General features: G+C 39.6%; 4 protein-coding genes, 2 long non-coding RNA genes and 1 pseudogene across 7 annotated transcripts in view; 4 read left to right on the top strand and 3 right to left on the bottom strand.

Moving 5' to 3' along the window:
• wdr36 (WD repeat domain 36) overlaps nucleotides 1-17,319 on the bottom strand; it is a 29,124-nt gene extending 11,805 nt beyond the window's left edge. Inside the window, exons 1-14 of the mRNA XM_067437875.1 lie at nucleotides 17,015-17,319; nucleotides 15,688-15,715; nucleotides 15,466-15,566; nucleotides 13,895-14,012; nucleotides 13,662-13,794; nucleotides 13,296-13,350; nucleotides 9,303-9,435; nucleotides 9,051-9,226; nucleotides 8,823-8,943; nucleotides 8,658-8,723; nucleotides 5,430-5,513; nucleotides 4,588-4,742; nucleotides 4,385-4,499; nucleotides 4,135-4,300 (exon numbers count right to left, since the gene is read on the bottom strand). Of these exons, the coding sequence (XP_067293976.1) occupies nucleotides 4,135-4,300; nucleotides 4,385-4,499; nucleotides 4,588-4,742; nucleotides 5,430-5,513; nucleotides 8,658-8,723; nucleotides 8,823-8,943; nucleotides 9,051-9,226; nucleotides 9,303-9,435; nucleotides 13,296-13,350; nucleotides 13,662-13,794; nucleotides 13,895-14,012; nucleotides 15,466-15,566; nucleotides 15,688-15,715; nucleotides 17,015-17,176 (1,613 nt within the window). The 5' untranslated portion in view covers nucleotides 17,177-17,319. The remainder of the gene's footprint in view (nucleotides 1-4,134; nucleotides 4,301-4,384; nucleotides 4,500-4,587; nucleotides 4,743-5,429; nucleotides 5,514-8,657; nucleotides 8,724-8,822; nucleotides 8,944-9,050; nucleotides 9,227-9,302; nucleotides 9,436-13,295; nucleotides 13,351-13,661; nucleotides 13,795-13,894; nucleotides 14,013-15,465; nucleotides 15,567-15,687; nucleotides 15,716-17,014) is intronic.
• A 323-nt stretch (nucleotides 17,320-17,642) lies between these two features.
• On the bottom strand, nucleotides 17,643-18,535 carry LOC137071782 (uncharacterized). The gene is made up of 3 exons (XR_010904493.1): nucleotides 18,434-18,535; nucleotides 17,940-18,038; nucleotides 17,643-17,784 (listed from the first exon to the last, which is right to left on the bottom strand). It is a non-coding gene; the product is annotated as an uncharacterized lncRNA (long non-coding RNA).
• A 6,611-nt stretch (nucleotides 18,536-25,146) lies between these two features.
• slc25a46 (solute carrier family 25 member 46) lies at nucleotides 25,147-40,418 on the bottom strand. 2 transcript variants are annotated; one of them, XM_067437872.1, is made up of 8 exons: nucleotides 39,957-40,418; nucleotides 34,593-34,635; nucleotides 34,419-34,476; nucleotides 33,887-33,964; nucleotides 33,303-33,403; nucleotides 31,497-31,553; nucleotides 31,135-31,192; nucleotides 25,147-26,421 (listed from the first exon to the last, which is right to left on the bottom strand). In XM_067437872.1, exons 1-8 carry the CDS (start codon nucleotides 40,207-40,209, stop codon nucleotides 25,834-25,836), a joined length of 1,236 nt encoding a protein of 411 aa, XP_067293973.1. In that variant the 5' UTR covers nucleotides 40,210-40,418; the 3' UTR covers nucleotides 25,147-25,833. The 2 variants fall into 2 exon arrangements, with proteins under 2 accessions (XP_067293973.1, XP_067293975.1); XM_067437874.1 differs by having other exon boundaries at nucleotides 39,924-40,035.
• Nucleotides 40,419-42,404: 1,986 nt separating this feature from the next.
• On the top strand, nucleotides 42,405-64,168 carry tmem150ab (transmembrane protein 150Ab). The gene is made up of 9 exons (XM_067437871.1): nucleotides 42,405-42,462; nucleotides 43,764-43,854; nucleotides 47,190-47,438; nucleotides 48,938-48,985; nucleotides 52,259-52,345; nucleotides 52,480-52,547; nucleotides 57,875-58,002; nucleotides 58,107-58,284; nucleotides 60,551-64,168. Exons 3-9 carry the CDS (start codon nucleotides 47,374-47,376, stop codon nucleotides 60,859-60,861), a joined length of 885 nt encoding a protein of 294 aa, XP_067293972.1. The 5' UTR covers nucleotides 42,405-42,462; nucleotides 43,764-43,854; nucleotides 47,190-47,373; the 3' UTR covers nucleotides 60,862-64,168.
• A 6,389-nt stretch (nucleotides 64,169-70,557) lies between these two features.
• Nucleotides 70,558-71,978, top strand: LOC137070592 (uncharacterized; annotated as a pseudogene).
• Nucleotides 71,979-87,455: 15,477 nt separating this feature from the next.
• LOC137071781 (uncharacterized) lies at nucleotides 87,456-92,650 on the top strand. The gene is made up of 3 exons (XR_010904492.1): nucleotides 87,456-87,979; nucleotides 88,794-88,913; nucleotides 91,601-92,650. It is a non-coding gene; the product is annotated as an uncharacterized lncRNA (long non-coding RNA).
• A 1,705-nt stretch (nucleotides 92,651-94,355) lies between these two features.
• fkbp6 (FKBP prolyl isomerase 6) lies at nucleotides 94,356-122,212 on the top strand. The gene is made up of 8 exons (XM_067439979.1): nucleotides 94,356-94,510; nucleotides 95,085-95,202; nucleotides 98,993-99,082; nucleotides 99,188-99,390; nucleotides 116,486-116,605; nucleotides 117,121-117,318; nucleotides 121,419-121,528; nucleotides 121,617-122,212. Exons 1-8 carry the CDS (start codon nucleotides 94,436-94,438, stop codon nucleotides 121,693-121,695), a joined length of 993 nt encoding a protein of 330 aa, XP_067296080.1. The 5' UTR covers nucleotides 94,356-94,435; the 3' UTR covers nucleotides 121,696-122,212.
• Nucleotides 122,213-144,179: the final 21,967 nt, after the last annotated feature.

The raw sequence follows: 144,179 nt of genomic DNA, 5'->3' as shown, positions 1-144,179 counted from the left end.
ACACCTGTTCAATTTCTCATTAATGCAATTATCTAATCAACCAATCACATGGCAGTTGCTTCAATGCATTTAGGGGTGTGGTCCTGGTCAAGACAATGTCCTGAACTCCAAACTGAATGTCAGAATGGGACAGAAAGGGGATTTAAGTCATTTTGAGCGTGGCATGGATGTTGATGCCAGACGGGCCGGTCTGAGTATTTCACAATCTGCTCAGTTACTGGGATTTACACGCACAACCGTTTTTAGGGTTTACAAAGAATGGTGTGAAAAGGGAAAAGGATCCAGTATGCGGCAGTCCTGTAGGCGAAAATGTCTTGTTGATGTTAGAGGTCAGAGGAGAATGGGCCGACTGATTCGAGCTGATAGAAGAGCAACTTTGACTGAAATAACCACTCGTTACAACCAAGGTATGCAGCAAAGCATTTGTGAAGCCACAACACGCACAACCTTGAGGCAGATGGGCTACAACAGCAGAAGACCCCACCAGGTACCACTCATCTCCACTACAAATAGGAAAAAGAGGCTACAATTTGCACGAGCTCACCAAAATTGGACTGTTGAAGACCCGAAATGTTGCCTGGTCTGATGAGTCTCGATTTCTGTTGAGACATTTAGATGGTAAAGTCAGAATTTGCCATAAACAGAATGAGAACATGGATCCATCATGCCTTGTTACCACTGTGCAGGCTGGTGGTGGTGGTGTAATGGTGTGGGGGATGTTTTCTTGGCACACTTTAGGCCCCTTAGTGCCAATTGGGCATTGTTTAAATGCCACAGCCTACCTGAGCAATCAATTTTAAAAATATGCCAGCCCTTGCCTATAAAGTGCAATAACTGAAAAAGTATATTTGATTTGTGTTATTTTATTACATTTAAGTTACTGTTGGTCGTTACTGCGGCAACTACTTGTGTCCAGGTATGAATGTGCTTCTCGTGTATAGAGAGTAACTGCACACATGATGGTCGGCAAAATCGCAAGAAAAGCACTGGAAAATTGCTGAGTACTGAAAATTGCTGCAATTCATCTAATATCCTTTTTATGTTTTAGAATAAATACATCAAAATATCAATAAAAACTACATTGTATATAATACTTCTCAGATACATTTTTTAGAATAAAGTTGCATCAAAATTGTATTGTATTTAACATAACTGTATGAATTCCATTTGAAATATAGAGATGAGTATTGTTTTAATGCACCCAAGTGCATTTATTTACTAAAAAACAAGCTTAATATACAGTTGTGTGCTCTTAATTTCTTTTTTCAATTACCCACTTGTAAACTTATGTTGAATTTAAAATTATGCGACAGATACAGCATTTGTTACATGGTCAAAAAATGGCATTAGGTCATTGCATGATCTGTATTTGGATGACACATTTGCCTCCTTTGAACAGTTAGTCCAGAAATTCTCTATTCCTAACACACTTCTATAGGTATCTACAGCTTAGAAGCTTTGTGTCATCGAATTCCCTTCCCATTTCCCCTGCTTTCCTCGTCAATCTCTCATTGATTCTATTCAGGTGTGGTGTAAAACAATCCATAAGCAAAGTCTATAGCCTACTTCATTTACACAATCTGACTGCTTTAGAATCTTTAAAACACAAATGGGTAAAAGAAATGGAGGATCAAATATCAGATGGAGTTTGGCAGGAAATAATCCTGAGAATAGTTTCATCTTCTATTAGTCTCAGGCATACAATTGTTCAGTTTAAAATTGTACATCGTCTACATTGGTCTAAAGATAGTTTGGCTAAGATCAAAAATGATGTGAATCCTACATGTGACAGACGTAAACAAGCTCCTGCCACTTTATATCATATGTTTTGGTCAATGAAATAAATTCATTGCTCCATCCATGTTGACAGCAATATTTGGAGTTGCTAGACAAGATAGTAGCCTAAGCAGATCCCAGTCTGATGTGATTGCTTTCAGTTCATTTTTGGCCAGAAGGTTAATATTGAACAAATGGAAAGACTCTTCACCTCCTACATTTATTTGTTTACTTTTGGTCTGACTCACATGGGGTTGGGAGAGGGTGTTCCTTTTGTTTTTGTTCTATTCCCTTTGATCCTTAAAATTTGATATTTAATTGATATTTGTATTCCTTAAATGAAAATTTAAAAAACTTGATGATTTTTTTTTTTTTAAATTATGAAATGAAATCGAATCGAAACATTTGAATCAATACCTAGACCTAGTTGCATTCTGCATGTTGTCAGTTTTTCTTGAGTCTCTCCATCATTGTCCAACTCCAGATTGAACATAAAAGGATTAACAGTTTCAGCATGTTTGCATGAGGTAATCCTATTTTGCTGGAGCTGAGCAACACACCAGCTCTTGAAGCTCCGCCCTCTTCTTGAAAGGGGGCAGGGAGCAGCAGCTCATTTGCATTTATAAGGACACACAAAAACAACGCCCTCAACAATTTTAACATTCTATAAAAAATATATGTGAGGTATTTTGAACTAAATCTTCACATACACACTCTGGGGACATCAGAGACTTGTTTTACATGTTAAAAATACACATTTTTACATCGTAAAAATGGGCCTTACAGGTAGCCTGGATGCCAGCCGAACTTAGCCCCGCCCACAACATTTTTAGGTCAGGAAGTTCGGTCTGGACTCGATCCGTAGAGGAGTTATTATTCCCGAACAGAAACTGTTCGGACCAATCACATTGTCAGGGAGATGATTGACAGATTATCACCAGAAACGTAATCAGCCACGTCATCAAAGAACGCTTGGGTTGAATTAGTTTACAACAATGATGGCTGTTGTCATAGGCGTAATTTGCAGGTGGAATATGTCTCCACCACTTGCTGCACGGATGAAGCTAACTAATACAAACAAAACATCTCTGGTTAACTAGAAGAACATCATTTAGTTTGTTTGTTAAATAAGAGGCGATCTGGCGCTCATTGCCGCTGTAATCAGTGGTGCAGATTTCTCTTGTGGCTCGCGCATGCAGTCTTCACACAGACTGTAACGCTGTTGCGGAGACTTTATATTTATTCCGGTGAAATCACGAAATTCACGCATTTTCGTGAGACTGTCCCACCCACGTTTTAAAACAAAATTACGCCACTGGCAGTTGTTGAAGAACTGAGATGTGTAGATTCCGCCATCGCGTCTGTTATAGAAGATATCGTCAGCGCATTAATTTTAAAAGAGGAACAGAGGACCCGATCAAGGCATTTGTCGATGGGAAAGATGTCTTTAGCATCTGTAGATCTGTAGTCTGTAGTTCTGATTGTTGTAGGTGATATTATGGGTATGGGTTCTGATATTATTGGTTGTAGGTCTATCCAATTGAGGTCTTTCCTGTGTCGATTGAAATACGCCCCCATAATCAAAGCCCAATGGAGTAGTATCAGACTTATATTCTGACTAGAATTGAGTATGACCACATCAGACTACCTTATAGGACCCTTTTAAAAACAATTGTTAGTGATTTTGTGATTTTGACACGATTATGAAATTTGAATGACGATTTTTTTGTGCTTTGTTCATTAAATAATTGTCACAAATGAGTGTGAACTTTGTGTCTTTTGGTATACATCTGCCTCTTGTGTCTTCTGAAAGAGCACAATAATCACAACTGGCTGAAATAATCACAGTTAAATCAAATAACCATGATCAGATGGAAAAATGTAATAAATCACAACAGGTACACTGTCGGGAAAGCCTCAAGTCATCATGTTCATCCACGCTGAAGAGCTGAGCGGAAGCCCATCTCACGTAATTACCAAAATAATGCTCCACTTACAGATTCATGCTTCAACCGCTAGAGGGTCAAATCTTCTGTACCATAAAAACATGTTTTCAAAATGTTATTTATTCATTCTGCCCTTTAAATGAAAAATGGGGTTGCAGTAAGCAATTTCTAAGAACGCTGATGAAAGTGGATTGGACTGAGCACCAAAACACATGTAGCCAATCAGCAGTAAGGGTTGTATACACTCATGATGGCGGAGGTACCCGTGTTGCATAGTATTGCATATTTTGGGGCGGAGCTATCAAGACAGGACTGTGATCCCTTTAGGTAGGGCGGTGTTTGTTGTGGTGATTTCAAATGTCAATAGTGTTTCTCAGAAATCACTTACTGCACCTTTAAATGTCTCTAATACCTGTCCCTGTGAAGCTGAGATGATGCTGGGGCGGCTGGCAGGCTGTGGTTATGAACTTGCTCCTTAGATTTAAACTTCCAGATTTTCAGAAGGTGATCTGCTCCCACACTAACAGTCAATTGGTTTAACGCATCCACAGCAACCCCACGCACAGGCCCTTCATGTGCTGCACACACACACAAAGTGCTATTTAGATCAGACTAGAATTGACACATGTTTTACCCCATATGTTCAGGTTTGGTTAACTTACCCTTGTCCTCTCCATATTTCCCTCGATGAAAACCAGACTGCATGTTGTACACATCAATGTGTCCTGAAGACAGTGCGATCACTGCAAAGTTCCCGCACGAGGTGATATCCACAGCCTGGACAACATATGACCAAATCTGATTGAAAGTCATCCGCTATTTAGCTTAATGATCATGTAAACACAAATCACATCTACACACTTACAGTTGCGTGGACATTGATTATGGGATTCCTGTTAAAGCGTTCAGGCTCCAACCTGTGAGCACCCATTGAACCTTTCTGGTAGTTCCATGTCGTAGTCATAAGCAAACCACGGTGGCATGCAATAATGCCATCCCAGTCACTCTGACGAGCCGTTTCTATAGAAAATAACATCAGTAGGCTTAAATGCATATCAGCAGGATTACACACAGTTATGACTTTCAATGTTTTAGTCGTATTGAGTTATATCTAAGGGAATTCTAACACTGTTTTGTATATAAAGAGATGACCTCAGAGTTTAAAACTAAATTAAAGAAATTCAAATTCTGTCAACATTTACTCACCGTCATGTCGTTTCAAACCTAAAAGACTTTCGTTCGTTTTTGAAAAACGAAGACATTTTAAGGATTTTCATATTTTCCAAACGTGCCTGAATGACTTGTGGGAAATGATGAGGTTTGTCCTCGATGAGGTAGGTCATGCATGATTGAGCTTCCATTTACCATATTTGATGTGCTCTATGCATGCGTTTTGATCAAATTTTATATGCGAATTAAAGCCTAAATTAAAACTTTTCAAAATATAAAGTGAGACTTGGACCAAATCACTTGATTCATATAGATTACTTTTATAACATCTTAATGTACTTTTAGAAGCTTGAACATTTTGGTTTTGTGGACCTTCAAATGAATGGACAAAAATAAATGACAGAATATTAAAAATATCTTTAAGTGTGTTCCAAAGATGAACAAATGACATGAGAGTAAGTAACTGATGACAGAATTTTCATCTAATCATTTTAAAAAGATACATTATTAATTTAATAAGGAAATCATTTATCACACCTGAGGCAAAAGTTGTGATGGCTGGAAGTTTTTCCATGTCGTACCTCACACCTTTTTTTTTAGCTTTTGTTTTGTTGAGGGTTCCTGTTGGTAAAAACAAAAACAAACACTGAAGATACTACTTGGGGCAAAACAATATAACATCAATTGCTTTTACAATGTGATGCCCATAATTAAGTGCTTAAAAGGTGAAGTGTGCAATTTTAAAAACACCAAATTTTTAAAATTCCAAATTAAATGGGCTAAGACAAAAAAAAAGACAATTGTAGGCTGACTTGGTGAACAGTGTGAAGACTGTTTTAAAACTAGTGATCTTCTAATCCACTATTCAGATCGGGTTTTGGGTCCGATACTGCCATTTTTGCTGGATCAGGTATTGGTCGGAGTAGACCGGTCCAAATCCAATATTTTGCTTATAATATTCTGTGTTATTGTAGCCCTAGCCTGGATGCCAGCCGAACTCAGCCCTGCCCACAACATTTGAGCTTGGACAGTTCGGTCTGGTCTTGATCCATAAAGGTGTAATTATGCCCGAACAGAAACTGTTCAGACCAATCAAATCATGAGGGTGGGCTTTAGACGATGATGGACAGATAATAAACAGTGACGTAATCATCCACGCCATCGAAGGCGCTTGGTTAAATTTGTTCTCATACAATCCTAAATGGTGTTCATTCACCTAAACTATTTCTCTCTGAAATGATGATCATGTAGGTAAGTAACTGTGTATGCTTAAATACTTTTTTTTTTACAACACCGGCAAAGATTGTTTATTCCAGCGTGCGTGCAGACAAGGTTGCCAACTTTTTACCACAAAACCCGCCAACTAACATTACTAGGCCAAAACAATAGCTTCTCGTGGGTGTTCTTCGGGCGCTTGGGGGGGTAGAATATGAGTTATTTTGGTACCGTTGCCTGCTAAAATTCGCATTCATGGGTCTTGATGTTATTAAGAGGTTCAAGTCTGTCTTTTGCCACACTCGCTCTATTCCCTTTTCCCATCACATATCAGATCGGAAAGGCATTTATTTTCAATTAAAATTGAGAAAATATTAGAAAAGAAAAACTCCATCTCGCCTAGGGCAACCAAAGAGCTAGAGCTGGCCCTGACGATCTGTAAGCAACATATCTACGGTTGTATTTTGTAATACAACATAATATTACCCTTTGTCATTAGACATGCTATTTAGTTTTGTATGGTACTTGGTGTTTCCTATTGTTACTGTGCTAGCATCTTGCGTTATCTAGACCAGTGGTTCTCAAACCTGTCCTGGGGGCCCCTAACCAGTGCACATTTTGCATGTCTCCCTCATCTAACACACCTGATTCAAATCATCAGCTCATTACTAGAGACTGCAAGACTTGCCCTGCGTCCCAATTCGCATACTATACATCCTAAATAGTATTCGAAAATAGAATTAGTATGTCCCAAATCGTAGTATGTTGAAAAGAGTATTCCAAAGATTCCCGGATGGTTTACTATTTCCGGTCCGAATTCACAGTACGGATCGATGGGCACTCTAACGGCTGATATTGCCCACAACCCATTGCGAGTTGGACGAGGATTCGATTAGAACTACAAACGCGGATAAAAAGCGTTAAAAAACTACAAACATGACGGATGTGCGAGTTCGACGGTTAAGTAGAGAAGTTTAGATAAAGGGGTTTGAGTGACCCTATCAATATTTAACCTGACAAAAATATATTTATTCAGTGTTGTCACATTATATTTCACATGTAGCAGCATTGAGAACTTTTGTAATGACACGTTTGGCCATTAACTTTTAAATGCATCATTATATTTAAACTGCAAACACATGAGGAGAGTCTCTGCATTAAAGACCCACAAATGGCAGATCAACGAGCGGCTACATTTCTCTCCGATACGGTAGGAGATTAAACTGAATGTGAAGGATTTGAACTGTGACGAATCTGACGATGATTGACAGGGCAGATAAACGGTGACGGGATGCACGTAACTAAGCGACAGAGTCCGTTAAAGATGGCGAAGTAGTATGTCCCGAAGCTTGCATACTTTTCTGCTACACACTCAAAAGTATATACTTTTTCTTCACAAAAAGAGTACATACTTTTAGGACGTAGTATAAGTAGGCGAATTGGGACGCAGCATTGAATTGGGTTTGTTTGATGAGGGAACATGCAAAATGTGCAATGGTGAGGGGTCCCTAGGACAGGTTTGAGAACCACTGGTCTAGACAATGCGGTCTCTCTAAGAAACTTTCAATTTAATCAGAAATTGTTTAAACAGCTAGTCAATAAGTGGATATTGCCAACTACTGAACTCTTATTATTTCACTATGGCAAGATTAATTCAATTTTTCATTCTAGGGCACCTTTAAAAGAAAAGGCTCAATAAACTATTGCACAGCTACAGTATATTACATTACACATCAACATCTCTCCTTTTGTGTTTTGAACTTCAATGCGGATGGAGCTCTGCACGTTGTAACTCCATGTTGCTTCAAGCGCATCATCCTGAGCATGGGATGCACATACGCGCTTTGTGCCGCTCTGTATTGGAGCCTTTCATATTATAATACTTTAGCACCATGAAAGATTGTTAATGGCAATCATATGTTGCTACCCTTTTAAAAAGCTGCGCTACAAATTTAAAATAAATATCTTTTAATTTTATAGTATATATTTATTATCTATAAATATATTTATTTGCTTTTTCATAGTCACGAGTCATTGATGAAGGAGTTAGCCTGACTCCTGTTTATTTTGAATGTCTACTAGTAAAGCTATTAATGCACTGGTGCACAATCATTTAATAAATAACTCACTACATTTGTGTCTGTTTGTAATTTTATTTTACAAAGTTAAGAAAGTAATGTTTAAGTCAAGCCTGCCTGATGCCTTTCACAAAAGAATGATCCCAGTGTCTTCCACACAGTGAGGCATACTGTTCATCAGGTAATTAACCTTTTTTATTTAAGTATCGCGTTTCGGCCGATACTGAATTCCAGATATCGGAATCGATATCGGAGGCAAAAACGCTGATCGGAGCATCCCTATTTAAAGCAGTGCTTTGTTTAACAGACAGATATAGAAGGATTCGACAAAGCATCAAAACATCAAAAAACACTTCAGAAAATGTAAATATCAAACTCTTTTTGGTGCACTTCTGTTTGGTGATGCTAGTTATACAGGCATTACACACTTTACCTTTACATTCCTAACAAGAAAATGCCAAGTAGTTATTACCGTGTCCCAAACTCTTGTTTAACCTTTCATGAACAGTTGAAAATGACTGCAAAGTACCATCTTGACCTATTATGAGAAATAAAAATATTATGATCATTATGCTTAAATACAATTATCTGCACTTATATGGCTTGTATATTCACGATGTACTAGTTATGACAGTACCTGCGCTAAGAATGTGCAAGCCGTTCTTGTCATAGTGCCGGATCTTTGTTGGTGGGGCGCTGTGACCAATCCGATGTCTTAGAAGACGGCCGTCGCCTCCGGAAGCATCAAAAATCCACACCTATGTCACACACACCATTGTTTACTATCATAATACACATTCAAATTCTACTGTCACATCTAAATAATTTACAATATGACAACCAAGCCCGAGTTAACAACACAAACCCGTATGGCATTGTCTGCTCCGTTGGTGATCAGGAGGGGTTCATTTTGAAGAAATGAGAGGCCAGCGATGGCGGTTGTATGAGCATCTCGCATTTGACTATTTAGTTTCTTCTCCTCTAAATCCCATAGCCCTATGTGTCCAATAGGACTGCCAGATGCCATGATTGGATGCCCATCTGAAAGGACAAAGTAAGTGAAATATAAAGGGAAAAGTAAAGTATACATTTTATGAGGCCTAGGTAATAACATTACCTGTCCTGAAGGATAAAGCTGTAACCGGACCCCAGTCTTGTTGGAACTTCATCAGTGTTTCATCAAATCGGATATTGTGAATGATGATCTGGCCAGATGCTAAACCCACACCCACAACATCCAAAGCTGGACTCTAAAGAGATTAATTTTGACAGAACGCATAGTTTACTTAGGGCTCAAGACACACACAAAAAATTAAGGAGCTATTGGCTCCTATAAGAAAAAAATTGGTGTTTAATTATGTTTTAGTGCCACATAAAAATAAACATATATTTTACATTTTAAACACTTCATTTTAGCCACCCTGTCATGTGTTTATATCTGTCTTCATTTTACAGCATCAGCATTTATACATCTATCTTGTGGATGTCCTGGGAACTAAAGTTCACTTAAAGTGGGAACTGAACATCTTTTTTAACTTGAGAATTATAAAGTGGCAAAGAAGACCATAATTATGTCAGTATCACTCAGCTATTGACTGTAGTCTGGCCTCCTCCTCAGTGCATCATATAAATGTTGTCTTATGTCTTGTACACATCCAGTCCATTATTCTTCATTAGTAATATGCGAGAGATAAATTTGAAAGGCAGCTCTTCACATGCAATCATATAGTATAGTCTGTATCAGAGTCGGTAGTATAATTCTGCAGACTTTTGACAGGTCATTTGTGACAACCTTAGACTGTAAAAAAATATGGACGTAGTGTCCGTGACGTCACCCATAGGATTCCGAAGAGCAGTTCTGAAGTGTAAAGTAGAGACGAGCTGGCCATCACTTCACGGCCGGATGGCAGAAAACGTGCGAAGAGGCAGGACGTGGGCGGAGCTGAGGTGACGCACTGACTAACAAACAGCGGATAAATGGCTATCCATCTGTCACTCAAAGTGACCACGCCCTTAATTATGCATAATTTTAAGGCTTTATATAATGTAAATAAGTTATTAAAAAAATTCAGCCCCCTCACAGTTGTCATGAAGAGCAAAATTAATGTATAAACCAAAACAACAATTTGTAGCAGGCTGTAAATATGTTTTATTTCTGCTGTCAAGTTTGGAATTTTAACATGGGTCTCAATGAGATTCTGCTCCCTTCTGGAGCCTGTCCCTAGTGGCCAGTTGATGAAAATTGATTATAATTGCTTAAAATTGATTAAAATCAAGATTAAAATTGCAGTTTAAGTTACTTCTGTATTGGCTTCAACAGAAACTGGGGGAGGTTGACGCTTGGTCACAACTACAGATTATACTTTCCCATTTTTGTATCCCCACCTACAGACAGTCGGATCGACAGAGGGTTATTAACAGAAAAATGTATGTAAGGGTTTATCACTGAAAATTGTATCGTACTTTACTCTTTAAACAGCATTATGGTAAAAGTGGAACAATATGGCAACAGCTTTCTTACATGTTTGCGACAGTGTTTTACTTCGGGGGTTGGGCGGAATTGACAGAATTGCATATTTTTCCAGTTTTCTACTTCATATGTACACTTCAGGCAGCTTCATATACCACAATGCAACGCGATTGTGACGTCACCGCATATCGCGTTTAATTTACCCCACCACAAACAACTATGATATTTTTCAATATTTTTAAAACGACCCAAATGCACCTATATACATATAGAATGTTGCATTAAACTATTTCGTAAAGGAATATTTCGTAAAAAATAGATAATAAATACACTCCATAATGGATTCCAAGTGATCAAGGGCTTAGATGCGTCATTCCAGTTCAGTCCATTGCAAAGGTTCCGCTAGTAGTGGGCGCTCATGCAACGTAAGCAATGATGCACATCCGAGTGAACCAGACGGAGGGAAGTTCGCGAGTGAAGGGCATAATAAAAACTAACTGGAACACAGCACTGGTCTTATATAATTTAACACAGAATTTTCGGTGATTCAGTGAAATTGCCACAGATTTTGAGCCATGTTCATTTCACGGAATCACCGAAAATTCCGGGATGGGTCCACAGATCATGATGTCTATGTAAGTCAATGACAGGCATTTTATGAATATTTATAGGCCACTTTTATATTTTAGAGCAACTAACTCCACTCCTACCCACTCTCAAAAATATAAAACACATAAAAGGCAAATAAAAGTACAGTCACAGGTATTTATTGCAAAAACTGACTGAGTTAATAAAAGTATTAACTCGTGTTGCATTCCAAGTCTCCTGAAGTCATACGATACATTTATGTGAAGAACAGAGTTGATCTTAAAGTTTTAATCACTGAAATGACGATCCAATCCGCCGCTCCGTGAACACACACACTGTGTGTTAGGGGTGTAAGAAAATATCGATACACGTGAATATCGCGATATTATGTTTGGCGATACTGTATCGATTCTCAAAAACGCTGTATCGATATTTATATATTTACATCCAAGATTCGTGGCTTTGTGTTCGGTTTGAACCACAGACTGTATAACACCCAACCACTAGATGGCAATGTTATCTCAGAACGTAACTGACGCGGAGCCAGAGAAGCGCAAGGTAAAAGTGCATCACTAGTGTTTACATTAGCAAACCCAGCTCTCAAGACGATAGAATTATGCCGCTCTTGCAGTATACAGAGCTGAAGTGTGGAGTCATGTTGGCTTCAACTAAAAAGAAGCCACTAAGGAAATCGACAAGAATCATGCTGAGAAGCATTTCGATAGAATGTCCTGCACGCTTTCCTCTCAGTAACAAAATAAACACACTCCAAAACTGACAGCGGTGGCAGGAGAACGAAAGATAATTCCGATGTGGATATGGATGCACCAGCTCTGCAGTTCAGTAACATTACTTGAAATAGCACTTTATACAATAGACTGCTATATAGAAAGCAGCTTTAGGGTCCGATCACACAGAACACGTATTTCAGGTTCGAATGTGCTTTAATGTTTCTAGGCAACCCCCGAATCACCTGTACTGTCAGTCAAATCAATGTAACGGTCAACACAACGGAAGGCCTGCCTCTTCATTCATTCGTTTGGACAACAGAACATAAGCGTGATGATGTTGCACACTTTTCTGCTCAGAGTTGACTTTTTTTCAACTTCACGCGCTCGGAGCGCTCCTTCAAAAACGCGAGGCGCCCAGGGCGCATAAGCAGCGCGCATAACGCTCTCTGCCAACCGAAATCCATTCAAAAAAGGCTTCTCGCTGCAAAAACGCGTTCTGTGTGATCGGCTCTACTGTGTTAAATATAAAACAAACAGTCATTCAGTCATGAAATGGACTGCACTTCCTGTTGTGAAATAGCCACTGCTATACTGTGAACCTTTAAAACATATACACATAAAGAATCCTGCAGTCACTTTACATTTCCCTCAACTTAGATTGCACATTGCATATGATTAGTGATATAAATGATACTGTATTAATTAAATAAAATACTTTGTCTTGTGTTTTAGGCTTATGGTTGTGTTCTTTATTCTTTTAAATTATAAAAAACAAAAACACACAAAAAAGAAATATCGCAATATATTGCCTCTCTTACAATATCGCAATATATTGCAATATATTGTATCGTAACCCCTGTATCGTGATACGTATCGTATCGCCAGAGTCTTGGCAATACACAGCCCTACTGTGTGTTATATATGACTCAGTCATATTCATTCAAATGACACAGTCGGTCATGAGACACATGAGCACAGAGCACCAATGGCATTTTAAAATCAGAGCTGACGTAATGATGCAATTGGTCACAAGCATACGGCAGCCAGTACTGTCAAAGGTGAGTAAAAAAGTTTGAAAACATTTCTGTAAATGGGACACAATATCTTTAGAGGATTGTATTATCTTTGATAGTGTTGTGAAAAGGTTATATATTCAGTGCATTTATTTGTTTGTATACCTGTCAGTTACTCGACTCAACCACGTTCATGGAATCAGTTTGTGCTATTTTTAGGAGCCGTTTATGAATCAGTCAATTATGAATGTGTAGTTTCAAATGTACATGGAGTAAAGAATAAAAAGAAAGAAAGTAACGAGACCAACCTGTTGAAGAACAGTTACAGCAGATGCCCATCCAGGAAATGTGCACAGGAGTTTGCTGGATTAAGAGAGGAAGATTTGTTTTATTATTTAAAACAATCATCATTGAGAATAATGAGAATTGCAAGCAAAATAGAAAAAAAGACTTGCATGGCATGTTTTGGTGAGCTTCAACTCGTAATCAATACTAGTACCAAAAATGTTTACTGTGAAGTCATTATAAATATTGCAAATTTATTTAAAAAAAATTATAATCTTCATACAATTAATAATTTAATGGCTCAAAGAACACTATAAAACACTAACTTTAAATGTCACAGAAGCCACTAATATCGTCAACTACATTATGCATTTATTAGAAGTGCATACTTTGATCTGATGTTCCATAACTGAAGAATTCCTTGACTGCTTCCAAACAGGATTTTGTTCAGGTACGTGCTCGGGTGCATCATGGCAGAGACCTCAAATGATGCTTTGTCATATGAAATCTGCAGGTATGTTTCTGCAGTAAGATTGACAAAACATATTACAATACACTGTTAAGATATCCTTGATTCTGCTGAGAGAAAGAAATGTAAACATAGCAAAAATAACAAACCAACCCTCAGACTCGACATCCCAAATGATGACAATATTGTCCTTGTCAACAGAAATGAGATGATCTCCAAAAGGCAACAGTAAGTGCACATCAGCTTGATGGCCTGTGTATGTGTGAACAACCTGGATGCAAGAGTAAAAGTTTTATGCATCTTAAAAAGGTGAAGTAGTTTCTGAGACACTAATGGAACCTAGCGGTATAACAAGAAAATGTTCCTTTCATGAGTTGTGCCTCTCCAACTCAAACATCACAAACAGCTCTTAGTTTTGAGTGCTTGTGAAGGCATGTCTCATCAGGTAAAAGCAAGCTACTTTCAATAAAAGGTCCAAAATATTATATATTAGGAAAATATTAAAAATATGAAAATATTAAATATTAGGAAAACTTTTAGCTGTGTTGCTGTGTCATAAGTAAGCAAATGTGTAGGTTAAAGGGTTAGTTCACCCAAAAAATGAAATTGATGTCATTAATGACTCAATCTAATGTCGTTCCACAACCATAAGACTTCTGTTCATCTTCAGAACACAGTTTAAGATATTTTATATTTTAGTCCCAGAGCGTATGCAGTCAATGCCCACTTTACTGTCCATGTCCAGAAAGAGAAGAAAAACATCATCAAAGTAGTCCATATGTGACATCATTAGAATCTCTTGAAGCATCGAAAATACATGTTGGTCCAAAAATATCAAAAACAATGATTTTATTCACTATTGTCTTCTCTTCCGTGTTCCTCCAAAAAGATTCAAAGATTAGAGATTCTAATCAAAGCTGCCGTTTTAGCTGAGTGGGGGCTCTGGGCATTAACTGTAACAGCTCCGTGTTGCAAGCACCAATCCGGTTCGGGGTTTTTTTCTTCTATAGACTGTACTCACAAAGATATAACGATCAAGATAGACTTCAAAATTCCCTGGAGTTGTCCTTTAAGCTGCACATTTGAGCTTCCACAAGAACCAATGAAGTTCATTCTCGGGTTATGCAGCAAGTTTGAGCTTCTGCAAGAACCAATGAGATTCATTCTTGTGTTTCACAGCAAGTTTGAGCTTCTGCAAGAACCAATGAGATTCATTCTTGTGTTTCACAGCAAGTTTGAGCTTCTGGAAGAACCAATGAGGTTCAGAAGTACGTTTGAACTTTTAAGGAGGTTTGTTCTCGTGCATCAAGCTGATTTGGCTGAGCTTCTGTTTATTCACTGATCAATGAATAAAAAGAATAAATTAATGAATAAAAAACTAAATACAATATGGTCATCATATAAAGCGATTGGCTCTTTAAAAAAAATTTGGACTTAACTCCTTTGATTCATATGAATTCGTTTTTACAATCTCTGTGACATTTGTGAAGTGTCAAAGTTGTGTAGTTATCAACAGAGATAAAGAAATCTCTCAGATTTAATTAAAAAGATCTTAATTTGTGTTCTGATCTTAATATCTTAATTTGTGTTCTTAAGATTGAATGAAAGTCTTGAATGGCATACTAATAGTAGTCGATGAACAATAAACCGTGGGTTAAGAGCACATTACATTGCTAAGTATTGAGTATTTTAAGTATTTTGTTGCAATTACTTTTATACGTTACCTCTTTGCTTTTTGCAAAAGCTGAGATAAGTTTTCCATATGCAGCATAGACAAGCATACGATCTGCCGCCAGGAATGAAATGTCTTCAGGGAGGGCATTACCTGTATAGGTGGTTATCACAACCGTTTCAATCAAATACATATGGGAAACTATAATATGTTGATTATGTAGGTCCAGAAAAAGTGCAGTAATCAGGGAATAAATGTACTGAATCCTACTTACTGACGGCAACGATTCCAAGTTTCTTTACCTGCCACAAAAAAGACGGGTTCGTTTTATATTGCACAGAAAGTATTACCATAAATGAATTAATAAAAAGCAATATTATATTATTTATTTATCAGAAGTTATTATTATTACACAACTTTAATTATTACTCTCATTTTAACACCACATTTGTTTACTGTATCTAAAAAAGTGTGGCTATGCAAATAATACTGAGTAATATTAATATTAGTGCAAAGGGAAAAATTAATTGTGATTAATATAAAAGTTTGTGTTTACATAATATGTGTGTACTGTGTATAATTATTATTTATATATAAATGCACGCACACATGCATGTAAGAAATATTAGCATGTTTATACTGTATGTGTGTCTGTGAGTGGGCGTGTGTGTATGTATACATAATTATACACAGCACACATATATTATCTAAACACAATTAATACTGAAAAACATATTTAGACAACATAAATACATGTAACATGGTGAAAAATTGTGTGTTTCTAAAATATTCACAAAATGAATCTGTCACTTTGAGACAACACAAAAAGTCACATGCATATCTAAACCGGTTTAGTGCCTAAACTACTGGTACTGTGCTACCAAAAAAAGTGTCCAAAAAGTATGGTAGTACCTCAGTAGTTACATGGTATTCTTTTTAGACGTACCTTGGAGTACCAAGTGGTTGTACAGTGATGCCAATACTATGGTATATTTATTGAAAAGCTCCTATATAGTTTGCCATGTTGTATTATGGTTACAATTCATTTTAAGGTGGCATTGTTACAGTGTAATTATATAATTATTGAGTAATATTGATTAACAAATGTTACTATAGGGTAGGATTGGTTGCATGTAATTATACATAATTTACTGTTATTAATATAATATGTACATGTAACAAGGACACTGTAAAATAAAGTGTTACCGGTATTGCATTGTTTTTTTGACATGGTACTACCATCGTATTTACATTGGTGGTGCGGACATATCGTGTTACATTAATCTCAATACCATAGTACTACAATCACTGTACCATTCGCTCTTTGATATTAACCAGACCACAGTCATTATTTTTATCATGGTATTTAAATTGTTAAATTGTATTCTACTATGGCACCTTCAAGAGTACCATGACACGGGTCATACATGGATTATAGATTAAGTTATGTTACCAAGGATTTTAAATGCTTCACTGAAGTACTTCAAATAACGGTTTTACCACGGAAGAAGTTCGAAACAGACCAGATAATAAAAAAGTAGCATGCAATATTTTGTAAGAGGTTATTTTGACTGAATGCCATTTATTGAATTCGCACTTACATTATATGTGTGGAAACACTGTCCAACTGCAGTGACCACATAGAACTCTCCGTGTTTCTTATGGAAGCGAAGCACGTGCCCCAGATGATTAGAGTAAAGCCCCAGCGCCCTGAATCCAGAGAAAATCACGCTTCCTTTCTTTCCCGCAGACATATCGATCATGTATTTTCACCAGTAGAAACCTCAAACGTAAGTGACTGTGCACGGAATACGAATATATGTTTAACACAGTTTCCCCCACATTTCTGTATCGGTACCCGATGTTGTCAAATAGCGTTACACTAAATACAGTTCGTCTGGAAACTCTCTAGTCTACTTTGGGTTCCTACTCTCACCATTAATCATCAAAATTTTTACCCAACATTTTTTTCATTTGTTAAAAAAAAGAGAACACACGGCTTTACTAAATGATTATAAAGGCATTTTTTTATTGTCATGAACTTTGTTGTCTACACATATACATGGCATATAGCTATATTAATAGAGAGTCTGTTAATATACACATTAAATATATATATGACAAAATAAAAGTCTGACAGTGCATTTACCATAAGACAAAACACATTTTTAACTGTTAAGCAAATATTTGAAAATAAAAAAATTACAAATACATCATCCATCTATCAATCCATTTTCTAGGGCTGTGGGGATTCTAGAAGAGGTCAACCTCAATTGATTGAGCGATACATAAAACCACACCAGCATTTTAGGAAGGACTCATCCGAGCAATTCTTTGGTGACTGTCTGACTGTGTTTTTCGCACATTTCTCCTGAAAATAAATAAATAAATAATAATAAATTGCATGTATGTAAAGACTTGACAGTTCTACAGTGTAAGAACAATAGAAAAGAACAGAATAATTAAAAATAAATAAAATGCTGATTGTTAAAATTAGCTAATGTAATGTAACATATGTGTTCTTACACTGCTGTCTTTTATCATCTGTTGTATATCCTGAAAAACTTTACAGTTTCCAGCTAAAGTCCAGTTTAAGATGCACGAAATGTTTCTTCTCACACTTATCTGGGGGAAAAAACAAGGCAAAATATTAACAATTTATTCTCTTTTTTTTCTTCAACAATTATTTATTAGTACACTCTAAAAAATTCTGGGTAAAAAACAACCCAATGTTGTGTCAAATATGGACTAACCCAGCAATTGGGTTGTTTTAACCCAGCGACTGGGTTTTCTTAAGCAAATATTTAACCCAACCGCGGGGTTAAAACAACCCAACCACTGGTTTAGTCCATATTTGACCCAACATTGGGTTAAAACAAACCAGCATTTTTTTAGAGTGTAGTTTAATATGCACATACAATTTTTTTTCTTGCTTTTGAAAAATAAAATTAAGTAGGCAATATTAAAATGTCTGTATTTTCAATATTAAATGTATTTATTTAGGAAGGGAAAAAAGTTACCTGGTTGTGACAAGAGATATTATAAGCCTGACAAAGAAGAAAATTGCAGATATATTTTATGTCAATAAACGATTAACATTAAACATTAACATGACCAGCATAAAGACTTACCTTCGCATGAAGTTTTATTATATTATAGGAATCCTTTTTAATAATCCTGAGGCATTCTGTATTTCCCAGTCTTGCAATTGACCTGACAAAGTGTAATGTGAGAACTACAAGCAATAACTCTGTAAAAAAAAAGTTAAGAGATAAGAAAAAAAAAATCATGACATATGGACAGTAGACGAATGCAAGTGAAATAACTCTTACTACAAAGCGTTCTGTCCTTCATCTTTAAGCACTATTGTGAATCACAAAAGACGCCTCTTTTATAGACAAACAGAGTACAAGACTTACCTCAAGCATGACTTTGTGACAGATAAATACTTCTACGTATAAGGACTTATACGCGATGACTCAAATCTCATAGTTTGTCTTCACCCCACACATTTTTCATCGGAACTCCACAGATCTAACCAAATCACCCAGACACTAGGCAAGCCAAACAGGTGTATGGAATTTTTATTTATTTATTTAATTATTATTATTTATTGTCTGTTTTTCCCCCAATACAGTTCAGTTTACAATTTGAATCATTTATGCAACAACAAATATTGCAACACTGTACTCTACTGGCAATTTGTTATGGTTTTGGTTTGATAAAGATCACTAGCTGTCCCACAGAATAAGATAAGAATTGACACAATCTCAGAAAGTTTGTTTTAAGAAAATCCAAGTCACATTTTTGCAACCCTTCTTAATAGTAGATAATTCTAGCCCACACAGGTAAAATCTCACTAAGAAAGAATTTTGTAGTTTGTCTTAAATGTATGTGTTCTCTAGCAGTGGGCTTGTGTGTTTGTTTAAAAAGTATATTTTATTGGGGAAAGTTGTCACAGGTTTATTTGCATGTTATCTTTTAACTTTGCAGCTTTTTAATTTTTTACTGTTCAAATTTTGCAGAAGAGTCTTTATTGGCAGGTTCCCCATTGTGAAAATTCTCCCTATATACTTTGGCAACATGCCCCACTACATCTGACTGTGTTCAGTCAACTGGATCTGGACAACAATGTTAGAAAATATTCAAAAACATTGCCTAACGATTAGGATATCTGCCAATACAGAAATTACCTTTCAAAAATAAGCTAACACCCTGAAAGAAAAATGTTCACTGGAATTAAGTTTGACAACTAGTGGGCCAGTCAACTTCTCAAACTTAACTCCAGTGAGTATAGTTTCAGAGTAGAGATGGGGCCGATCCGATCCAGTATCGGTATCGGGGACCGATACCAGCGTAATTCACGTATCGGATTTTCCCGATCCAACCAGTGGAGAAACACGTCACTTCAGTTCAACAGCGAAAATGGACATTTATCTGATCAATTGTGAGCTGTTTGTTTATTTTAACTGTAGAAAACATAATTTAAATAAATATTAAAGGTGAATACCTTGTTAGGTTAAAATGTAAGTTAATTTAGCAGGTTCAATAAGCGGACCATGCATTGTTTCGTGATATTAATTATGGCATGTGAGTTAAGCATGAATCATGTGAAACATCGGGGAATAATATTGCCATACATTTCTAAAGACAAAGAAATGCAAACAATTTGCTTTGATTTAAAAAATGTAACGATAAACCAATGTGTAAACTTCAAACTGCCTGTCTCAGCCTGAGTGGCGCCAAGCGGTCCTCGCCTGCAATTGACGTTTAAAAATTCCTATTTCAAATCATTTATTCAACAAGAGGTCATATATTTAATAATGTGTGATAACATAATATTCATTTTATAAAAACTGTAATACTGTGAGAAGCATAAATTAAATCAAAATGTACATTTTCGCTGCTCTAGTTATCTCCCCATGCACACGAGCTGCAGTCCAATTTCAAGCGCAGTGGGCACACCTAGCAAATTTACTGAAATCTCACTGGAACAAACGGCATGCCACTGCAGTGAGGTCTCTAGCTTGATCGGGTGTGAAAGAGGGAGAAATGATGAAGACAGATATATAGTTTATGTATGACCAGTAAGGATTTAGTCAGCGATTGGCCGTAAAAGTTCATTTGTACGGAACATCGTTGTACGGAACATGGTTAGTCTATGTAAAACATTGGTATACGTTTCTAACTTCAATAGTATTTGAAGAGAATGACTTAGTCATAAAACTGACTGTAAAGTGTTTATAGGTGTCAGGTATGATGCACACCTTTTGGATTTTTGATATTTAATAAAATAAACATATATAAACATAATAAACAAATATGCTTTATTTCACTAGGATATTGTATGGGATGGGCTCATACACAAACTATGCTAGATTTAAATGTGTCATAGCAGATAGAACACTGATGAGAATATTGCTTGAGAATATACAGTCCCTGACAAAAGTCTTGTCGCTTGTGTACAAATTGACCTAAAGTGCCGCTGAAATATATTTCTAATCAAGATTTTTTTTTTTTTTACAAGAAATGGCTCATTTTAATCCCACCAGCTTTTGTGATAATGTTTCAGTGAAAAACTAAACTTTCAAAAAGTATTCTAATATTCACAGCTTGGTCAAGCCCATTGAGTCAATTTTTGCAAAGACATAAGTGTTGTCACCTAGTCATATGAGCTTCATCTGTGACTAATAATGGATCAATTAGGTCTCAAGTGTGTATAAAAAGAACCCCAGTACACTAGACCTTCACATCAACTGCAACTAGACCTCTGCAAACATGCCTAAGATTCACCCTGAGACTAAAGTTTTGATTATCAAGAGGCTGAAGACCAGATCCACTGCTGATGTGGCAGACACCTTCAATGTGTCTCAGCGTCAAGTACAGAGGATAAAAAAAAGATTTGAAGAGACTGGAGACGTTTTTGACAAGCCCAGGTCAGGCAGACCCCGCAAGACAACTGCTGGAGAGGACCGTTTGTTGGCTCGAAAATCCAAGGCCAGCCCATTTTCCACTGCAGCAGAGCTCCACGAGACCTGGTCACCTGATGTCCCTGTGTCAACCAGAACAGTTTGTCGGATTCCGTCTCGAAATGGCCTCCATGGTCGAATCAGTGCCCAGAAGCCAGCACTAAACAAAAGACAACTGAAAAACCGTGTGGCATTTGCCAAGGCCCACAGCCTGCTGAAAGGATGGACGCAGGAAAAGTGGCAGAAGGTGGATTTTTCAGATGAATCTTCTGTTGAATTACACCACAGTCGCCGCAAATATTGCAGGAGACCTACTGGAGCCAGAATGGATCCGAGATTCACCCAGAAAACAGTGAAGTTTGGTGGCGGAAAAATCATGGTCTGGGGTTACATACAGTATGGGGGTGTGCGAGAGATCTGCAGAGTGGAAGGCAACATCAATAGTCTAAAATATCAAGAAATCTTAGCTACCTCTTATATTACCAACCATAAAAGAGGCCAAATTCTGCAGCAGGACGGTGATCCATCGCATACTTCCATCTCCACATCAAAGTTCCTCAAGGCGAAGAAGATCAAGATGCTTCAGGATTGGCCAGCCCAGTCACCAGACATGAACATCATTGAGCATATGTGGGGTAGGATGAAAGAGGACGCATGGAAGACGAAACCAAAGAATATTGATGAAATCTGGGAGGCATGCAAGACTGCTTTCTTAGCTATTCCTGATGACTTCATCAATAAATTTTATGAATCCTTGCCAAACCGCATGGATGCAGTCCTTCAAGCTCATGGAAGTCATACAAGATATTAAATTTGGATCTCACAGCACCACAACTTAATTTGCTGACATATTTTTGTATTTGCAGTAAATTTGTTCAATTTCTGTATAGGCGACAAAACTTTTGTCTTGCCAAAATTTGACCTTTCTGTCTTGATTAAATAATAAATATTTTTTCTGTGAAAATTATTTATTTCAGTGCATTAAACATTATTTGGGAGGGTTTTAGCTTTTCATATGAGCTATTTCTAACACCAATGAATTATTTTTTAATGGTTAATATCAGGTATTTCTAGAAAATAGATAAGCGACAAGACTTTTGTCAGGGACTGTACAGAGATAATATTAGAGATTATACAGTATATTAGAGATATAAAAGAGATTTATGCATTGCCATTGACAACGGCGATTTATAAGGAAGGAAATCCCACAGAATCTAGCTTAAAAAGCGCTTAGAGCTGCTTGATTTATTTGTTGTTTGTTGATTTTCAAATATAAAACTTGTTGAAATGTTTTAAGTTTGTGCATCTGTTCTTTTTGAACACTTTCATCTTATTTGAACAAAACCGTGATAATATTTGATAACCGTGATAATTTGGGTCACTATAATCGTGATGTGAAATTTCCATACCATTTCATCCCTAATACATAAATATCATACTTGCCGATTGAGAGGAGTTTATTTTAGAATCATATAAAATCAACAATAATGATAATAATAATATTAAAGCAAACATAGCTCTGGTATCGGAATAGTATCGGTATCGGCCGATATCCAAATTCAGGTATCGGGATCAGATCAGAAGTAAAAAAATGTGGATCGGTGCATCCCTATTTCAGAGTGTTAGTTTATTTTTTGTCAAACTTAAGTTTTCAAACTTAACTCCAGTGAATAGTTTTCAGAGTGTTAGTTAATTCTTTGAAAGGTGATTTCTGTATTTATACATACCCTAATCGTTTGGCAATCATATGTCTGCAAGATGTCTGTTAAAGAATATTTCATCTGCAAAGTGGAAAGCATCTGCTGTTTACAATGATCTGAAAGACATCTTTAAGATGTTAGTGTTACATATTGTTTAAACATATATTTGACATTTGACAGGAAATGTCAACAAGTCCTAGACGTACTGCAGAGGAGCAAACGCTCTAAAAAATACATCTTCCAGATGAAAACACACACATCAAATGGATGTCTCCGAGATGTACGTGCTCTAAAGCTTTGAATTCAACTTTTTTTTTAACCATTTAAACATGCAAATATAATTTAAAGTGGCTCTCCTTAGTGAAAGTGCAAACATCAATGATATCAACAGAACAGATTTAGTTTTAGTATGATTGTTCAAAGCACGTTATATGGTTTATTCTTATATGTATATAGTACATTAATAGTGGGAGAGGCAAGGAGAGCACAGGGAGATATTTCTGCCTTTATTGAATGTGCCAGTAATGCCTGAGAAAAAAAAAAGGAAGTTTATAGAGTTTCAGTGACATTATTATTACATTAAACAACAACTATGTTGGATATAATGTATAATGATGCAATGGGGAAATTTGTGTGGGTCCTAATAATAATACACAAATAATAATATTAGTTTAATAATAAAAAACAACAACAACAACTCTTCTTTATGTTGGCTTAGCCTATATATAGTATCGTGAGTTCAGTATCGTGTTTTAAATCGAATCATGACACAAGTGTATCGTTACACCCCTATAGTTTATGTTAGTGTTTAATGTTTAATTATTATTTTGGACAGTTTCTGCAATTTTGTGTCACCATTATGCAGAAGAGTGGTGCCTGATGTGTTTAGGCTGTGGCCAGTCAAAAACACATTTATTAGATGTAAATCCCTCAATTAAATTGAGTTCAATGAGTTATTTTTGCATTTTGCTTCTAAAATGTGCATGTTAATATTTAATAGTTTTCCACTTACACTTGTAGAGCAAATATGTAATTTAAGGTAAATTAACCTAACGTAATACTCTTTTATAAATTTAACACGACATTATGTAGCTGACAAATTCAAATGAATTTTGTCAACTTTACTTGAATTTATTTTGTTCATATAACTAAATTGTTATTTTTCAAAACTAATCAATATAGTTGTGTGGAACCACTTGGCACTGCATTGAAGTAATTTTTTGAGAGGATAAAATAAAATTTAAGAACAGCATTTATTTAAAGGGTTTGTTCACCCAAAAATAAAAATTCTGTCAATAATTACTTACCCTAATGTCATTTGACACCCGTAAGACTCATCTTCGGAACACAAATGAAGATATTTTTGTTAAAATCCGATGGCTCAGAAAGGCCTTCATTGACACCAATGTCATTTCCTCTCGCAAGACCCATAAAGGCACTAAAGACGTCGTTACAAAGCCCATCTCACTACAGTGGCTCTACAATCATTTTATGAAGCGACGAAAATTTTTGTGCACAGACAAACAAAATAACGACATATTGACGGGTCGATTTCAAAATTGGGATTTGAATGGTGATAAATCAGTGAATCGATTCATAATTCATAACCGTTCAAAGCTTGGTTTTGAAATCTGCCCATCACTAAATTAGTCGTTATTTTGGTTTTTTTCGCACAAAAATTCTCGTCGCTTCATAAAATTATTGTAGAGCCACTGTAGTGAGATGGGCTTTGTAACGACATCTTTAGTGCCTTTATGGGTCTTGCGAGAGGAAATGACATTGGTGTCAATGAAGGCCTTTCTGAGCCATCGGATTTCAACAAAATATCTTCACTTGAGTTCCGGAGATGAACGGAGGTCTTACGTGTGTCGAACGACATTAGGGTAAGTAATTACTGACATAATTTTCATTTTTGGGTGAACTAACAATTTAAAATATAATTATTTGAATAATTTAATCCTTCCTTAATTAGTGTACCATTCCTAAACGTTTGAACAGTAGTGTATAGGCTATATTTTTATTGTAACATGAAAGGTGGTTTAATAAAAAAAACAGATTCACATGAAACAGATTAGAGACATTTATTTTAAAGCATGGTGACCACTAATTTAGAACTTTTCATTTACTCACCCAGGAACCAGAGGTTCATTATTTTTACATATGCATTCTTGTGTACATAATGGCTTTTATTCAATAAACAGAATTTGTAATCTCTTATATCGTGTTAAATCTGGCAAATAGAAATATTTTCACTGTTTAAAACACTGGCACAAGTTTCACTAAGGTGCAAATAATAATTTAATGACAAAGAACTTGGCACAGGGCTTTAACCAATGTTGCCAAAAAAACAACCACATTAAGAAACCTAGTGACAAGTGATGACATTGAGGAAACGGTATGTATATATAATCACAGAGGTCAATGTTTTATAAATATCATACATGTTTTGGCGCTGGTGGCGAAGGATCGTGACGGGTTAGGGGTCACCATGAGAAATCACCATTTTTGAAATCCAGTGCTGATATAAGAGAATATTGACTATTTTGCATAAGTGTGTCATGCAATCAATGAGACAACCAGTGCTTGATAAAACAACGTACGGAAGTAGAATGACAAATCACAGGAAGAGGTAAAAATAAAAAACAACCTTGGATATCCGCAATTATCCATTCATACTAGGACACATTTTTTGGAATGTCCAACTCAACCAAAAAAGGACCCCTCAGTAGTAAGTAATCAATCCTCTCAGAATCAAGCGTTTCGAAGCAGCGTCGAGTAGATCATCTTGGTGAACTGTAGCACTGCGGCATGAAGTGAGTACTGCACCACAATGGAGCCGAAGCCCTTGTAGAAGCCCATGGTGCCCTCCTCACGCCGAATGGCATTAATACAGTCCTTCATTCCTTCATATTGGGTGTTTATGGGCAACACTTCAAACCCCAGATCGGTGTTGTCGATGATAGTGCGAGTTCCCTGGATATGCAGCCTGTGCAACACCGTTTCCAAAGGAAACAACAGCACATCTGCACACAGGCTGGCAGCAAAGCTGGCCATGAGCTCAGGGAAGTATGCATCCAACATAGACTGGACCGTGTCTGTTCCCGAGTCAGGGGACGAGTGCTTCGGTGAGCCGTTATTCCGACGCCGAAGCAGGTAAAGAACCAGACGCTGCACGCCGGAGCTGATAATATAGTGGAGGATGCCGTGGAGGACTGTGGGGAACACCAGGTTCCAGAGGGGAAGGAGACGCTTGCTGTGAGGCACTCCCATGCCCATTACACGTCCCAGACCCTCTTTCACACAGTCCAGGATGCCTGGGTTGTCTCGGATTATTTCACTCTGGTGAGGGAACACCAAGATGAAACACTAAATGAATTTGGGCTATATAACAATGTATTTAGAAACTTTTGACAAAATCTCAATATATTTGTGTATTTGCTAAAGTAAGAAAATCTAAGAATTCACTTAAAGGGATAGTTGAAGAAAATGAAAAATGAAAATTCTGTCATAATTTAGTCACACTCAAGTTGTCCCAAAACTGTTTGAGATTCTTTGTTCTGCTGAACACAAAGGAAGATATTTTGAAGAATGTTTCTTACCAAGCAGATCTCAGCAGCCATTGATTACCATAGTATTTTTTTTGCCTACTATGGCAACCAATGGCTGATGAGATCTGCTTGGTAAGAAACATTCTTCAAAATATCTTCTTTCGTGTTCAGCAGAACAAAGAAATTCATACAGGTTTGGAAGGGTGAGTAAATGATTACAGAATTGTCACTTTTGGGGGAGCAAAAATTGAGTTTTAAACAAATTCATGCAATAAGACAACTTTAACTAATTCATGGAAATAAATTAATCAGTTAATCAGTATCGGTATTCATAAGCGACTACCAAAATTAACTTGATTTTGATTTGACAATCTCCAAATAGTTTGTAATGTTTACCACAGCACAATTCCTACAGCAAATTCCAAAAAACTTAAGTCAAAATAAAAGCAAAACAAATGTTGTTATTGAATAGCAACTCAGATTTTCCAATAATTATCAGATCTAAAACTGACGCACTGGAGAGGAAGTTACCCAAAATTGCTTTGCTCATTTACCACAAGATCAAATCAAACTGTGTTTCCTAAAGCACTTAGCATGATCTTAGTGCCTGGATAAGATGATTTTCAAACGTGAAAGCACTTTATTCATTGTTGAAAAATATATTTGTGATATTGTATTATTTAAATGAGTAATACAACCTAACTTTTTACATTATTTTCAAAATCAAAGTCCTGGTTTTGTATAAAATTATCTAAACATCTTTCAAACTAGACACATAGTCATGCTCAAAAGTTTACATACACCTTGCAGAATCTAATAAATGTTTGTTATTTAACAAAATAAGAGGGATCATACAAAATGTATGATATTTTTTATTTAGTATTGTCCTTAATACGATATTTTACAGAAAATATGTTGTTATAGTTGGCTTTATAACTGGCCAACGTTCTGCATATTTGAACCCTTTCCAGCAGTGATAGTATGATATTGTGATCTATCTTTTCACACTGAGAACAATTGAGGGACGCAAACACGACTATTAAAAAGGCTCAAACATTCACTGATGCCCCAGAAAAAACACAATGCCTTAAAGGGTTACTTCAGCGATTAGCATCAAAGGTCCCATGGCATGAAATTTACCTTTGAGGTTTTCCAACATTAATATGAGCCTGAATATTGTCCACAAGTGGCTAGAAATTTTGATCGGTGTAAACCGAGTTCTGCTTGTCTTTCTCTGCCTTCGAGAAAATGAGAGCTCAGTGTGAAAACATTTTTAATTTGAAGATCAAAGTAAATTGTACTTATATTGTCTTCCAGGGAAACACGTCAGTATCTTCTGTTGCTTCTGAAGGGCAGTACTAAATAAAAAAAACACTTATATATAAAGGTGCACTATGCAAATTTTCATCCATTGGAGAGCGCCTATTCTAAACGGCTCGCGAGTACCGGGACTTTTATTATGACGGGGCGGGACACAGTCGCCGGGCGCCTGACTTCCGCTTTTTCCGGTCAGGCAAAAACAGCTAGTTTTATCATATCAGATACGTTTAAGGGGCCAAGGGCTTCGGCCAGCCGTCCGCTCTCTTCCCTGAACTGAAATGAAGTAGTGGGCTGTACTTTCCACACGATTGACATCAGGTTCAAGTACGCCCACAAGCCGTGCGAGTTATTCGTGTATTGCAGGTTGGCTGGTTATGTTGCCCGCATACCGCCTCCCATGGCCGAGACTGGTATTACGATACCTGTCGGGCTGGGGCTAGTAATGCTACTGCTAATTAAGGTTGATATCTCTGCAGCACTATAACTTGACATTTTTTTAATGACATCATCGCCCTTATTTCTTCTCATTCTTTTGATGCGTGTAGGTCATTTTTTGGATATTTTTACCTAAATTTTTACACATGGCACCTTTAAAGGTGCACTATGCAACTTTCCGTCCACTGGGGGGGCGCCTATTCAAAACAAAGGTGTAGTTTGATGACGCCAAGTGTGAGCGCAGTATCTTGGGAAATGTGGTCATCACCTCACAGCCGGTGGAAAATAGGACTCGGGCAGAAATAATGTTCATGGATGCAGTTATTAACGTTACTGTAGTGTAAAACAGAGCAGGACCGAGTGTTGTGGAGCTGATCACAGCCGCTGGAGTGATTGTTATACAAGCACACAGCTCGCGAGTACCGGGACTTTTATTATGACGGGACGGGACGGGACACAGTCGCCGGGCGCGCCCAATTCCGCTTTTTCCGTTCATGACTATAAGGTAAAGCCAGCAGTTCTGTTTATCATATTAGATACATTTAAGTGTGTTTAAAATTATGTTATGACGTTACTCTGCGCATTCGCTCGGCGCTGATGTGAGAAAAGCGCTTCTGCAGAATAAAACCGAGGGTAACGCAGATATGATGCGATTGACAGGCGACTCGCTCAAACGCTATGCTGAAACGTCCTGGTCCTTAGTTAAAATAGCAATTTTCTCACAATATCCCAAATGTTTCCAACTATTTGTAAATTGTAAGTACTCAACTGAACAAAATATATAACACCGGCCTAGTGCTTTTTGGACATTTTACTGCAAAAATACTACATAGTGCACCTTTAAACGAAAGAAAAATGTGGACATCATCCTGTTCAAAATGTTCTTCATTTTCTTAATTCTTCATTAAGTTCTTAATGCATCGTGTTTCCTTCTGGAGCATCAGTGAATGTTTGAACCTTTTTTAATAGTCGTGTTTGAGTCCCTCAATTGTCTGCCGTGTGAAAAGATAGATCTCACAATCACTGCTGCATCAAATATGCAAAAAACGCTAGAAACCGGAAGAATTTCATGGACCTGAGGAACATAGGGCAGTTGAACTGCTCAGGAACAAGCGTGCCACACGAGTCCTGAAAAGTGAAGCCAAAGCTTTTTGATCACCCCCAAGTGTCTGGATGCAGTATAGCTCATAAACCTTGCCATCTGTGTAATGTAGTTGGACAAACAACCTTTACAATCAAATTACACTAAAAACTATTTGTTTCCAAAGACGGTTTCTGTCATTTTAGGGAGTTATCATCACACTGATGTTAGTGTTTTTGTACATTTCCACAGCTGTTATCTCACAAAAAGTTCAGGGGCATGTGATTTATTATGTGGGAGCCGTCTATGGTTCGGGAACCTCGATATGGTGGATCCACTTGATATGGTGCTCTCACTACTGCGCAGACTCAAGATGTCAGTGGCATATTTGGACACTGGTGGCTTCCCTTACTACAATGGGAGAGAGTGATGGTGTGTCTTCCATCTTTATAACAGTCTATGATCAGGGCTAGGGGTTACACAGGCTTTAATGCTCTGCCATGACGCTTTAAGCTTGATGTTGACTAGTCTCTGGCGTATGGAGGGTGCAACAGAATAAGCCATTTCCTGTCACGCATGCTCCGTTTTCAACAATTAAAATGACACGCATACTCAGAGAGCTCTCCACAAGATATGCTTGATTATGCAATATGGATGCTCAAATTGATTGGAAGAATGCAGGTTTTAAACAGCTTATTATACACGCAAGTTAATCGGCGTTCTAAACGAATGCATACTACATACATTGTAACGCACACACACATAGCTCGCACATCACGCCACACACAGAATCACTCGGTAGCGCAGAACACCGTTTCAATACAGTGTCTGTGATTTATCAATAAAATAGATTGAAACTAAAAAGTTCTAGCATATATTTCTTGCTAACTAAAACCCACAGCTTCTTTATTAGTAGAGACGCTGCCAGGTAGAATTAATTCACACACAATTGACTAATGCATTCATATACATAGCCTAATCTTTACTGGGCTACTTTCTCTGTATCTGATTCAGAACGAGCAGAAATATGTGAGAAATATAGCAACCCAAAGACAAAAGGACTGATAAACAAAAGCTGTTATGTAGGAAAAATAACCTTTTGGGCAACTGTGCACAAAAAAAAAAACCCTGCGTTCAGTCTCAGCTCGAGGTTCAGGCTTATTTGTTCATTGTCATCATACAACTAGTCGACTCGACTTCCATCAGATAAATGTCTACTTTAAACTATCTGAAATCGTCCAACCCCTAATAAGGAAGGAATAAAGAAGGGACTCAATAACAACCACCACAAAACAAAAATGACACTTAAGAATTAAAAGTGTGTAAACTTTTGAACGGGGTCATTTTATAAATGTAGTTTTTGTCTTGTGTAACATATAAACATCCTTTGTGTAAAATATCTTATCAGGACAGTACTAAATAAAAAATAACATGCATTTTGTGTGATAATTTTGTTAAAATAATGAACATTTTACAGATTCTGCAAGGAGTGTGTAAACCTTTGAGTATGACTGTACATAAGAAACAAACCGGCACAAGATAGATTATATCTTGACTTGTTCTATTGGCAATTACTTTCACTTGTTTCAAGCATAAAAATTCACTGCATTTATCTATTTTTTATATTACTTTACAATATAAGACAGAGACTGTATTAAAATCTCTTACCTGTACAGTCTCTATGAGACTTGCTGAGTAAAACGGCATTGCAACCACATATGTCAAACTGGAAAAAAAACCCACAATGATTTTACAAGATCAAAAGGACTGCACAAAAAGAGATAAGGAGAATATAGATAGTTTAAATGTCAAGCCTATGGAATTCCCTTTCCGTATTCTTTGTGGGATTTTGCTTTATATAAAAAAACTACCTGCATATTAAGCTTAGTCAGAAGCTTATTCAAATAGATCCCAGATATGGAAGCGCGAGGTAAAATTATGACTCAAAAGAAACAAGAGATAAACTTGCAGCTTAGAGCATTTTCCAAACAATACCAAAAATGCAAGTGACATCACTTAGCTTCACTTACCCTTTGAGTACTAAATGTCCCACAACTTGTTTAGGGTTCCACTTGTGTGATAACTCCCTGTGAATGTACATGACAATATTAAACAGAACCATGGTTTACCTAAATAAGGACAATGGAAACAACATGAGAACGAATCGAACAAATTAAAATCCTGAAAATTATCATTTATCAAAATATCCAGATCTAAATATAGAGGTCATTATTCCACTTTGTGTTATAGGGCTAGGGCTGGGCGATAAACCGATAACAATAATTAATCACAATATAATTTTCCTCAATAAAACGGTATCAAGAAATCGAGAAATCTTCAAAAGGGTTTATGCCACAAAAGTGGAATGAACAACATTGCATTAATCCGCGAAGAACACAAATGACTCGAGCGATATACATTTTTCAATATAAAAATTAGGTTCTTACAATTTTTACAGATCTTATTGTTTTTGTTAATGAACATAAATTCATATCTGCGTCCTAACTCAAGCTACTGTCAAAAGTGCAATTCTAAAGCCCTATTCGGACTGGATTAGTTTAACATGGGGACATGGGGGTAAAGTCATTTTACCTCAGGACGTCTGTAATATTAATGGCCAATTCGCACGGGATAAGACATCTCAGTAAAACTAGCAGAAGTGGGAGGAGTAACACGCTTTACGCACCTCCTTGACGTCATGTGCGTATGACGTTACCGTTATAACGTGAGCAAACACAACCTGAGCGCCAGTCTGAACTCCGTCTCCAATATATATGTGTTTTAATAAACAGTTAGGTCCAGTCTAACGATTATGATTGGATTATGTTGGTAATAGACACTTTCCTAGAGCTAAAATGTGTTGTGCCTCTAATAAGTGCTTTTGATCTTCTTTTTGCTTTAAATGATATGCGGAAAATACTGGACATTTTCCACAGATTTGTCCCACCACCTACAACGCAACCGAATGCTTCAAACGCCTCCATGGTCGCAAAAAGTGCTCTTTTTTAACTTTTAAACAGGAAATGACGGAATTCTACCATACATTTTTACAGCAGGTCTATTCGAACGGGATTAGTATTACCTGAGGTAATTTTTCCGGACCTTTTTACAGAAGGTAAAAGTCTCGGTAATCTTTACTGACATTCTCCGTAATGATTACCGAGATGGCACATTCGGACTAGACTAAAACCACCGAGAACCTCTGGTAATAATTACTTTACCCCCACGTCCCCATGTTAAACTAATCCAGTCCGAATAGGGCTTAAGAGACAAAATATGTAGACTAATATTATTAAAGGTGCTAAAAATGCACGTCAAAGTCAGGCAACACAGACCTGTTTCATGACTTGAAACAATATCACTTGTTAGAACATGCAGGAACATTTTTCTACTAATAGATAGAAAATTTGTGATAGCGAATAGATAGCTTTGGTGGCTTGACCCGTAGAGACTTTTTTCCAAGATGGCTCCTGTCTGTATACGTAATATACTTTACTGTTTATAAAGTTTTTATTAAACTGTTTGTACACTTACAAAGTTCTCAATGCTTTCGGCTATTGGTATTAACTAGCGATTTAATTTTACTTATCCTATGCCCCGTACACTAGCGTTATAAGCGAATCTGTTTTTAGAGATTTTCATTAAAACGCATCCCAGAGAATGATCTACTTGGTAACCTTGTGTTAATTACCCCTAGGCCATATTGCCCAGCCCTATATACATATTATAAATATTACATATAAATAAACTAAAATACGAAATAAACAGTGATTCATCTTTAGATGGTGTTTTCATGGACACTTATCAGTGATGGCTTGCATTGTCTATTTTTATACCTTGGTAATGGAGTGCATTCACTGATGATCCCCTCTGTTCCCAGCGTGACCCCCTGTACCACGAATGTGCTGCCCATTCCTTTCCATAAAGCCTTTGGACCCTGTGAGAGTGTGTGTGTGTGTGTGTGTGTGTGTGTGTGTGTGTGTGTGTGTGTGAGAGTGAGAGAGTGAGAGAGTGAGAGAGTGAGAGAGTGAGAGAGTGAGAGAGAGAGAGAGAGAGAGAGAGAGAGAGAGAGAGAGAGAGAGAGAGAGAGAGAGAGAGAGAGAGAGAGAGAGAGAAAAGAAAAGATATTATGGTATTATACATTATATTTTTTAACAGGATTCTTTCAGGCATTTCCTTTCACAAAGTTATGAGGTGCTTGTGGAATGAAATTGCATTTACATTTTACATTTACTTTTACACTGTCTTGTTAAAGGATAAACGATGTGCCTGTATAAAGAATAGGTCCAAGCACTAAGCCTTGAGGTACACCTAGACTGGTTGTGTCTAGACCCAAATTGACCTGCTGTCAATCCATTCTTTAAAAGATGGTATTTCTGTGCAACAACACAGCAACAAAGTTGTGATATATATATATTACCTGAGTTTTGGTGACATTGTACATCACACTGATGGCAGTCAGTGGGGACAAGTGGTAACACCTGGCATGGTAATTCACCTGAAACAAAAATTTCACACTTTTAAATGATCAATTATTTTTCAGGATAAAGGCCTTTTGAAACGAATCGACTAGATATTTTATACTTTAACTTGTTAAACAAGGATATTTTTCTTCCAAAAACCCATTAATTCACTTCAAAATGCCTTTATTAACCCCCCGGAGCCATGTGGATTACTTTTATAATGAACGGATGCAATTTTTCGGGCTTCAAAATTTAGGATGCCATTCACTGCCATTATAATGCTTAGATTAGCAAGACATTCTTTAATATAAATCAAGATTGTATTCTTCTGAAAGAAGTATACCTAGGATGGCTTGAGGGTCAGTAAATCATTGAGTAATTAAAATTTTTGGGTGAACTTTCCCTTTAAGCATCTAAAAAGCTTTTATGATAGACATGGAGATTGTAGGATTTGTGTGCTCAGCGTAGTTCTCGCTGGGTTCAACCTACCTGACACTGACGCCGAAACACAATGCAGGGGTGGGCCAGGACATTTTCTGTGAAGAGACTAATTCAAACCATATAAAAATTATTATGAGTTTACTTACATTATTTCACATATCTGAATATCACTGTACTTTCAATAGAACGTAATTTTAAGTAGTGAATGTTGGGTTTCGTTACCTTGCAAGACCTATCCCGAAACCAGCAAATCTGTTCATGTGCTCTGAAAAGACAGTTTTAAGTTGACATTTTAAGAAGAAAAAAAATCAAGTTGAATTGAATTGACCAATATACCTTTGTACATTTTATTTTAAAGGTCTCTAAATGAGCCATGCATTTGCTTACACCTACTCCAAGTAAATAAGATGGAGTGTTTGTAAAAGTGACGAATTTTGAAGTGCCAGCTGCATCAGAAAAGTTCATGACCTGCTTAACAGCACTTTGTATATAATGTTGACTCAGAATTTGTCATATGCCAAACAATGTTTGTCTATTAAAATAAATGTAGAATAGCTCTAGATAATTTGTCTCATAACTGTACAGTACAGTCTTGCAGGAAGGTTGGGAATCCAATTCATTTGAAAAACCTTGTTCATGCATACAATTCACTGTATCACTTCAATGAGACTTCATTTAAGTTATGATAAAATTACAGTTCAAAACATTTGTTTGTTTGTTGTGTAATTACATACATATGGGTTGAAATACTGATGTTATTATGGTCTTGATTAGATTATATAAATCAGGTTGTGTGAAATGGCATTCCAGTGATACCATGCTACATGAAAACGTTGTTTAACCTATTCTAGAAAATCCTCATTATATGTCAGTCACCTACATTTTAATTGAATGATTAAATTATTCAAAATAGTTATTCTTTGGCATTTAGAACATCATTAGCAAGACATGGGCAGAGTGACAAAACTCATATTTACTATAATCATGATGACAGGGGTGGTTTGTGTCTTAATAAAACGATGACAGAAATGATCAGAGTGAGATGATGGTGCTTCTGTTTATTTGTATAATTATCCACCTTTTTCCTACGCCCCATGATGCTTTGTGCGAATTATGGAAGTAACTTCCGTTAAACTGTTAATGTATCAGCAAGGTTTGCTCTATTAACAAAATAATACAAGAATGGTCCAATGATATGGCAATATTCTATTCACTCTTCAACCATCAAACATTAAAAGGACATTTAAAAATGTAAAATCATTACAACACAACATCAATACATCAATACAACAGACCATGGATAACCCCAAAAGCCAGATTATTTTCACAACCGTAGAATATATTTTATATATATATATATATATATATATATATATATATATATATATATATATATATATATATATATATATATATATATATATATATATATATATATATATATATATATATATATATATATATATATAATCCCTGTGTGCTTGAAAACTTTAACCTTATATATTTATGGTGTATAAAATTAAGCACCTAGGCATGCAGACTGCTTCTACAAATGTGCAAAAGAATGGATCCAAAGTATCACCATGATAGGTTGCCACCTGTGCAATAAATCCATTCCTGAAATCTCTTCCTAAATATTCCAGTCAGCTGTTGGTGGTAATATAACAAAGTGGAAGCAATTGGGAACAAAAGCAACTCAGCCACAAAGTAGCAGGCCACGTAAAATCAGAGTGGGTCAGCAAATGCTGATGCGCACTGTGCGCAGAAGTCAGCAACTTTCTGCAAATTCAAAAGCTAAATAGCGCTAAACTTTGTGTGGCCTTCAGATTAACTCAAGAACAGAGCGTAGAGAGCTTCATGGAATGGGTTTCAATGGCTGAGCAGCTGCATCCAAACCTTACATCACCAAGTGTAATGCAGTGTCAGAAGCAGTGGTTTAAGAAATACGGCTACTGGACTCAATGGAGATACTTCCCTGTCTGGCAAGCCGATGGAAGCCGAAGCCAAAAGCTAGGAAAACCGTACTTGCCTGACTGCATTGTGCCAAGTGTAAAGTTTGGTGGAGGGGAATTATAGGGCTGTTTTTCAGGGGTTGGACTTGGCCCCTTAGTTCCATTGAAAGAAACTCTTAACGCTTCAGCATACCAAGACATTTTGGACAATTTCATGCTTACAAATGTGTGGGAACAGAGGGAACAGTTCGGGGATGGCCCCTTTTAGCCCTTTTCCACTAAGGCAGCGCTGGTGCTGGTTCAAAGCCAGAGCCTAGTTTAAAGTAGTTTTTTTTTTTTCCACTCCTAAAGGCTCTGAACCAGGAAAGTAGTTCTTAAGTAGCACCAAAACATTGCTGGTCTAGAAGTAAGAACCGGTTGTGTCAGCGGCTGGGGGCGGAGGTACCATGACCAACAAGGCGAACTCAAACTTGTGACCACCATTTTTTAAATGATAGCTAATCAATCATTTTGATGGAAAAGGAGTATTCCTGTTCCAACATGACTGTGCTCCGGTGCACAAAGCAAGGTCCATAAAGACATGGATGAGCGAGTTTGGTGTGGAGGAACTTGACTGGCCTGCACAGAGTCCTGACCTAAACCTGAAAGAATTTGGGATGAATTAGAGTGGAGATTATGAGCCAGGTCTTCTCATCCAAAATCAGTGCCTGACTTCACAAATACACTTTCAGAAGAATGGCCAAAGATTCCCATAAACACACTCCTAAACCTGGATGGGCCAACTCCATATCAAACCCTACAGATTAAAACTGGGATGTCATTGAAGTTCATGTACATGTAGAGGCAGGCGTCCCAAAACATTTTGCAATATAGTGTGTGCGGTGTATAATTATGATGTATACATGTTATATATATATATATATATATATATATATATATATATATATATATATATATATATATATATATATATATATATATATATATATATATATATATATATATATATTAGAGGTGGGCATAGTTTTTTTTTTTAAATCTAGATTAATTTTGAAATTAATCTAGATTAAAATGGCTCATCTGAATTCTGCCGAAGGCTTTCAGAATGTGTGTGCTACCCTCTCATATACGTTACGCTAGGGGTGTAACGGTACAGATTGCTCATGGTTCGGTTTGTATCACGTTTTTAGGTTCACGGTTTTGGTACGGTTCTGTATTTACTGTGTTCAGGGAACAGTCCAATAAAAATAAAGAAAATAAGAACAAGTAAATTAAATACAAGCAGCATCCAAATAAATACTATTGAGCAAAGATACTAATAAAATAAACAATGCTTTTCAGGTTTTTCAGGTTGGTCTAACATTAGTTTTTAGGTAAAGAAATTGAACAAAGTAATCAAATGTAAAATAAATGCATATTTAATTCATTAATTCACTCATTATTCAAGCAAGACTTGAAATATAACTCAATATTTGCGCGCTGTGAGACGTTTGCGCGCTTTGGGACAAGAGCACAGAGAAAAATCTTCTCACAGTGCGTTCAAGTTTTCATTCGCGTCTTCTGGCTCTACATGCGGGTAATGACGGTGAAAATCTCAGGTCATATTCGGACATATGGCAGCACTCGCATGCATTGAACGGTTTACAAAGAGAGACTGTTTTGCCCACGTTTTTCTTTTATTATCGCTGTTGTAATGTATCACTGAGAAGCCAGCACGTGTATCCATCGACAGAAACATACATAAAGCAATATTTTCAAGTTACAACCCATATTAAATAATAAATATGCATCATCAGGTGTGAGATGAACCGCTGTGCAAGTGCCCATTTTGCAAGGCACCCCTGCTATCGTCAGATGGCACCCCGGTTGGAAAATGCTGGTATAGACCCAGCTCCCAACCCAACTTTGAGAACAGATTAACGGCAATATTTTTTTGTCGCACGATAAGAGTCTCACGTTAACGCAGCATGTTAACACCGATACCGGCCCACCACTATATATATATATATATATATATATGTATATATACACACACACACTCACCTAAAGGATTATTAGGAACACCTGTTCAATGTCTCATTAATGCAATTATCTAATCAATCAATCAATCAATCAATCAATCAATCAATCAATCAATCAATCACATGGCAGTTGCTTCAATGCATTTAGGGGTGTGGTCCTGGTCAAGACAATCTCCTGAACTATAAACTAAATGTCAGAATGGGAAAGAAAGGTGATTTAAGCAATTTTGAGCGTGGCATGGTTTTTGGTGCCAGACGGGCCGGTCTGAGTATTTCACAATCTGCTCGGTTACTGGGATTTTCACGCACAACCATTTCTAGGGTTTACAAAGAATGGGGTGAAAAGGGAAAAACATCCAACTGTATGTGGCAGTCCTGTGAGCGAAAATGCCTTGTTGATGCTAGAGGTCAGAGGAGAATGGGCCGACTGACTCAAGCTGATAGAAGAGCAACTTTGACTGATATAACCACTCATTACAACCATGATATGCAGCAAAGCATTTGTGAAGCCACAACACGTACAACATTGAGGCGGATGGGCTACAACAGCAGAAGACCCCACCGGGTACCACTCATCTCCACTACAAATAGGAAAAAGAGGCTACAATTTGCACAAGCTCACCAAAATTGGACAGTTGAAGACGGCATTCAGATGGTAGAGTCAGAATTTTGCGTAAACAGAATGAGAACATGGATCCATCATGCCTTGTTACCACTGTGCAGGCTGCTGGTGGTGGTGGTGTAATGGTGTGGGGGATGTTTTCTTGGCACACTTTAGGCCACTTAGAGCCAATTGGGCATCGTTTAAATGCCACAGCCTACCTGAGCATTGTTTCTGACCATGTTCATCCCTTTATGACCACCATGTACCTATCCTCTGATGGCTACTTCCAGCAGGATAATGCACCATGTCACAAAGCTCAAATTATTTCAAATTGGTTTATTGAACATGAAAATGAGTTCTATATACTATAATGGCCCCTACAGTCACCAGATCTCAACTCAATAAAGCATCTTTGGGATGTGGTGGAACAGGAGCTTCGTGCCCTGGATGTGCATCCCACAAAACTCCATCAACTGCAAGATGCTATCCTATTAATATGGGCCAACATTTCTAAAGAATGCTTTCAGCACCTTGCTGAATCAATGCCACATCGAATTAAAGCCGTTCTAAAGGCGAAAGGGGGTCAAACACAGTATTAGTATGGTGTTCCTAATAATCCTTTAGGTGATATATATATATTTTTTTTCTTTTCTTAAATATATACATGAATGTGTGTGTGTGTTTATATATACATATGTTAACAAGAACCTTTATTTTTAAGCGATTAATCATTAGAAATAACTCTTTCTATAGATAGTCTTGTTACCATGTTACATTAAAATACAAGTGTTAGGTTATTACTATGATTTCTGAAAATATTTTTTACAGTTCAACAAATTCATCCAATTTTACAGTTCATTCAGTCAAAGTGACAGATACGGTTTATTTGTAGCACAACCCTATGATTTATGATTCCCCACCCATATTGTAAAACGCAGTAGGCTCATAAAGGTGGATTCCTTTAATAATATCTCACTTGCATGCTGTCATAAACTGTACTCAGTGTTACCGGACGGTGGAGCCGCTGACTGCGCATCGTCTGCTGCTCCTGGTTGGGCAGGTGCCGCCTCAAATTGGGGTGTGCGATCACCAAAATGCAGGTTTCTGCTGCCAGGTATATCTGGAGGTGTGGTGACCCAGTGCTGGAGGTCAGAGCTGGATGAATTATTGAATGACCTGCCCGAATACCCCCCGCTGAATGACGGATCCTCTCTGCCCCTGTAACCCAAACCATCAAAGCTGTCAGGCCGACGAGAAGTCATGCTGGGAATCGCTGGGAAACTACACTGAAATTAAAAGATATCTCAGTCTGCCTTCCTACGATGTATAACCTATGTGATGTGATACGATTTCATTGAAAATTATAGCAAACGAAATCGAAAATGCGAGACTTAATTTCTGGTTGACCGAGGATCTGAGCAATGCCAGTACTATAGCAAAACAACCCGCTCGAGTGACTTTTGTCAGCTGACCGTTTACTTCCGGTTTGAATGTCGCCTTATGGGTTACGTAGTTTATTGCATTTACAAGCGAATATAAATGTCTAAATCTATTGTGTAAATACCAATACCACGCCACGAAATCCAGAAACAGATGCAATAATTGAATTCACAAGAGAAAAATTAGTTTGGGCCTATATTCACAGTGACTAAATTAATATACGAGGCCCTCTTCTGTCATAGGCTACTGATGTAAAAGATGTGAGAAAAACAGTTACAACGGCTAGGATAAATATGGGGAATAATAGATAAATAAATGCAAATTGTAGCCCAAAACTGAGTCAATTTATCTTGACACTATCCTGAAAATGCATTTTTTGTAGCTTCTATTGCCAACGAATAAGTGTTCAAACAGCATGTTGGCACAATGAAGTAGCCATACTTTCTCCTGCAAAGAAGACTTGATATCATGGACTGATTCTTTTTCAGAACCATACTGTACCAATTCTTTTTCAAAACAAGAATATAGATTCTTGAACAAATTACTCACAACAAGCATAAAGGCCTGATAAAACTTTTTGTTTACTTTAGTTCACTTTAAAATGAAAATGAGCACATGATTTACTCCCTCAAGCCATCCTATGCGTATATGACATTCATCTTTCTGAACACAGTCAGAGTTATAGCCTATTATTAAATATCCTGACGCTGCAAGCTTTATAATGGCAGTGTCGGTGTCCAATTTAAGCTCAAAAAACACATCCATGATCCATCTATCATAAACGTTCCAGGGATTAAGGCTTTCTGAAGTGAATCAATTCAGTTTTGTAAGCAAAAATATTCATATTTAACATGTTATAAAGTAAATAGCTTCCACCAAACAGCCTTCCGTGTTACGCTTACGTAAAAAGTGTAACTGGTATGCCTATAACTATAGAATGTAGTGTAGCGTAAGACAAGTTTTGAACTGCGAGAGGTTTTACACTTTCTGCGTAAGTTGAATATGGAAGGTGGTATAGTGGAAGCTAAATATTTTACTTTATAAAGTTTAATTATGGATATTTTACATTACTAAGCTTCACCACTTAGCTTCAGATGGCCTTCATTACCCTGGAGTCGTGTGGAGTAGTTTATGATGGATGGATGTGCTTTTTTGAACTTTAAACTCAATGGACCCTGACACTGCCATTATAAAGCTTGGACACGTCAGGATATTTTGCCTATTAATATAACTCTGATTGTGTTCATCAGAAAGAAGAATGTCATATACACCTAGCATGTCTTGAGGGTGACTAAATCATTGGGTCATGTTAATTTTAATGTGAACTTCTTTTTGTGAATCAAAAATAATGATGAATCTGTCGGAGCTGTTAGCCTACTGAATTAGTTTGAATCACTCACTTGAATTGCAAATTAGTTTTATCTATCTATCTATCTATCTATCTATCTATCTATCTATCTATCTATCTATCTATCTATCTATCTATCTATCTATCTATCTATCTATCTATCTATCTATCTATCTATCTATCTATCTATCTATCTATCTATCTATCTATCTATCTATCTATCTATCTATCTATCTATCTATCTATCTACCTGTCTATCTATCTGTCTGTCTGTCTGTCTGTCTGTCTGTCTGTCTGTCTGTCTGCGTGCGTGCGTGTGTGTGTGTGTGTTTATTCCAAGTCTAATTCTAAATGTTATTTCAATATGTTGTTCGAAACCTAAATGAGTTTCTTTCTTCTGTTGATAACCATACAGTTGATGGTTCCCAATTAACCTCCATATTGTAGGTAGCCTAATATAGCTATGGAAGTCAATGCTACCATCAACTGATCACCAACATTATTCAAACATTTTTCCTTTTTTTCAGCAGTAGAAAGAAAGGCATGCAGGCTTAAAAGAAATTGTTGACAAAATTGACAAAATGTAAATTTTTGGGTGAACTGTCCCTTTAACCCTTTTTATAGCAATACCATATTTTGCCAGGCTCAAAGGGAGATGAGGGCGCCCTCTGTTGATGAAGACTCATATTGCAGAAGAAGCATCCGGTCAGGAGCCGCGGGGCCTGCGGTAGGATTATGGTTTTACACATCAAAACATAATATTTTAATAATGACACAATAATATACGGTATCTTAAATGCTATAGAAACACATATGATGCCTGTGTAGGTACATACAAACGTAGAGAAGGAGATATTTGCCGTTTTATAAAGTTGTTTACTTGCAATAGCATCTGCTGAATAGCTTACAAGCTACACGATGTTGAGTTTTATCTTTAAAAATGACTGATTTTGTCATGATTTACTGTCATTACGTTAATTTATTCTGTGTGCTGTAGTTGTAGTAGTAAATATTTATCGGGTCAGTTTTGTCGTACTGTATTTGCTGATGACATTGAGGCTGATCTGGGCTGAAGGGGACATTATTAGTACGGCTGTGCCAGGTTGTTGATCTGACTTGTGCTTCAGAGGATCTGTCACCTCTCAGATTAACCTTTTACAAATCTACCTGACGTTTTAGACGTACCATAATTTAACACAAGAAAGACTGCTTCAGCTTCACAATATTGAAATCAGTATATGAAGTCAGTGATAACTTAGATAAGAGCTGAACCCACAATGATAATATATAGTTTTATTATTTGTTAATATCACTGCAACGTTTTTGCCTTTATACTCCATATATACTTTATATTCCACAAATTCCATTAAATCCAGAGAAATAAGCTATTTTAACTAGGACACGGACCGTGTCTGTGTGTCGCCTATCAATGCCATCATACAAGCGTTAACTTATCCCTCGATTTTATTTTCTAGAAACCATGGAAACACTAAAGATGATTTAAATCTGCAGTAGGTAACTTTTGTAAAAATGTATTTTTTTACATGTTTGTTAAATCTGTCATTATGGCATGACAGTAGAATATGAGACAGATAATCTGTGAAAAAATCATGCTCCCCTGCCTCTTCCCAGTGGTCCTATTGCCATTTGCAGAAATACACCGCTCCCGGTAAGAAACAACCAATCAGAGCCAGGAGGAGTGTCTTAGCAGTGTCAATCAAGCTCTGATCACACCCCTCTCTCATGCACAGCGCTTACGCCCCCTATTGACAGAAATGAGAGAGTGAGGGGGAGATGTGAGGGAGGATTTTTCTGGCGGGACTTTTTACTGCGCAGAGTCGAAGTACTCTCAGAAGTGCTATTCCACCATACATTATAGTTATTCTTTTTAATCCGCTTAGAAAAGCTCCACATTTTATTTTGTGTTACCATAATTGATCGTTCAACTATTCTGTATAACTGTATTTAAATAGGGAAAACGTGGAGGTGTTTGGTCGCTTCTAACTTGATCTCTGTTTGGTACCATAGTGAATGAACTGGGCTTAGTGGGCTAAGCTAAATGCTACCAGATCGTCACCGCCCGTCAGAGAGATTAAGTGCACGCACTCAGACGTGAGAGGTATGTATCAACTCGTTTTAGTTAAGGGAATAACATAGTTTAATATGAAAAAGCGGTGAAGTATTCCTTTAAAGGGTCATGAAACCCCCCTGCTGCAGCGGTGTTTTTTCACACCTTCGATTTGAAAAAGCTTGTTAAAAGGGGAGTGGTCGACTGTGAAAAGGTGGGATGGTATTGTGTGGAAAGAGGGAATGGTTTGCATAAATAGGGGAGTGTCTGTCAGTAGGTGCATTAAGATTAGCGATACCAACAGCAGCAGTTACAGCGGTTCTGAGACATGTTCTTGGTTCCCGTTGGCATTGTTTACCACAGAGAGATTTAATGAGCGATGAGTACAGCGAATGAGAGAGTGGCGTGCAGCAGAGATCGCAAATCATTCAGCTCTTCAAAGTTCAAACCAGCATAATTCAGTGAGAAATGAAAATAAATGTTATTCTGGATGACGAAATATTTTGCAAACGTGATAAAACTATATTTGTCCAAATATGCACGCTGTTTGGCAAGATGAACAACGCGCCGACGTGATAAGAGAACGTGAACCACCCAACATGCGATGTGATAGAGATGTGTAATTCTAGATCGGGGTAAAAGCGAAGGGGTTTGAGGCTTCATAGTCTCGACCGCGCATCTGAAGCAGAGCGACGCGCGCTGGGTTGCCGTGACGATCCGAGCTGTCTATCACTCGGCAGCTAAATCTATATTTGTCCAAAAATGCACACTGTTTCACTAAGAGCCCGAACACATGCGGTTTAGTGCATGGCTGTGACCACAAATAAAACGGAGAGGACGTGGCTTTTGTTCATTAGCCTACAGATTATTAGGTTATTTTGCACTCCTGACATAGATAGTCAACGCTTGGAGGTTCGGCGTGCGATTCCTCAGGTGAATTTTACTTTACCGAGACTTTGTAGCAAAGGCTTCCACAGATGGCGCCGGTTACAGCTCGCTCGGCGCCCTTTACGTTACTTCGTATCAGCACAACGCCTAGCTTGTGAATTTTACTTTACCGAGCCTTTGTAGCAAAGGTTTCCACAGACGGCGCCGGTTACAGCTCGCTCGGCGCCCTTTACGTTACTTCGTATCAGCACAACGCCTAGCTTTCCTCCGTGACTTTTCCGCATGCTGCTTCCAAAACTTCCCCACCATATCTCTACAATAATGATGTAAGACGAGCCTGACAGAAGTGACTGTCTCATGCATATTAACTAAATTATCTTGTATGCATACTACAGCGCAGTGATTGGACTGAATGAGCTTTATGTCATGAATATATATCGAGAATCGCTCGGAGCGGTCGACGTCAGCATGTGCCCAGCAGCCCATACTTGGGCCGAAAAGGCCGTGCCGACGTCAGCATTTGTGACGTTGCTCCGACTAAGCTTTTCAAACCGGAAGACAGAAATCGCTCTGAAAAATGCAAAAGTAACTATTTTCACATATGAATACCATTAATGAGTAACCTTAGTGTTTTCAATGATGTGCAGCCTATACATATCTGTTTACATCTCAAAAAAAGTGTTTTGGGGTTTCATGACCCTTTAAGGATACATGAATACTTACCAACACGGTCATCATTTTTGAGAGAAATAGTAAAGGTGAATGCATACGAACAAGTTCTTCGTTATGGAGTAGAACAAATTCAACCCAAGTGCTCTTTGGTGACGTGGATGATTACATTACTGTTTATCATCTGTCCATCATCGTATAAAGCCCACCCTGACAATTTGATTGGTCCGAACAGCTCCTGTTCGAGCATAGTTACTCCACAGTGGATCAAGTCCAGACCGAACTTCCCGACCTTTAAATGTTGTGCACAGGGCTACATTCGGCTGGCATCCAGGCTACTACTAGCTACAACTTAAGCCCCGTTTCCACCAAAATTACCCGGAACAATTTGTACCAGGAACTTTTCTACAGGAACTTTTCTCCCCCCCAGACCTGCAACTGTCTGCGTTTCCACCGCTAAATAAAGTTCCGTGAAGATTAGGCAAATTAGTCCGGTGATGTAGGACTGCGCGTGACTGCTCCTCCAAGTCAGTGACGCACAGTAATCATTTTTGCGTGTACCGATTGAAAGATTTAGTGGACTGTTTACATGAGACGTTATCTAAACCGATCTGGTGTTTACATGTGATGACTTTCAATCGCAATCATTTTGTGACATGCAGTTTGTCTGCCGCATCAAAAATGTCAACGCTGTTTTCTCCAGCAGCTGAAATGTGTTTACTGTAGCCATAGCAACTCTTAACGGCCACCAGGACTAATACAGTAGTATATAATAAGCTATTTATTTGTTGTAAAGTGTAATAATCTTCTCAGAAAAAAAAAAATCTTCTGTCAGGCGCAGTTAAAGTAAAAACTGCCTGGGGCAATATAGGCTGTGTCATTATTCCAACATTATCTTCATAGCTTACGAAATAAAAAGTTTACCCCTCAGAAAAATTTGCTTTCCTCTCTTGTCAACATGAGCGCGGCGCGCGCTGTCACGTCATGTAAGGACGCACACTTAAAAGTAATCGGTCAGGTTGTTTACATGGTGAAAAATAGACTGTAAAAAAATTAATAACGAGTATGGAAGAGATTCAAGCTGTGCTGCTTTTGCTGGTTATGTATAGGTTTACTAAAGAGGTAATTAACAATGACAGAAAAGAGCTCTAATATGCAGATTCAGCAGCATGCAGCAGATTCAGAAAGCTTGTAAAGCTAGATTTAAAATAACAATGTATATTATTATCAGCTATTACGGACATTGCACGTGAGATGGCTGAGACGAACGCGCGACATCAGACAGAGAGCAAGACTGATATTTACTGAACGTAGACCGAACCTCACAAAAGACTTGCGGGTTGAAATAAAAGGCTGCGTGAGCTCAACCAATCAGTATGTTCAGCGCCCAAGTCCCGCCCTCGAAAGTTTCTGAACTTTGAAAAAGTACTACCTCGCGAGCAGGGCCGTTTGGCGGGGGAAATATTTACCCGGAACATTTAGACCCTGGTTCCTGCGGTCTAAACACACCGAGTACCACCCAAAGTTCCTGGTTCCTGTGGTGGAAACGCGGCTTTAGTTTTGAATAGGTGGACTCTAGCGTTGAAAAACTACATATCACAATAAGTTCTGTTTCATCGCTAGAGTCTGCCTTTAATATTTTGGTTTTTAACAAAATGAATATTGAGCTGGGGAAGTTTCTGTTATTTGGATGATTTGACATGGAATGACCCTAGGAAGTCTCAATTAAATTGAACCTACATTGATAACTGTATTTCAGTAATATTGCATCTTTGTGTCGTATAATCTTTGCAAACATCTTTTATCAGTGTCTCGTATTTTTAAACTAGATATTGTTGGTTGTTGGCAATCGGTGAGCCTCCAGATGTAGTTGAAGGAGCATCAAGTCACCCCCACTGGTCCACACACCCTCACACTGCATGGCTTCGCTTGCTGGTGTCTCACACCGTGTCTCCATAAGCCCCGTCCTGCACACCCTCATGCTAGGGTCTCAGGCCTCTCACAGACTGACCAATGACTGCCTGGATTGTTCTGCCTGTCAGCCTGTCTGCCTTCTCCATCACGGGGATATGGATTGTGTAAGTGTTTGAGTGTAGGAGAAATTCATATATATATATATATATATATATATATATATATATATATATATATATATATATATATATATATATATATATATATATATATATATATATATATATATATATATATATACTGTATATAAAGTAGGCTTTTTAATGTTTTTTTAAGTAGTCTCTTAATCTCTTAGTTGACCAAAAATACAGTAAAAACAGTAATATTGTGAAATATTATTATGAACTGGTTTCTGTTGTAATATATTTTTAAATGTAATTTATTCCTGTGATTGCAAAGCTGAATTTTCAGCATCATTACTCCAGTCTTCAGTGTCACACGATCTTTCAGAAATCATGATATGTTGATTTGGCGCTAAAGAAATATTTCTTGTTATTATTAATGTTAAACACAGCTGTGCTGCTTCATATTTTGGTTTAAACTGATTCTTTGATAAATAGAAAGTTCAAAAGAACTTATTATAAATATAACTTTTTTTGTAATTTGTATTAATATCATAAATGTCTTCACTGTCCTTTTTTAACAATTTAATCTGCCTTTGCCAAATAAAAGTATTATTTTTCTTTTCTTTTTTAAATCGTACTTACCCCAAATTTTTGATAATACAAAATCTAAGAATGATTTCTGAAAGATCGTGTGACACTGAAGACTGGAGTAATGATGGTAAAAATTCAGCTTTGCCATCACAGGAATAAATTATATTTTAAAATAAATTACAACAGAAACTATTTCATTTCAATTGAAATAATATTTAACAGTATTACTCTTTTTTTTTTTTATAAATGCAGCATTGGTGAGATTGAGACGACTTTCAAAAACATAAAAAAAACCTTAATGTATCCAAACTTTTGACAGATAATGTATTTAATATATAATAGGGCTGTGTGATATTGGAAGAAAAATGCAATATGCAATACCTTGTTAAATAATGCGATATTCGATGTGCGATACCATATTGCTATTAGTGTGTAAAATCTATTTAAATTATATTTTTAAAACTGGGAAAAGAAAGCTTTGCTACAACTTCTGAAAGTGACCAGCAGTGTTTTATTAAAAATTTGTCAGAAATCTGTTAATATAATTTTAACATCCAATGTTTCGGTGTGCGTCAGACAGAGCAAGATTCTAAGGAGTTGTTTTTCACAAGTTATTGCGTTTAATATCCTTTTTCTAAGGTCAAGCAAGTCACATAAGTAACAGTCGTGTGCCCAGTCTATTCTCTGCTGTATGCGTGTATGCAAAAACATATACTTTTCACAATGTTGAAGTATCCTACTAAAATCATTTAGATATTGCGTGCCGTTGTGATATGCATATTGCGATATGTACATCTGCGATATTTCGATATATTGCACAGCCCTAATACATAATTACATTAAATCTACCTCTCTACTGATTTTGTTATTTTTTTAACTAATATACTATACATTCAGACAAGTCATGTACTTATTACAAATAATCATAAAGTATTTTGTTTTTCTAGTTACGCCATGGCAGTAATGAACCACCATGTCTGTCCAGTTGAGAACTGGTAAGTTAACCCTATAAAGCCTTCTTTATCTGTACGTGAATGATCAACATGTTTGAAACTTTGCTGAAACGCCTGTTGTGCACAAACTTCTACATCCCTTCTGTCATCTGATTGATGGTTTTTACTTTTTTAGCAAGTAATTGTAAAAATGTCCCCCTTTAGCTTGTGGTACACATCTCTTTTTTCTAGGGAGTCTTTACTGATTATGACATGAAATGTAAACATAAGAATATATGAAATCACATTTATATTTCAATATGAACTGGTGTAATGTTAAAACATGAGTATCAGATACGATACATCAGGCACCTTGCTAAAACATTATTGGGAGATATTCTGTAGGCAGGGTTGTAAAACTCATTTTAGGTTGAGTGCTGGATGGGACAAAATGTAACCATGTGCGGGCCGAATAATTATTTATTTATTTATTTATTTTTAAACCTTAGTGCGCTGACAGTTACATTACTAATATTAATCATACAAACTACAAAATAATTAGCAAGAAAACTAGAAAAACTGCTTTTTGAAAAACACATTTGTTTTACAGTGTAAAGACTATTCGATTTGTTATATTTAATATTGGTTTTATTAGCATTTTAACATGGGGCTCAATGAGAATCTGCTCCCTTCTGGAGCCTGTCCCTAGTGGCCAGTCAAGGAATTGCAGTTTAAGTCACTTCCATATTGGCTTCAACAGAAACTGGGGGAGGTTGTCGCCTGGGTCTGACTTTAGATTCGTGAAATGATGCTAGCCGGTCCACAGAACAAAAATAGCATACAGTTGTACTGTATGTAACGATAAATGCAAATTTATTCTCTGTCATTAGGTGGCGCTTATGGAAGAGCAGCAATATAGGGTTTCTTTGGTTACCACTGCACACAAAGCAGCTGCACTTATTAATAGGCTTTTACTTAATACGAAGATAAGAGGAAAAGAAAATGCCATCAAAACCTTTCTGAAGACAGTCAGTTCCCGTCAGATACATTTTTTACATTTATATTTTTCTTTCATAAACAGTGAGCTTATTCCTGGTAGACAGGAGTAATTTCTCTGTTGGTGCGTCTATGTTCTCATTTTTGAGTCCGTATTCAGGGTGTGCCTGTGTTAACGTTCTGCTTACAGACTTTGTAATATTTCCACACAAATTATATTTTGGAAAATGTTTGCAAAGCAATTTGTTTGCAAGAGAGCAGTAGAGAAAAAGAGATCGGCCAAAATAAAACTAAAACCAGTTCAGATTTATGGTCGGTGCCTGTGGACTAGTGAGTGCATCTCTATTGTTTTTTTTACAATTATTTTTCAAATCATACCCCGGGTTGGATTGGACACCTTTTTGGGCCGTATGTTTGACACCCCTGCGGTAGAGTGACAACTGGTATTTATATGCATTTTATGCACTGTATTTTTATAAAGATCTCATTGATTTACATTACTTTACATTATGGCCAAATAAATGTCTCTTTTGCTCATTTTAAGGTGTTTTTTTTCCCTCTCTGAATATGAGCTCTATATTCTTTGTCAAATTATATGAGCCATTTAAATTGCACTATGCAACTTGTCTCAAAACAAATGCGTAGTTTGATGACGCAAAGTTTGAGCGCAGCATCTTGGGACATGTGGTCTTCACCTCACAGCCAGTGGAAAATAGGACTCGGGCAGAAATCATGTTCATGGATGCGGTTATTAACGTTACTGTAGTATGAAGCAGAGCATGACAGAGTGTTGTGGAGCTGAGCATGGCCGCTGGAGCGACTGTTACACAAATACCGCCTCACGATCACCGGGACTTTTATTATGACGGGACGGGACACATTCGCCTGGCGCTTGCACTATTTCCGCTCTTCCGGGTTATGATTATGAGGTAATGCATCTCTGTTTATCATATTAGATGCATTTAAGTCTGTTGAAAATTATGTTATGACGTTACTCTGTGCGTTCACTTGTTCACACTGCTAAGAGTAAAGCGCTCTTGCCAAATAAAACCTGAAACCGAGGGTAGCGCAGATATGACGCAATTGACAGGCGACTTCCTCAGGCGCTATGCTGAAACGTCCCAGTCCTTAGTTAAAATAATAATAATAATAAATAATAATAGATTTTATTTATAATGCACTTTTCATTCCGAAGAATCTCAAAGTGCAACAAAGGGGGGGGGGGGGGGGGATAACAACAAAAAAATGAATAACAAGTAAAAGTATAGAATACTACAAACAATCAACCAACACAGAAAACAGAACAGAAACAGAGCTGATGGTGAACAGAAACAGAGCTGATGGTGAACAGAAACAGAGCTGATGGTGAACAGAAAACAGCTGATGGTGGAAGTCTCTGTTAGCTCCGCAGCACACTGTGGTCCACTCCATGTTTCAGATTTCTCCCAGCGGCAGTGTCCCGATGACATCGCCGAGGCACGACAGCTGAAGACCAGATGATGGGTCTTCTTCATGATGATTCAAACGATGGGGATCGCTGCAGCACCATGCAGGAGGCAGAACATTCTTCCGGGCACTTCTGTGGACACACCGGGGCCGGCGCAGATGTCGCTCCACGGTCGCAATGCAGGACGGAACAGCGGCGCAGCCGAGAAGCAGAACATCCCAACATCATCAGCCGACGACGAGAGCCCGGATGACGCTAGCCCGGTGCAAACTTCAGCCACCATGCAGCTTAAGCCCAAGGGAGACCACCAGTGAGCACCCGCGGCGAGAAACATAAAATGTCCTCCAAACCAGAAACCAACCGCAGCAATTCAAACGTAAACATTAGAGAAGCGGTTGAAAACGGCGAAACGACGAACAATGACTTCTCAGTGGCTGCCAGCAATCAGCAACAGTCCCAATTGTAGCTCTGACTGTTAGACTAGTCACAAACATAAGGAAATAAAATAAAATGTAAATCTAATAGTATATTAACATGATTTGTTGTGGGTGGAGAAGCGGCGAACAGACGACGCCAGCGTCCTCTCCCCCACGTTGCCTAGCAACCAAGTTATTAAAATAGCAATTTTCTCACAATTTACAAATAGTTGGAAACATTTGGGATATTGTAGGTACTCAACTAAACAAAATATGTAACACTGGCCTAGTGGTTTTTGGATATTTTACTGCAAAGATACTACATAGTGCACCTTTAAGTCTGACTTATGAAATATGAGAATAAAAAATAAATAAATAAAATAACACCATCACCACCATTTACTGGGTTAAATCCAATATCTAAAGGTCACCGTATACTGTTGTTTAAACTTTTCTGCTTGGTTCTTTGTGTAACAGGACATACAATTTGACATGTACAGAGGAAACAGCTAAGAGGGGCTTCCCAAAGACCTGCTGCACTCTTCAAGACATCCCCCTCATTAGGTAAAAATTACTTTGAATTTATCTGGAATACCACAAAATTACCACATTTTCAAATTGTCTCCTCAGTAATACTGTTTTGCACCAACTTCTCATGAAACAGTGGCCCAATATCTGGTTTTCTGCTCTTTTGACAGTAAATGTGGTTGCTATCCACCAGAGAGCTGTCTCTTCAGTTTGATAGGCAATGTTGGGGCATTTATGGGTAAGAATTACTGTTTAAAAATAAATAAATAGTGCTGTCAAATCGATTAAACGCAATCAATCGCATCCAAAATAAAAGTTTGTGTTTACATAATAAATATATGTATACTGTGTATAATTATTATGTATATTTGAATACACACACATGCATGTATATATTTAAGAAATATTTGCTTGTATATACTGTACACTCATCTGTAGGGCTGGGATAAACGATTATTTTTTAAACGATTAATCTAGCGATTATTTTTTCGATGCATCGATTAATCTAACGATTAATTTTTCCTGTCCGATTCGGTTACGATTCGATTCGATTACCGATTATCTCCCCATTAATTGCCTAATAGCAATTTATACATGTTGATTTAATTATCTGAATGAAAAAACAAATTCCTTAACATTGCAATATATGTTTATTGCTCTTAAAATTCCAAAGTAAGACTATACAATGCATTCAATAAAACCTTCAAAACATAAAGTACACACACACACACACACACACACACACACACACACACACACACACACACACACACACACACACACACACACACACACACACACACACACACACACACACAAATAAATAAGTATTAACCTACAACAAAGAAACATATTATACGATTTTTCTATGTATGCAACTCAGCCTACAGGCTATGCCCATCGATTAAATATCAACAAGTTGGTTAATCAAATCCGAGGACACACTGCAAGCGTGAGCGTCTCGGCTGCGTGGCGTGTCCGTTTTTGTTTCGGCTCACATGTTAACAGGTTGGAGTTTGCACACTGACTGTGACGCGTGGAAAACGCGTGCATGCTAGAAATAGAAGAGCGCCTATTTTTCACGTGTGTTGGGAGCGTCTCCAGGCAAAATAGAATAGGAAAAGATGTTTATATATAATTTTGACACAAATACATATTATTAAATTACATTTTCATGTTTGAAAGTCTGTAGGTTTACATAAATGCAGATATAGGCCTAATTGTAATAATAAAAAACGTCAATTATCGATTTTGAAATATTGCAACTGTCAATACAGAACGAAATATTCTGTAGCCTATTTTGCCGTCAATACCATAGATATGTGGCTACTCCCGACGTTTTCTTTGCTGTATCAGTAGGCTATTTATGTTTAACATTAGGAATAGGGCTTCCCTCCGCATAAATAGCAGCAGCAGCGCCGCGTCAGACACGCTTCTAGTGTGCAAAGGCAGAGAAAACGCCACGCAGCCCCGTGGCTGATCCGCAACAGAAACGCCACGCGCATCCGCGGCATGACAGTGAAAAAAGTTACATGTAGAGTGCATTATGGGCGCCAATATTCCGTTTAAAACCGGAATAGTCCTGGGATGAAACTGCTCACTTAGAGGATGGATACCCTCGGTCACATCAGCGCGATTATACATTGAACATTTTAAATTTAAAACAGCTTATTGTGTAGGTAACGTAGCCAATGTGTCCGATGCTTTCATTTGATGCAAACGTTTGTTTTTGTGATTAAAATACATCAAATATTACCAAAACATCTGTCTTCCTGTGTGCAGAAGTTTGTTTATGTAGCCGTGACAACAAAACGCGTGCGCGCCTGGAGCAGGCGCTCTTAACACAGACGCGCATGCCTGTGATGCTCCGTGCGCACCGCGCGCCAACCCGCATAGACTGTGGCCAACCCGCAAGCCTTGCATTTCTGAAAGTCTGAGGAGCCACTCGTGTTGCTACCATAGATACATAATAAATAATATACTTAATTACATAATATACTTTATTATGTACATCTATGGTTGCTACTACTCTCCGGCGCCGCCATCTTTATTTTGAATCTGACGAATCGACGCGCATATTTTGCGTCAACGTATTTTTTGCGTCGACGTCATCGATGACGTCGACGCGTTGTCCCAGCCCTACTCATCTGAAGGATTATTAGGAACACCCGTTGAATTTTTCATTAATGCAATTATCTAATCAACCAATCGCAGGGCAATTGCTTCAATGCATTTAGGGCTATTAGTCCTGGTCAAGACAGTCTCCTGAACTCCAACCTGAATGTCAGAATGGGAAAGAAAGGTGATTTAAGCAATTTTGATCGTGGCATGGTTTTTGGTGCCAGACGGGCCGGTCTGAGTATTTTACATTCTGCTCAGTTACTGGGATTTTCACGTACAACCATTTCTAGGTTTACAAAGAACAGTGTGAAAAGGGAAAAACATCTAGTATGCCTTGTTGATGCTAGAGGTCAGAGGAGAATGGGCCGACTGACTCAAGCTGATAGAAGAGCAACTTTGACTGAAATACCCACTCGTTACAACCGAGGTATGCAGCAAAGTATTTGTGAAGCCACAACAAGCACAACTTGGAGGCGGATGGGCTACAACAGCAGAAGACCCCACCGGGTACCACTCATCTCCACTACAAATAGGAAAAAGAGGCTACAATTTGCACAAGCTCACCAAAATTGGAGAGTTGAAGACTGGAAAATTTTTGCCTGGTCTGATGAGTCTTGATTCTGCTGAGACATTCAGATGGTAGAGTCAGAATTTGGCGTAAACAGAATGAGAGCATGGATCCATCATGCCTTGTTACCACTGTGCAGGCTGCTGGTGGTGGTGTAATGGTGTGGGGGATGTTTTCTTGGCACACTTTAGGCCCCTTAGTGCCAATTGAGCCTCGTTTAAATAGCACAGCCTACCTGAGCATTGTTTCTGACCATGTCCATCCCTCTATGACCACCATGTACCCATCCTCTGATGGCTACTTCCAGCAGGATAATGCACCATGTCACAAAGCTCGAATTATTTCAAATTGGTTTCTTGAACATGACAATGAGTTCACTGTACTAAAATGGCCCCCACAGTCACCAGATCTCAACCCAATAGAGCATCTTTGGGATGTGGTGGAACAGGAGCTTCGTGCTCTGTATGTGCATCCCACAAATCTCCATCAACTGCAAGATGCTATCGTATCAATATGGGCCAACATTTCTAAAGAATGCTTTTAGCACCTTGTTGAGTCAATGCCACATCGAATAAAAGCAGTTCTGAAGGTGAAAGGGGGTCGAACACAGTATTAGTATGGTGTTCCTAATAATCCTTTAAGTGAGTGTATATTATAATTTATATTATATATAAATGTCAATATTTTATTTATAAATACAAAACAACCAGATGATCCTACAGTGTTCGTATCGCTGCCTGTCTGACAGACATTTCTGACTGGATGAAGGAGCATCACCTTCAACTCAGTCTTGCAAAGACAGAATTACTTGTTGTCTCAACGAACCCAGCACTTCATCAAAATTTCTCCATTCAGCTTGGTTCATCAACCATAACTCCATCCAGGACAGCCAGGAACTTTGGAGTTATGATTGATGACCATTTAAACTTCACTGACCACATTACTGCAACAGCCCGGTCCTGCAGATTTGCTTTATACAACATTAGAAAGATTAGACCCTTCCTATCAGAACAGGCTGCACAACTCCTGGTCTAAGCTCTTGTTCTCTCCAGACTGGACTATTGTAATGCTCTTCTAGCTGGCCTTCCAGCGTGCACTATCAAACACTTGCAGCTAATCCAGAATGCAGCGGCGAGATTGGTCTTTAACGAGCCGAAGAGAGCAGAACGCATATCACGCCTCTCTTCATCAGACTGCACTGGTTGCCAATGGCTCTGCACCAGTATACCTAGACTCACTTGTTCAGACTTACACACCCTCCAGAAGCTTGCATTCTGCGAGTGAACAGCGCCTCGTTGTTCCATCCCAAAGGGGCATGAAATCGCTCTCACAGACATTTTCCTGGACCGTTCCCACCTGGTGGAATGACCTGCCGATCTCAATTCATGCTGCTGAGTCTAGCCATTTTTAAAAAACATCTTAAGACACATCTTTTCCAATTGCACCTGACCAATAAAGACTAGCACTTAACTATCCAATTAAATTTTCTATCCAATTAACTATCCAATTTAGTTTGTTTGTCTCAAAAAAAAAAAAAAAATTGTGTACTGTGCTCGATTACCTGAGAATTCTTACAGCTCTTGCAGGTTGTTGGGCTTGTTTGTTTCGTTGCTTCTATTGCTCTCCCCTTTTTGTAAGTTGCTTTGGATAAAAGCATCTGCTAAATGATTAAATGTAAATGTAAATAAAAAAAATCTTAAATATATACATGCATGTGTGTGTATTTATACATGCATAATAATTATACACTGTACACACACATATATTATGCAAATGCAAACTTTTATTTTGGATGTGATTAATCGATTTGAAACCCACTAAAATAAACATATTTAAATCTGAAATTTTGTCGATTTCCTAATCTGGGCCTGTATTACAGAAACCTCTAATTCAGAATCCTGTCCTATCTGTTTAGTTACCATAATTTCATTTAAAGGGTTACTTCACCGATTAGCGTTAAGCTTTGTACCAGTAGAAACCTGGTAGAATATTTGAATGACAATTTCCTCTTTCATGTCCCCCTGAGACGAGAGATTTCTGTATTTTGTGTCTGAAAAAAACCCCTAATGACTAAAAACATCAATTCCCGTCATCGCAGGCTTTGGACACACAATGTGAATGACTGTGCAGCCGTGAATGAATGTCAGTGCGACCGTAAATGTGTGCGTACTGTGCGGCCATCAATGAATGATACTGCAGCCATGAATGAATGCCAGTGCGGCTGTACTCATTTTACTTTTGATTTAGAATTAGCGCCAATTCAGGGGCGGGTTGCTTGAATTGTGGGTTCATTAGCCTATTATTCTTAATGAAAAACACGACAGCAAAATGACAAACTCATTTAAATAGGTGCTTTTACATTTGGCTTTGAAAAAATATCTTCAGCGTTAATCTTGTCATTCAGTTCTTCACTCTCTGATGAAGGAAATCTGACTTCTGCTGCAGTTTGTTTCGACTCTCGTTCGGCTCACACTGTATTAAGCAGACATGTTCAGTTTTTAATTGTAGTGTCTGTTCTCTAACTAAACTAAATTATTTTATTACTATAAAAATGAAAACGATGGTGGGGGCGGTGCGGCATTGGGCAAGTGATGTAACCGGTAGGCGTGGCTTGGGAGTGGCCTCGTAGCGCAGCGAAGCAAGTGCATTCTAGGAGTTGTTGTCTTTCATCCACAAGAGACAAAAATACATTTTCTGGCTTTTCTCAGTCTAGAAGGCAGCAACTTCTAAAATAATTTCACGTGACCCAATTTAAATACACGTTTATCTTTCCAGCGTTGAAGTATCCCTTTAAGAAATAGTCTTTCAAGTCTTATTTGTCTTAGAAATATACCTCTGTTATTATTATTATTATTATTTGTGATGTGTCCCTGCAGTGGTTATGGTGTGCATGCTGCGTTATGCTCAAGTTATTGAACACAGCCATCATTGCTGGACCAACACTATTTCTTTGGTGTCCGGCTGCATTAATGCTCTGGGTTTGGTCATGGTTGGGAACTTTCAGGTGAACGGACAATAATACACTCACAACTTCAGCCTGTTACATACAAATCGAAATAAACTTGCATTCCTCTTACTCTTTCGGTATGTTTTTTTTTCTCCCCTCAGGTTGATCATGCCAAGACGCTTCATTATGTGGGAGCTGGTGTAGCTTTCCCTGCCGGCTTGTTGTTTGTGTGTCTGCAGTGCGTACTGACATACCGTATAGCAGAGACAGCGCTGGACTACTGGATGGCTCATGTGCGCGTGGCTCTATCAGCTGGAGCTCTGGTATCTCTTGTCCTTAGTATCCTTACCAGAAGTTTGAACCTGAGGCAAACGGCCTAAAACACAGTGGCTTATTGCTTTCTAGTAAATGATAAAAGATGAAATGTCTAGTTTTATGTTTTATTTAAAAAGTAAACCTTTAATGTGCAAATAAATACAAATTAGTACAATAGTTAATGTTTTTCAAGTAAACATTTAAGTAAACAGTTGGAAATTAAATACAAATTAAAAAAAGATAATAGAACAAAGAAAAATAAAATGATGCTTTGCAAATTTTATGTATCCAGAGAAGTAGATATTGAATAATCATTGAAAAATGTACACAAAATCCAAAAGTTATCATGCTGCTATTAAAGGTGCACTATGTAACTTTTCCGTCCGCTAGAGGTCGCCTATGCAAAACAAAGGCATAGTTTGATGACGGCAAGTTTGAGTGCAGTAGCTTGGGACGTGTGGTCTTCACCTCACAGCCGTTGGAAAAGAATAAGGATAGAACCTGGGAAGAAATCATGTCCATGGATGCAAATATTAACATTACTGTAGTATGAAGCAGAGCAGGACAGAGTTTTGTGAGAGCTGAGCAAGGCCCCTGGAGTGATTGTTAATACGATGAACGCAACACCTGCCTCGCGATCAGCGGGACTTTTATTATGCCACAGTTGCCGCTTTTCTGGTTATGAGTATAAGGTAACGCAGTTTTGTTTATCATATTAGATACATCTGAGTATGTTATGATGTTACTGTGTACGTTCGCTCAGCGGCTGGTTTGACACTTGTTGCGGAAACCAAGGTAAACCGAAATTGACAGACGACTCCCTCACACATCCCAGTTCCTTGGTTAAAATAGCAATTTTCTCATGATTTTCAAATAGGTGGAAACATTTGGGATATTGTAAGTACTCGACAGAACAAAATATATACCACTGGCCTGTTTTTTAAAGATATTTTACTGAAAAAAATGTTACATAGTGCATATTTAAAAGTAGGACAGGCATTTTTGGAGAGAGATAAGGTCCCACACTTCCTTCACAGCCACTCCCTTCTCTAAAGCCACACCTCCTCCAAAACGCATAAACGCACACAGCAGATTCTGTAAAGCGGCATGAGACTCCTCATAACGTAACATTAAAAATGAACATAGACATCTTACAGACTCCTGACTACTTTGATGATGAGACGGAAATGTATAAATCCGAGTCTGGGGAAGTGAACAGCTCCGGGTAAAACGTCAAGGGTTTCCATCTCGGAATTACGGTTATGACATGGCATAAGCGTGTTTTAGTTCAGTAGGAATTGTAAAAGGTGGCTGCTGTTTGTGGCTGACAGTAAGCTGACAGTAAAACACACACTTAAAATCTATATTTCAATCTGTAATGAACAGTCATATATCACAATTATACAATTTCCATGTTTCAGGGCAGTCTATTCCCTTAAAGGGATAGTTCACCCAAAAATGTAAATTCTCACCCTTATGTCGTTCCAAACCCATAATACCTTCTTTCTTCTTTGGAACACAAATTAAGATATTCTTAATGTAATCTGAGAGCTGTCGGACCCCTCAATAAACATCAATTTAAATGACCTCATTCATGGCCCAAAAAGGTAGAAAATAATAAAAAATAGTCAATGTGACTCCAGTGGTTCAACCTTAATTTTATGAAACGAAGAGAATTCTTTTTGTGCGCAAAAAACAAACAAAAATGATGACTTTATTCAACAATTTCCTCTCGTCTGTGTCAGTCTCCTACGCAGTTTACTTTGGCCAGGTCCACACGCATGGTGCTCACGTGAACAGCATCGGCCAAGCTCTGATGTAATTCGGAAGTGAAGAAATTGTTGAACAAGTTCTTATTTTTATTTGTTTTTGCTCACAAAAAGTATTCTCGACACATATAAAATTAAGGTTGAACCACTGGGGTCACTTGGACTATTTTAACTATGTCTTTACTACCTTTCTGGACCTTGAAAGTGGTAATTAAATCCCTATCTATGGAGAGGTCAGAAAGTTCTCAGATTTCATCAAAAATATATTGTGTGTTCCGAAGATGAACAAAGGTCTTATGGGTTTGGAATGGCATGAGGGCGAGTTATTAAGGACAGAATTTTCATTTTTGGCTAAACTATCCCTTTAAGCTAAATCTCATGCCAACACTATTTCCAACACCTCGGAATCAGAGCTCCGACATTTAAAAAAAAAAAATCTATTCAGATCTTTGTTTTATAACAATGTTTTTAATGCTGAAGGTTAGTGTGTCCATTCCTTAACACCATACTTCCTATTCAAGGTGGGATCTTCTTCATCCATGAGAGTTTTGTATTGCAGCACGCCGCGGCCATCTGTGAATGGGTCTTCACGGTGCTGGTCTTGGTGTATTATGGCACCTTCACCTATGAGTTTGGCACTGTCAACAGTGACACCATAATGGCAGCCTTAATGAAACGCAGTGAACATCACCATCCGGGGTCTGCGGTCATCATGGGGGGTATCGGGAAGGGTGTTGCAATGGGATGCGGTGCCCGCAGTCTGAAGTCACCCGGTGGCAGCAGCACTTCCACACACCTCAACTGCACACCAGAAAGCATCGCCATGCTTTAAGGGTTAACCACTATGGTATTCTCTCAGACCTCAGCATATAGACCAGAACTCTTCGTCTGGCTCACGGATTTGTGAAAAACTGGTACAAGCAATACAGAATTACAGTAAGTCTACAGACTTTGCTGTTATAATCCAACAGTAATGGCCATTCTGTCATAACTAAGGTATTTTGCATGATATTTTACATTCGTGTGATAAGATAACTCAAAGTACAGCCACACTAACCAGCACAGGTCAGCTCCTTCTCATGATTCATGGGGCCTCTGATGAGAAATGTTTCAATTTACTGTTAAAACTGCAATAACTCATCTCTAAAGGTGCATTCACACTGACAGCGATTAAAATTGTTCAGGGTCAAGATTACTGTTGGTTGCTAGTAGTGTTTCTGCATCAGGAAATTTTATACAGTGCTGCAGCGATGATGTATTTTTATTGGCCAAAACTTGGAAACAAGTAAGCATTTTAACACAACACAGTTTCTGCCAATCTCATGTCAATCTTGAGTACCTATAGACTAGTATTGCATCCTTCATATCTCAGAAGAGTCTTTAGTTTTATCATATTTATAAAAGACGGATACGCTGTTTCGATTATTTCCGGAAAACAGCGGAGCTAGTGAAGGCGGGCGATGGGTGGAGCACGAAATACGAAATGCATCATGGCATTATCCCTGGATAACTTTTGATTCACTGTACGTTTGTGTTGTTTACGTTATATGTGCACTTAAGCGCCGATTGCCAACAAAATACTGGCATTAAATTGGTAAAATTAAATTGGTGCTCTTGCTCTCGCTCTGTTTGATGTTGCAAACACGCTCATCTGGGAGAAGTGCCAATACAAGGAAATCCGCACTTAATGACATCACACATACGTTTTTGTTTTTTGCCATACTTTGAAAAATCTTTCCGAAACGTATTAGAAATACTGTCATGCGTCCAACTTGTTCTTTGAAATTTTGGCCATGTTTAGCATGAGAATCCAACTCTTTAATAGTGTAAATAAGTCAGAATGCATGAAATGGCATTAGACTCCCCATAATTTAAAAGCATCCCATCGAACATGGAAACTTGAACTGGCTAGCCTGCTTTTTCAGCCTTATTGTGTTTTATAATCACACTTGTACAAACTATTCTAACTTTATTTAATGGAAAAATAGTTTTTTTTAAGCTTTAAGCTTTTTGAAGTTGCCACTGTGGTTTAGTTTTGATTATAGCCTATGTGTAGCTTTTTACTTTAGTTATTGTATTTATTTAGGCTTCAAAGTTCATATAAGTCATTTCTTTTGTTGGTCACAGTTTATTTTCTGAAAAACTCCAAAAGCCACTGGAAAAATCCTATTGGGTTTTTGTCAAGGAAACCAGGGTGGTGCTATCTTCTGGATTTGTCCGTAAAAAATGCAACCATCACTGCAGCGCTCTATTGGTAGTTGGTGCAGTGACTCTCCGCTCTTGCATAAACTAAAACAATTTGTCACAATGAAAGCTTATGTCGCCCTAAATCTCCAACACTCATTGGAAAACGGTGACTTTGGTCACTTTGTCAGTGTGAATCTGTTACATAGCTGCCAGCAATACCAAGACAGTCGTTTAGACAAAGAAGATAATTGGCTAAACGCATCCAACCTTTTGTAACCTGTTTAATCTGTAAAAACTGTGATTACACAACAGGTCAAGCCATCACTGTAGCAGTGGAGATGTTAAATCAGCTAGCCACCAGCCATTGCTGCCAATAGTTGGGCTGCAATGAGGTTTAGGAACTTCAGTCTTCAGTTTGTGTCCATTGCAAGTGCTCACAGTTTAGATTGATCTGTGGCACTGTATTGGCATGACGTCAGGTGCTGTGGACCTTCTGTCCTATAGCTCTTGTATACATTGTGGCTGTGTTGAATAAGATTTAATTGCATTTCTGTGCAACCTTTCAAACGTGTTGGTGCTTTTGCCAAGTTTTTTTTCCATCACTCGATCCAAAAACTGGCTGCATTGATCAATCCCAGGTACCTTGCAAACAAATTCTTAATATTTCAGAATCGCAAGAAACCAGATTTTGTGTCTATTGTTTTCGTGTTTTGTTTTAAGCACAGTTGTTTTTGGTTTATTTTTGTTTTTGGCGATTTTAATCAGTTTTCCAAGAGATTCGTCTGGCTCTTGATACCTGTATGATTAATTGAAGACGCTACATTTCAATGCTTTTGTGAGCAAACGCAGAGTTTCTTCAAGAAAACCAACATATTTGCGAGAGAACGCAAAACTTTTGTCAGTGGAACACAATTTTTTTGGGGGGGAATGCATTGTGTTCCCATGAAAAACTTTGTGTACGCTCGAAACGTGCGTTCATTCAAAAACTTTGGCGTGCAAATGCAGTTTCTCAGGAAAACGCAATCCTTCTGCAAGCAAACTCAGTTTCTCTGGGAAACACAACGTTTTTTATTACTGCATTTGCTCGCAGAAGCAGGTTTTTTTTTTTCTCCATTACCATTTCTCTTTCTCTGGTGAATGCTCTTTGCATTTGCTCGCAAAAACTTAACTGATACTGGTGATGGAGAGAAAAAAAGAGCTTTTGGAAGCAAATGCATTGTTTATCTTGGAAACGCAATTATTTTGCAAGAGAACAAACTTTTTGCGATCAAACTCTTAAGTTTCTAAAACTTTACGTTTGTTAGCTAAAGTGTTGAAATGTCATTTTTCCTTCTATCATCCCATTACTTACCAACTTAAGATATCCATTTCATAACAGGAAAAGCTTTTGCTACTGAAAATGCAGGCAAACTCTTATATTATCTGCATTTGAGATGAATGTTTAGACGGTGAATCAAGCTATTGGTATTTATTTGGTGCTGTTGACTGCTGGTGTGCATCTCTCAGCAGTCAAACTATATTATTTTTACTTTTAAGGTGGAGATTTGGAGATAGTTTTGTGTAATAATGAAGACATATTTGTTTCTCCAACATGCCTAGTTTCTGTCACTTTGATATTAATCTAGCATCAAGACAGAATCAGAGGTCTTTATCCAGTCTTTTTTTAGTGTATTGTTTTAAAGCATTATTATTTGTGAATGACGTGCATTTGTTATGCAGAGCTGCTTGTAAGTGAATGCCTTTAGCTGAGCATAATATTGCATAGAATATCAGAACTTCGATTGAGACTGGGGTCTAGTCAGTAACTATGAAACGAAGAAAGCTTCCTAATCAGCATCACACTGTTGTTAACACCTCAGTTCCTACACGTCATTTTGTAATGTATAGAATGCTTCAAAAGAAATTCTCATGATGTACTGGAAATGATGTAGTGCACTAAAGGGGAAACCTGAGTATTTTTTATTTTTTTGGACCCGAAATGTGAATTCCTCCTTAATAAGCTGTATTTTGACTACACAGTATTTTAGTTGTTAGATATTGCTCATTTGAAAGCAATACGTTATATTGAGAATTATTATAAAAACCAAAATTGGTTATGTGTTGTATTATGTTTGTTTATAATTTATACTTTGTAATGTCAGACAATGAAACAATGCAATATTCAACTTTTGTTCACGTACTTGCAAAATACCTCTATGAGAATCCTACTGTGGTGAGCTGTTCAGTTTCCTAAAGGAGCTGAGTTACAGAAATGTATTTATGTTGTTTCTGTTTTGTGTGAAAGGCCAAATTCAATCTCATCTGCTCAGCTATTCATCTGTAGATGTCCTGATGCCTCGTGAAGCTCGGTCAAATTAATTATATTTATAAATATAAGAGTCCTCTCTTTGATTAATGATTAATAATGACTGGATGATTATTACATCGATTATTATGTTTCGAGCGTGTTTTACGCTTGGCAAAAGTTCTACTAACCCCTAATTGGAGCGTGTAGCTTTTCATTTTTTAAACAATCATGTAGGAAAGCGACATCATGGCCATATTCCAGACACTTTACAGTGCTCAACTCTTGCATTGCCAAAATTGATGCACCCTTTGATGGAAATGTTATTACACTACATCTACACACTCAATTAGGGTTACGAGAGCTGATGCCATATATGTACATGAAACATAGTAATCACTGCAATAATAACCCAATTATAAACTTTTAAGCTTTTGCTGTTTAAATCAGCAATTTTTTTTAAAACATTTGTATGGCCCGGCAGAGAATGAGAAGGCCCTAATTACATTTTAGGCTACAATAATTTAATTATTATTTTAATTATTTCTTTTTTTTAATGGGACAAATACAAATTGATATTTATCAAAATGGGAAAAAAAACATGTTTAGTAGTAGACAGATTGTATGATAACTTTGTGAAATGGAAACTGAAATAGAGCTGTTCAAACTGCAACTTTCTGTTGAATTATGACCCATTCTGCACGTTTTCTTATCTTTCACAAGGGTTTTGTTTTGTGAAATAAAATGTACCTTAATTTGATAGACACTGTTCACGGAGAACAATGTTTGCTGCCAGTATCAAACTGTTTACAGCAGTTATGTCATGCTTAAAATATAATTTCGTGAAACCACTTAAACGATGCAAAATAAACTATATTTCAGACACCATAAAAGTGACATTCTGCAATGCGTCCTATAGACATTCAAAGATTAACTTTGGACTTGAAATGTGAGTATTATTGCTGACGATCTCTTTATGACCTTCTCTTTCCTGTAGCTCAACCAGTAGAGCGTGGCGTTTGCAACGTCAAGGTCATGGGTTCGATTCCCAGGGAAAGCAAGAATTGACAAAAAAAATGTAAAATGTGTACCTTAAAAATGCAATGTAAGTCGCTTTGGATAAAAGCGTCTGCCAAATGCATAAATGTAAAATGTAAAATGTTATGACCACAGTGTACCATATTCGGATGGCTACTTCTAGCAGGACAACGCTTTCACAAAAGGTTTCTTGAACATGATCACTTTCTTGAACATGAGTTCACTACTCAAATGGTCTCTAAACTGAGTCACCAGATCTTAATCCACAAGCCCCTTTATGATGTGGTGGAGTTGGAGATTCACATGATGGATGTGCGGCCAACAAATCTGCAGCAACTGCACAATGTTATCATGTCAATATGAACCAAAATATTTGAGGACAGTTTACAGCAGTGTGTGGGTGCATTGTACTGCTGCAAAAGGCCACCGCTATCAGGGAGCACCACAACCAAGTAGGGGTGTACATTTTGCAACAGTCTTAGGTAGTATGTGTCAAAGTATCATCCAAATGAATTCCAGGACACAGGGTTTTCAAGGCCAGAGCACTTCCTCTGCCCGCCAGCCTGCCTTCTTCCCTTAGTGCGTCTGGTAGCCAACTCTTCCCTAGGTAACTGTTGTGGCAAAATGCAAATCTTGGTATAGCCATACGTTTACCTTCCGATGGTGTGAGATATGCAGTACATGACATACGTGTACCATGAGCTATACATGGGCTACGTGGCATCCTGACTTAAACAACGGCCTGTATGGAAATGTACTGAGGGGGGAGGATGCTGCCAACAGTATAAGAGATTGTGACTTCTGTTATGACTTCAGTGTACGCTTGATGTGGCCTTGTGGTTGCATCAACCGTGCCTCTTTCTTGCAAGAATTTTTTTTATGAAAATTATATATAATTATAATTGGCTAATGTTTGTCTCTTATTCAGTGAAGCGACGGAGTTAATTATTTTTCCATTACAATTTGGTGTCAGATGGTGGGATTCCTTGGATGTGCCGTCTGGACCCCGTGAGCAGACGGGACTGATCATCCTGGACGTTAGAGTCACAGCCTTACCACGACATGATTGAGGGAGAAGGGCCGACTGCTCAGGGGGGTCCGGAGGGTCCGACCACTGGAATCAGAAAAGAGAAAATGAACCCGAGGTGGTAACGGGACGCTTCTGGTAAGAGACAAACTTAAAATTCAGGGGAATTTTAATATGTTTATATGAGTTTAATTTGAGAATTTGGGTTAAAAGATTTGAGAAAACCTTTATGGTAAAAGAGATGACCATAGTGGGAGTCTGACTCTGTGATCGTCGTGACTAAGATATTCTGGGAAAACTGAGATCCTGGAACATGATCAAGAAGTTTGGGATAATGGAGGTTATGTGGGTGATTAAAATATTCTGGGAGAATTGAGACCACGGAAGTGGTTAAGAAATACGGGAGATTTAAATCATGCCAGTGGTTAAGATATTTCTGGGAGTATTGAGACTACATTAGTTGGGGAGGATTGATATTTGAGGATTTAAACTTGGAACGAGTTTTGGAGAATTCATATCCGAGGAAGAAACTAAGGGGTTTAGACATCCGGGAGAAATTGAGATCACACAGAGGGCGCTTGGAAATGTGTCCAACCCGTCTGTCCTGGGTGACGGATCAGATCTGTGAGAGACGTTCTACAGACTGCCAATATGGGAAATCTCAAAGCAAGCTACACTGTAAAAAAAAGGCAAATTTTGAACTTTTGCGGTACAATTGACTTGGATGTTTAAGTTATTTAAACTTAAATTATGTTATACTGACTTTAAAAAAATGAGTTACATCTAGTATAACTGATGAAAACAAGTTTAACTTATGTTTTTACATTGTTTTAACTCATCAATATATGTTGTCACAACTTATTGAACATATGATTTTTTACAGTGTAGCAGAATATACAGCGGTATTTTGACGAATGAGAAATTATATGGCCAAAAATGTATGCAAGGTATAGGAAAGTAAATTAATTTGATTATGATTCCCAGAAGAGGGAATGCTGTGTGTCACCAGACTGAGACTCTGTTGAAGAGGGGAGATAAATCGAAGAGCTGTTGTGGGAAATGTGTGTGAGAAACATGAAATGTGCTATGTGAAGCAGATAACAGGGAAAGTGAAAGCGTTGTCTCGGCCACAGCTATTTAAAGATCGCTGGTGAGTATGAACTTTGATTAAGCTATAGATAACAATTTGTGTTAACTAAATTAGAGCTAACCATTTGAATGACATGATCAGTAATGTGATCAGTCCGGTAAAAGATTGAGACTAGAGAGCGCAAATGCTGGAAGCAGCTCTGCTCTGAAGCCCACAATTTAAAGAAATAAGCAGAACGTATTAAGGAAATGAGCAGCAATGTTTTAATTCTGTTTAAGAAAAGTAAACAGCAATGTAACAGGCTATAAATAAATTGAGAACAAGAGAAATTTAAATTTCTAGATGTTAGAGCTTACTCATGGATTTTAAAATGTCTGGGGTGTCATTTAACCCCGGAGGGAAAATCCCAGTAAATGAGGGATTGTATAATTGGATCACCAAATGTGATGTTGGTTCTGAAAAAGCAGATGCAAGATACAATTAATTGCAAGGCATTGTATGTTTTATTGGACCAGAACTCTCTTCTCTGACTGTTCGAGCAATCGCCACTTTAGGCACCGCCTTAAAGACCAGAAACCAGACTGAAAAATGCAAGGTTCCTGAAGTACAGAGAGTGTTTTATTGTGGTCAGCAGGACCATTTTACACGTAACTGTGTACATGCACCCATAAGGTGTTAAAAATGTGGAAAAAATGAAGCCACCAGACTAAATTCTGTAAACGAAACCCAGCAAAGAGAAAGAAACAGAGATGAGAATTATGGAATTATATGAGATAGCAATATGGTTCTCTTTCATCATCTCGTTTCGAGATCCACCTATGGGAAGGGCATCCGTACCTGACCTCTGCAGAAGCATCCAATTGCACCAAGTCTGACAAGACAGGCAGGAGCGCGCAGCCAATGCCCAGTAAGGCCCCACCCCTTACCAGCGGGCATATATGGGCTGCATACGCTACTGTACATCAGTTGACATTCGCTTCTCGCGATCTCTGCACTGACACAGTTCGGTTAGATTTGCGCTGCTCACTTATTGTCTGCAGGAGGAAATATCGCCAGATCAGCCTCCACCGGGCGTGACAGTTCTATTCTGCCACATTCTGTGTCTGCATTCGGAGCCGCTCGCGCTCTCGTCCGTCTTCCTGTTCCACGGCTGCCGCCACGGACCTTTCTGAGTTTTTCGCGGGTATGTCGCTCTCTCAGTCTTCTCCTTCTGTGTCTAGCCTATTACGGGCCTGCCCGGCCGCGTGTGGGTCTCTTATCGCCGCTAAGGATTTTTACCCTTTCTGTGTGGTCTGCTTGGGCCTCAAGCACGCAGAGGAGGCAATAGAGAACCCGGAGAACTGCAGTTACTGCCTGGTACTGCCTAAGAAACTCCTGCGACACCGCCTTAAAGTTGCCGCTACTCAGTGTGGCGAGCTCGACTTGTCGTACTCGGATATGGAACACGGTGACGATAGCGCGCTACCGGGGACCTCCCGGGGCGCGACGGCTCTTGTTTTGGCTGACCAGCCCAATCCTGAGTTCCCCGAAGAGGACATCTTCACGGGTAACCTCCCGCTCGCCGACGATCTTGCCGGGTCCGGTGATTACGACGACGCGGGCCTTCTTGGAATTTCGGAGGACGAGGAGGCCATCCCGCCCTCTGTTATTCCCCAGGCTAGCGCCCCGCGGCCTTGCCTGAATCCATCCTCCTGGATGTGTGTGAACGAGCGGCCGCTCGTCTCAACATTAAATGGCCGGCTCCACAGAGCGCCACCGACCAGGAGAGGGATATTTATGACGGTAAAGTGTTGGGAGCCCCCCCCCCGGCCCGAGGAAAGAACTCTTTCCCGTTCTTCCAGCGTGCGCTAAGCACATGAGGCACTACTGGAACGACCCGCTCGATCTTAAACACGGTCTCGCGGGGCTGGAGGTTAAAGATATGGCGGCTCGCGGCATGGGTGAACCGCCTGCCATTGAGCCCTCCATTGCCAGACACCTCAACCCAGTCCAGGGAGGGCTGCCCGCCCCCCCGAAGCCGGTCCTTCCTAACAGGATGGACCGTTTTTCTGCCTCGGTGCACCAGGCCGTTTATAAATCCTCGGCCTTGGCTGTTAGGACTCTGAATGTCTCCTCCCTCCTTTCCGCTTACCAAGCGGAGATCCTGGACGATCTGGGCCAGCAGTTAGATAAGGGATCTTCTCCCTCTCCTGCACTGTGGAAGGAGATCATCACGGTTAACGACCTCGTTCTCCGTAATGCTCGTCAGGTCGTCCAAACCTGCGGGCGCTCTATGGCGCTTTCCGTGGTAGGAGAGCGCTCGCTCTGGCTCAACCTGTCTGGTCTCCCGGATAGTGAAAAGAAACGTATCGCAGGCGCCCCGGTAGAGCCCGGCCGGGCTCTCTTTGGCCCCGCAGTTGCTATGATGCAACAACGATGCGACGACAAGAAGGAGCACGAGGCCTTCATATTGTATCTTCCCAGGAAGACGGTCCCACGCCAGGCGCCCCCTGTGCGTTTGCCTAACCCCCCGGTCCCGGGACGTAATTTTAATCAGGTCAAGGAAAAGCCTCGAAAGAAGTTTTCTGGGCTTTCTCCCTGCCCCAGAACCCCTGTCCAAAGGACGGAAGGTTCCTGCTGTAGGGTGTCCCCCTCCCGTGGCTGCCCAGCCCATATGTTTAGTGGACGATGTGTGTTCCCCCCTGTTCAAGGGGATTGTCGTGAGGAAAAGTTCAAAAGCAGTGTAACCACACCGCACATACTGTGTTCCCCTCACCCAAATAATAAAGGCTTCGGCCCCAGTGTTTCCCAGAAAACACAACACACACAGAAACACAAAAAAAACACAATAAATCTAACGAATCAAATGAATTCGTCACAGCGAGATACCCTCTCAATGTAGGGAAATACCCTTTCTCTCGTAATGGTGAACCTGCACGTGTCGTCCCTAGTTTCTCCACTAGAGGGCGCCATTGCATCACAAATAAGCCAGCTAGGCATGCTCGAAGCCAGCACGGCCTGGACGAGCATTCACACGAGCTGTGTGTCAGCCTGGCTTACTGTATTACGCATGATATTACAGGGCTATCGTCTGCAGATTGCTATGAAACATCCACGTTTCAGCAGCGTTCTCTTTTCTCACACAGAGGAAAGCACGGCCCACGTCCTGAAGGAGGAAATCTCCTCTCTTCTAAACAAAGGTGCGATTCAGGTGGTTCCCCACAATCTGATAAACCAGGGTTTCTTTCCCGTTATTTCCTGGTCACAAAGAAGGACGGTTCCCTCCGTCCTATTCTGGACCCCAGGGTGTTGAACAAACATTTGAGGAAATACAGATTCATAATGTTAACCCTTGGTTCGCTCGCCCGTGTCATGAAACGGAACGACTGGTTCACATCGGTCGATCTGAGAGATGCTTTTCTCCACATAAGCATTTATCCACCACACCGGAAGTTTCTTCGTTTCGCCTATCAAGGCATTTGTTACGAACTCACGGTGCTTCCGTTCGGGCAAAAATTAAGCCCCCGAACTTTCTGTTTGCGTGTGGAAGCGGGCTTCACTCCCCTAAGAATGTCTGGTCTACGGATCCTGACATACATATGCGATTGGCTCATCATAGCCGATTCGAGGGAAAAGGTGTTGCAGGACACCTCCCGTGTGCTCGCGCACACCCGATCTCTGGACTTCAGGGTGAATGTGAACAAGAGCAGCTTTACACCCAGTCAGAGGGTGATCTTCCAGGGCATGGAGCTGAACTCAGTCTCCATGCGAGCGCGTCTCTCTCAGGAGCGCGTTCTCTCTCTGACGAACTGTCTGTCACAGTTCAGAGAGGGGGCGAGGGTGCGATATCGCACATGTCTCAGGCTACAGGGTCTTATGGCTTTAGCTATCCAGTTTTTGCCACTAGGACCCCTGAGGATGAGGGCGTTCATGAAATGGGTTTTGTCACTACATTTCAGCCCGTTACACGATCTTTGCCGCTCTGTAACAGTGACGCGCACCTGCGCTGCAGCTCTGCGCCACTGGAAGAGCGCAGACTTTTACGCACAGGGTACCCCTCTGGGGACTGTCATGTTGCGGAAAGTCGTGACGACGGACGCGTCCCTAACAGGCTGGGGTGCCACCCAGGAGGGCAGAACTGTGAACGGTTTGCGGCCGAGCAAACTACGTTCAGAGCACATAGATTATTTAGAGCTTCTAACCAATTAGAAGGCTCTGAATCATTTTCTGCCTCGTCTGCAGGGACATCATGTGCTCGTACGCTGCGACGATACCACGACAGTGGCTATCAATCGTCAAGGCGGCGCGCGCTCGCCGAAGCTTCATGCCCTAGCTTACAAGCGTTTGGTATGGAGCGGGCGAGTTTTCCTGTCGTTACGCGCGACTCATGTTCCGGGAATTCTGAACAGAGGCGCGGATCTTCTATCGAGGGGGAACCCGCTCTTCGGAGATTGGCACCTCCACCCTCAGATAGTAGACATGATATGGATGAGACTACGGGCGCCCGTAGATCTGTTCGCCTCGCGCGAAAACAGCCATTGTCCTATGTTCTTCTCGCTAAAGGACTTGGACGCGCCCCTCGAGGTGGACACACTGGCCCACCCGTGGCCCAGAGTGCTGCTGCTGTATGCCTTTCCTCCCCTGTGCCTGATAATTCTCACACTGGCCAGGGCGAGAGAGGGGGGGTTTTCTCTCATCCTGATAGCACCCAGGTGGCCCAAAGCGCCGTGGCTGGCAGAGATAATCCCTCTGTTGTATGCCCAGCCGTGGTGCCTCCCCCTCCGCACAGACCTATTGTCTTAAGTGAACGGGGAGATTTATCACCCACACCCGGACAGGGTAGCTCTCTGGGCTTGGCCCGTGAGAGGACGAACCTAAGCGCGTTAGGGCTTCCCCCGCGCGTGGTGGCTACTATACAGAATGCCAGGGCCGTTTCTACACGGTCCTTGTATGGCTGTAAGTGGCAGGTGTTCGATGAGTGGTGTGATGGGCGGGGTCTCACGTCATATCAGTGCTCAGTCGCTGATATCTTGTGTTTCCTCCAAGACCTTATGGATAAGGGCAGGTCTTTTTCCACTATTAAGGTCTATCTGGCAGCTATCTCTGCTTGTCATGTGGGTTTTGAGGGCTCAACGGTTGGGCAGCATTCTCTAATCCGCAGATTTATGAAGGGCGCCCGTCGCTCCTTGCCAGTCATTAGGAGAACGATCCCTGAATGGGACCTCTCCATGGTGCTGGAAGCTCTGTCTCAATTCCCTTTTGAGCCTCTGGGGAATATTCCCCTTAAGTTGCTGTCCTTCAAAACAGCCTTGCTCTTGGCCTTGGCGTCAGCCAAACGTGTCAGTGAGTTACATGCACTCTCGGTCCACCCCTCGTGCATCAATTTCTCTCTGGGTGGAGATAAGGTTTTCCTCAAGCCTAATCCAGCATTCATGCCGAAATGTTTCCCTGCGTTCACATCGGAGGTGTTGGAGCTATCCGCTTTTCACCCTCCGCCCTTTTCCTCCGCGGAGGATCAGAGGCTAAATGCCCTGTGTCCAGTCCGTGCGTTACAAACGTATGTGTCTAGGACCAGCGCGTTCCGGAAGAGTGACCAACTCTTCGTTTCATGGGCTCCTCCTCGCAAAGGGGATCCCCTGTCTAAACAACGCCTCTCACATTGGCTTGTGGACGCTATAATCTTGGCATATGAATCAAAGGGAGTGCAACCCCCAGGGAACATCAGAGCTCATTCCACGAGGGGCTTGGCCGCCTCTTGGGCTCTGTTCAGGGGAGTATCACTGCAGGATATCTGTTCTGCGGCCAGTTGGGCTTCTCCCCATACGTTTGTGCGTTACTACAGGCTGGATGTCACCAGAACCTCAGTAGCACATTCGGTCTTGGGGGTGGGGTCTTCCTAACCCTGCCTTCCTTATGTGTGACACACATAGCCTATGTTTCATGTCCTGCTTCACACCGCAGTTACGCGGTTGCGTCGGTGTGGCGAGTTCATGATTATGAGACGCGTCGTGCACCGCCCCTCGGGGTGACCGTCTTTTTCTGGCTAACAGGACCTCACTGTGAGTGTATTGGGCAATCGGGGAGCTGTCCATGTCTCTCCCATAGGTGGATCTCGAAACGAGATGATGAAAGAGAACAATAGGTTACTATCGTAACCCCGGTTCTCTGAAACATCGAGTGGAGAGATCCACCAGCGTTGCCCCGCTTACCGCACGAGAAGCGAATATACTTACTGATGTACAGTAGCGTATGCAGCCCATATATGCCCGCTGGTAAGGGGTGGGGCCTTACTGGGCATTGGCTGCGCGCTCCTGCCTGTCTTGTCAGACTTGGTGCAATTGGATGCTTCTGCAGAGGTCAGGTACGGATGCCCTTCCCATAGGTGGATCTCTCCACTCGATGTTTCAGAGAACCGGGGTTACGATAGTAACCTATTGTTAATAAATGTACTTATTTTGGGGAAGGGAGGAGCTGTGATCATTTTAATTTTAATCATGAGGTAAAATTAAAGATGATAAAACATGTTGTAAGGATATGATTTTGTAGAGAGTTTACTTTTTTTATTTATTTAAAATTATAATAAATTATGTTCTTGCTCTTCTCACTTTTGCCAAACTCTAATAATGCTTATTGGAATACTGGTTGTTTTTGAAATAACTATAGGTAGGTTAATATGTTGGAAACCAGAGAAGCTGAAGTTTTGGTTTCAAAAGATAAGCTTGTGCTGGGGTAATAAAACAATTCACTTATCTGAATCTGCCCCCACCATTTCATTTCTGACTGGTGCTGTGGCCTAACTTGAGTAACAGAGACTCAATCTCGAGTGGAAATTGATAGATTCATACAAATATAAAATTATGATTATTTGAAAATGAGATTTTAGTCTAAGGATAGAATTAAAAGGAAAAGGATGTTTTAATTTGCCTCTTCTTGAAGGATCGCTTTCTGTACTCCTGAGTTGTAAGTCGCTTTGGATAAAAGCATCTGCTAAATGCATAAATGTATGTAAATGTGAATTAGCTTGATTTTAGTTAAATAACATTTAATCTTTAACTTTTAAGTTTAATACTAGTTTGTTTTTTAATAATATTTAATTTTTAACTTTTAAGTTTAGTTTGATTTTAAATACCATTTAATCTTTAACTTTTTAAGTTTAATTCATTTAATCAGTATTAATTTAATAATATAAGAGCATTTGCTCAAGTCTGATTTTAGTTTTACATTTATAACATTTAGCATTAATCTTTAAGTTTGGATTTAGTTTGATTTTTAACATTTAACTTTTAAATTGTTTACCATGATTTACATTTTTAATTTTTGTTTATCAACATGTGATAAAAAGGGGGGAGTGTTGTGGCAAAATGCAAATCTTGGTATAGCCATATGTTTACCTTCCGATGGTGTGAGATATGCAGTACATGACATACGTGTACCATGAGCTATACATGGGCTACGTGGCATCCTGACTTAAACAACGGCCTGTATGGAAATGTACTGAGGGGGGAGGATGCTGCCAACAGTATAAGAGATTGTGACTTCTGTTATGACTTCAGTGTACGCTTGATGTGGCCTTGTGGTTGCATCAACCGTGCCTCTTTCTTGCAAGGAACTTTTTTATGAACCTTTATAATTATAATTGGCTAATGTTTGTCTCTTATTCAGTGAGGCGACGGAGTTAATTATTTTGCCATTACATAACCAACACACCCAAACATCCATCTGATCTAAAAGAAACTGATTCATCATACCAAGCAATTTTCTTCCATTTCTCCACAGTCCAGTTTGGATGACCACGTGCCCATTGTAGTTAGTTTTGGCCTTGGACAGAGGACATCATGAGAACTTTGGCCGTGGCTACGCACAAACTGAAATGCGCTGTGTGTTCTGACACCTTTCTATTATGGGCAAAATCAAGCTTTTCAGCAATCTCAGCTCAACCAGCAATCTCAGCTCAACCGTTGTCCTGTGTCTTACTTTTGGTAGGTACTACTAACCACTGCATACCTACGCTCACTACGCAAGCTGCGTAGGGCCCCGCAATTTACTCAAGGCCCCGCCTCCCCCTCGTGTCAAAGCGTGTCAATCAATGTTGTAAACAAACACTGATGATAAAATTAAGCGGAATTATCCTTCTGGCCATGAAAAGAGGGAAAAAACACCACGAGAGTGAATTGCAGGAACAGCAATCAGGTAAACTCGTGTTCTCTCCTCTCCAAGTTTGATGTCAGCAAATAACAGTAACGTTAAGATGATGTGCATCTCTCTTCTGTTGTCTTGCTAAGCTGGACTGGCAGGCTATGCGTCTCTTGGTCTGTCTAGCTAGCTAATGCCATCCGCTTTCATGGCTGTGTTCTGTGTCTTTGTGCCTCAGAAAAAAAATTAAGGTTGTTTTTGTGTTTTTTTTTTTTTTTTGATAAACGGCAACGGTGTTTGTTTACTGCAGCTCGGAAAAGATCCGCGTCGCGCATGAACATGCGTTCATATGCACCTGCACGAAACAAAACGTGTATTTTCCAGCAGAAATATCTGTGTGGATACCAGACCGACAGTATATGGGCATGATGGTCCTCCTCCTCATCATAAGTGCACATAGGCTACATAACAAGACAATGATTATAGTCTTAGTCAATGTTTAGTTACAACTCTAAGTACTGCACAAATTATGCAAGATGGAAAGCAATGTATTGACAATTTGACATTGATTGAATATTGATTTATAGACTATATTGACTGTAAAATGGAAATAAAAATATTAATTAGCTGGACATACTGGTCAATATGGATGCACATCCCTCAGTAAATAATAACAATAAATCAAATATTGCTTTAACATGCATAATATAAAACACAGTTGCATCCTATGGCAAGCCATTTTAGATTTTATTTATTCACAATTTATGCATTTTTAATGTCAATAAATAAATGTTCACTATTTACGATATGAATTCTTGATATTAGGTATGGAATTTTTACTAGTAACAATATCTTTTTGATATCGGGGATTACATGTTCACTTGTAAAAAAGTGAATTCTTGATATCAACAATGATGTCATCACTCACAGAGATTCTTGATATCTGAATCACTAGTTCACTAGTTAAACATTACAAGAGCCAAGCCATAGTATAAATAGTATTTTATTTAAAAATGTACAAATGGAAATCTGGCGGAGTTTGAATGGGTCTGATGCTGCTTATAAAATGTATCTATAATTTGCAAATGCTATGCTTAAGTTTGTACGTAGGAGATGCTGGATCATCTGCCAGTACAAGCACAGACCCAGATGATCCACATCCAGTACAAGCACAGACCCAGATGATCCTCAGCCAGTACTAGCATAGACCCAGATGATCCTCAACCAGTACTAGCACAGACCCAGATGATCCCGAGCCAGTACTAGCACAGACCCAGATGATCCTGAGCCAGTACTAGCACAGACCCAGATGATCCCGAGCCAGTACTAGCACAGACCCAGATGATCCTGAGCCAGTACTAGCACAGACCCAGATGATCCCGAGCCAGTTACTAGCACAGACCCAGATGATCCTGAGCCAGTACTAGCACAGACCCAGATGATCCCGAGCCAGTGCTAGCACAGACCCAGATGATCCTGAGCCATTACTAGCACAGACCCAGATGATCCACACCCAGCCTCAGCCAGTACTAGCACAGACCCAGATGATCCTCAACCAGTACTAGCACAGACCCAGATGATCCTGAGCCAGTACTAGACAGACCCAGATGATCCACACCCAGCCTCAGCCAGTACTAGCACAGACCCAGATGATCCCGAGCCAGTACTAGCACAGACCCAGATGATCCTCAACCAGTACTAGCACAGACCCAGATGATCCTCAACCAGTACTAGCACAGACCCAGATGATCCTGAGCCAGTACTAGCACTGACCCAGATGATCCTCAACCAGTACTAGCACAGACCCAGATGATCCCGAGCCAGTACTAGCACAGACCCAGATGATCCTGAGCCAGTACTAGCACAGACCCAGATGATCCACACCCAGCCTCAGCCAGTACTAGCACAGACCCAGATGATCCTGAGCCAGTACTAGCACAGACCCAGATGATCCTCAACCAGTACTAGCACAGACCCAGATGATCCCGAGCCAGTTACTAGCACAGACCCATATGATCCCGAGCCAGTACTAGCACAGACCCAGATGATCCCGAGCCAGTACTAGCACAGACCCAGATGATCCTGAGCCAGTACTAGCACAGACCCAGATGATCCCAAGCCAGTACTAGCACAGACCCATACAGCCAGATTCACCAACAGTAAAGCCGTCTTCAGCAAGTATTATTAAGATTCTATAGAAAATACTCTTCAATAGTGTTTGTTTGAACCTCATTCTTGACTGTTTTGTTCAAAGGAGGTAGGATTGTATTGGGAGCACTACATACCTACATGCATGCATGCATACATACATACATACATACATACATACATACATACATACATACATACATACATACATACATACATACAGTGCACAAAATATATTGCCGAAAGTTTTGGGACATCTGTCTTTACATGCACATGAACTTTAATGACATTCCATTCTTAATCCGTAGGGTTTAATATAGTGTTGTTGGCCCACCCTTTGCAGCTGTAACAGCTTCAACTCGGTTGGGAAGGCTTTCCACAAGGTTTAGGAGTGTGTTAATGGGAATTTTTGACCATTCTTTATAATTTATATAATATCTTCTATTATATATAATAGCTTCTTTAATAGCTCATTTATAATAATATATTCAGTATTACATAGAAATCTAGTATCAAATATAATTCCTTTGAAGTTTTGGTGCTTTATGTAATGTTATATAGTGAAATTGATAAAACCCATTTGACATTTGTGTTGGCTACAGGCCACCCAGGCACAATACAGACTTTATCAGATAATTTGCTCATTTTCTATCAGAATTAGTACTGGCTGCAAATAAAGCACTAATTGTTGGTGATTTTAATATCCATGTAGACAATGAAAAAGACGCATTGGGATTGGCATTTAGAGACAATCTAAACTATTGGAGTCAGACAACACGTATAAGGACCCACTCATCGTCGTAATTATACTTTAGATCTAATACTGTCCCATGGAAAAAAATATTGGTACTGTTGAAATTCTGCAGCAGAGCGATGATATCTCAGATCATTACCATAGCATCATGTATTAATTTAGCTAAATCTGCCAAGCCATCTCCCTCGCTTCAATTATGGCAGGACTATCACTGCTTCGACTAAAGATTGCTTTGTAAATAATCTTCCTCATCAGTTCCATCTCCTCAGCATTACAGATAGCCTAGAGGAACTTGATGTTGCAACAGAAACTACTGACTCTCTCTTTTCCAGCACTTTAGACACAGTTACTCCCCAGCGCTTAAAGAAGGTTAAAGAAAATAGTCCAATGCTGTGGTACAACGAGCTCACCCGGGCCCTTAAAAAAGCAGCCAGAGAAATGGAGCACACAGCTGGAAGAAAACAAAACTGGAGGTTTTTCGTAATTTGTGGAAAGAGCATTATTGCATACAGAAAGGCTGTAAAAACTGCTAGATCTGCTTATTTCTCAACTCTCTTAGAAGAAAACAAACACAACCCTAGGTATTTATTTGCTACAGTGGCTAAATTAACCAAAAATAAAGCTTCAGCTTCTGATATTTGTAATCTGCACAGCAGTTATGACTTTCAAGAGGCGTGTTGTGAGTCTTCAGTGAAAATCTTAACAGTATGAAAATATTTATATATAAACAGTCTTCATAATTCTGCATGGAATGTAGTGTGTGTAAAAGTAACATACTTTTATAGATGAGATGGTGCCCTCTGCTGTTTATTCATGCACTTTGAATGTGTCCACAAGAGAAGAGATAGAGAGTTTAGGCAGTTTGGCCATTTTTGTTTTGTGGCAGGGACCAACGTAGGTGATACGTGTCCACATGGATGGCAGGACTCAAGGTTTCCCAGCAGAACATATTCCAAAGCATCACACTGCCTCCCCCTGCTTGCTGTCTTCCCATAGTGCATCCTGGTGTCATGTGTTCCCCAGATAAGTGACATACACACATACCCGGCCATTCACGTGATGTAAAAGAAAATGTGATTCATTATACCAGGCTACCTTCTTCCATTGCTCTGTGGTCCAGTTCTGATGCTCATGGCATGTTGGCGCTTTTGGCGGTGGACAGGGGTCATCATGGGCACCCTAATTGGTCTGCGGCTATGCAGCCCCATACGCAACAAACTTTGATGCACTGTGTATTCTGACATCTTTCTATCAGAACCAGCATTAACTTCTTGAGCTACAGTGGCTTGTCTGTTTGATTGGACCACACGAGCCAGCATTTTCTCCCCACGTGCATTACTGAGCCATGACCGCCCATGACCCTGTCGCCAGTTCTGAGATATACTGACCACTGTGGACCAGAACAAGAGCTTCACCCCACAAGAGCTGAAGTTTTGGTGATTTTCTGACCCAGTCGCCTAGCCATCACAATTTGACCCTTGTCAAACTCGCTCAAATCTTTACGTTTGTCCATTTTTCCTGCTTCTAACACATCAACTTTAAAGGTACCATGGTATGACATTTTTATTTTATGAGGTTTTTCAACATTAATATGAGTTCCCCTAGCCTGAATATTGTCCCCAAGTGGCTAGTTCTGGCTGTCTTTCTCAGCCTTTGAGAAAATGAGAGCCCAGATGAGCTGATCTTGAATTCTCCTGTTATGGCGTCATACCAGGAAAGGTTTCCTCCCCTTCCTCTGCTTTGCCCGCCCAGAGAATTAGTAGAGAATGGATTCAGTTTATCAGTCACGATGTCAGCAGCACAGGCTTTACCATATGGCTTTACCCCCACAAACAATGAGTAACAATGTTCATTAATGCCTGACCTGGGATCAGTGAGTTCTGATGTGTAGCTAATCATTAAAGTTCACACAGAACCACCGCTGGCCGTCTTGATGTATCAGTGAATCAAGCCAGTGACTAAAACAATCAACTTCACGTCATTTCTGTTAGTAGCATAAAACAAATCTGTTACTTAAATTAATAAACTACAGAGAGCGATCAAAGAACACTCTTTATAATGTTCGGATCGGTCAATCACACGTATATCTCAGTGCACACTTGCCCAAACTGCTGTTTGAATGACGCTTCTCTAGTAATTATGCTCAACAGAAGTTCTTACTGTATTCATGTCGATGTTGTGTTTGCTGTTAGCTGTGGTGAAAGCATTTTGTGAGAGAAATAACGTTGCAAAGTTCACTCGTGTTTATTCGGAGCTCTCAGATACAAACAAAATAAACTCACGCTCTCAACAACTCGGTACAATAACACTTCCTCAGCAATCTGTCCCCAGCTCTGTCTCTCTCTGTCCCTCTCTCAACTGGCAGTGAGTGCTGCAGCAGCTGCTTGTGCCTGACTAAACCACGCCCCATCCACAAACGTAATCTCATTTCGCCTCTTGAAACCGAGCATTCCAGCCAGAGGGCTAATATCAGTATAGAAAAAATGCCTTTTATTTCTAAATTGACATTTTTGATGTAAAAACCATAACAATATAAGTACACCTCAGAAAACATTATAAAATAATAAAAGAATCCATGCCATGGGACCTTTAAGGACAAAATGTTTACTTGCTGCCTAATAAATTCCACATAATGAAGAGATAATCAGTGTTATTCACTTCAACTGTCAGTGGTCATTATGCTATACCTTATCAAAGAATTCAAATGGGTCGATATGTTTGTTGTCTGCGCGGACTCGCGCATATGATCCATGCTGCGCTCTCGTGTCTGTAGTCTAAATTTAGACCAGAGCCGTTGGTGGGTGTGCGCTGCTGCGGTGTGTGAAACTAATGTGAAAACAGACTTTATTCGCATATTTACACTGAATCATTTCCTATCACATATATATTGTGTTATGTGCCTTTCACCATGTAGAAATTAGTAAATGTGTGTTAACAACTGACCGATTTTAGCCACAGCTTCAGCAATGTAGGGGGCAGGCTTTAGATTCTAGAGCACATTTTGATTGGACAGAAGATTTGACGAGAAAGTGAAGTCTGCGATGATATCACAGATGAGATTTGTTTTAACGGAAGTGGGAGACTGTACATTTTGAATGCTTATATCTTCTAAATGCAAATTTTGCCATAGTTTTGGAACATACCAGCTTATTCATAACTTTAAGGCTAACACAGTCATATTAAAAGATAAAAAACTTCAATTTTGATTTCAGTGGACATTTAAGATGGATAATATTAGGAATACATTTATAACCATGCAGCTGTCTACTACAGTTTCACATCAGATCATTGTCACTGAGGAAAAATTACACTCATTCACTGCTATAGGAGGTGAAGATTTGTCTAAACTTGGTAAATCATCAAAATCAACAACATGTATGCTTGATGCCGACTAAGCTATTAAAAGAGCTTCCAGAGTTCATAGATCCTCTTCTTAACATCATTAATTCATCCTTGACATTAGGATATGTACCAAAAACTTTTAAATTGGCTATAATTAAACCACTTATTAAAAAACCACAACCTGATCCTACAGATTTAGTCAATTACAGGCCAATCTCAAATCTACCATTTCTGTCAAAAATACTAGAAAAGGCAGTGTCTTCACAATTATGTTCCTTTTTAGAAATAAATGGTATCTGTGAGGATTTCCAGTCAGAATTTAGACCGTATCATAGTACTAAGACTACTCTCATCTGAGTTACAATTGATTTTCTCTAATCATCTGATCGTGGTTGTATCTCTTTATTAGTGTTACTCGATCTTAGCACTGCATTCGACACATCGACCACAACATCCTTTTGAATAGAGAATTCGAAAATTATGTTGGCATTAGTGGAATTGCATTGGCATGGTTTAAATCATACTTATCTGACAGTTATCAGTTTGCTGCAGTAAATGAAGAGATGTCACACCGATCACAAGTTCAGTATGGAGTACCACAAGGCTCAGTGTTAGGGCCGTTTCTTTTCACCCTGTATATGCTACCACTGGGAGATATCATTAGGAAGCATGGGGTTAGTTTTTCATTGTTATGCTGACGATACTCAGCTCTATATTTCTTCACGCACTGACAAAACTTACCAAATCAAGATTAATGGAATGCATAGCTGATATAAAAAATTGGATGAGTAATTTCCTGCAACTTAATTCAGAAAACAGTTTATTTTTAATTATTGGACAAAAAAAAAAAAAAAAAAACACAAGTAGTAACCTAGACCTCGTTGTCAGTGAGGAACCTAGGTTTGCTCTTTGATACCAATCTTTCATTTGAAAGCCATGTTTCTAGCATCTGTAAAACTGCATTCTACCATCTTAAACATATATCTAAATTACGGCACATGCTTTCAATGCAAAATGCTGAACAGTTAGTACATGCCTTCCTGAGCTAAAGGCTAGATTATTGTAATGCTCTACAGGGTGGTTGCCCTGCTCATTTTATTAAAAAAACCCGCAGATGGTCCAAAAACGCAGCAGCTGGAGTTCTTACTAGAACCAGGAAGTACGATCATATTAGTCCAGTTCTACTGTCAACACTGTGTAGTCAACACTGCACTGGTCACTATTAAACATTGCATACATTTTAAAATTTTACTTTTATTTACAAAGCACTAAATGGTTTAGCTCCCGAGTACTTGAGCGAGCTCTTAACACATTATACTAAACCACGTCGATTGCGGTCTCAAAACTCTGGCCAGTTGATAATAACTAGAATATCCAAATCAACTGCATCAAGGTCGATGATCCTTTTCCTATTTAGCACCTAAACTCAGAAGCAGTCTTCCTTGCATTGTTCGGGAGGCAGACACACTTAGTTTGTCAGTTTAAATCTAGACTAAAAACGCACCTCTTTACTATGGCATACACATAGAACATTTTTAACTTTCATTATTCAAATCAATTGACTGATTGACTACGTTTACATGGACAACAATACTCCGATATTAATCTGATTAAGACAATACTCTGATTAAGAGGCTACCATGTAGACAGCGATTTCTAATTACCTTAATCTGATTAAAGTCATAATCTAACTAAACATAAATCGGATTAAGACATGTGGAGTATGCCTATTTTAGTCGCATTATCAGAGACATGTACACACCTTAATCTAACTATTAATGTCATGTCGGAGATTTCACCGCATTTTTTGACAGGACACATACCGTTACGCACAACAGGGAAGTGCAGAGGGGAGGCTTTGTGGGTTCGAGCCTCTGCCCTTTTTGAAAATTAATCAAAAGTGCCCCTTTCAACAATCATCGATAATATTGTGGCCAATAAAACATAATTGGGATTATACTTAATATAACAACGTGTACAAAACAGTAACAAATAGTGGAAAAGTCGCGTTTATCTTTTACGGATCTGTCAGTCTGAAAAGTCGTTGCCATAAACGTCGTTGCTATGGGCGGTGTGTGTTTTACTTGACTGTTCATTGTGAACACTGCGTCCTCTCTCTCTATTTTTATTTTTGTTGTTCAATGCTCATTGTAAAAGTAAAATACAATAAGTTTGTATCTGTAATCGCTAACCAGATGGGTCATTCAGTGAACGCCTGTGGCTCGATGGCAGGAAAAACAATCCAAAGAGTCATGATTTTTAAACCTTTTTCATAATTAATCAAAGCTATTATTTTAAATGTAGGCTGTCAATAAGGAGGAAAGAGGGGCAGTGTCTCTTCAAAAAAAAAAAAAAAAGAGGCAATACATATTACAAAAATAAATCAACGTAAATGTAGATATAAAACATTATAAAAACGCATGTTTTGTTATACTTCTTAATGTAAAGTAACACTGTCCAACAGCGACACCCGCAGGTGAAGTTAGCGGGTTTACTGAGCCCATAAAATTAACACACCTGCCAAAGTCACGCTATGATTGGATGTTGGAGAACATAGCGTGGCATGGGGACGTAATGACGTGCCATAATCGATCTATGTTCTAGCACATGTAAAACGGGAACATGAACGGAGTACTCTAAAAGCAACTCATGTAAACACCTTAATCAGAATATTGTCTTATTTAGAATAAGGTCAATAATTAGATTACTGCTGTCCATGTAAACGTAGTCATTGTTAGGCTGCATTAACTAGGTCAGCCGGAACAGGGAACACTTCCTATAACACCTGATGTACTCGTTACATCATAAGAAGAATGGCATCTACGCTAATATTAGTCTCTCTTTTTATCCTGAGGTTTACTGCAGTCAGCCGGATCCGGGCCGTATCCAGATCAGATGGTGGACCTGCGCCCAGACATGACCAGCGCATCAATGGAGTGTCAGCAGAGACCGTGTCAGTTAGTGTCTCCTCTGAATTTGCCTCACGGACACGTCATCCTCAATAAACCCGTCTCCAACGTGACGACTCCGATCTTTCGAATATTCCTATTCAATAATAGTTTACTCAACACTTCATCCTAAATAAACCTGTCTCTTGCACGATACCTCAAACTTTCGAATATTCCAAACTAATATGATTTCTGACCTGTAAGGTTGCCAGAATAATAATCATAAACTGTTTGTAAATAGGCCAGAGGAGAACTGGCACCCTGACCTGAGTCTGGTTTCACCTACGGTTTATTTTTCTCCATCATGCCCTGATGGAGTTTTGATTCCTTACCACTGTCGCCTTTAGCTTGGCTTGCTCAGTTGGGGACACTAAAATTTCGATATAAGTTTTCAACTAAATATCCAAATAAATCGAATTACTAAATTAACTATATTACTGATATGCCCACATTGTCACTATATGATAATTTAAAAGATCTCATAACATCACCGCTTTCTCCAGAACGACTGCTGAATCAGATTTTGTTACAAAATTGTCCTGTTTAACACTGTGAAACTGCTTTGAAACAATCGTCATTGTAAAAGCGCTATATAAATAAAGTTGACTTGACTTGACATTAAATCTATAATCCTGTGACATTTCCCCCCTTTCAAAAATACTAATTTGATCTTTCTGATGAGATTTTTTGGCAAGTGACTTGTTGACAGTGACTTGTGACAGTGTTGTTTGTCCACATTGTTTAACCTGAGGCAAGTTTCTCTCAGACTTTTCAGTATGTTTTATGTTTATACTTATGTTTATACCAAATATTATGGTTTGGGAAAAAAACCCATAATTTTTTTTACATTTTGTTTCTTGGTACAAACAAAAAATTTCTGTGAATGATGTGTTGCGGTGCAATGGTGCAATTCAAGTCAAGATTATTATTTGCACTGATCTTCAACCTCATATACAGATCCTTCTCAAAAAATTAGCATACTGGGATAAAGTTCATTATTTTCCATAATGTAATTATAAAAATTAAACTTTCTTATATTTTACATTCATTGCACACCAACTGAAATATTTCAGGTCTTTTATTATTTTAATACTGATGATTTTGGCATAGAGCTCATGAAAACACAAAATTCCTATCTTAAAAAATTAGCATATCATGAAAAGGTTCTCTAAACGAGCTATTAACCTAATCATCTGAATCAACTAATTAACTCTAAACACCTGCAAAAGATTCCTGAGGCTTTTAAAAACTCCCAGCCTGGTTCATTACTCAAAACCGCAATCATGGGTAAGACTGCCGACCTGACTGCTGTCCAGAAGGCCATCAATGACACCCTCAAGCAAGATGGTAAGACACAGAAAGAAATTTCTGAACGAATAGGCTGTTCCCAGAGTGCTGAATCAAGGCACCTCAGTGGGAAGTCTGTGGGAAGGAAAATGTGTGGAAAAAAATGCTGCACAACGAGAAGAGGTGACTGGACCCTGAGGAAGATTGTGGAGAAGGACCGATTCCAGACCTTGGGGGACCTGCGGAAGCAGTGGACTGAGTCTGGAGTAGAAACATCCAGAGCCACCGTGCACAGGCGTGTGCAGGAAATGGGCTACAGGTGCCGCATTCCCCAGGTCAAGCCACTTTGGGCTACAGAGAAGCAGCACTGGACTGTTGCTCAGTGCTCCAAAGTACTTTTTTCAGATGAAAGCTCATTTTCTCATGTCATTCGGAAATCAAGGTGCCAGAGTCTGGAGGAAGACTGGGGAGAAGGAAATGCCAAAATGCCTGAAGTCCAGTGTCAAGTACCCACAGTCAGTGATGGTCTGGGGTGCCATGTCAGCTGCTGGTGTTGGTCCACTGTGTTTTATCAAGGGCAGGGTCAATGCAGCTAGCTATCAGGAGATTTTGGAGCACTTCATGCTTCCATCTGCTGAAAAGCTTTATGGAGATGAAGATTTCGTATTTCAGCACAACCTGGCACCTGCTCACAGTGCCAAAACCACTGGTAAATGGTTTACTGACCATGGTATTACTGTGCTCAATTGGCCTGCCAACTCTCTTGACCTGAACTCCATTGAGAATCTGTGGGATATTGTGAAGAGAAAGTTGAGAGACGCAAGACCCAACACTCTGGATGAGCTCAAGGCCGCTATCGAAGCATCCTGGGCCTCCATAACACCTCAGCAGTGCCACAGGCTGATCGCCTCCATGCCACGCCGCATTGAAGCAGTCATTTCTGCAAAAGGATTCCCGACCAATATTGAGTGCATAACTGAACATAATTATTTGAAGTTTGACTTTTTTTGTATTAAAAACACTTTTCTTTTATTGGTCGGATGAAATATGCCAATTTTTTGAGAATTTGGGGTTTTCATGAGCTGTATGCCAAAATCATCAGTATTAAAACAATAAAAGACCTGAAATGTTTCAGTTGTTTTGCAATGAATCTAAAATATATGAAAGTTTAATTTTCATCATTACATTATGGAAAATAATGAACTTTATCACAATATGCTAATTTTTTTAGAAGGACCTGTATATGATTTAACTGAATAAACATGGCACAAGACAGTTTAGACAAGAAAGATCTTTTCATTAAAAGTAGGAAATAGTTTAGTTTTGACAACCCTGAGACAACTAGTTCGGTCACCCCTACAGCAAAGGTCATACAACCAACTACTATGTCAAAGTTGAAATAGACTAATGTACTTGAAAAGATCTGTTGGGGCCTGAGGTGAGAACATTTGACTTCTTTAAATTTTGGCAGGGACCCTTTTCCTTAGAATGACCTTATTATTTAAAATAAGTCTGTTTCAGTGAATCACCCAATGATTAGTTGAAGTGAAAACACTGAAATAAAGGGGGAAGTGCTGCTAAGGTGGAGCGAGGAGGGGCCTTGAGCTGCACACCTTCTTGACGTGCCATATATGGACTTTGCTCTTACTTCACCTGTGTTTTCAATCATTCTTTCTGCATCTTCGGGATCTCACACACACATACAGGCTCCAGCACGATATTGCTGCAGTATGGTGAGTTTATGCATATAAACATCAGAACAAAATTCTCTGTACAGTTAGGTAGCCTATAACCTATTTGTCTAACATTCCGGTAAACAGTATAACTTTTTAAAAGGTTACTATGTCATGCTATACTTTATCTTAATCTTTAATCATTGGCTGTGTTTTCCCTTTTGTTCATATATAGGCCAAACAGTAGCTTATCAGAGACTGTAATGCAGTAAAGTCACGCAATTATCAGCTGACAGGTTACTGTATGCAAGACAGCAAAATATAAGCACCATTTATGGAAATACAGTGGCCCTAATATTACACTGTAAAAAAAATATTGTTGGTTTAACCTAAAAAAGTAAGTAACCTGGTTGCCTCAAAATTTTGAGTTTATTGAAATTAAAAATTTGAGTTGATACAATGAAGGAATAAATAAATAGATACTCAAAATATTATTGTATTTGAACCACATAAAAAAACGTGATAAATGTTTCACTGCGTCTTCACAAATAAAACACAATTACCCAATATGCTTACAAAATCTTTTAATAATATTTGAATAACGGTTGTCAATTCTCAAAAATGTTCATCGTATTAACTCAAATTTTTTAATTTCAATGAACTCTAAATTTTAAGGCAACCAGGTAACGTATTTTTTAAATATTTTTTTACAGCCAGACTTAAAACATATGAATATCATTGCAGTAGATACAGGACAAAAAGAGTTTTTTATGTATTTAAAGCACCTGAGAAGCAGAGTACTTTCATGCAGAATGTACTATTAGGTAGCGAAACATGTCATCCTAAATGTTGTCAATACTTGCATCTGTTCTAGGAAAAAATTGAGACTGCTAAAAGTGAGACAGAAGAGGTGAAAGTCACTATGCTGAAAAATGCAAATGGAGCAGGAGAACTCAAGGATGTCAGGCAAAAAGCTGAAAAGCCTCAGTGCACCGTGAGTCTCCTTAGTGTATACCAAATCAAATTAAAGGTGCTGTATGTAAGTTTTTGACTGTGCTAAAGATTTCCAGATATTTAGCAAACATGCTAAGTTTCTCGTTTCTCTGACAGACAATGCTACAGACAGTTATTGTACTTCTGGCTGTTGGAGTTCCATGTCAGAATGTCTGTTTTTGTTTTGGTCTGTGCGATAACGCAATGCTATCTCATAACCAATTTGTATGAGTTGGCTAATTCGTACAAATTTGTATGACCTCACTCGTATGAATTAGTATGATACAGTGATGGGTAGGTTTTAGGGGCAGGGTTAGGCGTAGGTAATTCATACAAAATCATTTGTTCTGTCTGGACCACTTCTGTCAAAGTGACAGACAATTAGCATATAGTTTAGATTGGCGGTATGGTTCTGTTCTGGGCAAGAACTCCCTGTGCATCCATGCAGCCTATCATGGATCAGATTAGGGAAAGCAGTGATAAACCCCCCTAGGGTAAACAGAACAGAACCAACAATATATCGCAGATAGCATTATTGTCAATATTAAAATGTACAACCTAATTTGGGAATTTAGTCTGATTCAGAGGGCATCAGGATACCAAATCCTGACTGACGAGAGGAGGAGCTGGGGACAGAGGAGAGGAGAAATGTGATATCAGCTGATAATACTGAAGGAGCTTATGCATGCTGTGATAGACGTCATATTCCTATAGGTAGACGTGATCAGCTGACAGTCAGCTGATGCGAGCTTGACTAATGTGACCTGCCAGCAGAGGTGGACAGTAACTAAGTAATTTAACTTAAGTACACTTTTCTGTACTTTACTTGAGTATTTTTTTTCTTCTGGAAACGTATTAATTTAACTTCACTACATCTGAAAGACAAATATAGTACTTTTTACTCCACTACATTTCTATCAAGGTCCTCAAAGTCCAAAATCATTTCTGTTTTCTGTTTTCTGTTTTTTTAAGTCAGCCGATGATATTATTAATCTTTAAAATGTTTTCTTTTAGCCATACCAGCAATCACTCTTATAGGATTATGTAGTTACTCCATTTTTTTTGGTCGGTTCCTTGGCACAGTGTGGCCATGGCCATAATTAGAAAGTATGTTTATTTTTTCTGAAAATATTAAAGATTAGTTTAGTTGGCATACACTTGATGCATGTCTCATAAAATAAAATAAAAAATGTAAATGCCTGGGAGATAGAGAAGAGCAAACAGTTGGGAGAATAGCGGATGTGTATCAGAGTATTGGATCCGTACTTTCTGCCTTAAAGTGACAGCCGCTTTGTAAAGGTCTTTGTAACTTTTATAGTATTGGAATGAGTTTAAGTTGTATATGCTAGCATGTCATGGAGCATCATGAAATGGCTTAAAACATCATGATGGCATAATGTGCATTTATACAATGCAGCAATAATAAAATAATGCGTTGACATAAAAAAATAATTTACGTTTGATACTTAAGTACTTTAAAAGGTTTTACTCTTTACCTTGTAATGGAGTCATATTTAACCAGTAGTACTGTAACTTTTATTCCAGTAATAGACTTCTGCCTGCCAAAACTAATGCTATATGCTGGATAATTGACCAACTCGTCAAATACGTAAGATTTTGCAAAAATTGTACGAGTGCGGTTGTACAAATTAATACGAATTAGCCACCTCGTAAAATATGTGCAAATTGCTGTGAGATCAGGTTAGATAGTCTGGCTATCAGCAGACCATGTTCAATTTAAAAATGAACATTGATCTGCAGAGTCTACTCTGTATTTTTACTGCACAAGAGGCGTGATCAACTGGCATTATTCGAATAACTCTGTATGCAATTGGATAGTCCTTCAACCAATCAGACTACAAGAGGCGTGATCAACGGGCAATGACCCATTGCTTCTCTCTCCAGCATCATGTTAAACCCGCCAATAGCGGGCCAGGTGGATAAGCCAGTCTGTGATTGGTTCCTGCAAAAGTGTAACAGAAGCAGTAGAAATTAATCTTTAGGTTTCCAGACTGAGTTGTCGGGCAAAATCAAATCCCTGGCAGATCAGGCTGGGTTTACCCAGTCTAGTTAGATACCACATGTTGCCAGTTTACCCAATTGTATTTGGACACCACAGGTTGACATCTGGCAGAAAATAGCGTATTGCTGCTGCCATAGAAGCCAGCAAACACACTGGCTCAGAGATTGCAGATTCTACCTGACCTAAAAAGCCTCGGCATCCATCAAAAAATCTCTATCAACAGAGTCACATTAAAACGCGGAAAAATCAACTCATCAACTTAAGTGTGTAAGTCTCATCGCCTTCCATTGTTAATTGCGCACGTCCTCAAACTGACAACCTGCTTGAGCATGGAGTCTGTGGATGGGGGGGGGGAGGGGGAGCAGGACTGCAGTATCCATCTCAACCACTAACTGTTAATCTTACATACAGCCCCCTTAATATGTAATCTTATATTTATTAAAATATTACAATTAGATATGGATGTATTTTTATTTAAGCCTATTGAAAGAGCTCAAGGTTTGTCTCAAATGTTCTCTAAACAGGCATACTGGAATAAACTGAACATATACACAATATTTATCACAGTTTTCTGTGAAACGTAAAGGATAACTTTACACACTTTTAAATTACATGTTAAAGAATCATAATCTTCATATCCAGTTCTGTTTTTATTTTAATTTCAGAAAAGAAATGTTAAGGAACCTGCAGCAAAGCTGAAAGAAAATCAGAAGATGGGGTATCTGCGGGCCAATAAAGGACTCGTAGCGACTGTGCTGATTTCAGCTGTTATTATATTCACGGTTGTGGTTGCCATGCTTGTCTCTAAAGAAACAGAAAGGCACAGTCACTCAGAAGTGTACAATGCCACAGAAATCCCATAGCAACAACTGCAGTGTGACACATCTGTTTGTTTTAGTAAATTATTATGTTTTATGTTGTAAAGTTACATCTGATCTAACATGACATTATATTTTCTGTTTTAAACATACTTAAAGGGGAAATTCACCAAAAAATGGAAATTTTGTCATTTTTGTCAATACAATACAAGTCAGAGGATCCTATTTACAACAACGATAGACCCTATTTAAAAATCCCTAGTCTAAAAATATCCCACAGAAGAAAGAAAATTATGCAGGTTAGTACGGAACCCCTAAAGTGACATGATGATAGGGAGAAAAAACATGAGAGGAAAAATAATTTTCTCATCATGTGTTTTCTCCCCATCACCATGTCCCTTTATGGTCTCCATAGTTTTACGAATGGTTGTATTAAGACAATGATTTAAACACTCCATTGGGAAAAAAGCTTTTTTTTTTTTTTTGGTCTTCTTTCCCCCCCCTCTAAGCTCATTAGTCTCACTTTGTCATATAAACAATACTTGGCAGGAAAGGCTATAAAAAACACATTCCCCATGAAAATTGTGCTGATAGTTTGGTATGTAAACACTAAAAAGGAGATGTGACTGGAAGCAAGGGCGTTTTCTGAGGTCAAGTGTACTTTTTATTCTGTACACATTTTTTTTGTTGTTGCTGTGATTACAAAGGAGTCATCTCAAAGACATGCTTTATTTGAGGCTAAAGATCGTATATAAAAAGCACTTATCAGCATTACCAATGTTTCTTGTGCACAACCAACTTTTTTATATTGGAAACCACAAGCTGTCACAGTCATGTTTGGTTCAAATGTAATTTCTGATGAATGTGAAAATAAATGCAGAAATCTATTATTTGTTATTATTGAGTCAGCTTCAGTGTTTTGACAAATCAGTTCACTCAATTTACTTCACATGGAGCCAGGAAGCCCTGTCTCTCCCTAACAGAAATTTTATTTCAGCAACAGTTTTTCCAGTATTATCATGCAAAACTATATATATATATATATATATATATATATATATATATATATATATAAAATTTATTTTTGCTTTTGTGACAGTATATTCTTCAGATAAAGGCTAAATTTAACTATTACAATGTTTTACAGTATTATTTGTTATGTGGCCTATTATGTAAATACACTTTGATATTGGTCAAAATATAAATACAAAACCACACAATATGAAATTTACATAGAATCGCTCTGCTCTGAAATGATTTTAACTTTGTTTAGGAATACACTCAATACAAACATTCAACTCTATTTTAATCCCCTTTCTGAGAAAGCAAAACAGAGAAGGAGACTAATAAGGGGTTGTTCACACAGAATGTTATTTTATTCCACTGTTCTGATTTTTAATTGTTGTGTAAACATGCTTTATATATATATGGGCAAAAGTGGGCACGTAAGCATCAGAACTGGACCACAGAGCAATGGAAGAATGTGGCCTAGTCTGATGAATCACGTTTTCTTTTACATCAAGTGGATGGTGTGTGTGTGTGTGTGTGTGTGTGTGTGTGTGTGTGCGTGTGTGTGTGTGTGTGTGTATCGCTTACCTGGGGAACACATGGCACCAGGATGCACTATGGGAAGAAGGCAGTGTGATGCTTTGGGCAATGTTCTGCTGGGAAAACTTGGGTCCTGCTTCCACGTGAATTGACACCTACCACCTAGCTAAGCATTGTTTTGTTGCAGACCATGTACACCCTTTCATGGAAACGGTATTACCTGGTGGCTTTGGCCTTTTCAGCAAGATCATGCACCCTGCCACAAAGAAAAAATGGTTCAGGAAGGGTTTGAGGAGCACAACAATGAGTTTGAGGTGTTGACTTGGCCCTCAAATTCCCCAGATCTCAATCCAATCGAGCATCTATGGTATATGCTGACCAAACAAGTCCGATATGGAGGCCCCACCTCGCAATTTACAAGACTTAAAGGATCTGCTGCTAACATCTTGATGCCAGATACCACAGCACCACTTCAGGGAGTGGAGTCCATGGCTTGATGGGTCAGGGCTGTTTTTGCAGCAAAAGGACACAATATTAGGAATAATGTTATGTAATTATAATGTAACATTTTTACTTTTGGGGGTTGAATAATGTTGAACATTAATGTTTAGAGTCAATTTTATAAACTTTACGTTCCCAGAATCCCTAAATGTGTATTAATAAACTTTCTATAGGCTATTACTGATGCCTTTGTTGATTTGTTTTCATACAATCTTGTTCTTGGCAGCAAAAGGTCTTGCAGGTCAAGGAGGTTGAATAATTTCGATTGCAACTGTTTATTGCATATGGATAAAGAGACTCCTGGGATATTTGGTTCCAGTCAGTAGCGAAAATATACATATTCATGAGCTTCCTCTTAATTGTTGTGGGCGTGTTCTTGAGGCAACGCGTAAAACATATAGTAAGTTTTTATAAAATAGTGTAGATGTACATCTTTAACCTAACAAAATCTGCGTCTTGTGGCTTATTGTTTTATTTAACAACAGCGATAGATTTATATATGAAAATGACGTACGCAAATGACGGACGCTAGTTGGCGCAAGTGTCACGCACACTAGCAGTGACAGATTGAGACCAATTCACCTGCAAAATTACCGCTTCAAAAAGTTTGTGTTGCTCTGAAACACATACACAATGTCAACAAACGGCAGGACCTCGAGAATATTGCAATTTATGGCCCCAGATGAGCGCCGTCAGTTTGGAATTGAGGTAACTGCACATCAGTAAATAAAGCCGGGAGGTTTTCCAATGATGCATACATTTACATCTAAACACGCTAGCAACTCACTTCTCTTTATGTGTGCTCAAAATAAGATTTATATTAACTTGCGTTCTCTACAACGCTAAAATTGCACGTTGAATGCATACCGATGTTAAACATGGTTAAGAGCTTGTCGTTCCATGGTGCTTTGATAATACACCATACTGAACAATTAGCACATTTACGTGCCATATTTATGTGCTACTACAAGATACTTGAAATAATGCCAAGGTTTTTTAACCACATGTTTCAAAAAACATAGTGCCATGCATGTCCAAGACCCTTATTAGGTTCCTGTTGTACCACTTGGTGTTTAATTGGTAGTGGGAGTTCATGTGAAATTAAATACTGTTACATTTTTGTTAGCAGGGTTTCATGTTGTCTCATTTTGCAAAATATGGCAGCTTATCTAATATGAATGAAAATGGTTGGTCACTGCTCAGCACACATTATCTTTAACATGAACTAAATGATTGTAATACATTTTGTATTAATGTTAATGATTTGTTTTTGTTTTAATAGACTCCTTTCCAGCGTCTGGCATGGCAAATGCAAGACATATTAGGGGATGGAGGAATTCTCAAAGAAGTCGTCCATGCAGGAGAAGGTCCACCTGTACCCATGCATGCCTCTGTATCAAGTAAATGGCATAGTTCTAGTTTGCAATGTGCACTTATGATAGTTTAATAGTGCAGCTCAAATTATATTTAACACACTAATGTTCATAACGTTGGGGTTTGTAAGATTGTTTAATGTTTAGTCTCTTATGCTCACCAAGGGTACATTTATTAATACTTAATATTTTAGGTAGTTTTGATATTATTTTGATATTATTTATGTCATGTATAGTATATTATGTTTTAACTATAATTTTTAATCAATTTAAAGGGTTAGTTCACCCAAAAATGAAAATTAATTCATTAATTACTCACCCTCATGTCGTTGGACACCCGCAACACCTTCGTTCATCTTCGGAACACAAATGAAGATATTTTTGTTGAAAGCTGATGGCTGAGAAAGGCTTCAGAAAGGCCTCCATGGCATTCAGTACATTTCCACTGACCCACTCACAAGACCCATATACAGGTCCTTCTCAAAAAATTAGCATATTGTGATAAAAGTTCATTATTTTCCATAATGTAATGATAAAAATTAAATATATTTCATTATATTTCTTTCATATATTTTAGATTCATTGCACACCAACTGAAATATTTCAGGTCTTTTATTGTTTTAATACTGATGATTTTGGCATACAGCTCATAAAACTGCAAAATTCCTATCTAAATTTTTTTGCATATTTCATCCGACCAATAAAAGTCAACCTTCAAATAATTATGTTCAGTTCAAGCCATAGACAGTAAAAGAAATGGACAGAGCGATCCCATTGACGTCAACGGCGAAAAAATGAAGTCAACCTAGGGGCACTCACTTCCTGATGGCTGAGCGAACTGCGCAGCCTCAGACTGAGCTTGACGATGTAGATGTGACGTGAGCCTCCTGTCTGACAGTTGTAGGTCTACTAGTAGTTGTGGAAAGTGAAAGCTAAATAACGTTGTTTAAATATTTTCTCCCGTTGCTTTTGGCTCACAATGGGCTTCTCCCCATTCTTCCCCCTTGACTTTATCAGACTTTATGTCTCCACGTCCCCCCGACTGTCTCATAGACAGTAAAAGATTCCCTGCGAGCGTCTCCTCAGGTCTATACGGTAATTTCTCAACTGTGCGACAGAGTCGCGTTGGTTATGACGCAATCGTTGGCCTATTTTTACAAAAACAGCTTCTGCGGGGCGATAGTGTAAGATACAAGGTAATGAAGCCTTTTAATGCATTGTCGTGTTTCTTTATAAATAAACAATGGACAAATGGAGTCTTTAAACGTCTCAGATGTAAAGTTATTCACTGTCAAAGTGACTCAAAAATGAATGGGAGTCAATGGGATGCTAACAGCAGGTGATGGCTTGGTTAGCAATGGCAGCCCCTAGGGGTGGAACGCTTTCCGAGCGCTAGATTACCCCCTTGGTTCAAGCCTGCAGTCTCCCTCTCATTTACTGAAGCTTTCGCGCCTCGATCGCCCCCCGGTGACCGGTCCCAGTATTGCCACCCTCTGTGTTTTCTAATGGACGCGAGGCAAACTAAATAATAAAATTACACTTCAAATATTTTTTCCTCAAAGTTAGTTTATGTCACTGAAGGCAGTTATCATCACGATGATTTCATTTCAAGTGTTCGTTTTTAAAATAAGTTTAGTTTTAGTTAGTTATTTGATGTTATGAAAACGGGGGGTGTGACATCATGATTGACAGCTGAGACTGACGGCTTCTCTGAGTGAAGTTGTCACTGAGGCACTAACTGACTTTTTGGGAGCAGATTGGAGCTTTAGCTTTAATTTCTACATTTCCATAACTGTTTATTTCACACCAACATAATTAATTGTTTTGCATCTGCGAGAGTGTGGGCGGGCTTTTGATATCGCAGCTGTACTTCCTGCTCTACTTCCTGCTCTCTACTACGCAACTCCGGTCCCGAAATCGCTACTGTGCAGACTCGGTCCCAAGATGTCCGCGCCGTGCAGGCCGCCTAAAAGCTTCAAATCTGCCAAGCGGAAACGGATGATGTCGAGTCGTGCATATTTTTTTACGGTCTATGGTTCAGTAATGCAATCAATACTTGGTCAGGAATCCTTTTGCAGAAATGACTGCTTCAATGCGGCGTGGCATGGAGTCAATCAGTCTGTGGCACTGCTGTTATGGAGGCCCAGGATGCTTCGATAGCGGCCTTAAGCTCATCCAGAGTGTTGGGTCTTGCATCTCTCAACTTTCTCTTCACAATATCCCACAGATTCTCTATGGGGTTCAGGTCAGAAGAATTGGCTGGCCAATTGAGCACAGTAATGCCATGGTCAGTAAACCATTTACCAGTGGTTTTGGCACTGTGAGCAGGTGCCAGGTGGTGCTAAAAACCTAATTTTTCATCTCCATGAAGCTTTTCAGCAGATGGAAGCATGAAGTGCTCCAAAATCTCCTGATAGCTAGCTGCATTGACCCTGTCCTTGATAAAACACAGTGGACCAACACCAGCAGCTGACATGGCACCCCAGACCATCACTGACTGTTGGTACTTGACACTGGACTTCAGGCATTTTGGCATTTCCTTCTCCCCAGTCTTCCTCCAGACTCTGGCACCTTGATTTCCGAATGACATGCAAAATTTGATTTCATCCGAAAAAAGTACTTTGGACCACTGAGCAACAGTCCAGTGCTGCTTCTCTGTAGCCCAAAAGTGGCTTGACCTGGGGAATGCGGCACCTGTAGCCCATTTCCTGCACACGCCTGTGCACGGTGGCTCTGGATGTTTCTACTCCAGACTCAGTCCACTGCTTCCGCAGGTCCCCCAAGGTCTGGAATTGGTCCTTCTCCACAATCTTCCTCAGGGTCCTAGGGGTATGCCATATCATATCATCCGCGATAATACGGTATACATTTTTACATGATGATAAAGTGTCATATCGCGATATCAGAGAGAGAGAGAGAGATTATTACTTTAAAATAGCGAGTAACCCCATCATTGCTGAGAAATATAATGTAGTGATCCTATGCTATAAGTCACAGGGTGGTGTTTATAACTAGCTTCCATGCTCCTGAATCAGCAGCGCGATCTCTGTATGTGAGTGACGTGTGCGTGAATGTGCGCGCACACGCTTCATAATGAAAACAGCTCATTAACACAGAACGGTATTTTAACTTGGAATTACCTCTGCTACTGTACACCTTCCCAATCTGATTTTAATATTCAGACAGACCATGACAAATTACTTTAGGTATTGCTAAACTAGATGCATATATATATGTATGTGAGAATTTGAGCCTTTATCCACCATTCAAATACATGATCCGGAAGAGGAGGAGCGCCGCTATCGCATGTGTTCACGTCCGAGACCTACACGGAAGACAATAACTTGGCGGATAAAGTCATTATTTTGATTTTTTTTGCGCAAAAACTGAATTCTCGTCGCTTTGTAAAATTATTGTACAGCCACTGTAGTGAGATGGACTTTGTAACGCCGTCTTTAGTGCCTTTTATGGGTCTTGTGAGCGGGTCAGTGGGAATGTACTGAATGCCAATGGAGGCCTTTCTGAAGCCTTTCTCAGCCATCAGCTTTCAACAAAAATATCTTCATTTGTGTTCCGAAGATAAACGAAGGTGTTACGGGTGTCCAACGACATGAGGGTGAGTAATTAATGAAATAATTTTAATTTTTGGGTGAACTAACACTTTAATGTGTCCTTGCTGAATAAAGTATTAATTTCTTTCTAACAAACAACACCTCAAAAAACTTAATTTGTATTGTTTGTACTTTTACGTCATACATTCTTTTTTTTTTTGCTACCTTCTCATTAGCTTTTCGACATGAACTCATTTAATCCACAGTTAATTTCTCTGGTTTCATTGAGTACTCTGACGCACCATTTGAGACCACCAACCACCTCAAATATCCACGAATGATGAAGCTTGGTAGAGGTAGGATGGAAATTGAATTCTTACAGTTAAATGATAATCCTTATGATTTTTCTTTATATTGTCTTGTATGTCCAGTGCAAGACACCCAAACCTCTTTCTCTGTAGATGTTACTTTGTATGGCCTAGAGCTCGGCCTTCTTACTATGAAGAAAGGCGAATTCTCCCGTTTTCTCTTCAAGCCCAAATATGCCTATGGAGACCTTGGGTGCCCCCCACACATACCTCCATTAGCCACAGTCCTCTATGAGGTGCATGTCCTTGATTTTCTGGACTCAGCACAAGTGGATGATTTCATGGATTTGACTATGGTAAGATTTAATGCATTTACGGTTGTGGTCAGAATTATTGGAATAATTGTAAAAATAAATCTGCATTGTTTATCCTTTTGATCTTTTATTTTAAAAATACACAAAAATCTACCCTTTCATAGAAGTAAAAGAATTGAAAGTGGGGGTAAATCACATTATGAAATGAATGCTTTTCTATGAAATGCATCCTTTTCTCCAAAATATGCTGAACATTATTGCCACCCTTTATTAAATATAAATATGCCACCCTTTATAAAAAAATTTGCAACCTCCTTTTCCAAAGATAACAGCTTTGAGTCTTGTTCTATAATGCCTGGTGAGTTTGGAGAACACCTGATTAGAGACCATTCCTCTATACAGAATCTCTCCAGATCCATGTTGGTGCTTCTTCTCTTTAGTTCACCCCACTCATTGGCCCTCATTTATCAATAGTGCATACACCAAATTTCCAGCGTACACCTTGCGTACACCCAAACCCACGGTGACTTTGAGATTTATCAATATGGACGTTGGCGTACGGCACGCTCAAATCCTACGCCAGCTCAGGAGGTGGTGTACGCACGTTTGAGTTAGTGCGAAAATGTGCAGAAAAACAATTCCTAACACCACAAAACGCACTGACAAAGATATGCTATGTTATGACCCACTGTAAAAACAACAACAACAACAACAACAACATAGTAATTATAAACTTCAGTGTTTATTTTTGTGCAACGTAGACTTCAATGTTTAATTTGTGTGACTATAGGATACCAAAGCATTTGAGACATATTCCTCCAGTTGCGAGCCTGTGCGGCAGCTGCGCACGGACTGCGACTGAATAATTCAGACTGACAAAATAATAAAAATTACATTCTTCTTTTAAATATTAATAAAATAAATAGTAACGACATTCTTCTTCTAAATAACAATAAGCGTCATTAATAATAAAAATCATAATAATATAATAAAAAGAATCTTATAAATTGTCATGCAATTATTAATGTGAATGAATGGTAGGCTACTCCACATCACATCATCATATCGTACACCCCAATACATGTGCCGTGATACGAAATTAAATGCTAATTGTTTCAAAACGTGCTGTAAAATAATGCACTGTGATGGGTAATTTATCATCCAAACAGCTTTAAACTGTTGGAGTTCGCTTCTCAACCTCCACACTATTAACAGTACTCGCAATTTGGGTCCATATTTGTTTGTTTTATGATGCCTTTAATCCCACTCTTTAAACTCCCAAATAAAATAATTTCGTTTTTTTCCACTTCCCTGGTAATTGTCTCGATGGGCCTCAATCATCTCACTAGTTCAGTAGTCAGGGCACTGATCAGGGAGTCAGCCCATTGACTTATGTCCTAATCAGTGCCCTGACTAGTGGACTACTAAAATGATTGAGGCGCCCCTGATCTCCACGTCGGAGAAGTTTCACTTCTTTGCCGTCTTCCGTGTGTCCATGGCGTAAAATGAGGGCGTGGGGGAGGCGGAGACTTGAATATATAGGGGCGTGTTATTCTAATGACGATTGTTTTCAGCTGCGGCATTTATCAAGGGCAGGTATTGCGTACACCTGGATTGCAGAGGTGCGCACAGCTTCATAAATCAGACAGTGAGAGGAGTGTAAGCATAAACTTACGCCAACATATACGCCCATTTCTACGCAAGATTGATAAATGAGGGCCATTGTCTATTGGGATCAGGTTAGGAAACTGGGACGGTCATGGTAGAAGCTTCATTTTGTGCTCCGTGACATATCTTTGTGTTGGTTTTGATATTTGTTTTGGATCATTGTCCTGATGGAAGATCCAACCAAGGCCCATTATATGATTTCTAGCGGTCATCAGGTTTTGATTTTTTTTATCTGTTGGTATTTGCTAGAATCCATGATACCATGAATCTGAACTAGATCAGAACAAGGGCTACTTTTTATCCCTGTTTGCACCAAGCCCATCTGGTGGGTTTGCTGACAAAAAGCTATTTTTATAGTTTAATCTGAATATATAACTAGCTCCCTTTATAATTTCCAGTTGTGTCTGACAACTGAATATACTGTAGTTTGTTTTTGGATGAGTGAGGAAGATTTTTCTTGAATCACTCCGAAACAACATGTGGTGATTGCAGGGGTTGTTTGATAATTACATTTTTATGGGCTTTTGACTATAATACTCAAAGGACAAATTTTTAAGTTTATCTTGATCGTTATATCTTTATGAGTACAGTCTATAGAAAAAAAAAACGAACCGGATTGGTGCTTGCAACACGGAGCTATTACAGTTAATGCCCAGAGCCCCCCCACTCAGCTAGTACAGCAGCTTTGGGGGCATAAACGTAAAGGGTGTCTTTGCGCCTCTGAACAGACATAAAATGCAACTAAAATGTCTGTCCAACATGAACAGGTCCCTTACATGCCAACGGGATGTGTTTAGCCCCTTAGACATTGTTTAAATTCACCTGTTTTAGACGACTAGCTGTAGTCTCGCGCTGAAGTTGGTTCACCCGTTTCACTAAAAATAACCGGTTAAAAAGAATGATTCGTTCTTGAACCGGACATCACTAGAGTGATGATCCGATCGGACTCACAAGTGAAGAAGAAGAAATGATTCGCGTTTGTGCATTTCCGAATTGTGGCAACATAATGCGAAAATTTGCAGCGAACGCTTTGACAAGGATGACTGACTTACACAGACACAACACAGCGGGGCCAGTTGAAGAAAAATGCCATTTTGTGGTCTAAGATGGGTGCAACCACTGTGGAGGTAAAGTAAAATGTATTTATCCTTCCATTTGGGCGCACACGGCTTGAGGAAAGATGTGCAGTAATAAAATAATCATGCTTTACACATACAACGCTCTTCCCAACTGGACTATTTGCCTTTTTTCCGGCTACAACTGCGTTCCCACGGGACTTCAGCGCGAGATACAGCTAGCCGTCTAAAACACTTATTTAGTTGAATTTAAACAATGGCTAAGTGGCTAAACGCATCTTGTTGTCGTGTAAGGGACCTGTTTATGTTGGACAGACATTTTAATTGCATTTAGTGTCTGTTAAGAGGCACAAAGACACCCTTACGTTTAATTCTCCCCATAGCTGCCGTTTTAGCTGAGTGGGGGCTCTGGGCATTAACTGTAACAGCTCCGTGTTGCAAGCACCAATCCGGTTCATTTTTCTTTCCTATAGACTGTACTCACAAAGGTATAACGATCAAGATAAACTTAAAAATTCCCCGGAGTTGTCCTTTAAATAATCTCTGCAATTCTCCATCTGTACTCCTTGGAGAGTCTTTGGCCTCTCAAACTTTCCTCCTTATCATGCATTAGGATGATATACAGTCCCTGACAAAAGTCTTGTCGCTTATCTATTTTCTAGAAATACCTGATATTAACCTGACTTTTAATTAATTAATTGGTGTTAGAAATAGCTCATATGAAAAGCTAAAACCCTCCCAAATGATGTTTAATGCACTGAAATAAATAATGTTCACAGAAAAAATATTTATCATTTAATCAAGACGGAAAGGTCAAATTTTGGCAAGACAAAAGTTTTGTCGCCTATACAGAAATTGAACAAATTTACAGCAAATACAAAAATATGTCAGCAAATTAAGTTGTGGTGCTGTGAGATCTAAATTTAATATCTTGTATGACTTCCATGAGCTTGAAGGACTGCATCCATGCGGTTTGGCAAGGATTAATACAATTTATTGATGAAGTCATCAGGAATAGCTATGGAAGCAGTCTTTGCATGCCTCCCAGAGTTCATCAATATTCTTTGGTTTCGTCTTCCATGCGTCCTCTTTCATCCTACCCCACATATGCTCAATGATGTTTGTCGAGTTATCTGGGAATTTTACATCAGTATTTGCTTCTAACTCGACAAAAGCATCAGCCATTCACAGGGGACACAGGGAACAACTCCAAATCACTTTTCAGCTCTTGTATTTGGTAATTTTGTCAAGTCAGACAGTAATTTTACAATTTGGCTCAATGATTCAATAAGGTTGATAACCTTAAAGAAAAACAAACAAACAAAGAAAAGAATACATAATTACTTAAGATTATATTCTTAAATGTGAACTAATGCAATGCAAATACAGACTTTTCCACATACAACTGTCTCTAAATTTGTTAATTTACATGTTTGAGCTTACTTTCATATTTATTAAACCATAACATTATCATTCTGCATGAACTATTTAAGTAAACCAGTGGTATAGGTCACTATTTCAGATTTTCTGAATACACAAGGTTGCATTTTTTATAAACACATAATAAACTGCATCACGCACTTAAATAATAACCACAGCATCAAATAACTAGCTAATCTTCTCTATTTTGTGCATTATAATAGTCAAATAGTACAGATTTAAGTGACAATCAGTCCTTCATATAATCAAAGATAGATATTTTCATAACATCAGTGTCCCTGAGATGACCGATCTCTGATGCGTTTCCCGTCTTGTTTTACTCACGGCAGTCTTTTAAATGTTCTGCATTCATCAATGCACATGCAGAAGTTGCATATGCCTTTAATCCGCGTCGTAAGCTCACTGCGGCGATCGCATTTTCTGCTTTCTCTGCACTCTAATTCCGCGTGCGCACGTGCATGCATCTGCCATGTGAGTTTCACTTTCTTCCGCCTTCACTCGTCATTATCCGCCGCTTGTCGTCACTTTCCGCTACTCCGTCAGTAGATTTGAATTTAGCTCCTCCGTTTTGCTGATTTTCTTTGACAGTGCAGAAATCTCAGACACAAATTTGCTTTTTAGCTTCACACCTCCCACTTGACCTACTGGTTCTTGAACCCAAGTAGGTCACACTATCATTTCCTCTAGCGTTTTATCTGGCTGTTCTTCCGCAGGAATCAAAACGACCAACCGTCTAACATCTCTATGGAGGATGGTCGCAGGAATTCTGTTGGTTAAACATTTGGTAACTCTTTTCCTTCCGTCTGTAGTGTTCACTTTGTTAGGCTTTATACTTGAGATTGGATAGTGTGTAAAGACTCTAACATGCACATCTCTGACAACACCTTTGTGATCAGGATTGACTTTGACCACTCTGGCCAACTTGTACTGGCTTCTTAATGCATTTTGGTCAGCTAACCAGACAACGTCCCCCACAGCAACATTCCGTTCTTTCGTGTGCCACTTGCTCCTCACGAACAAATTTGGACCTGCTAACTGACTCCATTTCTTCCAAAATTTGTTAACTTCCCCCTGAATGATTTTCAATCTTTTATAGGGATAGCCTACAAAATCAAAGTCACCTGGGTCTCCCCTTGGTCCTGACCTTCCTAACAAGAGAGAGTTGGGAGTGATGTACTCTATGCAATCCTCTCTGCTCTGGGTTCTCGCATCTATAGGTCTCTCATTCGCCAGATTGGCTGCCATGTAGAGAAAGGTTTGGAACTCGCCCCATGTGAAAGTACCATTGCCTCCCAAGTTGTGAAGGGCTCGCTTTACAATGCGGACAGCGGCTTCTGCTGCCCCATTCCTATGAGGAGAGCTTGCGGGATGGATTTTCCAGGACCATTCAGTACCATGTCTAGCAGCCTCTCCCTCCAGCTCCGACTTCTGCAACTTATCCAGGAACTTGTAGAGTTCTGTGAGAGCAGGTTTAGCTCCAATGAAATTTGAGCCAGGGTCGGACCACAATCTTCTCGGGTGACCCCTCAGGGCTGTGAACCTCTGGTATGCCAGTAGGAAGCCTTCAGCAGACTGGTCACTCGCAACATCAGTGTGAATAGCTCTGGAAGCCATACAGCAGAAAACGATTCCCCAGACTTTGAGTCGTACTCGTTTCTTCACTTCATCCCTTACTTCGTAGGGACCAAACAAGTCCAAGGTTGTGAATTCGAAAGGCACAGCTGGTTCTGCCCTTTCAGGAGGAAGGTCGCCCATGATTTGCTGACACCTTTTTTCTCTTGCTTTCCTACAAATTACACAGCTGTCGACTACCTTCTTGGCTAGCCTCCGACCTTTAATCACCCATGCCTTCTTTCTCATCCTGAGAAGTGTTCCTGCTACTTCTTCATGATTTGCATTGTGAGCTTCTTTGGCCAATAGCATAGACACCCATGCAATGTCAGGTAATATTGGAACCGCAACGTTTTCCTCATTGAAGATTTGAATCCTGCCGCCACAGACCAAGAGCCCTGAGCTTTCTCGGTACACAGCCAGTCTGTTAAGCGTAGTGTCAGGAAAAACCTTATCCTTCTGGGCTGCCAGAAAGAGCCCTCTTAGTGCATCCTCCTGTTCTATTACAGTAAGCACAGTCTTTCTGGTTTCAATCTTCACTGCCGCTTTCCGTTTTTCATCCTTTGGGTTCTGATTTCGACTTCCTAACCACTTCTGTATGGCACGCCATACCCAGGAGATGACTCTGACTAGTCTGGTTAAGCTACTAAATTTTTCCACATTCACTAGTTTTTTGACAACTAAGTCACCTGGTGTTCTTCTCTGTAAGTTATCCTCAAGTTTTAATTCTCCTGTATTCTCATGGATGCTTGGGTCAGAAGTTATGTTGGTTGAATTACTCTCATTCCCAGGGCTTGACACTTTGAGACTTTCTTCTTCTGTTTCTCTCAGGTCTTTCCTTGTTTGAGCTCTCGTCAGAACTGCTGAAAATGTTTTCCTTTGAAGTTTATTAACCCTTTCCCTGGCATCAGCAGCAACCTCAGCAGCGGATTTCTTTGGCCACTCTCCTACAGGATGCCTAAGGAATTGTGGTCCCTTTTGCCAAACAGAATCATCATCAAGATCCTTAGGAGTACCCCCCCCTTGTGATGAGGTCTGCGATATTGAAGTCCCCTGGGATCCACCACCAATCACTGACTGATCCAGCCTTTTGGATTTCTCTGACTCTATTTGCGAAGAACGTCTGGTACCCATAACTATCACGTTGAATGGCGCCCAGCACGGTTTGACTGTCTACTAGGTGGAACCAACGTTCAACTTCCATCCGCCCATGCTTCTCAAAATACTTCCTAAGACGTACTGCGAAAACTGCACCACAGATCTCAGCCTTTACAGCATCCCCCTTCTGGTCCAACGGTGTTAACTTGGCCTTAGACTCGACTAGTCTGACATCTATCTCTTGATCCGTGTCCCACCTTAGGTACAACACAGCTCCATAGCTTTTGTCACTACCATCTGAGAACGTGATCCCCCATGGTTTTCCTTTCCAGCCAACTGGAGTGAGACTTCTGTGAAACTTAACTTGACCAAGCTGTACATACTCCTCAAAGAGTTTTATGGCTTCACTCCTGAGATTTTCAGAAAGGGGTTTGTCCCATGTTTGTCGGGTTAAGTTCCCTTTTCCTGTCTCTTCAGGGTATCCGCGGGGTCTTGAAAAGTCTTAAAAGGTGATAAATCAATTTTGGGAAAATTAAGACCCTTATAAAGTATTAAAAAGTCTTATCACGGCTTTATAAAGTCTTAAATTTTGAAAGTATTTTGTTCAAGCTTTGTCAAAAGAGTTTGACTCCAAAAAGTATTTATGAATATATTTATTTTCATCCCCGTAAGTATTAAAAAACAACCGGGTACTCAGTCTGAGATCTGCTCGGAGCGCGCGCGCCAGGGATGGAAATTAGCGCCGCCACGCACGCCACCAGCCAAATGCGGCTGATTTTGAGTTGTGGCGGGTAAACTCGCTTCACCTACCGAGCTGTTTCACCTCTCTGTAAACTTTGTTCAGTGCATGCGAGTGCTGCCGTATGTGCGCATATGACCAGTCGTTTTCTCCGTCATCACTCGCGTGCGCTGTGTGACTCGCGCGCGCTGAGAGAAGATCTGATGCTGTGCATTATCCGAGAGCGCGCGCTCGTCTCACAGCGCGCAAATATTGAGTTCTCTTTCAAGTCTTGCGCTTAAATGGACAAACTCACACAAGAAGTATGTCAACATGTCCATCTTGATGAGTATCCTAGCAGACATCGTCTGAATATGCCTTAAGTGAACTGCACAGTCGAGAAAGACGAGCATATCCCTGCCTCAGGTCTTAAAGGCGCAGTAGCCTTTACTGCTGCCTGAGGGATGTCCTTATATTTAGTTTGACATTAAACAATGCTCTTGATTGAATAGTTTTTGTAAGTTTAATAAGGATTAATCTTTCATTTAAACAGTTAAATATGCAGTTATTTTACATTTGATTACTTTATTCAATTGCTGTACCTTTCTGCAGGCCAGTAGACCTGCACATTATTATTTAATGAACACATGAGTGAGGTCGAGTTAAACATTCTAGTTTGAATTTTATTTTTCGGTTTTCGGCTTTGGTTTCTTCTTTTTTTGTTTCGGTCAAGAATTGTGATTTCGGTGCATCCCTACTGACAATGTTCTGCTCAATGTTGTCAACACGCTTCAAAGATGCCAGAACGAATAGTTTCATTCTTGGGACTAAAAACCATAAAACTGGAAGCCATAAAAGACCACAAATCATCGTGAAAATATCAGGAATTCATTGAGACTTGAGATTAAATAAACTGCCCAAGTATTGTAGAGCTTGTAGTATTAATTTGTTAAAAACAAAAAAGTGGCTGGTAAAAACAGTGGTAGACTTTGAAAAAAGTTAATTTCCATCCCTGGCGCGCGCCGTCTACGGGTGACGTCATGTATTTTGCGGAATGCGCAGTTAGGTAATGTGTTGCCCTCCATACGTTGTAAAACAGATATGCAATATAAACAATACAAAATTAGCCTACGATAGAGATTTTAAGTCTACATTCGACTACAACTGTTTATTAAAGGTTTGTTGCCGATTAGAACTTGAAGTGCGATGAGGTCTTAAAATATTTTGAGAAGGTCTTAAAAAAGTCTTAAAAAGGTATTGAAATTAACTTCAGGATTCCTGCATATACCCTGCTCTTGGAATGGCTTCCTGACAAGAATTGCACCCTTCTGCTTGGCAGGTGTAACAAGACCTATTGGGTCATAGAGCCCAGCAACTTGGCTTAGCAGGTGTCTTCTGGTCAAAGGGTTAGGGGTTTTCAGTTTCACTTCGTTTCTAAGGAGGTTTTGGCCCATCCTCATCTTCTTCTTCCTTTTTGAGAAGTTAATTGAAGTCATTATGTAGAGTTTGTCCTCCTCTACCAAGTAGCCTATGCCCAAAGCCTTGCTATCTTCATCCTTCATCTGGTTTGGGAGTATGATTACTTGACCTTGAGTTTGCACACCAGTCACTTGCCTCCCACTTTGACCTGACCGTACCCATGGCTTGAGTGCAAATCCACCAGCTGTCAGAATCTCTTCCAGTCCATTTATTATCTCATTCAGCTTCTCCTGGTCATTGTGGGATGTAAGGATGTCATCCACATAACTATCCTCCTCAAGGACTCTGCACTCCTCTCTCAAATGAGAAAACTTTGTTAGTCTTGCTGTCTCACGCATGGCTAACTGTGCAATGCATCCAGCAGGCCGATCTCCGATGTTAACCCTTGTGTCAGCGTACTCTTTTATTTCTTCTTCTTGAGTATCTCTCCAAAGGAACCTGTGAAGATGTACTTCACGCTCCTCCAGCCACACGGAGTTATACATCTTCTTAATGTCCCCAAGAGCAGCAAATACTCCTTTTCTGAATCTAAGCAAGACAGCTCTTATGGGGTTTAGTACATCGGGTCCCTTTAACAGAAGGTCATTCATGCTTAATCCCTTGAATTTCTGGCTACTGTTCCAGACAAGCCGCACAGGAGTAGTAGTTGAGTGGGGATTTGGTGCCACCAAGTGGCTGACATACCAAATTGGACCCTTCCAATTATCAATTACTTCCTTGGTGAGTTTTGTCGCTGCCTTTCTATCCACCATGTCATGGACTTGAGCTGCATAAATGCCTTGCCACTCAGGCACCCTCATGAGTTGTTTCTCTGTTCTAAGGAAAACACTTTCCACTCCACTTCTGTTGTATGGAAGGGTAGATGGATCCTGAATCCATGGATACTTTGTATCCGAGTGTGGAGACTTACTGTGGGAATCCCCTTCAACATAAGTAAGACCTTCTCTTATGATTTCAAGTTCTTTTTCTTCCACAAGGGTCATTTCCTTCCCCCCAGGTTGACAATTACCACAATGACACCCACCACACTTTGGCTCACAGGCTGCTCCAACACTGTCCCATCTCCACCACTCAAGAAACTCCTGATTACTGGTCAGTGAGCTTTTTGTTTCAGCGACATGATTTTTTCCCTTTGGAACTCCAGCCTTCTCAGGGATTTCCTCATACCTGACTGCAGCTGTCCTCATGGATCGGGCAAAATGCGTCTTAGACTCATATGCTGCCATGTTGACCATCTCCAACAGCTCTGGGTGTGCTCCAGCCACTGTTTTCCCCAACGGGCTGTCCCACAGGACAAGATCCCCCACAATCTTCAATCTTTGTGGCGCAAGTCTCCCCTCTCGATGGCTGATAAGGAGCTCAATTTTCTCCGGCCTTTTCAATTCTTCAAGATCCGCCTCAGGGAAAAATTTCTTAAGTTGCTCTGGTGTTACACTCTTGTGAACTTTGGCGATTTCCTCCAACCCATAGCAGATTAACTGGTGAGCCTTCTCTGTCCCTTTGGAACTTTTAACTCTAATCCTGAGTAGGTATCTTTTTGTGCTCACTCTAATGGCCATCTTTCCAACTCCATGAACAACCAAGGTAATTTTCTCACCTCTCAGCTTGAGTCTATCAGCAGCTTCATGGGTAATATAATTAGTGTCTGAGGCCAGGTCTATCAGAGTGCCGATTTTCTGTCCCGCATTTGTGGTCACCTCCATCAGCATCATGATAACAGGAAGCTCTTGCAGCCCACTTTCTTCCAACAATCCCATCTGATCGTTCTCAGAGCAGTTTACCCTTTTAACTTTGTTGGTGAATGCCTTTTTGCACCTTTCCGCGAGTTCTGGTGAGAGCTCAGCCAAGAATTCCTCCTGTTCATCTGTCAATCTGCTTCCTTTCTTACTATCCTTGATGACAGCCTTTCCTTCACTCACGTTCTTGAGTTCCCCTTTTGGACAAAGGAAGTAATGGTGGTCTGACGAAAGTCCTCTCTTGCAGTCTTTGTTCTTGCAAAGGTAGCTATCAATGCACTTGTCATCTTCCTCATGACATCCCAAACACTTTTTACATGCTCCCAGTTTTTTAATGATAGACTTCTTCTCTGCTAGTTTTAGTTCTTTAAACTTTCTGCAGAAGAAAATCTTGTCTCTATGTTTCTCGGCTCCACACACGATGCAACTGCTTTCAGTAGAAATTGTCTTTGTCGTTCTGGTAAAAGGATAGCTTCTCTCAGATTTCCTTTCTGTTTTTTTCTGGTCTCTCTGAGATTTTGAGCTGTTCAAGTTTCTCCAGAATTTCTTCTTCTTTCTTTAGGAACTTTAACAGTGCATCAAAATGGTTCTCTGGTGTGATGCCATTTGCAGGATCTGTCATGTAGACTAGCCTCTTTTCACAAACTCAGGCAACTTGCTCTCAATGGACTTTACGACAAGTGGATTCTTTATCGCGCCTATATTTCCCAGATCAGTGAGGTCTGCCAGGGCTTTTTCCACCATTTGGATTAATTCTATAATCCTTCTTGTCTGATTTCCTCTCACAGCAGGGATCCTCTCCAACTCTTCAACAATTTCCATGGCGATTGTGATTTTATTTCCATACCGGTTTTCCAACACCCTGAAGACGTCATCCGCAGTGTTATGAGAGGACAATCTGAGCTCTTTGGCAATCTTCTCATCAACGCTGTCCACAAGCTGGATCTTTTTAACCTCAGCTGACCCGGTGGGCTCCCCTTGTCTCTGGAGATTTTCCCAGTCCCTTTTCCAGCAGTAGAAATCCCTCTTATTACCATTAAACTTGGGTAAGCTTGTTGGTTTGATTCTCACTACTGGTATCATCTGAGCTGCAGATGCCGTCACATCCAGCTTTTCCCTCATATTGGTTTCTGAAACTCGAGCATCCTCAGCAGCCCTTCAAGCCCACACAAACTCAGTTTTTCTTGCTTCAAGCTCATTACTAAACTCTTTCAGCTTCTGAACACGAATCTCTAGATGCTCTCTTTCAGTTGTTGGGGTCCATCTCTCCCAACTTAATAACGCTCCAGTTGCCTCTTTCACCAGTCTCATCAAGAGCTCCAGTTGCATTTCATAGCTTTCGTAGCCGACGCCGTCGACAGGTATGGTGACTGCACGTTCACAGGCTTTCTCTGCTTCAGATACAGCGGCCGACACCTGATTCTCTCCATATCTTTTCCAGAGGTTGTCTTGCACTAACGCATTAACTTCCTCAAACCTTGCGTCACAGTCCTCCATAGTTTTCCTATAGTCAGCTTCCTGCTGTGCGGAAAGTAATACCTCTGCACCATCTTCTTGGTTAGCTTCAATCTCTGCCAGTAACCCAGCCTTATAATCATCATTTGTTTCAAACACATTTCTTGCTTCAAAAGAGAACTTTTTAAATTCTTCTTTGAGCTCTGATTCTAACAGTCTATGTGCTTCTCTACAGATGAGGTTTGCTTGCTTGGTGAAGCTGCTTTTTTCAGAGGTTCTATCCCTTTTCAGTTGATCGACTGTTTTCCCTAGTGCTTCCTCCGCCATTTTGGTCACTTAATTCTTTGTGTCAGCAGCACTTATTCTGGACTTTACTGAGCCATTGATCTCTTCATCCACACTGCTACACGTGGTTATCAACTGTCGAGTTATCTGGGAATTTTACATCAGTATTTGCTTCTAACTCGACAAAAGCATCAGCCATTCACAGGGGACACAGGGAACAACTCCAAATCACTTTTCAGCTCTTGTATTTGGTAATTTTGTCAAGTCAGACAGTAATTTTACAATTTGGCTCAATGATTCGATAAGGTTGATAACCTTAAAGAAAAACAAACAAACAAAGAAAAGAATACATAATTACTTAAGATTATATTCTTAAATGTGAACTAATGCAATGCAAATACAGACTTTTCCACATACAACTGTCTCTATATTTGTTAATTTACATGTTTGAGCTTACTTTCATATTTATTAAACCATAACATTATCATTCTGCATGAACTATTTAAGTAAACCAGTGGTATAGGTCACTATTTCAGATTTTCTGAATACACAAGGTTGCATTTTTTATAAACACATAATAAACTGCATCACGCACTTAAATAATAACCACAGCATCAAATAACTAGCTAATCTTCTCTATTTTGTGCATTTTAATAGTCAAATAGTACAGATTTAAGTGACAATCAGTCCTTCATATAATCAAAGATAGATATTTTCATACCATCAGTGTCCCTGAGATGACCGATCTCTGATGCGTTTCCCGTCTTGTTTTACTCACGGCAGTCTTTTAAATGTTCTGCATTCATCAATGCACATGCAGAAGTTGCATATGCCTTTAATCCGCGTCGTAAACTCACTGCGGCGATCGCATTTTCTGCTTTCTCTGCACTCTAATTCCGCGTGCGCGCGTGCATGCATCTGCCATGTGAGTTTCACTTTCTTCCGCCTTCACTCGTCATTATCCGCCGCTTGTCGTCACTTTCCGCTACTCCGTCAGTAGATTTGAATTTAGCTCCTCCGTTTTGCTGATTTTCTTTGACAGTGCAGAAATCTCAGACACAAATTTGCTTTTTAGCTTCACAATGTTCATGTCTGGTGACTGGGCTGGCCAATCCTGGAGCATATTGATCTTCTTCGCCTTGAGGAACTTTGATGTGGAGATGGAAGTATGCGATGGAGCACCGTCCTGCTGCAGAATTTGGCCTCTTTTATGGTTGGGAATAAGAGGTAGCTAAGATTTCTTGTTATTTTAGACAATTGATGTTGACTTCCACCCTGCAGATCTCTCGCACACCCCCATACTGGATGTAACCCCAGACCATGATTTTTCCGCCACCAAACTTCACTGTTTTCTGGGTGAATCTCTGATCCATTCTGGCTCCAGTAGGTCTCCTGCAATATTTGTGGTGACTGTGGTGTAATTCAACAGAAGATTCATCAGAAAAATCCACCTTCTGCCACTTTTCCAGCATCCATCCTTTTAGCAGGCTGTGGGCCTTGGCAAATGCCACACGGTTTTTCAATTGTCTTTTGTTTAGTGCTGGCTTCTGGGCACTGATTCGACCATGGAGGCCATTTCGAGACAGAATCCGACAAACTGTTCTGGTTGACACAGGGACTTCAGGTGACCAGGTCTCGTGGAGCTCTGCTGCAGTGGAAAATGGGCTGGCCTTGGATTTTCGAGCCAACAAACGGTCCTCTCGAGCAGTTGTCTTGCGGGGTCTGCCTGACCTGGGCTTGTCAAAAACGTCTCCAGTCTCTTCAAATCTTTTTTTTATCCTCTGTACTTGACGCTGAGACACATTGAAGGTGTCTGCCACATCAGCAGTGGATCTGGTCTTCAGCCTCTTGATAATCAAAACTTTAGTCTCTGGGTGAAACTTAGGCATGTTTGCAGAGGTCTAGTTGCAGTTGATGTGAAGGTCGTGTACTGGGGTTCTTTTTATACACACTTGAGACCTAATTGATCCATTATTAGTCACAGGTGAAGCTCATATGACAAGGTGACAACACTTATGTCTTTGCAAAAATTGACTCAATGGGCTTTACCAAGCTGTGAATATTAGAATACTTTTTGAAAGTTTAGTTTTTCACTGAAACATTATCACAAAAGCTAGTGGGATTAAAATGAGCCATTTCTTGTAAAAAAAATCTTGATTAGAAATATATTTCAGCGGCACTTTAGGTCAATTTGTACACAAGCGACAAGACTTTTGTCAGGGACTGTAGACACACATCCTCTTCCAGGCAGATTTGTCTTTTCTTTAGTTGATTGGAACTTCTTACTGGAACTTCTTCTGCCCTGATGGTGGAAATGGGGATTTTCAATACTTTAAAGGGGGGTGAAACGCTCAGTTTCAGTCAATCTCATGTCAATCTTGAGTACCTAAAGAGTAGTATTGCATCCTTCATATCTCTGAAAAGTCTTTAGTTTTATTATATTTATAAAAGAAATATAGGCTGTACCGAGTCTTTCCGGAAAAAAACGAGCGCCTGGAGGCGTATCGTGTGGGTGGAGCTAATGAATGATGAGTGCGCACAAAGCAGTGACGTCCTCAAGTGTGTAGAAGAAAATGCTACCCAGATTCAACTAATACAGATATGATCCAGAATCAGATCCGGAGGATGAAATAAATTGAACAGGAGAAACAGCAACAGCAGGACGTCCGTCTCTGTGGTATTTACTGTATTTAGTGGCCTGTCAACATTTGTGTGTGTTTACTCGCAGTTTATGAGGACATGATTCGGTTTATGGACTATTGTATGCAACTAAACCTTAGCAGTAGCAAGCAAAACGGTTTTGCACGTCAGACTAGTGTAACGTTATACATAGAACAACACTGGAGTAACCGTTAGCGCATTTGAATGACAAAGCATGCTTTGTGAGAACGCTAGGTTTATGTTTGGGTGGTTTTACAATAAGCAAACTGACACCTATATTGGTCAGCTAAACAAATGTATTTAAAAACACACCATAGATCGCATGCTCCATTGATAAATTATCTATACACGATTGTGTTGTTTACTGATGTTTACTCACTGCCTGCTTCCAAAGCAGGACCGAACCTTTATCGCTGGGACCGCTCCGTCAAAAACACACTTCTTTGGTATGATTTGGTGAAGTCCTGTGACAGCAGTGACGATGGAGATCCACTTTGCGACGCGACTGAAGTGATGTTGTAAAGCTTCCTGTCATTTCTGCATTCAAATCGGTCCAAATGCAGCGCTGCCTTCCCGGAATGCTGTGCTGAAGCGCTGAAGTCGCTTGATGTCACCCATAGAAATAAATTGGAGCACGGTGCAGACTATAACGACATAAGTGTTCACGGACGAGTGGATCTGCAGCTGAGAGAGTGTTTATAGGCGTGCATTTCCTCTCTCGCTCTAGTCATGCGCGTGCGCACCCTACGGGGAGAAGAGCCCGTACGGCCCATACAAGGACCTTCCGCTCTATCGACGTCAAGCCGAGCCATACTCGAAAAAAACTCTCCGAAACTTGTGAGAAACCAGAAGGAGTATTTTTGACACAGAAATACTCCATCAAACGTCCAACATTAGTTTTTGAAACTTTTTCTATGTTTAGGATGGGAATCCAAGTCTTTAACAGTGTAAAAAGCTCAGTATGCATGAAACAGTACCCCCCCCCCCCCCCAACTATTTTCCTACAGCCACTTTCTATTTTGTGAAGTTCAACAATCTTTTGCTGCACATCAAAATTATATTCTTTGGTTTTACTCATTATGATAAATGTTTCAGGGAATTTGGCCTTTGTGTTTTCCAAGCAGCAACCTCTTGAAGGTTGCTGCTTGAAGCCAAAATGGAAGTGACTTTAACTGCAATTCATTGACTGGCTCCAGAAGTGGAGCAGAATCTCATTGAGCCCCATGTTAAAATGCTCAACATTACAGCAGAAATAAAACATATATACAGCCTAGTACAAATTGTGGTTTTAATCTATACGACTAAAACTGCGAGGGGGTGATTTTTAATTTTTTATAACTTATTTGTTTACATTATACAAAGCCTTAAAGTTCTGCATAATTAAGGGCGTTGCCACTTTAAGTAACAGGTTGATAGCCGTTTGTCTGCTGTCTGTTAGTAATCACGTCACTTCAGCTCCGCCCACATCCCGCCTCTTTGCCCATTTTCTATTATCCGGGGGTGAAGCGCGATGATACGCTGCCAAGATGGCAATGGCCAGCTCTTCAGAATCGTATGGGTGGCGTCACGGACCAATTTTTTTTTTTTACAGTCTATGGTTTTTCCTCATATTTATACTCCTGTGGAAAAAAAATGTCATAGCTAGATAATTTCATGTTCCTAGTCACCCTGGTGTGCTAAAAATTTTTAATTTCATAATGTGATTTCCCCTCGACTTTCTATTCTTTTACTTCAATAAAAGGTTATTGTTTTGTGAATTGTTTTAATGAGAGATCAAAAGGATAAAAAATGCAGATTTATTTTTATAGTCATCATTGATAATATTTACCAGCGATGATAATAATTTGACCACAAATTTCTCATTTAGTTTGTTTGTGGTATTTTAAGATTGCGATTTCAACATTCCCCAGGAAGAGCAGAACACTGTTCCTCTGTCCACCTTGCTGAATGTGCTGGAAACACAGCGGAGCTTTGGCAACCTCTGCTTCAACAAGAAGCGCTATGAAGATGCTCGAGAGAGATACAAGCAGGTATTCTGCTTATGAATGTCTTATTTGTTTCGAAAGTATGAGCGTTTAGTAATTGATAGAGGGAAAATGTGCTCTGATGGAGTTTTGTTTCCTTGCCACTGTCGCCTTTGACTCGGCTTGCTCAGTTGGGGGTACTAAAATTTCAGTCTAAGTTATTCTACTAAATATTATAATTTTATAAAAATAACTATAAAAATAAAAATATATAATTTATATATAAAAATAAAATTAATTACTAAATTCCCTGTATTAACTATATCACTGATCTGCCCACATTTTCGCTATATGATAAATTGAAATGAGCTAATGACATCACTGTTTTCTCCAGAGCGAATGTACAGCCGAATCAAATTTTGTTGCAATATTGTCCTGTTTAACACTGTGAAGCTGCTTTGAAACAATCGTCATTGTAAAAGTACTATATAAATAAAGTTGACTTGACTCGAATTTGTTGTTTATTCTAGCTGTGAAAGACAGTTTTTTTCAGTCTAACATACTTTTGTTCTATGGTACAGGCCATGACACTTCTGCAGAATCGGGAGCCGGTGAATGATGAAGAGAAGCAGCGTCTTGAGGAAATAAAGCTGCTTTTCCTGCTCAACCTCTCACTCACGTACCTCAAACTGGAGAAACCCCAGAAGGCCCTTTGCTTTGGTCAGAAAGCACTGGACATCAACCCCCAGAACACTAAAGCTCTCTTCCGCTGTGGCCAGGTTGGAAAATATTTTGACATTTTTATACCCTTTGTTGAAATCGGGTCTGTTCTTCGTACCTCGCTTAAAGGACAACTCCGGTGAGAAATGAACCTAGGGGTAATTAACAGATGGTTACAGAGTAGATCGTTCTCTGGGATGCGTTTTCATGGAAATCGAATGTAAAGAGTTTTATCTATAAAAACAGATTAGCTTATAACACTAGTCTATGGGGCACAAAGTAGTGAAATTAAACCGCTAGTTAATACCACTAACAAGGCTCAAAATAGCCTCACACTAACACAGTAGCATAATGAGGGTCCCTACATGCAAACCGAAGCATTGAGAACTTTGTAAGAGTACAAACAGTTTAATAAGAAGATACGTTATAAACATAGTGCATTACGCGTTCACGGACAGGCGCCATCTTGGAAAACAATCTTGACTCATCGAGCCATGAACGCTGTGCTAAGTGATGAACTGTGACTTGGAATCTCATATGGTCCGTTGTTTCCGGAAGAAAACACTGTGGATCGATTCGTCGAGACGGTTTCCAAGATGGTGCCTGTCCGTGAACGCGTAATGCACTATGTTTATAAAGTATCTTCTTATTAAACTGTTTGTACACTTACAAAGTTCTCAATGCTTCGGTTTGCATGTAGGGACCCTCATTATGCTACTGTGTTAGTGTGAGGCTATTTTGAGCCTTGTTAGTGGTATTAACTAGCGGTTTAATTTTACCCCCCTGTGTCTACCTTGTGCCTATAGACTAGCATTATAAGTTAATCTGTTTTTAAAGATAAAACTCTTTACATTCGATTTTCATGAAAACGCATCCCAGAGAACGATCTACTCGGTAACCATCTGTTAATTACCCCTAGGATCATTTCTCACCGGAGTTGTATCTTTAATACATCTGAGATGATTTGACAGATAACAGATTTTTTTAATCGGCTAATTTGGTTCTTCAAACAAATTTGTGGATTGGATTAAAATATCTGGATTTAATTATCTAGGATAACAGCGTGTTCTTGAGTTCGCTGAAGAGGGCAGATTGGCTGGCGTCAAGACCATGTAATGACATCATATAATTAAAAAAGCCACCTGGCCAAAACTTGACAAATTACACAAAAAACCCAACAAATATCTGGACCTTTATAAGGAAACAGCCAAACGACCAAACCAACATAAAAGTTAAAATAGGCAAGTGATAAATGTTTTTTTAAATGTGATTCTCAATTGATTTATATTCACATTTATTTATATTATATTCAGTATTTGTACATCCTTTACATTTTTATTTCAATGGTGTAATTAGCAGTTAATTAAATTTTTAAGTCAATTTGAAGCAGATTTGTGACGTGACAGCATTAGGTAAAAAATTTTAAGTGTCTATATCAAGTTATCTGCTTCTCCTGCACTGCATCAAGCCAATCCCATAATATCTGTCATTACTCAAATTAATGCACGGCTCAGAGAAACTGTACAGCATGTGTGTAAGACTGCAATAACATTAAAACGAATTATTCCATCACAAATAAATCTCTCAATCAAGTGGCTGTGGCTATAGTATTATACACCTTTTACACAACATTATAATATTTTCAAATTTATTATTATTTATAATAATAAATAATAATTATTCAAATTTATTCAAATGTATTTATTATAAATTTGTCCATCCATCCATCCATCCATCCATCCATCCATCCATCCATCCATCCATCCATCCATTTAGTAATGAACTCTTGTCTAGGTTAATCCTGTTTACATGAAATGAGCAGGTTTAAGCTGACTGAGTGTACGAAGAACGGACCCCTGATCATAATTTTTTTTTGTAAAAAGCATTGCTCTGTAAAATCTAGGACTGTCAACCGAATCAAAATGTTAATCTTAAAAGTTTAATAAAATCATGTGATATGCTGATAAATTAATTAATCACAAATATGAATATTTGCACCCATATTAAGGGCATTTTCAGACCTGTAGATCCTATGTTTTTGTTCTGAAACAGGGACACAAAGGGTTAGTTCACCCAAAAATAAAAATTCTTTCAACAATTACTTACCCTAATATTCGTCTTACAGGTGTCGTTACAGGTAAGTAATTAATGACAGAATTTTCATTTTTGGGTGAACTAACCCTTTAAATTGTTACAATATTGGATTTTCTTCATCCACGGTTCAGTTCACTTTCACAAGGCAACATTTCAAAGCATACCAAAATGTTTATGTATCAATATCTCAATTAGATCATGTAAATGAGAGTGGAAATCAATGCTTTGTCGGAACAGCGTTCTTGAAATGATTCTGTTTTTTGTAATGCATTTCCCTAGCCTGACGTGGTCATACTCAATTCTAGTCAGAATATGAGTCTGAAACTGTGTATCAGACTCCATTGGGCTGTGATTATGGGGTGTTAAAAACCGAACCAGGAAAGACATCAATTGGATAGACCTACAACCAATCAGAGCAGCGAAGCGACGCATAGTGCAGTTGAACTCTGTTGACATTTGACAACTAACATTGTTTTGCCAAGTCCACATTTTTTTCCGCGGGTTGTTTTCCGTGACCGCAGGCTGAAGCGACTATTATGTGATATATAGACCCATGAGTGCAAATTTTAGCAGGCAACCTTGCCAAAATAACACACATTTTACCCCCCAAGCGGCATTTTTTTCCACAGGACCCCCCCGAGAAGGTATTGTTTTGGCCTAGTAGTTGGCGGGGTTTTTTTTGTAAAAACTTGCCAACTCTGTCTGCACGCACACTGAAATAAACAATCTTTGCCAGTGTTGTAAAAAAAAAAAAAAAAAAGCATTTAAGGATACACAGTTACTTACCAACATGATCATCATTTCTGAGAGAAATTGTGAAGGTGACTGCATATACAAACAATCTCTCCGTTTAAGATTTGAACAAATATAATCCAAGCCCCTTTGATGACGTGCATGATTACGTTACTGTTGATCATCTGTCCGTCATCGTCTAAAGCCGGCCCTGATGATTTCATTGGTCTGCACTGTTTCTGTTCGGGGATAATTACTCCTCTATGGATCAAGGCCAGACCGAACTGTCCGAGCTCAAATGTTGGGGGCGGGGCTGGAGTTCGGCTGGCATCCAGGCTAGCATTTCCCATTATGAATTATGCTACAGCTTGGATCGTTGGTCCGTTGGATCAGATCACTTTTTTTTCTCATTAGAACTCATCAGAATTTGCCTGAAAGTCAAATTGGTTTCATTTTCACTCATACCGAGACTACCTCACTCAGGTGATCTTAGATCAGTTCTTTTGGTACAGTTTTAATCAACAATTACAAAAAAAGCTGATATTGTATGTCCTGAGACTCGGCTTCGCAGCGAGGGCAGGGCCAAGCAGTGTCCTTAAGAGGACACATCTGATGTGGCCATCTGGGAGCTCAACGGATCCGGAACAGGCAGTGCAGGGTTTGATAGCTTTTTCCATGTCTTCACTGGAATGCAACGTGGATTGGCATGCAATCATCATCCACTGAAGACTTCCCATGAAGAAGAAATATTTGGAGGCAATGTCGCTCAGCGCCGCTTTATATAGGACCACCCGTTTCGGGCACTTGAACAGTATTAGCTTTTGCAAGTGCGGCAGCATTCAAATATTTAGTCTTCAGTATGGCTCTGTGAAAGGAGATTCCCCGTAGTGTCAGCTTTTGACACAATGTCAAGTGAACCAAAATCAAAGGGATTAAGTGCTCCAAACAAGCCATGTCTGAAAATGCCCTAAGATCAATCATTGAAGCAAGTGAGTAAATCCTTCCACACACACATCGTCACCAAGGCTGCATTTATTATAATAAAATTATATTATAATTTAAAAGAGCTATTTTCTATTTGAATATCACTTTAAATGTAATTTATTACTGTGATGAAAAGGCTGGCTTTTCAGCAGTCATTTCTCTAGTATGTCATATGATCCTTCAGAAATCATTGTAATATGCTGATTAGTTATATGATGATTTGAACTTTTGACTGGTAGTGAATACTTTAGCTTCTGGAAGAACCTTTCAGTAAGGCTTTCATAGTTTTTTTTGTTGTGTTCAGGCCATATGATATCTGATATTTAGAACTGTTTTCTTTTTTTATGAGGCCTGTTTGGAGATGAAAGATTATGAGAGAGCCCAAGATTACCTTACACTTGCTCAAATGAAAAAGCCATTTGACCCTGACATCAACACCTTGCTGAAAAAGCTTGCTCTGTAAGTTTTAATTATTATCTGATATTTTTGTCAAGTCTTCTTAAATTTGTGAATGTGAAAGCTAAACAAATCTACTGATATTTTACAGCTGCTACAAGGACTATTTAGACAAAGAGAGAGATATGTGCACCAAGATGTTCTCAGGTTTGAAGCGAACAGATAAGTGAAGCTGTGTGCGAAACTTGCAGTGTCCATAGTAGTGGTCTTTGCCATTTTTCAAACCCTCCAGATTGACCACAAGTGGGCAGTATAAACCCAACAAATTGTCATTTTGGTTTGAGTGGCCAACATTGCATCAAATGTTGTCATATTTTTAATTGATTTATCGTTTGATTTTATTTAGCTTTTTTAATATACTCTCTGTTACTTGAATGTTACTTTAAGATAAGCTTCATTATAACAAACAGCCAGGCTTTTGCAGAATTATGTTCAGTATTATGTTCAAAACTCTATATGGAGCATCAGGATGTTTTCCAGGTGCAAGTTTCAGAAATCATATAGAGTCTCTAATCTGTTTAACCTATTTGTCATACTCTTAATTTTCTTATTTGTTTTATGTAGGCCATGCAAACTCTGTGCCGGAATATTTTTTTTACTTATGTACACATTAATTCCACTGTCATCACCACTCTGACGGACTATTTTGTGTGTTAAGTTTTTAATACAAAAAGATATTCCACCTTCCTCAGTGTTTAGATTTTTTTTTTAGATTTAAATGGAAATTAATAATATTGTATAATATTGAAAATACAAATACCTTTTGTGTATTAAATCTATTCTCATACAAGTCATTTGAGTTTTGTCATCATGCTGTGCTTACTCCCTGTGCTAACACAAATTCCTGCAACAGCCATAAAAATTTACTTGGACCATAATCATTACCATTTTTGACCTTAGTCATGAAAGTACTTTCTTTAAAGGGATAGTTCACCCAAAAATGAAAATTTGATGTTTATCTGTTTACCCCAGGGGCATTCAAGATGTTGGTGTGTTTGTTTCTTTATTAGAACAGAAATTAAGATTTTTAACTCCAACCGTTGATGCATGTTAATGGGGTGTATTTCTATGTCAGTTACTATGAGAGTAAAAAGTACTTCCGTCGACAAAAGGTCAAAAGACAGGCGCTATCATTCATATATATATATATATATATATATATATATATATATATATATATATATATATATATATAGGGATGCCACAATACTCAATTTAATATTGGACTGTTTTGGCATTCATGGTTCAATACGCGCTTGTGAAAGGTTTTGCATTTAATTAATTATATTTCTCTCCGTTTGAAATATTACTCTGTTTATTTCAGCTCTGTTTGAATTTGCCTGTGAGTCTACGTGCTGATATGAGCAAATATCCAATCATATGCACTAAAGTTACCATGTGTTCACACCGCCGCCGGCGAAAGCGTCAAATTTCGCTCTTGCCGCCCTGACAACGACGCTGTAGAAAGCTCCGTGGACGTGCTGCCGCTCTGACGTAGATCGAATGTTTTTTCTTTTTTTAAACTGTATTTAAAGAGGTCGCAAATCAAACAAGCATGTTGATGGATATACTAACCACAAGTAGGGTATAAATTAACTTCATGAAATCGTTTAAATGTGAAAGTAAGAATTAATTGCATACCCGCTGAACAACGAGCGTTCTAGCGCCTGTAAAATAGTGTTGCGCGACTTCTTAACAAATTACCATCACTATGAATAATCTCGTCATAAATGATAGGGAACCCCGCACAGCAATGATCAACCTCTCCTACAATTTGCTTGGGAACTAATGTGGTCGGAACCAAAGTTTACAGGGCTGCGTTATTTGGATTTCTCTCAAGCGGAGCACTTCTACATTCTGACTGGTTGCCGCCTGTTGCCGCCGAACCGCGTCATAGCTCATTACCATAAAGTTGAGCTGATTTCAACTCTCCTCGACGCCCAAATCGTCCAAGACGCGCCGCACAGCTCTCGCCGGAGCTCGCCGCCGGCTCCCATTGAAAATGAATGACTTCCGGCCAGCTTGCCGATCTCGCCGCCGGCGGTGTGAACGCACAGTTAGGGGTTGTTTAGCTGTGTTTTAAAGCCTTTGCCGGTTAAACATTTAATAATAATAATAATAATAATAATAATAATAATAATAATAATAATAATAATACGTTTTATTTATATAGCACCTTTCCAGAACTCAAGGACACATTTCATTCGTGTTTTACATGTGCGCGTACTAAAAGCCTGTCAAACACACGTGATTACTGGAGTAAGTAGTCTTACTGCTAATACTATCAAATAAACACAAGGTTAACATATATATAAACACAGTCAGGGAAAGTAAAATCGTGTGTGTCTGTATGAGATGCGAGCAGATCTTAACAGCGCAGCATAGTGATTGTGAACACTTGGCCTTAAAGGGACAGTTCACCTCTAAAATTATGTTAATAAAATTACTTACTGCTCTTGAATAAAGTAATAATATAATAGCTTTTAAACAATGTATATTGAAGACTGTCGTTTTAACTTTAGCCTACATGTATTCATTCAATTTCATTCAACCTAAATGCTACTGTACATCTCTGAGCTGCCACTGTAAATCTTTATATATTAATTTTATATTATACAATACACTAGGAAAGTGTACAAGGTTTTTTAAAAGTAAAGTTTAGTTAGGTTTTTTAAACCTAAAGTTTAGTTAGGTTTAGTTAGGTTACTTAAAGTCTTTTAAGTAAAATAAAGAAAGACTATTAAAATTAAAACATGTTCTCCTTAACCTCTTTCTGTTCCTGTCGCCTAAAAATAGAATACCAAAACACTGAACCGTAAACTGTGGTTAAAAACCGAGGTATGTATTGAACCATGGACTAACTGTATTGTTGTTACGTACGAATGAAATAAAATAGGAGTGAGGACTCATGTGCAGATGAGGTGAATATTTATTATATCAAAAAGAAACAAAACGCAAAACAAAACCCACAAGGGGGCAAAACACAAACCTAACTAAAAACCTAACTAAACTTAACTTTACTTTTAAAAAACCCTGTACACTTTCCACCACCACCAGCCTGCACAGTGGTAACAAGGCATGATGGATCCATGCTCTCATTCTGTTTACTCTAAATTCTGACTCTACCATCTGAATGTCTCAACAGAAATCGAGACTCATCAGACCAGGCAACATTTTTTCAGTCTTCAACTGTCCAATTTTGGTGACCTTGTGCAGATTGTAGCCTCTTTTTCCTATTTGTAGTGGAGATGAGTGGTACCCGGTGGGGTCATCTGCTTTTGTAGCCCATCCGCCTCAAGGTTGTGCGTGTTGTGGCTTCACAAATGCTTTGCACAACCTTGGACACATCATCAGTGTTGTTTCCAGGAGAGAAGCATCTTCTGATGCACAACCTTGGACACATCATCAGTGTTGTTTCCAGGAGAGAAGCATCTTCTGATGCACAACCTTGGACACATCATCAGTGTTGTTTCCAGGAGTCACTGGGTGTTTTGGGTCTTGCAATAGACACCCTTGTCCTGGTGACCCAACCGAGGCTGATCAGACCCCGGCCTGTGTCCAAGTGGCATTCTACTGCCCCCACTGGTCACCCCTCTTCAACCAGAGCCATCTGGATGCTTTTTCTGCTGCCTCAACGTTGTTGCCTATGGCTCTTCTTCGGTTGGCACCTGTTATGCCAGGCGTTCCATAGGCCTTGCTCAGCGAGTGACTGGCAAATCCCCTGCTGCCCACCTCAACTGGCATACATCTGGTCCTTCATCCATTCCTCCGACAATCCTCCACCAGCTTTTGATATTTCTCCCTCTTTCTCTCTTGAGCCTCCTCCATCCTCTCCTCCCAGGGCACTGTCAGCTCCAACAATATCAGTTGTTTTGTGGCCTCGGAGACCAAGATGCTGTCAGGTCTCAATTTAGACTGGGTGATGTGTGCTGGAATTTTCAGCTGCCTCTCTAAGTCGACTGTCATTGCCCAGTCCCGGGCCGTGGAGAGCAAACCTAAAGAGCAGTTTTTCGGTACTTTCCCTGGCTTTTGTCTTTCCTTGATTTAGTGAATGGCTTTGGCTGTAGCTTGGGTGTATCGGCAGTCCTTGATTCCCTTGCTGATAGCCTCAGCAATGGATTTGAGGACCTGGTTGTGCCTCCATCGATATCGACCCTCCCCCAATGCCTTGGAGCAGCTGCTCAGGATATGTTCCAAAGTCCCCACTTTAAAGCAAAGGGGGCATGCAGGTGTTTCTATTTTGCCCCATGTGCACAGATTGGATGGACTTGGAAGGACATCGTAAACCCCCTGAATCAAGAACTTGATCCTCTGAGGGTTCCACTTCCAGATGTCCTTCCAGGTGACACTCCGCTCCATCGCCTGGCCCCACTTCATCCAGGCACCCTGTTGCCTCATGGCCACTGCTCTGCTGGTTCGCTGTTCCTCGACTGAAGCTCGCACCTCCTCCTGTACCAGCCTCTGTCTCTTGGAGGATTTGGGCCACTTAATCCTTGGTGGGACCAAAGGGGCACAGCCAGTCGTAATGGCTGCAGCTTGCTGGCTTTGGAGGCCCTGTGGATTGTCGGGAGATGGTGTCTCTTGGGTTATGTTGAATCTTTGAAAAACATTAACAAAGAATGAGTCATACTGAATATCCTGTTACATTTGTGCAACTGAGTTCATCTTTTTCATTTTCAATGTGTTTTTCTTCTTTTGTAATGGCATATTTTTGATTGTTCCTGAAAAAGTTTCGTTAGGTTTTATAACGTTTCGTTCAGTTTTATTGAGACAAAGGTAATTCCAAAATACACCCCATTGACATGCATTATATGAGCAACGGATGGAGTTAAAATCTTTGTGTTCTACTGAAGAAACAAACACACCTACATCTTGGATGCCCTGGGGTAAGCAGATAAATATCAAATTTTAATTTTTGGATGAACTATCCCTTTAAGGCTCAATTAAAATTGTAATTTCATTATCACAAAATATAAGCTTCCAAGTTTGCTTAGAACAAATGTCATCTTTCTGAGACGTTTGATTAATTAGCTACTTTTATTGTTGTGGTTGTTTTAGTGGATGCATGAAGTCAGTTCTCCAAGTTCCCAGTATCCATCAACAAATCTAAAAAAACTAATAAACAAATCTTTATACTAAACTAGTAGTCACTTTGAATAAAACTGTCTGCTAAATGTTGATAACCACAAAGTTTCACAAATTTATTTTTGTGGCCAGTTACCTGCAACATTAGTTTTTGTCAAGGTTTGTGCTGGAACAACCCATATGGAATAACTGAGTGTACCTCACTGTGGAGATGTAAGGATACCATCTTTTATGAGAGCCAGGCTTTTGACCACAATGACCTATTTGAGAACACACACACACACACACACACACACACACACACACACACACACACACACACACACACACACACACACACACACACACACACACACACACACACACACACACACACACACACACACACACACACACACACACACATTGATTTATAGAGTGAAGTTCCACTGTTATTATATGTAACTGTTATGAATAACCTTTTCTGTGCCTGGATGTGCAATGCAAACATAGTTAACCTTAAAACAAGCAACAGGTCTGTAAAACCTTGGACTACAGATAAAGACATTGCTTAGTTTGCTTTCTCCTCCCTTGCTAACATTAGTCCAGTTCAGCCCATCCTTTGCTGTTTGTGTTGCTTCTTTGCTGACATTTACCAGATGTGAAAATGTAATTATGTGTGTACAAAGTGAAGTTTATTATTCTTGACCCACACCTCCATATCTAGGTTTTAGGGGTTTTCTCCTGTACTGAGCTCTCGGGGCTAGGCAGTAAGTTTTTCAAAAGGTTTTTTCATACTGTATGTTCCCTAGATGTCTATTTTAGATGTCTAGTACACCCTGTCTATTTTATATACAGTATTGTTCAAAATAATAGCAGTACAATGTGACTAACCAGAATAATCAAGGTTTTTAGTATATTTTTTATTGCTACGTGGCAAACAAGTTACCAGTAGGTTCAGTAGATTGTCAGAAAACAAATGAGACCCAGCATTCATGATATGCACGCTCTTAAGGCTGTGCAATTGGGCAATTAGTTGAAAGGGGTGTGTTCAAAAAAATAGCAGTGTCTACCTTTGACTGTACAAACTCAAAACTATTTTGTACAAACATTTTTTTTTTCTGGGATTTAGCAATCCTGTGAATCACTAAACTAATATTTAGTTGTATGACCACAGTTTTTTAAAACTGCTTGACATCTGTGTGGCATGGAGTCAACCAACTTGTGGCACCTCTCAGCTGTTATTCCACTCCATGATTCTTTAACAACATTCCACAATTCATTCACATTTCTTGGTTTTGCTTCAGAAACAGCATTTTTGATATCACCCCACAAGTTCTCAATTGGATTAAGGTCTGGAGATTGGGCTGGCCACTCCATAACATTAATTTTGTTGGTTTGGAACCAAGACTTTGCCCGTTTACTAGTGTGTTTTGGGTCATTGTCTTGTTGAAACAACCATTTCAAGGGCATGTCCTCTTCAGCATAGGGCAACATGACCTCTTCAAGTATTTTAACATATGCAAACTGATCCATGATCCCTGGTATGCGATAAATAGGCCCAACACCATAGTAGGAGAAACATGCCAATATCATGATGCTTGCACCTCCATGCTTCACTGTCTTCACTGTGTACTGTGGCTTGAATTCAGAGTTTGGGGGTCGTCTCACAAACTGCCTGTGGCCCTTGGACCCAAAAAGAACAATTTTACTCTCATCAGTCCACAAAATGTTCCTCCATTTCTCTTTAGGCCAGTTGATGTGTTCTTTGGCAAATTGTAACCTCTTCTGCACATGCCTTTTTTTTAACAGAGGGACTTTGCGGGGGATTCTTGAAAATAGATTAGCTTCACACAGACGTCTTCTAACTGTCACAGTACTTACAGGTAACTCCAGACTGTCTTTGATCATCCTGGAGGTGATCATTGGCTGAGCCTTTGCCATTCTGGTTATTCTTCTATCCATTTTGATGGTTGTCTTCCGTTTTCTTCCACGTCTCTCTGGTTTTGCTCTCCATTTTAAGGCATTGGAGATCATTTTAGCTGAACAGCCTATCATTTTTTGCACCTCTTTATAGGTTTTCCCCTCTCTAATCAACTTTTTAATCAAAGTACGCTGTTCTTCTGAACAATGTCTTGAACGACCCATTTTCCTCAGCTTTCAAATGCAGGTTCAACAAGTGTTGGCTTCATCCTTAAATAGGGGCCACCTGATTCACACCTGTTTCTTCACAAAATTGATGACCTCAGTGATTGAATGCCACACTGCTATTTTTTTTTAACACACCCCTTTCAACTAATTCAACTAATTGCCCAATTGCACAGCCTTAAGAGCGTGCATATCATGAATGCTGGATCTCATTTGTTTTCTGAGAATCTACTGAACCTACTGGTAACTTGTTTGCCACGTAGCAATAAAAAAATATACGAAAAACCTTGATTATTCTGGTTAGTCACATTGTACTGCTATTATTTTGAACAATACTGTAATTAAAGAGATGATAATGATAATAAAATGATAATAAAGATGATAATAGTAAAAAACTGGATAATCATTATTTACTCATCTTCATGACATTCCAAACTTGGGGTGTCTCAATCATTTCCTTAGCCCCAGAGCCCGTGAATCAGAATATTGTGTACACAATTTCGGGCACTGTAAGGACAGTAAAGGATGGTGGCTCACTACACACTAAGACACTGATGACCATTTCCGGCGACGTGACAATGTCCTCATTACATAACATCATTACTGGTATCATTACTGAACAACAGTAGAACTGAGATCTTTTTCACATTACTTGAAAGTTTCAGTCACTTTTTTGTTTCTATCATGCCGATGTAAGTTCAAGTATTCATATTCATATTTAATTTTTAATTAATGGTGTTATGAAAACAGGAGTATGACGTCATGATTGACAGCTTCTCTGAGTGAAGTAGTCTCTGAGGCACCAACAGATTTTTTCAGGAGGAGACTGGAGCTTCAAAATTATTTTCTACATTTCTATGACCGTTTGTTTCACACAGATATGAGTTGTTCTGCAGTAAACTGTACCAACCGATTCCGCGGGAGTGTGGGCGGGACCTTGATACCGAGGCTCCACTTCAGGTTCACTACTGCACAGACTCTGTAGGAGGTTGATATGAGCGTATGACAGTGGTTTTATTCTGTGCTGTCATCTCCGTAGGTCTCAAAAGATGCCTCCGTTATAGCCTATATTGTTATTTTGCTCATCTGGAATAGATCTGCTACGCTGCTTCTGAATTGGTGCTGCTGTTAATTTTTGCTGCTGCTGCAGAGCAAACTTGTACTTGTACAGGAACTGCCGATACGCTGCTCCGAGTAATGTTTTTTCAGACTATGAGTTCTGCTATGTCTGAAATGCCTTTAGCGATCCTTGCTGTAGTTAAAATATTTAAACACAGCATGCTACAGGAAAAGTGTTCAAAAGTAGTGCATCCACTACAAATATTTCGATTTATTAGAATATAAAAAAATGTTGTAACTTCTGGATAATGATTTATTGTAGTTTAAGTGCTTAACTCCATTAATGAGTGGTGTATTTAATCGAAATGTGTATATCAGAGGTGTTGTTTCCTTAATCGGCTGTCAGTCCCTGCTGTGTATACAAAATATCCGTTTGCATGGCTCAGTGTTTGCGTACAGGTGTGCAGGGGAGCATTCCAGAAAGCAGGTTATGCGACATACCCAGGTATGTTTAAGAGTAACCGGATAACTTCAACTTTCGGTTCCAAAAACGGAGGTAACTTTCAGGGTATGTAACCATATAGCAACTCACTCTCTGAACATAACCTGCTCCGGAGCAAGTTATGTTCCAGGGTTAGTTTGCTTAAGAAGTATCCAGATGTTATTAATATAACCAAATTAGTTTCATTTATATAATATACAATATTATATATTAATTCTAAAGAATTAGAATAACAAATAATTCAAAATAAGTTCAAATGTTAATGCAATTCAAATACAGTATATTGATTATTTATTTTACTGTCATCTCACTCATGGAGCTACATTAAAGGTGCCCTAGAATGAAAAATTGAATTTAACCTTGCCATGGTGAAATAATAAGAGTTCAGTTCATGGACATCACATACTTTGAGTCTCAAACATCATTGCCTCCTCCTTCATATGTAAATCTCGTGAATTCAAAACACCACGGAAAAAAAAAGTGCTTCTCAACATAAACCCAACCGTGAAGCAAGTGTTGGGGATCATTAATATGCACGCCCCCAACATTTGCATCGGTCCAAACATGTTCATTGTCAGACGGAAATGGAGTGAATCATCAGGTACAAGCTGCTCGCATGGACACACTTCATGTTCCAGGCTGTTCAGGAGACCTGAGGACTTTTCTACCCTTCCCACAGATAAAAAATGTCAACAGTAATGGTTGATGTTTATAATCCGATACCACAACAATTTAATTCAAGATCGTTTGTTTGTTCGGCCCATTTCAACAAAGCTTCGCTCAGCGTCTTAAACTGAAGAAAGGGACAATTACAACTGTATTCCTGCAAGCAGTAAGTAGCGATTTATCCACTTATTGACTGTTAAACAATTTCTGATTAAATTGAAAGTTTCTTAGAGAGACAGCATTGTAACGCAAGATGCTAGTACAGTAACAATAGGAAACACCAAGTACCATACAAAACTAAATAGTGTGTCTAATGACAAAGATTAATATTATTTTGTACTACAAAATACAACCGTAGATACTTTGCTTAGATCGTTCACTCGATCCTTCTAGTAAACGTCACCTTTTTCACCATATAAGTTAAAACGATAGTCATTTGACAAGGCTATTCATTTTGTAAAAATATAAGTTATATATTTATATTTTTGAGAACTGAAGTATGGTGTTTCCTATGATGTTTTTGCCTATTTGTATTTCAGATTAGGCTACATCACAGTCACTGCATAACATTAGCCTATTGTGACTAACGTTATATAAACATGCAATATCGTTGACGAAAAAAGACAAGTCTAAAATGTAGGCTGAATTACACACTTTAAGCAGAACATCTCAAATGGAGATTGATAAAATGCAGCTTACTTGTTTATTGGTGTTTTCAGATCATCCGCGTGCGCGAGAGAGCTCGCATATAGTTGCCAGATTGGACATGTTTAGGTAAAACACTGGATGGCATACAGGTTTTTTTTCACAGAAAAGCTCTGTTTGGGGGATTTAATTACTGAAATCTGGCAACAGCACGAACGCGAGCTCTTTCTCGTGCGCAGCAGCGTGGATGATCTGAAAACACCAATAAACAATTAAGCTGTTATTTATCCATCTCCATTTGAGATGTTTTGCTTAAAGTGTCATTTAGTCAGTCTGTGTTCTGTCAGGGCGGTCAGAACTCCCAAGCTGAACAGCTGAACTCTGTTGTGAGCTGTGAGCTGCTGAAATAAGCCAATCAGAGCAGAGCTCAACATTAATATATTCATGACTCTTCCAAATAAGGCAAAAATAGAGCATTACATCCTAGGGACAATTTATAGGGTTGTAAATGGACCTGTAAAACTGTATATATAGACAATTTTTGCCCTTAAATAAGCCACATACCCTGTATGTAGATATCAGAGAACAATTTAACATTGTTTCAAATCATTCTAGGGCACCTTTAAATTAATTAGCTTCAATCAAGCAATATTATCCTTATTCTCATTGAATAAAGATTACTTATTTAAAGAAAACATTGAAAAAATAATTTTTACAACCACCCAATAGGCAATGTGTATTAAGTAGGTTAAATTGTTTAATGTAAATTGCCATTAATACTAATTAACCATCAGGTCTGTTTCTGTTCTGTTTTCTGTGTTGGTTGATTGTTTGTAGTATTCTATATTTTTACTTGTTATTCATTTTTTTTTCTTTTTTTTTTTTCCTTTGTTGCACTTTGAGATTCTTCGGAATGAAAAGTGCATTATAAATAAAATCTATTATTATTAAACAAAAGAAGAGGAAGTAGACTGGTGTGCTTTTACTTAGCGTCTGTTTTCATGGTGACTCATCGATTCGTCGCCCTATTGAGAATGTGTTGTGTGTTGTTAGTTAATACTCTGTTGTCTGAACTTATGTCGCCTTCACGTGCTATCGAAATTATCTTAAATACTGAGCTAAAAATAGCACATGAACTATAGCCCTCTGATGTCGTGATAACCACTGGGAAGTTCAGAAATAATTTTGATACCCAAGTTCCCGAGATGGGCATGGCATAACCGTTAAAAATGGCAGATGGAAGACGCATTTCTGCTGTGGCAGGTGTTTTATTTGTTTTTTACCACAACAATTTAATTTTCTTGTCTTGTCATTAAAGTATTACATAAATTAATAATCATTTGAAGCATATTGTGTATTTTAAACACATTGAAAATCGCTTGTAGTAGACCATCATTTCAGAATAGTGAGCAAGCTGACGATCTAGATAGTGTGTAGATAGATATCTAGATGATGCATGGCTGAAAACTATTAAAGGGTTACTATATTGTGTGTTATACCCTTGGGTTATAAAGCATATGGCTTTGTATCAGTAGAAACCCTGGAGTATATTCGAATGATTGTGCTCCTCCCCCTCATAACCGTCTGAGACAAGAGATTTAAGCATTTCATTTCTGGAAAAATTCCTCAGATGACGCAAATTTGACGCAATTTGCGTCATCGAAGGAATTTTTGGCCAGAGGCTAAAGACTACAGCCAGCAGAGGGAGCCATTTCCACATGTTTTCAACTCGCACATGGGTGATGGAGATCACACTCACAGCTCAGCTCGCAGCTGCAGCCTCATGCTGCTTTCACACCAAACGCGAATTGAGCGTCAAAATTGCGTCTACCGCGTCTAGTTTGACGTGTGAAAATTTTGAATCCATTCGCAGCAAATTAGACGCGCGTTAAAGGCGCTCCAGGTGAAATATGTCCTAAAACACCACTCTGCCTCTTTTCATTTTCAAAAAATATATATTAAGCATTTACAGCCACACGTGGTTCAGCCAACGTACTACCTGGATTATCTTCACTGCATGTATATTTAAATAAAATATAAAGTTATGAAACTTCACTTTGCACTCAGTCAAATTGATTTGGTAGGCAACAATAGATTAACTGGACCAAAGATCGCCCATTAGATGTGTACAAGACTAATTATTTGTCATGTTTCACCTCTACAGAGACATCCGAGCCAGCGGCAAACGCCAGAAGGACTGCTCTCGTCGGGGTTGAAAAGCGCTGAGCGCCCGGAGAACGCTGGATCTCACAACTCCAAAAACGCAAGAGTATTCTTTTTAAATAGGCACTGTCTTTATAAAGCCCCTTTCACACTGCACGTCGGACCCGCAATATTCCCGGAACATTGCCGGGTCGCCTTCTGTGTGAAAGCAACCACGTCCCGGGATTGATTACCGAATTCGACCCGGGTCGGGGACCTAGTAATATTGTGGTATTCGACCCGGGACGAGCGCTGTGTGAACAAAAGCCGAAACTAATGCCGCAACATGTACGTAGTTAACGTGCAACTCATAGAGCTTGTTTTTTTAATAATACAACCCTGCAGTGCCAGAAGAGCTAGACGGTGTTTTAAACGCAGAGAGTGTTTGTATACAAAAGAAACTAAAATTAAACAAGCAGAAATGTGTGCAAACTGGACACAAGTCGAGACCACGGAGCTCCTTACTATCCACGCTGAAGCTGAGATCGCTCGCCATTATACATCACATCAGGATGTCACGTGTCAACTCGACCCGGGACCGTTACGGGTTGTGTGTGAAAGCGCAAATATTACGGCATTTCGCTGGCAGTGTGAATGGACCAAATCTAGCGGCCCGGGAACAAATGCCGGGTCGCATTATCCGTGTATTTGCCGGAATCGCAGTGTGAAAGGGGCTTAAGTAAACCACCTATTTTAGCTTTAAACAACTACATTATCAACTGCACTGAAAAGCATTAAAACTACATTTAGTGACAAAATAACAGTATTTTTTTATTATATGCAGGGTTTCGCATCATGTCACTTTACCACGTGACAGCAGCAAGCAGGCTCCTCATTGGTTAATGCGGCGCGAATTGATGACAAAGTTCAAATTTTTCAACTCGGGCGTAGACGCGAATTCGCTTGAAATGCGTGAATGCACAAAATGCACCACTCGCGCAAGACTCTCAATTCGCTTCAAATTCACGTTATTCACGAGCAAATGAAGCGGAATCGCATCCATCGCGCGTCAGGACCTCCAGACGCATGTCAACGCGCCTTTCCATTGACTTAACATGGAAATCATTCGCTCCAGACGCTCTATTCGTGTTCGGTGTGAACGTACCTTCAGGCATTCATGGAAACGGTGCGGCCGGTGAAGCAAAGTAAGTGTTTCTCAAATTAACTTTGTAACTTCTCAAATTAATTCCTATGAAAGTGAATCTTCCAAAGGCATGAACTGAAGACGCGCTGTGAATCTATGCAGCGGTCGCGATTACCTCAGCTCTCATCACGAGCTCATCCAGCTCATCACGAATGCATGCAATTTGACTCCTGCAGCGTTTATGCTGTCTGACACTCCCTCAGCGGCTAAATCACATATTGAACAGACACTTGTAGTACATTGTAGTATCTGTTCTCTAACTGGACTGATTTTATGAAAATGAACGCGGTCGCGGTGGGAAAGTGATCCAGTAGGGTTGGCTTTGGGAATGGCCTCACAGTGCATCGAAGCATTCTGTGAATTGTTGTCTTTCATCTCCATGAGACAAAAATACATTTTCTGTCTTTTCTCAGTCTAGAAAGCACCAAATAAAATAAAAATTCACATTTCTATGACATTAATGACCTAGTTTAAATACAGATTCATCTTCCCAGCGCTGAAGTACCCCTTTAACATTTTAGGGTGCGTTCACACTTGTCATGTTTGGTTCGATTAAAACGAACCCTGGTGCGATTGCTCGGTTAGTGCGGTTCATTTGAACATATGTGAACGCTGCCACCCGAACTCAGGTGCGCACCAAACAAGCGGACCGAGACCGCTAAAAAGATGGGTCTCGGTCCGCTTCCAAACGAACTCTGGTGCGGTTCGATTGATATATGAACGCAACACGGACCAAAGACATGTAAACGGACCAAAAACCGGACGTATAATGTCACAAGATGCCACGCATAATGCAGCTGATTTGACGACGCGGAAAGATCGGTGTACGTTATCCAAAATGAGTAACTTTAACGTTAGAGGGCAAACGTAGAGCAACGAGGAAGAGCCTCATCAATATTTGGTCTGACGAGCATGTTTCGAAAATGCTAGAAAAAACACACAAAAAGCATACCTGGCTCTTCTCATCAAAGTTCCTGTGTTGCCCATTATTAGCAGGTACAGACGACAGCGGCCGTCTCTGTTCTGCACAACGGAGGAAATCCTGCTGCTGTTTTGAATGTTTTGAACATTTTATGAGCTCTTCATGAGTTCTCAGCGGGTAAAAATAATGCCACATGTACACGCATAAAATGATCGCGTTTAATCCAGCACACAGCGTTGTTTGGAACATTTCATGAGCTCTTCATGAGTTCTCTGGCAAAAAATAATGCCATATGTTACACACGCATAAAATGATCGCGTTTAATCCAGCACACAGTGTTGTTTTGAATGTTGTGAACATTTCATGAGCTCTTCATGAGTTCTCTGGTAAAAAATAATGCCATATGTACACGCATAAAATGCCCGCGCGGGTAATCCGCACACAGCATTGTTTTGCATGTTCGGTAAACGAGCTCCTACGTCATATAAACCGACCAATCAGGTTGTGAGCGTCTTCCTGTGCCTTTGGTTCGGTAACTTTAGGTGCGCTGTTAAAAATGCCCGTGTGAACGCTAAGCGGACCAGGACTATTATGTTTGTTTTTGTTTTTTGGTCCGGACCAAACGAACCGAACTACAAGTGTGAACGCACCCTTAGTCTTTAAGCAGCCTCACCTTGTGTACACATTATGCCTTTCTTGTGAATGTGATTATACATATGTTTTCTTGTTTTGCTGCTAGTGTTTGCCAGTGATTCTAGGATTTTCTGGTACCGGGAAATGACTGAAATGGTTATAGTGTTAAAATAATATTTTCCCAAGATGCATAAAAGTATGAACGGGCGTCCTCCATTCTTTCCGACAACAAAGCACTTTAACACAACAAGCTCATAATCACGACTTCTGATGTGGGAAGTAGGAAACTTCCGATAGCACGTGAAGGCAGCCTTACTCCCAGACGCATTTTTGGAACCAGCATACCTCTAGTAAGCAAGGTTTGGGTTAACCAGCTGAGAGTTCAGGGTATATGTGACGGTAAATTAACCTTGCTTTCTGGAATGCACCCCACATTTTCACGTCAAGTTTATTTTTTATTAATCCCAACTTTTGCGTAGGGAGTGGTGTACGCCTCATTCAGGACATGTTTTTTTTTTATTTTTTATAAACGGTTATAAATGGGGCCCCTGTCCCTTAAGAAATTTAAATGTTGACATTGAAGGTAAAGTGTGCTATTTCAGCTCTAAACAGAATTGCAAGAATAATGCCTGTTTTCAACGCATTCTTACTGCTTCTGCCCCATCCATTGTTTAGCAAAGCAGGTTGTCCAGAATCACAGCCACCATGCTGCAAATGTGAACTTGTGATTTTCAAGTAGGACATGTTCCCGCAGATTAGCATCTTTGATAGGGTAAGGGTGATGACTGGGTTATTAATGAACAAGGGATGAGGATCCAGGAACATGACCTTCCTTGGTTTGTATACAGACTTCTGCGTGCAAACATGAAGCAGATTCAGATCTCTAAAAGGAACTGATAGCAGTCAACACAAAGACACCATTTATCTGTTCCAGTCCATACATGTTTGGTGAGTTTGTGTGTGTGTGTGTATTCGTTCTGATTAGGATCCAAAGTATGGGCTGCCCTGATAAGATGTTCGGTTGGCCACCCATTACTGCAGATACAATCACAGTAAGAATTCCGTTGACAAAGTCTAGATGTAACCGAACGCTTTTTCCAGACAGGTTGATGTAGGAAGCAGCAATGTATCTCTAAATTCAATAATAACAGTGCCATGCATGTTTAGCATCATGGCAATTGGTCTTTCTCAGTCATTCAAGTGATGATGGCACTCGATGTCATGTCCAACAGATACTCAGATTAGCACTCGTGGAGTTCTTCCCAGTTGAGAAGCACTTGAGCAGCTGTTGCATAGAGTCCAATCTGGCAGTCGTGCAGACATGGCTGGCCTCTGTCTGAAAGGCCACAGTGTTCCACAGTGAAAGGCATCCAGGTGCTCATGTCAGTGGTCAAGTGTCAGTCGAGTCAGTATATGTCAGTGTACATACACTCCCTACACTGTAAAAAATGTTTGTAATTACAGAAAAAGACTTTTAAAAAATGCTACAGTAAAAGCCTGGTAACTGGTAAGTTATTTTACCACATACAGTGAAAAAACACGAATTTGTCAATTTTAGTGCAGATGAGTCTCGATTTAGCTAGCTACATAACACTTTCATTTTTTCACCCCTACACTGTAAAAGAAAAAGACTGTAATACTCCAATAAAAACCTTCAACATAATAAGTTACTTCAACATATATGGTGAGAATTTGCGAACATTACATGCTTCAATATTGCATTATGTGACATATTACTGTACAATACTGTTAAGATGGTTTCTGGGAAATAAAAAAATTACCATATAATTTCCGGTAAATATATATAAGTAAAAATAAGTAAAAAGACATTTCCCAAAGTCCCTGTGTGACATTATATATGATTATATTTTATGTAAATGTATTTTGTTAAACTTTATGTTATGTAGTTCATATTTATTGCATTATTCTAATGTCACGCGTGTTTCCCTGATGTTGTTTTGTCTTTCTGTGTATTTTACTGTACACCATCTATACAAGCACGTTTTACAGGCCACTTACAATGAGCTCTAATTCATGCATATAAACATTATATCACTTGAAATAGACAGTTATGCATTGTAAAATGTACAGGCACCAACATGCAGTTCTATAATACTAAAACATGTCACTGTATTTTTTTGTTTACAGTGAATTTCTTAATTTAAGAGGATAAACCTTTCATATCACCTTGAATAAAGACTCGATCTTAGCACTGTGTTAATCATTTAACAGTATCAATTTATGATCAACTATATAGTCAAGTCAAGACACCTTTATTTATACAGGTCCTTCTCCAAAAATTTGCATATTGTGATAAAGTTAATTATTTTCCATAATGTAATGATACCAATTTAACTTTCATATATTTTAGATTCATTGCACACCAACTGAAATATTTCAGGTCTTTTATTGTTTTAATACTGATGATTTTGGCATAGAGCTCATGAAAACCCCAAATTCCTGTCTCAAAAAATTAGCATATCATGAAAGGGTTCTCTAAACGAGCTATTAACCTAATCATCTGAATCAACTAATTAACTCTAAACACCTGCAAAAGATTCCTGAGGCTTTTAAAAACTCCCAGCCTGGTTCATTACTCAAAACCGCAATCATAGGTAAGACTGCCAACCTGACTGCTGTCCAGAAGGCCATCATTGACAACCTCAAGCGAGAGGGTAAGACACAGAAAGAATTTATGAACGAATAGGCTGTTCCCAGAGTGCTGTATCAAGGCACCTCTGTGGGAAGTCTGTGGGAAGGAAAAAGTGTGGCAAAAAACGCTGCACAGCGAGAAGAGGTGACCGGACCCTGAGGAAGACTGTGGAGAAGGACCGATTCCAGACCTTGGGGGACCTGCGGAAGCAGTGGACTGAGTCTGGAGTAGAAACATCCAGAGCCAGCGTTCACAGGCGTGTGCTGGAAATGGGCTACAGGTGCCGCATTCCCCAGGTCAAGCCACTTTTGGGCTACAGAGAAGCTATTTATTGTTTGAATTTCGCATTAAAACTTAATAATAATAATAAAAAAGCCATAGGCCTAGCTTGTTAAATATAAAAGCAGGTTTGGCAATTTGGCGTGAGATTAAGTTGGGCAGCATGAGAGTATGACACAGAGCCTGAAAGCGTGTGTGTCACGCCAAATGCCCGAGAGTTGGCAACCCTGTGGCTATCTGAAATGTGAGCTGAGGCGATACTAAAAGGTGACGTGAAAACGCGGCAGACAGCTGATTGGCCAGAGCGAATCGTCACTATTTGCTGCTTCATTTTTCACGCGTCGGTTTTAACCAACCAGATTCGTCTCTTGGTCTGAACTCTGCAGTAATTCCCAAACTCTCGTTTTTTTTTTAGCAATGTTTAGTTTTGCTGCCTTTCAGCCTCTCCTGAAACAATGTTTGTCTTATTGCTGTGAGAAACAGCCACATCCCGAGGATCAAAAACATCATCCACTCGATTGTGTGTCGCGTAGAAGGTTACTTCACGGCAGTTCCCTTTCGAGAGGTTCACTTTGTATTGCGTATTGGAAAAGCTCCTTTTCTCGAGAATATGAAGCAAAACTTTATTCAATAAAGTATCTATTCAAAACGCAGTGCGGCTGCACAGCAGATGCGACGGCGCGAGCTACGTGCTGATTGGCTGTGCTGCGGCAACTGCATGAACCTATGGCGAGGTGGCTGAGAGGAGCGAGCAATGAGGGTCGCTGAAAACTCCCGCTGGCAGGGGTCACCTGAATTTGCATACAGAGGCTATAAAGACCGTGTTCAGCCATAGGTGTTCAGATTTAATCTCCTTCAGCGATACCCTCGTTGATCTTCGGAATTGAAGCACCGCCATCGAAAAGCACCCAGTGGAACTTCACTGCAGCCATGAGGATGCCGGATTCCCGCCTGGTCTCTGCCTTCAGCCGCCTTCTGTTCCAGCTACGCCATCCGGCGGACTATATCCTTTATTCATTCCATGTGTTGACGCTGCAACCACTTCTAAAAGAGCATGAGCGTTGTTGCAAATGTCTCGTAAAATTTCCTGCGCCTTGTGCAGAGGCCCTCTCCTCGGCGGCGACCGCCACATCAACTGTGTGGCGTGTCTTGGACGGGACCACGCCCAGGTCACACTCTCCCATGGCGGCTGCCCTGAGTGCGACGAGATGACTCTTCAGACCCTGAGGGCTCGCCTTGCCAGCTTTGACGTTCTCGCCCCGCCGGCACCTCTGGAACTGCGCAAAAAGAAGCGCCGTGATTACAGTCTCCTTTGGCGGACCAACAACGGAGCAAGATGAGGAGGAGAACGGCAGCCTTTCTACTGCTGCATCTGGCAGTGAGTGGTCAGACACTGTCTCGTAGCCCTCCGCTTCAACGCAGACCGCAACGAATGCCAAAGCCAGCATCGACACAGAGCTGGCCTGTCTGCTCACCAGGGCCGTGGGAGACCTCAGGCTAGAGTGGTCCCAGCCCTAAGGAGCCAACACGAAGTAGGCTGGATGAGTGGTTTCTTCAGAGTCATCGCCTATCCTCCCCTCAGAAACTCCTTTCTTCCCGGAGGTTCACGACGAGCTGGCTAAGTCAAATCATCCTTTTCCCCAGCGCTCCCCTCTGTCGATGGCGCAAAGGATAAGGGATACGAAGATTTTCTTCCACTCGAAGAGGCTGTCGCTGCGCACCTCTGCCCGCCCTCCGCCAGATGATGGCAGGCCAAGGTGCAACACCCCTCAAAGCCGTGCTGCACCACTTCAGCTCTCGGCGGTCGAGCATATGCCTCCGCCGGCCAAGCTGCTTCGGCGCTCCACACCATGGCCATCCTTCAAGTTTTCCAGGCCAAACTCCTCCATTCCCTGGACGATTCTGTCCCCGATTCTGAGACAATGAAGGACCTACGCAGCGCCACCGACCTAGCCCTGCACCCGACCAAATCCACCGCACAGGCGATCGGCAGGACCATGGCCATCCTGACTGTTCAAGAACGTCATCTGTGGCTGAACCTCACAGACATGAAGGACTCGAGCCTCCTTTCTACACGCTCCCATTTCCACCAATGGTCTGTTCGTCCCGGCAATAGTCGGTTTCACCGAGCGTTTCACAGAGGCACATAAAAGCGTCACAAGCTATGAAGCACTTTCTGCCTAAACGCTCCGGCTCTTCCTCTGGCCGTCGCATTAAAGCGCCGCCCCCTCAGCCCGCCAAAGCGGTCTCGCCGACCTCACAGCCTCGCTCAGCGTCCAACACTCGACAGTGCTCACGCTCAGCGAGCCACAACAGGATGTACAAACGTCAGGGACCTCAACCCAAGGTTGTGTTGAACCCCGAGCCTCCGAAGCCATCCTAGCAGTGGGAAGAAAGAGATAAATCTCAAAAAGAGCTTTTTCTCTGTAGGCAGTGTGCCCACTACACAGTACGCACCCCTGCACCCAAGCACTCCCCACACAAATGTAATGAGCGCACCCACTGCAAAGTGCACGCCGCCAATCACATACACTATCCCTACAGTGTTACAAGCACAAAGCAACTGGGCTACCGGGTCCCTACTAATAAGCTGCCCGCCCCTGATTCTAATTCAACCCCTTGCTTCACGAGCCCAGGCCTGGCAGGCCATTCCAGGTATGTCAAATTGGGTGTTGAACATAATAAAACGAGGTTACTCACTACAGTTCGCCCGCAGACCCCCACGATTTCGCAGCATGGTCGTGACCTCAGTGAGAAGCAGCGTAAGCCACATGCTTCGCACCGAGATATCGAAACTGTTAAAAAAGGGAGCCATGAAATCTGTACACCCGAAAATAAGCGAGTCAGGCTTTTACAGTCGCTACTTCCTCGTCCCATAAAAGGATAGCGGTTTCAGACCCATCCTAGATCTCAGACATTTAAACAAAATGCTTATGACGCGCTCGTTCAAGATGCTGACAGTGAGACAAATCCTCGTGCACATTCGCCCGGCGGATTGGTTTTTCACGGTCGATCTGAAAGATGCATACTTTCACGTTCAGATAGCCCCCCACCACAGGCCATTCTTGAGATTCGCCTTCGAGGGTCAGGCTTATCAGTACACAGTCATGCCGTTCAGCTTTTACCAAGTGCATGGACGCAGCTCTAGCCCCGCTAAGGCTAAGAAGGATGCGTATACTCAACTACCTCGATGAATGACTTATTATAGCCCAGTCAGAGACACAGTTGATAACCCACAGGTCCTGGCTCCTCAACCATTTAGAATGTTTGGGTCTAAGGATCAATACCGCCAAGAACTCGATGTCTCCCACCCAGAAAATGTTCTTCCTGGGGACGGTCATAGACTTAATACAGATGAGAGCGCGTCTTACGTCTCAACGCGCCCTCTCCGTTCAGAGCATGGCGAACTGGTGATGATTCAAATCTGGTGCTTGGATTCCTCTCAAACGTTTTCAGAGGATGCTAGGTCTTATGGCCTCAGCATCGGCAGTACTCAAACTGGGTCTATTGCATATGCGCCCCTTTCAACTCTGGCTGAACCCCCGCGTTCCGGCTCATGCATGGCGATCAGGCCAGATTTGCATCAAAGTGAACCACAGCTGTGTTAAAGCTCTGGCTACTTGGAAAGCGACCGCCTGGTACCAGACAGGCGTAATGATGGGTACAATTATGAAATGAAAAGTGGTCTTGACAGACGCGTCCAGCCTAGGCTGGGGCGCTATACACGAGGGCAAGCCGGTATCTGGCCAATGGGCAGAATCACAGAAAAGGCTGCACATAAACTGTCTAGAGATGAAAGCGTTCATTCTATCGATGAGAACTTTCCTTTCGTACATAAAGGGTCACCACGGCCCCAGTTTGTAGCAAGAGATACAGGGAGATTGGCTTTATTGCATCAGCTATACCTCGTTCTGACAACATGTCAGTGGTATCCTATATAAATCATCAGGGCGGTCTGAAATTAGCCGCTCTACACTCCATGGCGAAACACCTCCTTTTTTGGGCAGAGCACAACCTGAGCTCCCTGAGAGTGGCTCACATGCCAGGCATCCTGAATCTGGGTCCGGATATGTTATCCAGGTCCCTTCACCCACAAACAATTTAGTTGATTTGTAGCATTTTTAGCAAAGCGAAAGTAGATCTTTTTGCCTCAAAAGACAATGCTTTTGTCTTTTGTCCAAAATATTTCTCTAAACACAGGGATGCGCTGGCCCAACCCTGGCTCAGACACCTACTGCATGCTTTTCCTTGGATCGCGATGTAGCCTCAGGCCATCAGAAAGATCAAGGAAGCCGAATCCACAGTGCTATTAATAGCCCCGATATGGAAAAACAAAATATGGTTCTCAGAGCTGACTCATATGCTAGACTCGGCCCCATGGCCGATACCGCTGAGGAGATATCTCCTCACGCAGGCGAAAGGAAAATCTGGCATCCCCGCCCCGATCTATGGGCCATTTATGTATGGCCCATCAACGGATACCCGTGAACCTTTTTGAAAGTGTTCTGAATACTATTTCCAAAGCTAGAGCCCCCACAACCAGGCAGCTCTATACGCTGAAATGGTCGGTATTCGTCCACACTCGTGCGAGGTGGCAGAAGTGCTCGCCTTCCTTCAAGAGCTAATGGACGCAGGTCGTTCCCCCTCCACGCTCAAAGTGTATGTTGCTGCAATAGCGGCACATCACGCGCAGGTCTCAGGACATTCACTGGGTAAAAGCGAGCTTATAGTGCGCTT

Source organism: Pseudorasbora parva, chromosome 3 (assembly GCF_024679245.1).
Source record: "Pseudorasbora parva isolate DD20220531a chromosome 3, ASM2467924v1, whole genome shotgun sequence".
NCBI classification, from domain to species: Eukaryota; Metazoa; Chordata; class Actinopteri; order Cypriniformes; family Gobionidae; genus Pseudorasbora; species Pseudorasbora parva.
The sequence above is the reverse complement of the archived record's forward strand: the minus strand, read 5'-3'. Positions and strand labels throughout refer to the sequence as shown.

Excerpts from the sequence above, each read along its gene's own strand:
- fkbp6 (XM_067439979.1), top strand. The coding sequence starts at position 94,436 with ATGTCAACAAACGGCAGGACCTCGAGAATATTGCAATTTATGGCCCCA. Across the intron at positions 99,391-116,485 it reads ATTTCATGGATTTGACTATG|GAAGAGCAGAACACTGTTCC; the intron begins GTAAGATTTAAT and ends AACATTCCCCAG. Across the intron at positions 116,606-117,120 it reads CTCGAGAGAGATACAAGCAG|GCCATGACACTTCTGCAGAA; the intron begins GTATTCTGCTTA and ends TCTATGGTACAG.
- slc25a46 (XM_067437872.1), bottom strand. The coding sequence starts at position 40,209 with ATGACTTCTCGTCGGCCTGACAGCTTTGATGGTTTGGGTTACAGGGGC. Across the intron at positions 34,636-39,956 it reads GTCAGCGGCTCCACCGTCCG|AGCACATGAACAGATTTGCT; the intron begins GTAACACTGAGT and ends CTGTCTTTTCAG. Across the intron at positions 34,477-34,592 it reads TTCGGGATAGGTCTTGCAAG|TCTCTTCACAGAAAATGTCC; the intron begins GTAACGAAACCC and ends GGTTTGAATTAG.
- tmem150ab (XM_067437871.1), top strand. The coding sequence starts at position 47,374 with ATGACTGCCTGGATTGTTCTGCCTGTCAGCCTGTCTGCCTTCTCCATC. Across the intron at positions 47,439-48,937 it reads ATCACGGGGATATGGATTGT|TTACGCCATGGCAGTAATGA; the intron begins GTAAGTGTTTGA and ends TTGTTTTTCTAG. Across the intron at positions 48,986-52,258 it reads GTCTGTCCAGTTGAGAACTG|GACATACAATTTGACATGTA; the intron begins GTAAGTTAACCC and ends TTTGTGTAACAG.